Source organism: Equus caballus, chromosome 3 (genome assembly GCF_041296265.1).
Source record: "Equus caballus isolate H_3958 breed thoroughbred chromosome 3, TB-T2T, whole genome shotgun sequence".
Classification (NCBI taxonomy): domain Eukaryota; kingdom Metazoa; phylum Chordata; class Mammalia; order Perissodactyla; family Equidae; genus Equus; species Equus caballus.
Window position 1 is genome coordinate 83,603,853 of NC_091686.1, and position 144,179 is coordinate 83,748,031.

At 42.3% G+C, this 144,179-nt stretch overlaps 1 protein-coding gene across 11 annotated transcripts; it reads right to left on the reverse strand.

Annotated features, from left to right (window-relative positions):
* Positions 1 to 1,704: 1,704 nt before the first annotated feature.
* Positions 1,705 to 120,574, reverse strand: KIT (KIT proto-oncogene, receptor tyrosine kinase). 11 transcript variants are annotated; one of them, XM_070261640.1, is made up of 21 exons: positions 120,066 to 120,279; positions 84,656 to 84,925; positions 81,789 to 82,070; positions 80,556 to 80,692; positions 75,756 to 75,924; positions 71,124 to 71,313; positions 68,892 to 69,007; positions 55,823 to 55,937; positions 53,941 to 54,134; positions 52,384 to 52,490; positions 52,164 to 52,290; positions 51,790 to 51,894; positions 51,593 to 51,703; positions 50,207 to 50,357; positions 47,944 to 48,035; positions 47,318 to 47,445; positions 46,143 to 46,265; positions 42,718 to 42,829; positions 42,502 to 42,601; positions 42,041 to 42,146; positions 1,705 to 6,479 (listed from the first exon to the last, which is right to left on the reverse strand). In XM_070261640.1, the coding sequence occupies exons 1-21, from the start codon at positions 120,130 to 120,132 to the stop codon at positions 6,408 to 6,410; spliced, it is 2,874 nt and encodes a 957-aa protein (XP_070117741.1). In that variant the 5' UTR covers positions 120,133 to 120,279; the 3' UTR covers positions 1,705 to 6,407.
* Between the last annotated feature and the right edge of the window lie 23,605 nt (positions 120,575 to 144,179).

Sequence of the window (144,179 nt, forward strand, 5' to 3'; positions counted from 1 at the left end):
ATCAGATGGAAGACTGCCAGTTCGATTGCAGTCGCTTAAGCCGGACATGGAGAAGAGCGTTTGAAGTTTCACCACAAAGATGTGTGGAAATGAGTCCTGAAGAAAAGTGTAACATCATCTTGCCGTTCCTGGGAGATGCTTAGGGACAGGCAAGAGAAACCGTCGGGGAGGTTTTGGGGGGACTACTCCCCGTGAAAGTTATGCCTCCGATGAATCTGTGATTAGAAAGAAAGGGGCTTAAATACATGAGTAAAAAAAAAAAAAAGGTGATTGTTCTATCTGGTTAGCTTAAAGGTTTTCAGGGAAAAAAAGAAGTCTGACAGAAAAGTTGAAGGAGTAAATGTTAGACTGGAGTAGAAAAAAAGGCTTTCACTAAAATGTCAGGGGAAAAAGAAGTGCTGGGCAGGGAGGCCATTAATAAGTGAGCACGGGACGAAGCTGGCAGTTCTTCAAGGGGGGAGCTACTGCGCTACTTTTTAAAAAAGGTTCATTTCTTTCCTTTCATCTTCAGCTCATTTATAGGTGTCCATTTCAGAATATCTACTCTCTTCCGGGCAAACAGGCTAAATAGAAAACATTAAAGAAGTGTCATTCCATGAGTTAGGCCAAGACTGCAGCACGAGGAAGTCCTGGAGACTGTGTATGGTGTCGAGAGTGAGAGACTCAGAAAATCTTCCCAACCCCAAACGCCACCAGTGACTGCAAAAACCCAGCAACGATGCACTGGACGAACAGAGGAAGGGTGGGATGGGGAGTGACTGAATCCAGACACGATCAAGGTAGATGGACAAGAATCCTGCCTGAAAGCTCAGATCTTTGCCAGATTTTTATTTCAAGGGGTCTTTAAAACGACCCTGACTGGAGTTTTCTTCTATTGGCCCAGAGGAGAGAAAACAATGCTAGGACTCCTCAAATGATGTTCCTCCAAGGCCGGGAATCCTTCAAATGGCCATGTGTGTGTGGGATGAAGCAGGTGGCCCCGACGTGGTCCGAGGGATGCAGAGCAGTCGGTACCCCCATGCAGTCTCTCTCTGGCCCTCTCCTGGCGTTTGATACCCACCTGTGCCAGCCCTCCGTTGGGGTAAGGTATTGTTCCTTCAAGGCACCTGTTGAAAGGCGAAGCTTCCCTGGGAGGCTAACCCATTAGCACTGCAGGGCATCGAGCCCGGATGTGTTTCTTAGAGTCGAGGGCTAGAGAGGGCTGAAGCTGGGCAAGTTGGCCTGATTACGACATTAGAGAGGAGTAGGGAATGAGGAGGAGAAGGGGAAGGATGGTCAAAAGGAGACGTGTTGCGCCCTTGAGATGGGAGAGACTGGGTAAGGATGGGATCAGAGTTATGAATGGGAAGATGTGGGGGCCCAGAAGCGTTCCTATTTCCCCCTCGCAAGTTCTGCCAGGGTTAGACTTGTCCTCACCTCGGGGCTCTTCGTCTTCCTCAAGCCTACTTGTGAATTCACCTCACGTTCTTTTAATTATTAAAACAATAAAATAATTGCACAATCAATGAGCACTGGTTCTTAACTTGGGAGGAAAGTGATAATTAAACTCCTCTGAGAATCTGATGAAAACTATGCTCCCACTTCACACACAAAAAATACATTTTACGCATAGCCCACACAAAATATTATCTATTTTCACTTGATTTATGAACACCGTGGGAGCCCATCTCTGCATCCCATCAGAAGTATTAACCAGAAGTTTCCTGGTTAGAATGCTCTGATTTATTTCCTAATAACCATAACACAGAGATTTCATTTTTGTGCATTTCTTCTAAATCTTCTCCCATATGCATGCATAATTGTTATCGTGCAATCATAATCTACATACAATTTATGTGTTCTACTTTACAAAATCTAACGTTATCTTGTAAACATTTTTCTATGTTGTATATAGTTTTCATAATTATAAATTTGAATGAATGCATAATATTATATTGAATTGTTGCAGAGTAATTTTCTTAACTGTTCCTCAATGATTAGGTGTTTAAATGCCTTCTAATTTTGTAGTACAGATAATGCTGCGTTGAGTATCTTCATACATTTTCTTGCTTCTGTTGAGTGTTTCCTTTAGACAAATTCCCAGAAGGGGTTTTACTGAATCAGAGTAAGAACATTTTTTCTGACTCTTGAAACATGATGTCATATTCGTTTCCAAAGGGGCTATAATTTTTGCTACTGTCAAAAATATAGAAGTGTCCCAATTTCACCACGCCTTTCCTGTAATGGATATTATTTTTTTCTAATTTTATATTACAATTTTTTTCTAATTTAATAGTTGTCATAGCATCAAGGGAACAGCCTGCTGTTGGGCTAGGTCAAGGGGTGAAGCGGAGAGTGAGAAGACTGCGTTGGGAGAGCGGGGAAGGCTGCGTCTATAAAGCGAATGAGTCAAGCTCCTCTACTCTTAAATAGAGCTGGAACGAGGCAGGAAATGTGCATCAAGGAGAGGACCCACTGACGTAGGAAACGATGCGTTCCCATTGTCTGTTCAACCACTTCTCAATCCCTCATTTGTAAATTTCCAGCAGTCAAAATGGAAACTAGGAGCTGGGGTCTGGTCAGGACCAGCCGTGACCCTGGATCACTTTGTAAGGCTACTATGATAGAGTCTGCATTGGGGTTCTAGCCTCATGGGCATGTGCTCTCAAAAAATTGCCTTGTGCTTGATAGCAATGCCATTCGACAGAAACATAATGCAAGCCACACATGGAATTTTCAATTTTCTAGTAGCCGCATTAAAAAAAAGGTAAAAAGAAACAGGTGAAATGAACTTTAATAATGTATTTTCTTTAACCCATCATATCCAAAATACTACCATTTCAACATGTCATCAATCCAAAAATTATTAATTGGATATCTTACATCCCCTTTTTCATACTAAATCTTTGAGATCTGATGCACACCTTCTGCTTACAGCACATCCCAATTCCGACTAGCCACGATTTCAGGCGCTCACCAGCTGCGTGTGGTCCTGGCCACTGTACCAGACGGCGCACCTCTGTAGTCTCAGCCCATCACAGGGGGAGGGGGTGCACATTTTAATGCTAGGAGCTACCGGGAAATCTCTTCTTTTTGAGCTTTGAGCTACTGGGAAATCAGAATCATGTTTTGTTTTTTTTTAATCAGGAAAGAGCATTTCATTAAAAATGTAAAATATCCTGGTTCAGATGGCTCACGTTGGTTGTAGGGGAGACACAAGGAAACGCTGACCTTGTGCTGTGACACATCAAAATATACAGACTTGGGTCCCACTTCAGACACTCTGAAACAGGATCTTTGGGTTGAGTCCACAAATGTGTACTTCTGAAGCAGATTTTTAATTACAGGTTTTAGTATAATAATAAATTGTGCGTGTTATGAATAGGAAGAAATTGAGTCCCATAGAGAGTAAGTGAGTCACTCACGTGCTCATAGGTAGGGGTGTGCCAGCCCCAGACCCTCATCTGGCCCGCCAGGCTGTTGTCTACACCATCACACCCGCTGCCTCCTCTTCTCCTGGGACCGTTCCTGGCCACGGAATACCTGTTGGTGACTGACAGGTATCAGCGTGCTTTGGGAACAGTCCAAATAACTTTCTGGGAAGGGAAAATATATTTACCCAATTATTCCAAATAAGAGGAGGAAGAATGAATTTCTTCCTCTAATCTGCCTTTGTCTCAGGTTGAAATTGCTTTCTTGTCCAAATGGTTAGACTAATCATGTGATAAGATTAGCAGGCCAAAAATGACACTTGTGGCCCCTCTTTAACAAAATACATAGCTCTGGTCCCTCTTCTTGTTACCATTGTAGAAATATGCAGGGGGATACTTAGATCAGAAGGTTTGGAACAAATGCCCTAGAGAAGTTTTAGTAACAGAAAAGCTAGCCAAATTGCCTGCTTCAGCCAGGGTCCTGTGGCAAAATGCTCTTCAGACCCAAGTGTGGTATCGAAACAAGAACAGCGAAAACAGCAGGTCTGTAAACATCCTGATGACAATGGGGAACAAACAGCTGGGCCAAGAGCAAATCAGTTCAGGCAAATGTGCTCGTGTTCTTGATCCAAGTGCAAGACGAACGGATGCAGGGGAGGCGGCAGCTGCAACACAGCTGGACTCAGGAGCCGTGTGATAGCGTGACTTGCAAATCATGCTTGAAAAATTCATTCTCCTGAGCTTGGACGTGAACACAGTCACGTGGGCCCCCAATCAGCTCACACACTGCACCCAAGAGGGAGACAGAAATGCAACTGGGCTAATAAGAAGCATTAGCCCCACTTCTGGTCGGATTCGGCCGTCTTTCGGGGGAGGAATTGCACAGGAAGTGTACTATATTTGGAAATGACCCTAAATTTAGAGCTATTTGAATGATGGGCTGGCTTGCGCAAAGAAAGAGCTTGACTGAGAGATGCTTAAATGTAGTCTATAAGCATGTAAGGCATTTGTTGGGGTCTCTATCAAAGGGTCTCAAATGAAAGGTTGTCCTGACTCCTACTGGTCTAGTGCTTTGGGTACGCAAAGAGCCTTACACTAACTTTCACTTCATTGGTGAGTAAATGAGGCTCAGAGAAATTAAGTGAATACTGGATATGTGCCCGTGTATGCACACTATATTATATATATGCACTCTATGAGTATACACACGATATTACATATATTTATACATCCTACTTATAGTACTATCAACATATATGGATATACATATGTCTCTCTATATAGTACTATAATCATTCACTCAACAAATGTTTCTTGAGCAATTGCTAGGTACTAGGCACTGTGTGTAGGTGCTATATCAACAAGGCTAAGGGATCCAGACATGGCCTCAGCTCTCATGGCACTTACAGTCTAGTTGGGAAGAAAACATTAAATAAATAATCACAGCATAACTATATAATTGGAGTCTGCAGTAAGTGCTACCAAGGCAAAGTAGGGGGTCATGAGAATGTATAAGAGACGTCTGGTCTGGCCTGAGGAAGCGGCCTTTGAGATGAGAAATCAAGAGGAACAGCTGCTAATGACAGTCCGTGTGCTGTTTCCACTGAGAATCTGGAAACAAAAGCCACCAGTGTTGAGGGTACAGATGAGGCAGGAGGTTCCCCCAAAAGTACCAATTTCACAAAGTTAAATCATAATTCTCAGCCCAAATCCAAAGATAAGGACTTCATGGAAGACGAGGTTAAAGTTCAGTCTGCCTAATAAACACTAAGACTGTAACATACTCTAGAATCGGAAATCTGCGCACAGACACGCTCTCCCATTTGTTTCCTGCCGTTTAAGGTCACAGAAGATAACAGCAAGAAGCACGAGCTTAGTTCTGCCTCTCACTGCTCTCCTAGTCTTGATGTTTCTTTTCTCTTTTCTCTGCTCCCCTTCCTTTCTCTCTTCTCCTCCTCTACTTCTCTCTTCTACCCCCTTTCTTTTTCACTTTTACAGATTAGTATTGGCTATTCGATTAATCTTAACTGTAAATACCCACTTTTATGTCAAATGCTTATCATTGTCTTCGAGGTTTAGAATTTAAAAATGTATATATGACATGGCAACACTTTTACTGTATCACAAAAGCCAGCTTTTGTTTATATTTATACACACACAATAAATACAAAAGGTTGTTGGTGTGAGCTAGGATCAAATCCTTTTCTGGTGTTCAACCTCCGGGTCATATAAATTCTAGCAAGCTCAGCCTCCTTCCATGTGGTTCTATAAATTAGCCTTGAGGGTCTTTTTAGGCAAATAGTAAAATCAATACAGCACGACCGCTATATTCTCAAAAACAAAGAACTTGAATTCTTGCTGTAGTCATTCCTAAGTAAAGGAGGGACTTCCTGCCTCTGGTTGCTCAAATTCAGCAGTTTTCAGGAGGCAAGGACATCAACAATTTGGCAGAGGCAGAAAAACAAAAAGAAAAATAGCCAATAGAACCCAAGTGAAGTTTCAACACAGCGGTCGCCTTGGAACCCATTTGGGGGTTAACTTACTCTCGTTTCTCCAGCCCTTCCTTGCTTTAGGAGATTTGTACTCCAATTCCAGCTGCGTTCCAACTCCAATAAAACAGCGATAAGATGCCCCGGAGGGTTGAAGGCAAGGCTGTGGGTGCAAGCAGGGTCAGATCACATCATGGGAACAAGACGGGATTTTACATAGTTTGAGCGTTGACTGTTTTCCACTTGCCAACAGTGGGACATTTGTTCTCGTTGTTAAATAATTAAATAGGCAGTTTGTATTTATTTAACATACAGACTCTAGCCAATTCCTGCTGACAGCTATCAAAATAACCCCACGTTTCTTAGCTCCTGATCGCTCAGAACGTTGTTCCCTGACTGCGGGGGCATCGCTGCAGAGCCAAACTCTCCTTGAGTCTCCCAACACCGTTTTTCATCACTTCAAACAATAAATCAATTCACAGCGTGTGATCTGAACAACAGCCTGGTGTTATTGGATGAGGTTCCGTTCTCTGAGGCACTTCCCACTACCAATGCTGAGCTGTCTTGAAGCCATGCTCGCCTGTGGGTGGAAGAAAAAGTCTATGAGTTTTCCTCATTTGCGTTTGTCTGATTGAAGAAAGTGAATTTTGACCTAATGATTTAAAAAAGGAGAAAAGGATAACTTGGAGCAGAAAGTAGGGAGTTCTGGAGAAGCAAGCCAATCAGGGAGTGAGGGAAGGCGAATATTACAGTGCTGCATTGGGTAGTCTGTAGAACTTTGGAACAATCTATGATAAAGTGAGAACCCTCGTTGGTCCCCTGAGGTGATCCATGGGAGAGGGAAAAAACTGAGCCGCCGAAGATAGCACCCTCTTAATTGGGGGAGGGCGATGCTAAGAGAGATATTGGGAATATTTATGTATTATTAAGGCTTTTATCCTATCACACAGGCAGAAAATTTTGTCCGAAGAGATATAGACCAGACTCCTCTTGGGGTTTCCTGGAGCTCACAGTGTTTGGGGTATCTAGGCAGTACATACTAAAGAGGGGTCTTTAGTGGGAGCTGAAGTGGGAGAAGGAAGCTATTTGACCTGCCCTATTTGGCTACCCATCAGCCGGAAGCATGACAATGTGTGGGTACCACTATACCATATCATCTCCCTCCTGAAGCTCCCACTAAAGTGGGCATCAAAGGCCACCCTGGGGGAAGGAGCAACCAAAGGTATGAAGCAGGAGGGAAGACCCAGTGGAAGAAAATTCCTTTACTTCTCACTTTTCTACCTTCACTTCCTCCCTGACTCTTGAGTGGTCTCTCTACTGTGCAATTTGCCTTTTGAGTGATTCTGTCATGGTGGACTCTATGAAGGCCTCTTTGTTGACAATATTAAACAAGCATCAACGAGTCAAAATGGCTCCACTTTGAGCTGTCCATCTTTAGCAGCACTGCAGAGCTTGGAACTAAGGTAAAGAAAACCATTCACTCAAGTAAGAAGGAGGCAGCCTGTTAGGGTGACAGAAACATTCCACCCGCAATAGTGTCTGAAGCAGGAGGTCTCTCTCCCTGCTATCTGTGCATTTTAAACAGTCTGAATTCAGTTTCCTCATCTATTTTTTTTTTTCTTTTTTTTGGTGAGGAGGGTTCACTCTGAGCTAACATCTGTTGCCAATCTTCCTCTTTTTTTTCCGCTGAGGAAAATTAGCCCTGAGCCAACATCTGTGCTAATCTTCCTATATTTTTTATGTGGGCCACCGGCATGACATGGCTTGATGAGTGGTGTAGTTCTGTGTCTGGGATCTGAACCCACAAACCCAGGCTGCTGAAGCAGAGCACATCAGACTTTACTATGCCACGGGGCTGGCCACCCCCCCACACACACTTTTTTCATTTGTAAAAGGAGGAAGTTTTTCTGTAAGATCTGTAAGCTTTCTTCCAACCTTTAAAAAAAGGCAGGCAGTCCATTCAAAATGTCAGTCATGGAGTCTTGACCTACTTTGGAATGAGAGGCAGTGTCTAAGTAAACTCAGTTTAATCTCTATTAGCTCAGCCACAGAAGCAGATATTCTGGGCTTGGATATCTCAGGAGCTGGGGTAGAGCCTTTGGTATGTTTCTAAAGCATAATAAAATGTGTGTGGATAGCAGAGAAGTGTGTCATACCTGCTCATTATCTGGGACCATATTCCTAGAAGGCTAATTCAACTATTTATTGCCAAGAAACGTTATTTATCACAGTCCCAAATCTCCCATCAGAAACCTGCTCCTGGCATATCACCTATGTCACTATAATCCTTTCAATTCCCTGGACTATGAATCAAGTGACTACTGCCAGAAGAAATCAAGCTGCTGACTGTGGACTTTCTGGAAGGGTCCCTCACCTCCCTCTGCACCTTATTTGTTCTCTTCTCTGACCCTTGCCCCATCCACTAAGACCCTTTACAATCTTCTCTCTCATCCCTTTTCTCTCCCCTCCATTTTTTCCTTCTTTAGCACCTCAGCTGATGGCAGATACTGTTTTCATTTCTAAGCTTCCATCAGGATCAACACAGACAGCTTCACTCACATTTCCCTTCCTCTTTTTCTTGCCTGTCCCATTCCAATTCTTCCCCATGGAAGACAGGGGACTGTGTGCAAACTGGGACTGAATACAATCGACAATGAACCTAATGACCCAAGTCCCACACCCACAGTACACTATATTCCAGGACAACATTCAGCAGTTCATAGGACCAAATATCAAGCCCTTCTTAGGATGGAATGTTTTTGTACCCTGTGGAGATTTAGCCTCTGTTAACTGAATCCCTTGACATCCATAATACAGAACGGGATAACACGCAAAGAAAGAACAGATCGCAGGTGGAGGTTATGGAAAAGAAGGCGGAGAGCAACCAAGTTAATTCAAATACTGAGTGAGGGACAAAAAGCTAAAGGATACAAAGAAGGGTTTTATGCAGGGGGAGGGGAGGCAGTGAATGGGAACTGCAGAGTAATATGGGGTGCAAGAGAGTTGAGGAGAGAAAAGAGGAGATATGAACAATGTGGCCGGGTTGTAAGTTTGATCCCTTCAACCTTTTTTTTAAAGAGATGCGTCTTAGAGGCTAGATTCCCTCTTGATTACTTTTGGCTGTTTGATCTATAAATCTTTGAATATAAGTCTCTCTAGAAACTGAGCCATGTGGGTCAAGGAGACATACTGGTTACCCAGTAGAGTTTAGGTAAGTCTAGGAACTTCTGGGTTGTCTTTGGATTAAGCTCAGACCACTGAGGTTTAGAAAGAGTGATCATTGCAGGAACTGCCCCTACAGGACTCTCTCATCAGACAGATTTTTCAGAGGGCAGTCATTTCAGCAGGATTGGAAAGAGATGAATGGCGGTCCTGTGCGTGTGATATGTGATACATTCTTCCTCCACTGAGAAACCAACACTTTAGTCCCAGTCTTCCCTGAAGCCATCAGGAGACTATCAAAGATGGAAAACTGTGCTGTGCTGAAAGTCAGTAGGTTTCAGAGCTAGAAGAAGAATGGTCTGCCTCTGCAGTTCAAATGGCGTTTAGAAATCCAATTAACGTTTCATTTTTAAAGCAGATCCTGCAATTGTGTTCAATACTGCCAACTGTTCAGTTTGATAATAAAACAGGCTTCTCTAAAGATGGCGTATAGTCATTAGGGAAAGTCTAGCTCTGTAGGGTAAACTTTCTCTTTGGAATAACAATACTTTATGTTTTTATAATTTCTTTCATCCAAGAATTTCAAAGCATTTTAAAATAGTTTGGGGTGACAGGAAATGTAGCATTTCATAAGTTAAGCTACACATGTCAATACTTTGCCTGGGGACAGAAATTAATTACTCCACGGAAGTGATGTTGGTATCTAATTTTATTCCATTTATACTGTAAAAGTATCATTATTAATAATTATATAGTTATTATTTATTGAAAGCAGAATGTTTATTCTGTTAGGCATCATATTAAGTGCTTTACACGTATTATCTCATTTACTCTTCATATGAATGTAATTCTAAATCTAATGCCATTCTAGTATGATTCTTTGAGAAAAGTAACACTTTTATCCTCCTTTCACAGATTATGTAGATTAGGTTCAGAGAGGTCAACTAACTTGTCCACCGTCACATAGCTAGTAAAAGTGATAGAGTGTCCTTTATTGGATGAGGACAAGTTAGTAAAAGTTCTGGTGGTCAGTTTCCTTTCCAAATGTCACCTGCAGGACATTTTAATCAGCCTTTTAGATCATGAAGAGATGGTCTTCTCAATCCTTGAACTGTGTGGCTGGAATCTTTGCCAATTCTTGAACGTGCCAAGGGTTCCGTTGTCCCTTGACAGCTGGTAAGTAGAGAAAACTCAAGGGTGATTTAAAAAATATAGCAAATGAGAACTCTTCTCAACTGTCAACCAGTTTTCTAGAATTACAACTATAGCACATGCCATAGCCAAAAATTCTAGGATTTGAAAATATAGGGCCATCATCTTTCCCCTGGATTGTTGCAATATCCTCCTCTTTATTGGTCTCCCTGCTTCCATTCTTACTGCCCACAATCTAATGTTGATTGAGCATTTAGAGTGATCATCTTGATATGGAAAGTCAACTTCTCTGTTTAAAATCCTCCAGTGCTTTCCATCACATTTAGAGTAAAACCTACTGCTGAATGCTCTACATGATCCAGCCAAGCCTACTGACAATCTAATCTCATCTTATGCCACTCTCTTCCTGGCCCACTCCATTCCAGTCTGACTCACTCAGCCCTTTCCAGATCTTCAAACACATCAAGTTCAGGGCTGGCCAGGTGGCGGCGCAGTGGTTAAGTTCACACATTCTTCTTCTGCGGCCCGGGGTTCGCCGGTTCGGATGCCGGGTGTGGACATGGCACTGCTTGGCACACCATGCTGTGGTAGGCGTCCCACACAGAAAGTAGAGGAAGATGGGCATGGATGTTAGCTCAGGGCCGGTCTTCCTCAGCAAAAAGAGGAGGATTGGCAGGAGTTAGCTCAGGGCTGATCTTCTCAAGAAAACAACAACAACAACAAAAAACACATCAAGTTCTTCCTGCCTGAGAGTCGTTATATATGCTGTCACTTGCTGAAACTTCTTACCCCTACTTTTCTCCCAATTTCCTCCCACTATTTCTCAGGTCTCAAATGTCATCATCAGTCTTCAGCGATGCACACACATACCCTCCCTGCATACAAACACACACCACATCTAAATTATGTCCTTGCTACATTTTCTCCCACCACCTTGTGTTTTTCTTTCATAGCTCTTAACTCTGTTTATCATTTCCTATTTTTTTGAGTACTTCTTTGTCTAATGAGCGTCTCTCCAACTGGACTGTAAACTCCACGAGAGAAAATTCCTCATGTCTTTGATCACATTGTATTCCCAGCACTTGAGACACTGCCTGACCATGTTAGGTACCAAGGAAATATTTGGTAAGTTGAGTGACTCTCAAGTTTGAGTCCTTATCAACCACATACATAATTGCTCTGTGACGTTTAGAAATATATTCAACTTCTCTAAGTCTCAGTTTTTTCATCTGTTAAATGGAACCCACAATTACAGCATCACAGAATCTATATGGGGAAGATATACAGTAATGTATATAAAATGCTTCATAAACCATTGAGTCTTGTATTATAAAATTTCAAATATGAGATTCAGTATCACCCCTCCGAAGCAAAAGACATTTCCTCCAGTCTGCTAGGCTAAACTTGCAGAAGGAGCAGACTTTGGACAGCATGTAGGCAATTTTTACAAGGCTTGTAACTGGGCTGCAGGGCAGTCAGAAGCTCAGAAAGGAGTGAAATAGGCCCAGCTCATCCCCTAAGGAGTACACCGGTCCCTCGACTGAGCCTACATGCTCATGTTTCTTATTCAGGTTTCATAAACTCAGCCACCTCCTGTTGGCCTTTCGTCCTCTTTCCTAACTGACTTCTCCTCCACAGCACAAAGCCAAAGGGAAACCCCCAAGGGCGTGTGTATCAACAGAGCACATGTCTTTGGAGCATCAGAGCGGCTCGTGATTATTTTGAGGGACGAAAAAATAGAAAAGCTCTGCAGGCATCTAACACAGAGGGTTCTCATCTATACTCAAAGCAGACATCACTCTCTTAACTGCTTATAGATGTTTGGAAGGAAGGGCTGCGTCCGATGCACCCTACAACTTTTCCTAGGGGTTTTGGTTAAAACCCTCTTCCTTTTTGTTGACCTGGATTTGCAGTATCAGTAACTATACTAGCGGAGAAGTCAGAATGACTAGGGGTCATCTGGTAGGGGCACAGTCAGAGTAGGTAGAGGCCACCTGTGGAGATCAAGGGTCTAACATATCTGTTTTCTTTTGACTTTCCTTTTCTCACCAGTGGGTAGACTGATGACCTGGCCATCAGCATCCTTGGAACTTCCTAGAAGTTCTCTAATCCCCTCCAGGGTTTTGAGGTGAGCAGCGTTCCAATCATGTGACTCCCCTGCTTAAAGCACTTCCCTTGTTCCCCATCGCTCTTGAAGTAAAGTCCACACCATAACATGGCCTATGAGGCCCGCCTACCTCACCAGCATCATCGCTTGTAATTCTTCCCTCCTCTCACTGCCCACCTCTGCCCACCTCTCTTCTCCAACCATGTTACTCTACCAGCCGGTCCCAAATGGGCTGGCTCTCTGTCGGGACTCGGGGTCTTTGCACATGCTATTGTCCACGAATGATAAAGTCTGTCTTCTCACCGCTATTTGTTAAAATATTTCCCTTGAGCTCCTATACTGTGCTTGGGAACAAATAAGGCAAAATCGCTGCCCTGAGGAACTCACAGCCCAGTAGGGCAGACAGATGGGTAAACAAATGATTACAGTTCAAATGTTAGTGAGGAGAATAAGTACAAACATGCTGGGAGCCCAAAGGAAGGGGTCACTGAGTTGGCCAGGGAGGAGTCAAGGAAAGCTTCACAAGGAAATCATAAAAAGAAGAATACTAACGAGAACAGCATGTATTTATTGAGCATTTACTTAGCTCTGTGCTAAGTGCTTTATGAACAGTATCTTATCAAATTCACAAAACAACCCTATGAGATGGATGTTCACAGAAGACAAGAGAGCATAATGGTTGAGCACATGAGCCAGACCTCTGTCTCTGTCACTTGTAAGGTTCGTGGCCTTTGGTAAGTTATTTACCTCCCAAGGCACTTCCGTCATCTTTAAAATGGAGATCACAACTTTTTAATAAATCAACGTTTCTTGCGGATATTAAGAAAAAAAGAAGTATGTAAATAGCATGATGCCTAGCACCTGGCAAGCGTCCATTAAAAGTTGGCTACTATGAATATTATTCTTCTTGGTTTACAGAAAGATCTAGTAACTTTCCCAAGATTACACAGCTGGTAATGCCAGGTCCAAGATTCAAACCCAGATCTGTCAGCTTCCAGAGCCCAGGCTCTAATCTAGGATGTTTATCCGGAGTCTGAACAATGAGTAGAACTTTGGGACGAGTATTTGAAAGTAATTCTCAAAGTAGGAGTCATAAAGAAAAAAGAAAAGGTGGTGTTGACTCGCACCAGCTTGGGAACAGATACTTGGAACTGAAATCTGAAAAATGGTGCATTCTGCCTAGAGAAGAATGTGCTGAGGCTGATCGACTCAGGTCGGTGGTGCACACCTGGTGAGAGAGCAGCAGCAATTTTCTCTGTGCCCTAGGCTGGCGGGGGGAGCTGGGCGGCCTCCAGGAGTGGACGACCAACCCTCCCTCCCCCCTCCCTCAGCTCAGGCTGCTGCTGCCAGGATCCACCTTGAATGCAAAAGAGCTCCCTCCTTAAACACCAGGTCCGGCCTCTCCCTGCTACTCTGACTGGCGTAATAGGAGCTAGGGGGATGCATCAAAGAAACAGCGGAGCCCGGGATCCATTCAGCAAACTTTAATTGCTCCAAAGGAGCATTTATGGTATGTCTACATAAAAGACCCTAATTATCTATTAACCCAGTAAAATAAGTTTCAAAGGGCTCACAAAGCCCTGTTAACCAAATGTGTAATCTGTAATTGCAATTCACTCGTTAGCCAATCTATAGATGTTTTAAGCCATCATTTGAAAGTTTACGTGCTTCCATGGGAGATGGTTTTCCTGAGGCCTTTCATGTTTGTTTTTAAGCTGAAATATACATAAAAAGTTGATCATGGGTATAAGCTACCCACTGTTATGGAACTTGCACAGTAAGATGGAATGAACTCTGATGGGTTGACTGCTACAGACTATGATATTGAGAACAGTCCCTGAATTGTACTAAAGACAATGGATTTGGGCCCTGAAAACTGAAACCGAGTCTACACTAATAAAATGCTGATCTTAATTCAAGAACTAGCAGTTTTCAGTGTGTCTCAGCCATGAAACCAGAGCCTGCAGTGTAGGCAAATTGATCCTGGCTCTTGGGCTGAGGGAGGCTTCTGTGAGGTGATTTCATCTACATATTCGTTCATCCGGCCAGCAAATACTTGGACTGTGGTCCCGCTCTCCACCAGACACTTTGCTAGGTGAGGAAGGTTTGATTGACAAGGTCCTGCTCTTGTGGAGCTTATGCTTGGAAGGCAGCAGAAATAACTAAATGGATAAGCTCATTTCAGAGAATAGTGGTTGCTATTGAGAAACTACAAGAGGTGACGGGATGGTGACTATCCAGTAGGAGGCTCGGGAGGGCCTGATTCAGATTGAATAGAGGGCCTATCTGAGAATATGATTTTTTAGCTGGAGATTAACTGATGAGAAGGATTCAGTAACACAGAGATCAGCAGTGAGCTTGCCATGTGTGAGAAGCAAACAGAAGGCCGATGTGGCTGGAGCATAGTGAGCAAAGCAGGATGAAATAGTCTTGGAGAGGCTGGCTGGGAGTAGCTCATATGGAGACATGTCATGGTCAGGAGTTTGCATTTCGTTTTAAGTGCAGTCAGAAACTATAGGACTGTTAAGTAGAGGGATGACATGAAAATGTACATTTAAAAAGACCATTCTGGCTGCTGAGTGGATGATGGATTGTAGGAAAGCAAGAGTAGACAGGTAGACGGCTAGGAGGCCATCGCAATAATCCAGATAAGAAGAAAACGTAGGCTTAGATTACAGTGATGACAATGGAGATGGTGAGAAGTGGCTGGATTTGGAATCTATTTTGGCATCATAGCCAACAAGGCTTACTTCACATGAAAAAAGAGGGAACGTGACCAATGGAGGTTAACTCCTGAGATCTCGACCTGAGCAACTGGGTGGATAGTGGAGGTAGTCACTGAAATAGGAGAAGAAGAGAAGGAGGAAGTTTCAGGGGATGGAGCCGCAGGAATCAACAGTCCTGTTTTGCAAACGAGTTGTAGCTGCCTGTTGGATATCTAACTGAATATGTCAAATTGCACCGTATGACTTAGAGTCCAGATGAGAGTCAGGGTTGGAGCTTTAGCATATTGAAAAGTAGCCCCATTTCAAGCAAACTGAGGCTTAGAAAGGCTAAGGGATTTACCTAAGGTCATACAGCTCTAAGAGCAACCTGTAAAGGCCCCTGTGATGTGGTCTCCTTCTGCCCCCTCAGCCACATCCATGACTCCCTTGCCTGTGCTGTCAAACCTCCAGCCACACCAACTTTCACTCCATTTCTCAAAGGTGCAGAGCTCCTTCTGCCTTGGAGCCTCGCACCTGATCTACCTTCTGCTTGGACATTCTTCCAGTCCTCCATCTGCTTAACATCTAGCACAATGTCACTTCTCAGGAAGGCTTTTTCTGACTTCGTAAGATAGATCATGTATGTCTACAATATGCATTCATGGTTCCTTCTATGTGTTACATGTCGTAATCAGGTCTGAATATGTGTGATTATCTGATTGATTTCTGCTCATCTACTAGAATATAAGCTTCATGAATGGTCTCTTACTACTGTATACCCAGGACCTGGGTAATCAGGAACTATACATTAAAATTGATCATTGACAAATAGTGGGAATCAATAAATATATGTTGAAAGAATGAATAATGTTTTTAAGTTAATTGACGACTAGATAGATAGTTGGATAGTTTTATTACGTGGATAATGTTGGGGAAGTTATTTCGCTGTTCTTTATCTTCTACCAGATGAATAAAATTAAAATGAAAACTGAAATCTTCTTTATCCTTTTGGGGATGTTACAAAACTAAAGATGAAATGCTTTGTTAGTTTAAAAATAAGAACTATATAAGTACAGGTATTTTTAAATCCAGAGAAAATACCAAAACATCATTTAGTTAATAGTCATTCTACCTTTCCAAACCTATTCTTAGAGTTGCAAACAAATCCATTTCGACAGATTCCCATTTCCCCTCCCTTCTCATCCTTTGTTCACTCACTTTTAGAAAGTGAAAATTCTTTAAGAAAATGCCTCAAAAAAGAGGAGCCAGTAATGTCCCCAGTAATCTTCAATAACTGCAGAATTAATCTCCAGGCAGAGGTTAGAGATGCTGACTGCATTTTTCTTTCCTGTTGCCTTTTCACTGATGACCAAAAGACCTGGGACCCAATAGAGCCTTCAGAGGGCATCTGTGGGCCGTGGGAAATAAAGTGCTATTGGCCCTTGAGCCAGATGTAAGAAGTCCAGCTACTCTGCTGGAAAGACCATGTGCAGAGGGAGAGGTCCTGGGACCACATGGAGAGTGAGAGAACGGACCAGCAATTCCAGCATCTCAGCGAAGCCCAATCTTCCTGCCATCCCCACCAAGGTACCAGAAACGTGAGCAAACCAAGTCTGGAGATTTCAGTTCATCGACCCCCACCCCCACCCCGTCAGCATAGCTGATACTATCTGTGAAGCAGAAAAACTGCCAAATCAGCCACAGAATCATGAGAAATAATAAACTGTTGTTGCTCTAACCTTCGAATGTGTGTAGTGATTTGTTAAGCAGCAGTAGACAATAGAAATAGAAATTGCTACAGGAAATGGGATGCTTCCATATCAAAAGCCGAAAATATGTGGCATTGAAACCAAATGGCAGGTAGGTACTAGAAGGGCCTTGGAAATACTTTTAGTAAAGACTGGATGGACACTAAGAACACTTTTACTGGAGCCTAGAGAAAAGGCCACCTGTATGATGTAGTTGCAGAAAGTTCAGCAAAATTGTCACCCACAGTCACAGGGAAGACAGAAAAGGTATTTAATTAATTAGTAGTTGGCTAAGGAAATTTCCAGGCAGAATGGTAAAAGTGTCAACTTGTTTCCTCTGGCTGCCTGTGATAAGATAAGAAGAGAGTTTAACTAAAGAAAGAACTGTTCTATTTTCATGCAGAATTGAGAGGATATATAAAGACCCCCAAATAGTTTTTCCAGCCTGAAAAATGTTCTGCAAAATTAAGAAATGTTCTCAAGCAAAGATCAAATCCAAGGCACTGCCAGTTAAAAATGGCCTCAGGGTAGACTCAGCTCAAACATGTGGTAAGACTTTTTGTTAAGACCCTGGAGAAGACGTAAGGTGGTGCCTCAGATCCTCCCAGCTGGACAAGAACAGCCTTCTCTTCTTCAGGCACTGGGAAACAAAGGCGAGTTTTTGAGCATGTGAAGTGATGAGAAGAAAGAGATGCTTCAGAGCAATCCATCTGGCAAGACAATATATAATGGAAAACACTGAGAGATGGGGAGACCAAATAAGAAATATCCACCTTGGCGCTGGGGATTCCTTCTCAAAAATAGTTGCATTCTGCTCATGACCCTTAGAAGAATACGGAAGATTCAGCACCGATTATAGTGCCTAGTACATAGTAGCCATGCAAGAAATATCTGTTAAATGAATTAATGTATAAGTGATTTAAAAATATTTCACAATATTAACAGCGAAGCATAAATGGGAATATACTAGGTCTCACACAGACCCAGCTTCAAATCAACTCATTGGATGAAAGTGATCCAACTCTACTGTCACTGCCTGCAGAAGCAAAAGCAAACCTTCAACGTTTATGGAGCAAAGGTGACCCATCCAAAAGAGGAAACAGAAAATTCACAAACACGGTAGGAGATTTTAACACACCTCTCTTAGTTATTGATAAAATAAGCAGGCAAAAATATTAATACAGATATGGAAGACTTGAACAAAACTACTAATAAAATTGATCTGATTTATAAATAGATATAAATACATAAGTGGATAATGGATATAAATTAACGTTATATTTATATGTATACATGTATAGATATATGTACACTATGCCCAATAACTGTAGAATAATGTACTTTTCAAATGCACATGTAATTAAGTGTCCAAATGCTGAGCTGCAGAGCAAATTTCAAAAATTTCAAAGGATTGAAATCATATAGAATATGTTCTCTGATCACTGTAGAATTAAGCCAGCGATCAATAACAAAAATATCCCCAAATGTTTGGAAATTAAGGAAACAATTTGATTAGAAAAAGAAGAGCCATTTAAACATCAAGAAAGTAGAAGGAAGGGACTAATAAAGATAAGAGCACAAATTAATGAAAGAAAAACAATGTACAATACAAAGGATTAAAACTTCAATCTTCAAAAAGACTAAAAAATTCTCAGATTTCTTGATAACCTAATTAAGAGAAAAAGAGACTGCTCAAATAACCAATATCAAGAATGAAAAAGTGATTGTCACTCTATACCTTACAGACATTGAAAATGTAATGAAAGGATGTTATGATCAATATTTTACCAATAAATTTAAAAATTTAGATGAACTGGACAAATAGCTAGAAAAACAAAACCTACCAAAACTGAACCTGGAGTAAATAGAAAATCTAAACAATCCTATATCTGTTGAAGTCATTGAACCTGTAGTGAAATATCTCCTGTAAAGAAAACTCAGACCCAGCTGGCTTCATCAGCGAATGCTTCCAAATATTTAAGATCGTTAAGGAAGAAACAGCATCAATCTCATACAAACTCTTCCTGAGATAGAAAAAGAGAAAACATGTTGCAACTTGTTTCATTAGACCAACAAAACTTTGACAGTAAATCCTAACAAGCACATTACAATGCAGGCCAGACTGTGTCATAAACATAGACGCAAACCTCCAAGGAGATTATTACCAAATTGAAAATAAAAAAAAAATACATCAGGACCAAGCTGGGTTTATTCCAAGAAGCAAAGTTGATTTAACATTTGGAAATCAATAGATGTGATTCATCACATTAATGGAACAAAGGAAGAAATAATATAAATCATCTGAATAGAAGCAGGAAAAGCATTTCACAAAATTTAACACTCATGTACAATAAAAACTCTTGCAACCTAGAAATAGAAGTACACTTTGTTAATCTGATGAAGGTTATCTACAAAAGTCCTACAGGACACTGTACCTTGAGATCAGGAGCAAGATAAGAGTGCCTCTCATTACTGCTATTCAACACTGTATTGGAGGTCCTAGCCAATATAACGGAACAAATGCAATAATGTAGCAAAAAGAAATAAATGGTGAAAGGATTGGATGTCAAGAAATAAAACTGTCAGTATTTATGGATGATGTGATTTGCATCCGTACCCAAGAAATCTACGTATAAATTATTATAAATAATAAGTTAATTTAGTAAGATTGTTGAATATGAGATCAACATAAAAGATTATTTGTATTTTTATATACCAGCCACAATTAACAAATAAATTTTTTTTCAGATGTCGTTTACAGTAACATCAAAACAATCGAATACCTAGGGCTAAATCTTATAAAAGCTGTCCGAGATCTACATCCTGAAAATTATCAAATGTAACTAAGAGAAATTAAAGAAATCGTAAATAAATGGAAGAGTATGCCAATTTTCATGAACCAGAAAATCAACATTGTAAAGATGTCAGTCTCCTCAAATTGATCTATAGACAATGCAATGTCAATCAAAATCCCAGCAGTTAATTTTGTTAAAAACTGCCAAGGCAATTCTAAATTTTATGTGAAAATACAAAGGGTCAAGAACTGCCCCCCTCAAATTGTGAGGAGGTTCAAATTTAGAGAACTTAAATTACCAGACATCCAGACTTATTCTAAAGCCCTGGTAAAAAAGATAAATAAAGTGTGATGTTTGCACAAGGATATACAAATAAACCCAAGGAACATAATCAAGAGCACAGAAATAGATCTACACATATAGTGATGCTATATTGGCAATGAAAGTGGCAAAATAGAGCAGTGGGGAGTCGTGCTCTTTTCAATACGTGGAGCCATGTCAATGAAATATCCATATGGAAAAAAATGCTACTTGACTCTTACACCACATAAAAAAAAAATCAATTCCAGGTAGATTATAGTTTTAATGTGAAAGGTAAAACAATAAAGCTTCTAGAAGATAAAATATGAAAATATCTTCATGGCTGTAAAGGAGGAAACTATTTCTTAAACACAAAACAAAGAGTAATAATCATAAAGGAAACAATTAATATATTAGACTATATTGAATATATATAGAGAGAGAGGAGAGAGTAAACAGAAGGCAAATGAGATGAATGTTAACAACTGGTGAATCTGAGTAAAGGATATTGGCTGTTTTTGTGTTCTATTCTCATTCTTGCACATTTTCTCTAAGTTTAAAGATATTTCCAGATAAAATGTTTTTTAAAACGACATTAACTTGTTGGACAACTTCAATGCACTGATAATAGATAACATAGCCTCTGAGTTTACAAGAGTTACACATGAATGAATAAATGACTGAATAGCCTGCATGGCCCATTCTATGTGGTTCCTGACAAGATTCCACTTCCAGCCATACAGCTAGATTTAATGAAAAAGGGGGTCCCCAGCAACCCTATCAAATTGCTGCCTGTAGAATTAGCAATGACTTACAAGTCATCTTAAGTCTGGGAAAATTGAATGTCTGTGACACTTGCATAGCTTTTCTCATCATTTATCAGTTCAATCATTGAACACCTACCATGTGACAGTCCTGTTTTAGGCACTGAGGGTAGTGCTAGAAAGTGGAGAACATATATGCTACCTGAATTCCAAAAGGGACGACAAGAAGGTAACAATATAAGAACAAAATAATTCAACCAATATTTATTTTACAAATGCTTCTTGACTGAAGCCCAACACAATGCAAAAGGTTCCAGATGACAACTATGTACAAAGACAATAGTGCTGTAAGAGTTCCATCTCCTTCTTAAGGAGTCAGACTCACTGTGCTACGGAAGCATGTGTGGCAGAGGGGGTCCCTTCTACCAATATATTCGGAACTATCCAACACAACAGCTTCCCATGAAGTCCACACCAAGGAGAAGAAAAAAAATAAGAGTAGTCATTTATTGAGCAATCATTATTCACCAGAGAGTTAGAATCATATCTCTTGATGTGGGTTGAAACTGTGTCCCCTAAAAAGATACTTTGAATAACTAACCCCGGGTAAGTGCGAATGTGACCTTATTTGGGAAATAGGACTTTGCAGGTGCAATCAAGCTAAGATGAAGTCATACTGGGTTAGGGCTGGCCCCTAACCCAGCCACTGGTCTCTTTATAAGAGAAAGAAGAGGGAGATTGAATACAGAGACACAGACACATGGAGACATGCAGAGAGGGGGGAAGAGAATGCCACAATGTCAGAGGCAGAGAATGGAGTGATGCAGCTGCATGTCAAAGAATGTCAAAGATCGCCTGCGACCGCCAGAAGCCAGGAAGAGGCAAGGAAGAATTCTTCCCCAGAGCCTTCAGAAGGAGCCCGGCCCTGCCTACACCTTGATTTTGAACTTCTAGACTCTAGAACTGTGAGGGAATAAATTTCTGTTGTTTTAAACCACTCAGTTTGTGGTACTCTGTTATGGCAGCTCTAGGGAACTAACACACCCCTGTTTTATAACTGAGGACCCCAGAGCTCAAAAGCGCATGCAACTTGCTCACGTTCACACAGCTAGTAATTAGGAGAACCAAAAATCAAAGCAAAGCCGTCTGGCTCCAAAGTCCATCTTGTCAATTTCTATCTCCAACCTTGACCTCTTTTCTGAATCATATCTGCAATATCCAAATGTCTACTTTATATTGTCACTTGGATTATTAATAGGCATTTCTTCCATGTCAAAATTAACATGTCAGAAATGAACTATTGATTTTTCCCTTCCTTCCCCCCGCCCCCAGACTCTCCATCCAGTAACTTGCATTAGCCACCAAATTGTTTCATTGAAAAACTAAAATCACCCCTGATTATCCCCATTCCCTAGTCCCTTACATCTAATCCATGAGCAAGTCCTGTTCATTTCACCTCCAGACAGAATCCTGAATCTAACCCCTCTCTCACCTCCTTCACCGCAACCACGCTGGTCAAGTCAGCACTACCTCTTGACATTCACTCTTGCCTCCTTACCATCAGTCTCCACCCAGCAGCCAGGGGGACCTTTCAGAAATATAAATCGGATCATATCACTTCCCGTTTAAAGTCTTCCAATGACTTCCCATTGCACTTAAATAAAAAGCTAACTCTTGCCATCACGGAGTAGACACCTGCCATTTCTTTGGTTATCCAGAATCCGAACTCACTTTCTACATTGGGAAATTCCCTGACTTTTGAGTTTTGTTGGGTATACACTCTACTTCCCACTCAAGAATACTTCAGGCACTCACTTCCCGGGCTTTTTTGTCCTCGAGAAATGACAAGTGACCACTCAGCCAATCAGCTGTACTTGCCCACTGTGATGGTTCATCTTACATGTCAACTCGATTGGGCCACTGGGTACCCAGATATTTGGTTAAACATGGTTCTGGGTGTGTCTGTCTGAGTGTTTCTGGATGAGATTAGCATTTGAATCTATAGACTGAGTAAAGCGGACAGCTCGCCCCGATGGAGGTGGGCCTCATCCAATCACTGAAGGCTGAGCAGAAAAAAAGGTTGAGTAAGGGAGAATTCACTCTCTCTTCCTGTCTTCGAACTGGGACGGTGGTCTTCTCCTGCCCTCGGACTTGGACTCGGACTGGAACTTACACTATCGGCTCTCCTGGGTCTCCAGCATGCCAACAGCAGATCTTGGGATGTCTCAGCCTCCATAACCATTTGAGCCAATTCCCTATAATAGTAAATATATAAAGACACACATGCACACACACAATAGGATATAATATGTAATGCGTATGTGTACCTACACATGCACGCACATACATCCCACATCCTGCTGGTTCCGTTTCACCAGAGAACCCTAAGATATCCATGTACCCACCAGTGAAATCAGGCTTCGGTGACTGCAGGGAACCCATCTGGATGATAGTCCAGTGGAGGTGTCCGGTGACCAGAACTGGCAGGGATGGCAGCACAAGCACCAGCAATGCCAGTGTCCAGCTGCTGTCTCCTTTCTCTTGTCACTTTCCCGCATCTGTCCCTGGCAATTCTCTGGGCTACCTCAACTCCTTCCAATAAATTCCTTTTCTGATCTAAGCATCTAATCAGTCTCTGAGACTTACAACGGGACTTAGAAACGTGGCCTACAAGGCCTTACAAGTCCTGGTTGCTGCCTCCTTCCCCAATTTTATCATATGCCACCCTCTCCACTCGGTCCCTAAGCTCCATCCCTCAGGGCCTGTTTCTCCAGACTCTTGCATGTCGGGTCATTGGCCTCCGGGTCTTTACATGGTTCCTTCTTGTTATCAAGGATCCAGTTCAAAGGGCTCCTCTCAGCGAGGACTTTCCTGATGGTGTGATTCAAAACAAACCCTTCCCCACCGAGACCTTTATATTGGTTACTCTATTTTATTTTCTTGACAGCACTTGTAGCTAGCTAAAAGTATCTCATTCGTGATTTTACTCCTTTATGGTCTACCTTTCCCATCAGAAGTTATCCCAGGAGAGCAGGGACCTCTTCTGTCATGTCAGCACTACATCCCCTGAACCTTGAATGCCGTCAGGCACATAGTCAACACGCAGGAATCATGTGCAGAATAGAAGAAATGAAGGCCCTTCTCAGGAGGTGCCCAGGCCAGACTTCTCCGAGGCCTTCTGTCCTGCTCCAGGGCTCACTCTTCATGCCTGAGCATTCATTTCCGAGTGCAGGAAACTCGTGAATTTTGTCTTTCTGAGGATCTAGGCTTTGTCCCCCTCGGGGTGTCAGCAGGGGTGGTTCTGTCCATGTGATTACTGCCATTTAAACCCTGAAAACTGCTAGCGTGTTTGACAGTGAAAAGTTGGAAGGCCAAAAGCCGCGATCACCCCAAGCTACAGATGTCATAAGGGAGCCCTGGCTGTGTTGGCAACAAAGGACACCCACTGGTGCTTTTCCCTGAGAGGCAACAATAACAAAAAAAGATTTATTTCTTTGCTCCGATCTGTTTTAATCCTATTACCATGCTTCTTGTTGGAGGAAGGGGGTGCAGAGAAGAGGAGGGTCTGGTTTTTCAGGCTTTGGAGAAATATGTATAAGGCCAGCTTGGCTGGGGCCGGCCAGGGGAGGAAGAACACAGATACAGGGAAATGAGGAGGGAGGAGAAAGAGAGGATGAAAAGAGCAGATCTCAGAGGGCTGACGAGAGAGGAGGGAGCAGGGAGGACAAGATGGAGGCAGGGCCAGTAGGACTGAGTGATGGAAAAGCAGAAGGAACGAAGGAGAAGCACAGGAAGTACAGGAAAGGGAGGGTTACAGAAGGAAGAGAGCGTGAGACCAAGGGAAGGGAAGGCAGACAAGCGCTCGGAACTGTGGCTCCCGCGCCACTTTTTAAAATAATTCCAATAAGAGCACATTCCCTTAGTGGGTTACTGAAAGGAACTCCTGTGTTTTTAATCAGGATCTCATGCACTATCCTTTCTTCTTTTCTCTACCCTACAATCTCCTGTTCAACGCCTATGGTAATCGGCAAGCCCCCTTAGTGCATCTATCATGTGCCAAACGCTGTTTTAAGGACCTGATGTGTATTAACTCTTCAGCCTCACAACAACCCTATGAGGTGAGGTCAGTACTATTAGCCCCATTTTTCAGATGGGAAAACTGAGCCACAGAGAGGTTAAGTCACTTGCCAAAAGTCACACATCTGACAAAGTGATGGAGCTGTAATTCAGTTCCAAGCAGTCTAGCTCCAGAATCCATCTTCTCAAACATCCCCACATTCACTAAATATTTATTGAGGAGCTACTATATTCTAGGAACCAGAAAGTGTCTTCCAACTCCACAGGCAAATCTAACTATTTCCTTCTCTGTGCTTTCAAGGCATCGTGTATACCCCTGATCCCAATGTAATAAAGTGGACATGTATGAGCTGCCTCCCCAGGAGACCATACAGTTCTTGAGGGCATTATCTAGGCCTTATTTATCACTGTACACCTGGCACCTAGTCCTGGGCCTCATATAGAGCAGGTACTCAGAAAACGTTTTTTGGAAAATAGGAATTAAATGATTAATTAATTCATATTATCTGCCATGACTCTGGAGATAGTGCTTCAGATCCTAGAATTTCAGGCTTCACTTGGCTGGTATAGAAGATGCCAAAGCAGCAGTTAAGGCAGCCAAAAGAGAAAGCGTGCAATTGCCTGTCTGTGTCCCAATTCATCTACTTCAACTTGTGCAGCCCACAGCAAGACTGGGAGAAGGAAACTGGCAAGGGAGAGTGACCGCCAAGAACAGGGTAGGAGACCAGCAACTCATATTTCCCAAGGAGATGTCCACATCCCAGAGAATTTGGTCCTGATGTTGGATCTCTGGGTTCTGAGCCATGGCTAGGGCTGCAGCCCTCATCTGCTCACATCAAAGAGAGGGGCTAGTTAGGACAACACGCAAGAGAAAGGTCATTGCCTGTTCTCAGCAGATTCAGCTGTATTCACAGAATCACAGACACTAGAGACCAACCAATTCAGTGGTTTTTATAAACTTTTTCTTGTTTTGAGTAGCAGAACTCTTTCTTCTAACCAGATAAATGTCAGGGGGCTCTGGTTAAAGCCGAGGTGAGGATCAGAAGTCCCGCTCACTCCTGTTCTTGTGCTCACTGAGTATTTTGAAAGCCACTGATATATCACGATCATCTCATTTCAAAGATGGCGAACCCAACCCCCACAGAGCTTAACCAACCCTTACGAAGTCACCTACGTGTTCAGCAGCATACAGGTAGGATTCAAAGATTTGAAGAAGAGTTTCCTCCACTACGTCCCTCTTGTTCTTTTATAATAAATACAAGTCCACTAAAAACAATGATGAAAATGGTGCTCCGTATTTTCCAGTATGTGGTTTTCAGGGCACTCTCTGAAGCCTACAGCTGAAATGCTGCTGCTTGTTAGGACCAGCCTACAGCCAGAGTAGACAAATAGCACAGCCCTGAGTTACATTCTGTGCACTTGTATAACACTTGATGGGTCAAAAAACTCTTTTTCAGATGCTGCAGTATAATTTGTTGAGAGATTAATTTGTGTGATAGGTAGAAGTTGCCGGAAGATGACATCGCCTCCCTTTTGTAGCCATCACTGTCTAAAGCCTAGGGTCATGGAAGGCATTACGTGAGGTTTTCCCAGAGCAAGTGAGGAGGTAAGTAGGGACCTGCAGGGGAGGCTAGAGGACATTTGGGGAGGCTCTCTGGAACTCACAGGGTGTAAGAGTTTTGTGGCATAGCAAGTGGCCAGGACTCATATTCTGCACTGCCACAACATTCTTGAGGAGGCAAGTCCTCAAAGAAAATAGAGAGCCAGGGCCCTAGACATCCAGACTCTCAGCCAAGGCAAGGGCCATGTGCCCCAGTTGGCACGGAAAGAGCAGAAATGCTTGGTTTCAACGGACCAAGTGTGACTGTTTTTTGTTTTTTTTTAGCTTTATTGAGGTTTAACTGACAAAATTATAATATATTTAAAATGTACCACATGATAATTTGATATACGTATACATTGTGAAAGCATTCCCACAATTGGGTTAACACATCCATCACTCACATATTTACCTTTTCATGTGTGTGTGAGAATGCTTAAGATTAATCTCTTGCCAGGTTGGTAGGATGGGGGTGTACAGCAGATAACATTTAATTTAGAAAAATAAATGTGATGTCTTTTAGAGACAAAAGTGCTGACTGAGATCCTCATCATAGATGAGTTTGATGAAGCAAAATGTGCCTCACACCTTACCTTCATTGATCCCTGCAGTATCATGTGAGGTAGCTAGGGCAGCTGATAATATTACTCTCGTTTTATCAGGGAGGAGACTGGCTCTCAGAGTGGTTTAGTGTCCCACAGTTAGCGAGAGGTAGAATCAGAGCTCAGCTCTTGTCTACTAACTTCGAGTCTTCTCTTCTTTCCTCCAAGTATTACTCCCAAGATTTCTCTCAGAAGAGAAAGGTTTATTGGATGTGACTTTATCGGAGAACTTACTACTTTTGTGTTTAAGAAAGTAAAGGTCTGGAAGTATGTTTTGAATTAGATTCCCCCAAGCTTGTACCAGAAAGGATTTATGGTGACTCATAAAAATACTTAGTCTAGTGTAGTCAATTGGCCCTTTGCATTCATTGCAACCTTCTTCTAGTTTGATGTGCAACATTGCACAGTACTTGGCTAAAGGGGTTTCCCGGGCTCTCCTGAAGCTGGTGTTCTGGCTGTGAATCCATTCCACCTGTTAGAAGTACTCACACGAGGCTTAGAGGTGGAAGTGAGGTGGAGGTCATCTTTTCCCTCCTGTGTCAACTATTGCTACTGGCAAACATGGGCAGGAGGACGTGTGGTTTTCTGCAGCAGTGCCCCATCGCCCAGCCCCTGCCTTCAGGGGTGTGAAAGGCAGTTGCAGCAGCCTCAGCAACCACAGTTCCCTCCTCCCGGCATTGCAGCTCTCAGGCGGCATTGCAGCTCTGAGGCGAGCCTTTGAAGTCAACAATTCCAGTGGCGGCCTCCTGATTTTCATTTCTTGGCTGTGCCAGAGGCAGCAGCTCCTTTTGTGGGTCAGTTCAGCCATGTTTTTCGGGGAGGCATTGTGGCAGGATCAGTCTAGAGCCCACCCTTCCAGCTCTTTAAACCATGCTATCAGCTCCTAGTTGCCTGTATTCAATCCCTCTCTGCCTGAAGAAGTTAGAACAGTTATGGGTTGTGAATCTGTGCCTCGAAGGATACATAAAATAACATAAACCTTAGAAACATTTAAGGGAAAAAGGAGTGAAGGGGAAATAAGGAGCCAGCTATGAGATTAGTACAAAGTGCATATCATCAAATTATCTCCATTTGCGAGGGGTAGATCACTAATTTGGTTCTAACCCTTCCAGGAGTGACTACAAAGAGGCAAAACAATTATTTGATTCACAAAATCCACTAAGCCAAAACGTTCCATTTTATGGAAAAGTACCACTTGTTCTGGGACCAGAAAGAGGTTTCTCTCATGGGTCTTAAGAATGCTGTTAATGATAATAATACAGTAGAAGTGATCTGGGCACTCACGGGTTGATTGAAAACAATAAAAAAAGTAACAACGCTGGTTAAAGTGGTGGAAATTATTTACAAAAACATCATGATACAGGCATACCTTTTACCTTTTATTTAAATAAATCCCATGAATATACATTCATTCCTCAATCTTTCTGTGTAGGGCAATGCCGTTTCTTTGATTCTGAATCCTCTGATTTGAGTTATGGTGCCATCTTTCTTCTATAAATCACATCCACAATACATCATCTACAATTTGGACTTAAATTGGAGTGTGAAATTGGACAATTTGTGAAGCATTTTGAGTGTGTATTTCTTATAGTTTTTTTTATAGTCTTTTCCCTATTTTCTTATAGTTGTTATACCCACAGCTACTCTGACAGTATTTTTTCTTGGCCACTCACCTTTATGAAGTCTTTCCAAATATTTCCCTTGATTTTTACCAAAATAATTCCAGTCATACTTTTTTGAATATTTTAATATAAATATCAAAATATATTATTACGATAACAAGTTCAGTTGACATTAATATGTTTGGGAACAAAACAACTGACTTTGGTAAGCACACAACTTGTGAGCACAAGTGGGTGAGGAAACTAGAGAAAAACCTATTGGTCCAGAGCGTTCAGTGGGTCTGGACATCAGTCTTTATGATTCACATAGGGCCCAGAGGGCTCTGGTTAAAACAATGGCTTCTCAAGCAAGACCACAAATTGAGGACTCTACTGCCAGAACTTAACATGGATTATCTCATTTAACTCTACAAACAGGCTATGAGCTTAGAGCTATTTTTACTTCTACTTAATAGATGAGGCAACTGAGGCTCAGGGAAATTACAGGACTTGCCTAAAGTGTTATAGATAACAGATGGCAGGGCTGGGATTAAAACTCAGGTCTTCTCAACTCCAAACACCGATCACAATAATGTTCTTTGTACAATTTCCTTAACCTAAGGTGGAAACTAATGGAATACCTCAAAGTATAAGTCAGCAAAAGCATTTCTGGGGTTAGGCTATAATACAACCTAGTTGGGGCACACGGCTCTCTTCTGTTCACGGACAGAAATTCAAAGGGGAGGACAGATGAACTGATCATTCTTTAGACAGTTGCGCATATGCATTGTTTCTATCATCTGGGCTTTTGATGGGTTCTGCATGTCAGGAAGCTGGAGGCTACACTTCCTGACAAGTACCTGGAGTGCAGCTCTTTGCACTGTCAGTTAAGGCAGGCTAATGCTTACGAATCAGCCCAAACAGGGGTCGGGATTGACATTCTTGGGGGCAGGAGAGTTGCAATCTTTGGAGAGCAGTTCAAAGAGAACGTGATAACCTATTGTTATCTGAACAGTGAATATCTAATGTAACCCTGGGGTGGGTTGGCTTTATTTTAATCATAGGCAACTGAACGGTTGAAGCATGTGTGTGATTGGAAAATAACTCCTTTCCTTCCAATTTCCTTTAGACAGCTAAGAAAAGCGAATCATCTTACTTTTAAAATACGTTGAATAAAAATCAATCCAGGCACACTAATATTCCTTATACCTTCTCAGTCCTTTTTTCCTTACTGAAGGATGTTATACTTTCAGATTTCGTTAACCACCACTGAGCACATGCACGTTGCCTGGCACTGCGTGAGGCCCTCTCATGGGGATCCTCTTTATTTCATAAACTGACAAGTCTCTTATCACATACTTCCCCCTAATTTAGCTCTTAATCCAAACAAACAAATGCATGCCAACCTCTACATTTGTGAGAAGTGGACAAAACTATAAGGTCTGAGACTTCAGTAGCTAATGTGTTATTATCTGAAAACATCAGGCTTTTGGTATGCCCATACTATGGGAAACTATAAGTTTACTTTATATGTGGTGATCTGGAGTGATAATCATGATACATTGGAAGTTAAAAAGGTAAGTTGCAAAACAAACAGTGATCCCATTTCTTTAAGGAACAGGAAATATCTATCTATCTATCTATCTATCTATCTATCTATTGCATACAGGAAATATATATGTAATGCATACTTATATAACATAGAAAGGAATGGAAAGAAACTTTTCAAAGTTAACAGTGATTATCTAATGGGGAGTAACAGTTGAACAAGTCTTTTCAAAATGATAGTATATTATATACAATTTAAAAGCAACAGCTTTGGTGCTGGAGAAGTCTGGAAAACTTGCAGACAGGGAAGGTGTACTTCCTTCCCTATCTTCCTGTTGAGTCAAAAGAGGAGTCTGCATTTAAGTGGCTGGGGAATGCCCTGAAGTGCCCCAGGATGGGAAATCTCCCAGCGCCGGCAAGAGGAGACATAGTCAACCACACTGAGGCGGGATGGCAGGATGGGATTTTAAGCTGCTAAACTGCAGGGGACTTTCAGTGGTTTCCCAGATGTGGTCTGTGAAGGACCAAAGAGGCTGGGGGCAGCTGTGGGAAAAAGAGGCTCCAAGTCTGGCAGGCAGACTTCTGGGACCCCATGGCCACTGTCTGCTTTGCTTACTGGGATTTTCATTTAAGTTGGAATTCAGCAGCAACAAAAACCAAAGAAGTTGAAAACTTCCGACTCCATTGAGAGGGACATTGGAGTCAAACAAAATTTACTTAATCTCCCTGAGTCTTAGTTTCCTCAACTGCGTAATGCAGATTAATGCCTACCTCCTGGGGCTGTTGTGAGGATAAGACGAAATCATGCAGTGAAGTGCTTAGCATTCAATAAACGATCGCTTAAAAGAAAAAAGGGTCACCTAAGAGGTAAATAGAGGCACAAGTGGGGCAAGTGAGGGGCCTGAAACATCTTGTCTTTGACTTGCCCTGTCACCTTTAGACATTATGCATTTCAGAGATCTGGGTCAAATGGTCACCGACATGCACTCTGAGCACCTATTCATCCTGGGGACTCACTCTTTGTTTGTTTGAAAAAGTCCTCTCCTTTTACAAGGTCAGGAATCTCAATCCTTGTCAGCCTGGGAGGAAGGAAGGGCGATAGACCCACAAAGCTCATATCTAGTAAGCATCATGGTAGAAAAGACCCCTTCTTATATCCTAAGCCAAGAAAAATGCGAGGCTTTTACTGAACCAGGCTGACATATGTAGTCTGTCTTGATCAAAACAGAAAAATAAATACAAGGAGAGGCAGTTTGACATAGTGGTTCAGAACCCAAACTCTGAAGCTAGACTCCCCTGGATTCAAATCCTGCCTAGGCCACTTACTATGTGACCTTGGTCAAGTTACTTGACCTCTCTATGCCTTAGTTTCCTCATCCATAAAATAATAACTATTGCATATGGCTGTTGAGAGGATCAGATTCGTTAATATATGTAAAGCACTCAGAACATACTAAGAGCTATATAAGAATTAGCACATATGCCACATTCTCTATACCCACATCCAGGCAGACAGAACTAATCGACAAAAGCATTCTTTTTCACTGAAGCTGTTTAAGGTCTTTGTATCCTTCTCAACAAAGCCAATCCACGTAGTTGTTGATTGATTAGCTCACCAAATGAAATCTGTTCCACATCCTTGTATAATGTCAACTGGAATATCCAGATTTAAGCAGTGGAGAAAGTCAGTTCACCCATCCCAGTTTTCTATACCAAACACTTCACAAGAGTAACATGTACCCTGATTAGAGGCAAATGATGCCATATAAGGGAGGTTTGGCACTCAAGCCAGGCAACGTGTTGTGTGGACACAAACGTTTTCAGCTGCCCTAGTGTGCCTATTCACATCCTGAGACAAGCAGACATGAAAAGAGTCCATTTGCCTGTCCTCATTCTTCATTCACTACAGAACAAGAGCGGCTGCTAAAGCCACAGACCACAAAGAAAAAGGTCGGTCTCATAAAAACACCACAGTCCTGCTGATGTGCTTGACGAAGCACGCACACTTCAAAGCCAACCATGGATGGAGACACGTAGGTGAGCCACTTGAGAATACTTATTTCAACCAGGAGCATTTCCCCTGAGGACCCAGCCTTTGTGAGGTTAAGCCCCTCACAGAAGAACCCACATCACAAAAGCTGCATTTAACCAAAGAAAGTAGAATCGACAGTGAAGGAGACATATGGGTAACGGCTTCTTAATCTATAACCAACAATAACAACTGTTGAAGCAAAGGAAAGGTGGTATTTTCACCCACTCTCATGGATCTGAAATTCTTGACTCGCCCTCTCTCTCTAATGCTCCTCTCTACTCTTCAGACCCAGCCTCCTGTACAAACCCAACATTTTGTTTTTCTCATGAGGCTCAAATGAACAACACTATTCTTTGAAACATAAAGGGAAAAATGTTCTTGGAAGACATGGAGAAGTTCACATGGTACGTAAGGGAGCGGGCAGATCATGAACCTGTGACATCAACACATAATTCTGCAGCCTTACATTAACCCTTACTTCAGCCACCATCTCACTAACATTTATAGGAGTTAGTAATGAGCAGCCAAGTGGTTGACTTGATTTCTTTACCTTTTCCTGTATTTTTGAAGGTGAACTGAAATGGCTAAAAGATCATCCAATGCCCCGAAAAGAACAACAATCTAGTCACTCATATACCAACTAGATTGGTGAAGTTGCTCTTTAAAATCCTAGGATTCAGGAGTCAAACAAAATAGAGTTCGCCTCTTAACTCCACTGCTTGTAGCCATGAGATTTAGGGCAAGATAGTGAGCCTCTCAGAGGCAAAGTTTACTCACCTCTAAATGGAGATAAATAATTCCCACTTCCTAGTGTTATTGTGAGGCTTACATAAGGTAATATGTGTGAAACATCCAATATTGATCCAGGTACATAGTAAGCATTCAATAAATGATAGCTATCATCATCATCATCATCACCACCATCACTGATAACTACCCAAACAAGGCAACCTATCAATTATCACTGTTATTTATATGACCAAAATCCCTAGAAAGGTCCTAGAGATAAGAAATGACTCGATGAGCGAGTGTATCTAAATAGTCAAATATGTGGTATCATCTTACAAGGCAAGAATAAATGAAAATTAACTCACTAAAACTACTTAAATACCTACTAACTGCAGGCAGGCAAGAGGGAAATTTGGGGATGATAGCAGTGCTCTAAAATTGCATCATAGGAATGGTTACACAACTCTATAAATTTAATGAAATCATTGAATGATACACTTAGAATGAGTGGATTTTCTGGTGTGTTAATTATACCTCAATAAAGGAGCTAAAAAAATTCTCCAAGGACAGGATCTGAAGGGAGATTCAGATAACAAGAAGAACAGAAATTACCTAGCATGCAGCATAGAAAGATACAAAGAAGGAAAATATGAAAGATAGGTTAAGAAACATGGAGGATAGAGTGAGAGGCTCTAAGATCTATTGAACTGGAATCACAGAAGGAGAAAAGAAACAGGATGGGCAGAGGCAATTTAGAAAGGGGTGAGAATTTCCCAGTACTGACGAAACACATCAATCTACAGATTCAAGAAGCCCGAAGAATCTACTGATTCAAGAAGCCCGAAGAGTCCCAAATAAGATAAATCAAAAGAAATTTGAGCTTAGAAATGTCATAGTGAAACTACAAAGACCAAAGACAAAGAGAAAATGTTAGAAGCAATAGAGAAAAAAAAAAGATACCTATCTTCAAAAGAACAGTAGACTGAGCTGAACTCAACAGCAACAATGGAAACCAGAAGAAAGTGGAAATAAACATGCTGAAATAAATGTGCTGAAAAATATAATTGCCATCCTTGAATTCTATATCTATTGAAAATATTTTTTCAAGAATGAAGGTGAAGTAACAATTTAGACATGGAAAACTCAGGACATTTGCCACCTACAGATCTTCACTAAAATAAAGTTCCTCCTCTGTTTTTCACTGTCATTGAAACTTTACATTTCTTCCACGTACTGGACCCTGAATATTCCATGATTAATTAGGTGCAGTCCCTAACTTTAAGAGGCCTAAAATCTAGACAAGGGTTATTAGATAGGAGACTCAGTTAAATTTGAATTCCAGATAAACAATAAATATTTAGTAACTGTACATCCCAAATATTGCAAGAGACATTTAACTGGATGTCCTCTATTTTATCTGGCAACCATAGTCTATATGAGGGAAGAGATGTTAGAGACATAGTTGGAAATTATCAGCTGGCCGGGGACAGCGCATCCCAGGGACTAGATGAGACAGACCAGAGCTTGGTGAGAGCATGTCAGATGAAAGAAGACAATGAAGGACCAGACTCTGGAATTCCGACCCTTAAAGGGGTGATAGGGGAAAACTGAGAGAGGAGGAGGACCTGGGAGGGCAGGCCAGAAGGCAAGTTCCAAGGAGAGGTCCCTCAGGGCATAAAACCTCATTCATTCAACAAGTACTGAGTGTCTGCTACAGACCAGATACGGTTCTAGACACTGTTTTAAATAATGGAATAACTAAAAGGAGTGCTCTGAAATTGGCACTTTGGAGACCATTTTCTTAGAGTTTTTAGAGAGCCAATTTCAGTACTCTAGCAAGGATGAGATCACATGCTACAATACCGAGGGTTTTTGACACCATTCTGTTATGGATTGACGTGTGTCCCTCCGAATTCATATGCTGAAATCATAATGGTAACCCTCCCCCCATACCTCAGATGTGACCTTATTTGAAAATAAGGTCATTGCTGATCTAATTAGTTAAGACGAGATCATACTGGAGTAGAGTGGGCCCTTAATCCAACATGACTGGTGTCCTTATAAAAAGAGGGAATTTGGACACAGACACACACCCAGAGGCGGACCGCCATGTGAATTAGGCAGAGATCTACAAGCCAAGAAATGCCAAAGACTGCTAGCAAACCACCAGCGGCTGAGAGGGAGGCAGGCAACAGATTCTCACACAACCCTGGGAAGAAACTCTGCTGACACCCTGATCTTGAACTTCTCACCTCCAGAACTGTGAAACAATACATTTCTGTGTACAAACCACCCAGTTTGTGGTACTTTGTTACAGCAGCCCTGGCAAAGTAATACACTTTTCTTTTACTAAAATTCACTCAAAGGCTGCCCAGCTGGTCCCAAGACCCCTCCTGGGGGATGTTTCCCCATGGAGATGCTGCCCTGCTGACCCTGTCCCGAAGTCAGCCTGCAGTGGTGGAGTCTCTCGTCTTCAGTTTCTGTATTTCCAGCCCAGGGACTTCTCCTTGGGAGCTTCAGCACCTCTCCCTCTTCTGAATAAGGAAGAGAATTTCTGCCACTTTCCCTTCCTGCCCACCCTTCCCCACCCACCCGAGCCCTCCTGTTCTCTACTTCTCCTTGCTCCCAGAGAGCAGCTGTGCAGACCCTGGTAAGGTTGCCCAAAGCACTTTCTTAGTTCCCCTTTCTCCTTCTCCTCAAAGCCTCACCCCTAGTGTGAAAGGAAGCTGCCTTTCAAGGTCCTACTCTGGGGAAAAGTTATGTTTTCTTGTATTTGCTGTCTTTCCCGGACCCATTTCCTCCCAGCTGGCCCTCCTTTACTCCATGCTGATGGAACGTTTAATCATTCATTCAAAAAGCATTAATTAACCCTCATGAAGCACTGTGCTAGAAGCTTCAGGAGGGTCTAAAATAGAGAACACCTGTGCCTCCAGAAACTCGAAACTTGGTAATCATTTAAGGGTGACAGGTAAGGCTCTCCTTAGACTAACTCCAGTTGATTTGTATGGGCTTCCTGGAGGAGGCTGAGACTTCTAAGACATCTTGGCTCCATGGGAAAGGGTGCTGTGAGAGACGAGTGATGTCTGCATGGACATGGAGTGGGAGGTGCCAGCTCCCCAAGGGAAGACCAGGTGTTTGCCACCACTGAAGTGCAGAGACTCAGATCAGGATTCAAATTCTGGTTCCATGTACTACTACATGATCTTGGGCAAGCCTTAACCTCTTACAACCTCTTGAGCAATTTAACCTCAGAGTGTCTAGATAACTATTTTAACAAATAAATGATAACCAGTGAAACCAGTGACCCTAGCACATACAGTCATATGCCACATGATGATACTTCAGTTGACAATGGACTACATATATGACCGTGGTCCCATCAGATTTGGACCATATAGCCTAGGTGTGTAGTAGGCTATACCATCCAGGTTTGTGTAAGTACACTCTGTGATGTTCGCACAATGATGAAATCACCTAACGATGAATTTCTCAGAACGTATCCCTGTTGTTAAGCATCACATGACTGTATAGGTATTTTGCGTTGATTGATTTTAACACTGGATATAGTGGGGGTGGAGAGGAGATAGGACAAAACAACAATAATTATAGTACAAGGCAGAATAGACAGTAAGAGCAATAGGAAGTCTGAATGGATGGAAGCAGAAAAGAGTGGGGCATATTCACAGATCTACGGTAATGTGAGAGAAGCCCAGAAGGAAGGCTGGAGCAAGAACAAAGAGCCTTGAATTCCTGGCTAAAAAGCCGGGATTTTAATAAAACACAGAAATCTCTAAAGCAAAGTCAAGTTTCACAGCAAACTAGTACAACATTGTTTGCATTTAAGAGAAAGACAACAATTAGAAGCAAGCTTTTGACTGTATAGTTCTATATGGGGTAACAATTGGGTTATGTTGGTACAGGAGCATCTTCTTCCTTCCTAGTAAGCCTAACTAGCCAGGACAAAAGTTACCATTTTTGAGCACTATTTATGTATAAGGCAAATGAGCAAGGTGGTCTTGACAGCTTCATATTAGTACATTGAGGCAGATACCAATATTATGGAAACCGAGATTTCAAGAGCTAAGTCCATCCAACATCACACAGCAGTAAGTAGAGACAAAGCTAGCACCAGGATTTGAACCCAGTTTGAGCCTGGACACCGAGCATCTGATACCACTCTGTGATTAAAAGCTGGGCCAGTGGGGGCCGGCCCCGTGGCCGAGTGGTTAAGTTCGTGTGCTCGCTTTGGTGGCCCAGGGTTTTGCCAGTTCGGATCCTGGGTGTGGACGTGGCACCGCTCATCAAGCCACGCTGAGGCAGCATCCCACAGAGCAGAGCCAGAAGGACCTACAACTAGAATATACAACTAAGCACTGGGGGGATTTGGGGAGAAGGGAAAAAAAAAAGATTGGTAACAGATGTTAGCTCAGGTGCCAATCTTTAAAAAAAGAAAAAAAAAAGCTGAGCTAGGGAAGGAAATAGCTACAGACTAATAATACAAGGGCCGTTGACTGCTTCTAACTCAAGATTTCACACACATGAAAAAGTCTAAACAACACTGAAAACATTCAGAAAGAAAGGACTTCTTTGTTTTCTGTCAGTTAGCATTCATTCCTGTCTGTAATAAAATAATGGAAAACACTTGACTGAAATGTGGGTCTGTTATTCACTGACGATTGATGTGTTCCTGGCCACACAATTCCCTTCCTGATTTTAAAAGGATTCCTCCTTCATGAAAGGTCACCTTTCACCCCCTTCCTTTTCCCTTCAGGAGACACTTGTGCAGGTATAAATGTGCTGATAAAGAAAATCTAAACTGATGATGTTCTGCGTACCTAACTCATTTTTAATAGGATTACGTGGCACGGGGTGGTTCTTCATGTCAAGCTGGAAGAACTCTCAGGCTCTATGCAGGTTCCACTGGTCAGGATTGTACTTCCGGATCACAAAGATGCTCCAGCCACAAGACAAGATGCTTAAACTAACAGGCACAAATCGCCTCCCTCCAAGAAGTGACAGAACTTAGCTCTGTTCCAGAAGCAAGTGAGAACAAAGATTGAAGCGTGGGGCATGAACATCTCAGGATGAAATAACCTCTCTTCAGAACCCAAGCCAACAAGAATACAAACCACTTTCTTAGGATTCTTCATGTCAACCTTGTGAATTACTTTACTGTTCACGTTAATTTTAAGCAATCTCTTTTAGGAGGAAACATGGCAGTGATATTAGATTGACCCACATGAAACTGCTGCTATTTGACTATTATTTTGCCCACAAAAGGGGTCATTTTACATGAAATCAACCTAATAATAATCATAGCAATGTGTAGTATTTTCAAAATCCTTTCTGTATTTATTTTTCAGTTTAAATGGAGACCTTGGGTTGTAAAAATAAAGTGAGAAAATACAGCACATACTAAATTTTTAATAAATGTCTGCTGAGTCTTCAAGTATATAAATCCTAGTTTTCTTTTTTTTTTTCCCCTTCTTTTTCTCCCCAAAGTCCCCCCAGTACGTAGTTGTGTGTTCTAGTTGTGAGTGCCTCTGGTTGTGCTATGTGGGATGCCACCTCAGCGTGGCACGATGAGCGGTGCTATGTCTGCACCCAGGATTTGAACCGTCCAAACCCTGGGCCCTGAAGCAGAGTGTGTGAACTCAACCGCTCGGCCACGGGGCCGGCCCCAAATCCTAGTTTTCTGATAGTCTTGAATGTCCCTTATGCATACTAGCTACAAAACTTCCTAATGTCAGGTGAAGGCACTTTCAACACTTTAAAGTTTAATTTCGCTAAGCTTGAAATAAAAAAAAAATCCCATTTGATTTATATATTTACATTTTTATTAGAATTCTTCATAACTGTCAACAAATGGACACCATATCAGGAGAAAAACACATTGAACACCAACATCCTTTAAACTTGCACGGCTTACATATTTACACATAAAGTTACTGTATATATAAAAAATATTTTCAAGGACTCATGGGCCTGGGAATATTCAAAAGACATTATTGCTACATTTCAATATTTACAAAAAAAGCCACAAAATAATTTCAAACATTAAGCCACGGCAAAGAAACATCTGATGTAAAAAAAAAAAATTATAAAAATATAAACTTTCAAGAATATCCAAGACAAAACTCTCAGTGAGGTGCCCCTGAAGTACCTGGACATCTACTATGAACAACCACTTTTCTTACTTTAATGAAAGTCAACAGAAACGCAAAGGAAATTTTCAGACAAAGTATGGCAAACAGCAACAATCTCTTATGTAACAACAAAACCTCAAAACTTGTTACCTTTGGAAAGGTGCGAGAGCATAGAACTCCAGTGCAAATGGTTACTTCCAGATACATGGCCACAGTTCTCTAAACGTAGTCTAAGGGACCTAGAAGAGGAAAACCAGGAAGGCAGCATACCTGACTCTTGCAAGACATCGCACGAACCTTGCCATGTACACATGGACCTCTTATAGTTGGCCAGTGATGAAAAAAAAAGGCAAACTTAAGAACAATATCCAGGCTACAGCCTAAAGGGTAAATTTAAATATGTTTCAGTGGCAGAGTAGCATTAATAAGGTCTAAGGGACAGGTACAGTATGTTGAGTATAAATATCCGAGTGCCTTAATAGCAGGTGGATTGCAAATAAATAGGTACTCAAGCACGCTGCTCCTCCACGCCTCTACATGAGCTTTGATAAGCTTCTCTAGACAGCTAGGGGAAGAGAAACAAGAGCAGTCTTGATGATGGAAGCCAAGCTACTTCTTGGGTACTAAAGGATCCTTTTGGGCTCAAGGCAAGAAAGCCCCCCAAAACATATGTCTACAAGCATACACATGCACGCACACATACACACTTATATAGATACTGGCCCGGTGTCCAGGACATGCCTGCAAAGGAGGCCCAATCTGAATTTTATTTCCTGCTACAGAAGAACCCAAACGAAGACAGCATTGTTTCGTCACTCCTGCTAGAGTCATGCAGTAAATCAGTCACTTTTTCAAACGGCATCAAATCCATCGAGCACGATGCCATTCTGAACCTGGTAGGCTTATTCTGGAGAATCTAGAGAGCAAGTTCCTCAACTACAAAAGGAGATTTTTGTTATGATTGTGCTTGGCAATTACGTTTTTTCTTTAACAAAAACACATGAACTGTTTCCTTCAAACTCGTCTGGCTCTGAACCTATTCCTACACACAGCAGACTGGAGCCAGGGTTGTATCCAGAAACGACACCTTGTGGGTTTTCCCCCCTCAACTATATGAACATGTACATTTATAGATGAGTATATACAAATGCTGGCTGGGGAGGCCTTCTCTCCACTTCAGCTCCTTAATAGCAAACTCTGTTTAGAAACCAGGCCCCTAGTACACAGGCTTGTGCAGAGCAGCAAGTCTTTATTCATGCTCAGGAGCATTTTTTCATGGCTTACGTCTCATTCCCAGCATGAAATACTAGATTTCTTAAGCCCAGACATTCATAGATTTCTGTCCCTTGTTCTAATAACATTCTATTATCCACATCAAGGGCTTAGGTTTCAGCTTCTAATCTTGCAGCGTCATCATATCACTATGGATGGTTACGAGGGTCACATGTGCCACTTATTCAAATAAACTATCAACCATCCTTTTGGACAGAAATTGGAGAAGCCTTGGAAAGGACTCGGGGTGTCTAGCCCATCCCACTCTCCATTTCTCCAAGTCAGAACTGTTTTCATTAATGGGGGCTACTTGGCTATTGGGAACATATGCAGTTCGAACCTTATAATGGGATGTGGCTGACGACAAAAATCATCAGCCACCAAAGTGTGCTCGTGAAGACGGGATTACAGCGGGCTGTCTACTACCCTGGAGCAGGATGCAAGTCGAAGGAAAACAAAATAACCATCATAGAAACCAAAAGAACGGGGATCATTCTTGTTGGGGAGACCCCCAGACACTCGTTCTGCTTCAGACATCTTCGTGGACCAGCAGAGGTTGGGTGGAGGAAGCGCTGCTGCCGACAGAATTGATCCGCACAGAATGGTCCACCGCGGAGTTCTCCTGGCGGGGGCTGCAGTTCGCTAAGTTGGAATAAATCTGAGGAGAACAAGTCCGTAGTCAACAGACCAGTCCCCACTACACACACAGCAACAGAGGGGCATGTGTGCAGCTTCGGAACTGCAAGTAACTGATGAAGACTCTTAAAGAGAAGAGGTTTACAAGACCACAGCCAAAACCCAAATCATATTGACAAAAGAAAATACATATTTTGTTTTACCCTTCATTTTCCCCAAAGTCTGATTATATAAGAAGTGACGGCCAAAAAAAATGTGCTTTTCTGCTGGGACACATCTCAGAGCAAGTACTATCTAACCTACTAAAAGGGTTTATAAATCTTTCTAGCCAACTACAACCCAACAGCCGATGTAATTTGCTGAGAAATCGATGGCCTTTCCAGGGGGGTCTTCCAAAAAGAACCAAGCACTTGGGTGGAAAATGCTATTTAATTTGAAATATGCTTTGACATCTGGAAAAGCAAGCTTTAACCCAAAAGTTATCAGTGATATACACTCTTAGAAAACATAGCTCCAAGCACACAATCCAGAAAAAAAGCAGCTTAAAAAAATCTGAGTCAAAGTAAGGATCACTAATTCTTCCTTAAAAGCAGGAGAGGAAATAAATGGATTTGAGTTTTGAATTCCCCCCTCCCCAAATCACTGGGAGGGATGTCCCAACTTCAAACAACTCTTCATTCTCTGTGACTTGTGGGCATGACAGCAATCTGCCATTTTCTGGCTATGCTTGTTTAAGCAGAAGGCTTATTTCACTGCCGTAACAAGCTGTCTTTTCTATGCTTTTATTCTAGTTCACATCCCCCCAACCCTCCAAAGCCTGAATGGCCATAACATGTGAGAGAGAGAACACGCCGACCGCATGACCAGGATTTGGGGTGGGGGAGGAAACATGGCAAATCCTTATGGAAACTTGTACTTCCACACTTCTGGGTGTAAAGCCCTCCACACTTTCCCCTCCTCATCCCAAATCCTTTGGCTCAGAATGGGAGGTTGGGCAGACAGAACTTGTTTCCATTGCTTTACTTTCCTACTCCAAGCCCAATTTATAGCCCAAGCCAAGGAGGGAAGGGGTGGGCAGCCTGGTCCTCACCCCCAGACCCTGAGAAGGAGGGTACACTTGGAACCAAGAGAAGGGAAATTCTATGTCTGTCCAGAGTGTACTCACATGATTGGTGCTATCTGAAATCTGCTTCTCAATTAGCTGCACGATCTGCTTGAATGTTGGCCTTTTCAGGGGATCAGCATCCCAGCAAGTCTTCATTATGTCATACCTGCAAAACAAGGGCCATTTAGCATCACCCCTCCATGCCTTTAACCTGTCTTCACGTGTATGCCGTGCAACAATTTCAAAAATAATCTCAGGGCCATGCAACTGGCCATACTGAATGATGTGCATAAAATAAAACACTGTATATGTATGAAATGTTCCTGAAACTTTCTGGATATTTGGTGACAAGAGATTACGAAAATAAGCTACAGAAATTACATTTGAACAGGATGCAATAAAAAGGAACCAAGTGATATTTCAACCTTGCTAGTGAAAACCCTCAACATCTGGGTTTCTGTCTTTAAAAAGGAAAGTAAAAGGGGAAACATCATAAGAAGGAAACACATCTTGGCCCTTACATTTCAGCAGGTGCATGCTCAGGGCTGAGCATTCGGAAACCTTCCTTGATCATCTTGTAGAACTTAGAATCGACTGGCATTCCAGGGTAGGGGCTGCTTCCTGAGGCAGAGACAGTTTACAAATCAGTGTGAATAATAAGCAAGCAGGACACTGATAAAATCTTAAAGAAGATGCTGTAAGTCTAATCAAGATGCCTTTGGTAAGGATCATTTTACCTAAAGAGAACAACTCCCACAGAAAAATCCCATAGGACCAGACATCACTTTCAAATGTGTACACACAGTTGAAAATGCTTTCAGGTGCCATCCATTTCACAGGTAGCCGAGCCTGTAATGGAAGCACAACAGATCCAACAATGATAATTAAGAAGGTCAAAAGAACTGAATAGAAACTGTTCCTATAGATGTTGCTCTCACTGAGAGGTGAGGGTGAGAACTTGACTGCCATCTCACAAAGGCCTTTGACCTGTATGGCCTCAGATGACCCCAAGTACCTCTGAAACAGGTGGACCACAGGTATACTATGCCCATTTTCAAGATGCGACATTGAGTCAGTACAGCATGGTGATTAAGAGCACAGACGTCAGAGACAGACACAAGTTCTAATCCTGGCTCCACCACTGGCTTGAGTAACACACAGGTTTGTTAGATTTGTTAGTTACCACTGAATATGTTTTCCCCTTTTCCTCTAGTAACAGAAACATGGCTTCCCACAATAAGGGCCTCATTTTCCCAGCTCCTGTGCAGTGAGGTGTAGCCATGAAGCCACTCAGTTTTGGCCACTAAGTTAGAAGAGTTGTTTGGCAGCTTTAGGAAAACACCCTTTGCCCTTTTCCTTCTTGTCCCTTTCTCCATCCTGCCTTCTGGATGTGCTGGCTGGCTATCTGATGACCCTTCTGGACCATGAAGATGAGGGTTACACCCAGGGATGGTAAAAAATGGAAAGGTGGAAGGATTTGGTCCCTGAGTACTTCTTGGAACCTCTATACATGCCTGGCCTGCCACTCCTTCACTTCTTTTTCTTTCCTTTTGGGTTTTCTGTCATATGCAACAAAAGCATCCCCTTACTAATACATTGGGAAAGTCACTTAAATATCTGTAAGTAAGCCTTGGTATCTTCTTCTGTAAAACAAAAATAATATACTTCAATTCCATGAGTCGTTTTACAGGTTAAATGAAACAATGTGGGTGAAAGTGCTTAGCACAGTAGTGCCCAACTCACTAATATCTGAAAACTGCCCAGCATAAGCAAGCACTCAATAAAGACTAGCAGCTTAGGATGATTATGACTATTCCAAGGCAGCAAGCAGCAGATTCAGAGTTTAAATTCAAAAGCTAGACTTCACATCCTGAACTCTTTCTGCTAAAACAGACCTAAACTTTCCGTGACTATTATGCATTTGAGAGACATTCTGCATTCCTAGATCTTAATCTACCATAAAAAGCTAAATCGATCCCTTCTTAATCCATTTAGGATTGAAAGCTGGGAAGACAATTTTTTCTAGTCTTAAAGTTATTTTAGTCAGTAGGGGAAAAAAATCCTTCCAGTATCCTCACCCAGATTTGGTGCTAAAGTTCCTATAGGGCTCTTAACCTGAGATCTACGAGATCTTAAATTCGCGGGACTGTGAACTTGGAAAACCTACATTCTTGTTTCTACTAAGTTCTAAATGAAGTTTAATTTCCTTAAATTACAAATGAAGATAATAAAGCACTGTGACTTTGTCACCAACAGTAATCATAGGTATCTTCATTGTATTGCAATACTTACAGTCATTACCACTTTGAATTATACTAGTTTTAGACCCAGAGCTAGAACATGTTATTCTGTATAACAAGGAAGCACATGTATTGACATATCACAAATTTACTTTTTAATATTTTGATAACTGTATTTCAATTTAACTGCTTTTCTTGGTAATCCTATGTATTTTATTTTATGAATTTAAAATAGTGTTCTGATAAGAGATCCACAGCCATCCTTAGATTATGAAAGAGGTGGCACAAAAATGACTAAGAACCCATGCAAAATGGGAGAATTTTCAGAGAAACTGGCACCACAGGGACATCTCCAATGACTCTGATGGAAATTTTGGGGCAGTAACACTTTGTGTGAGTTTCCTTGGTTTTAACTTGCCCCATAAATTCTCCTTATCCAGAGCCTGGTGAAGAGTGGTATCTGCGATGGGTTAGTTCAGCTCACTTGAGCTGGAGGCCACAATCTGGAAGCCTAGGGGGACCTAACCCATCCTTGTTAATTCCAACTAAGGTCACTAACTAATAACAAGCTATTAAGAAGCTTCAGCATAACCACTTTCATGATTATTTATATTCCAAATAAGGCATCTATAAAGAATAGTCAGAATACTAAGTGCCACATATAAGTGTTAGCTGCACTGGGTCTGGCACTGTTTTCAGCACTTTATATATATTAACTCATTTAATCCTCATAACAACTGAGGCAGGTGACACTATTATTTCCAAGAGGAGAAAAACCAAGATTCAGAGGAGTTAGGTAATTTTTGCCAAGAATTACACAGCTGCTAAATGACAGAATCAGATTCAAATTCAGCAAGACTGGGTCCAGAACCCACTACCTTCTTCCTCTTGCCCTTCTGTCAATATTCAAAGGCCTGGATAAGGAACCACCTTTCATTCTTTCCTCTGCTAGTACACCAGGATGGAGAGAACTTGGTTTAACACTCCTAATGATGAAATCTAGCCTCAGAGAAGATTTACTAGAAATGCAATGCTTTAGTCTGGAAGTAAACCCAGCAACATTTCTACAAAACCAAGTCAAGCATAGCCTACCTATACAGATGCCATAGTGATGGAGGAGAAAATATTACATTATTATAAGGCACACAAATAGCTACCTCCAGGAATAAATCTGGACTGTAGAAACGGTGCTGTGAAAACAGACAGAGAAGAATATCTGTACAGAACTATACGGCTTCCAACTAATGGGAAATCTGGAAATCACGGGCTCTGGTTTTGCCTCTACTGACCATGTCATCTCAGACAAACCTCACTAAAATATACTGCACTTTAGTTTCTCCAACTCCTAGAATATGAGGACACTGCATTCTAATGCCAAGGGGTTGTTCTGATGATACAATGAAAATTGGCCATGAAATAAAGGCCTCTGAAATAAAATCACTATGTTCTATAAACCAATTATTATTTATGAACCTATGTAATAAGCTCTCTATTGATTAAAGAGCCAACACACTAGATACCTAATTCTGAACATTATCTTAGATTTTCATCTTTTTCACATAGCATGTCAATCTCAAAATAAAATTCTCCTGCTGTGACCTTCAGGTCTGCATTTGTTTCACTTGAACAAAATCCAGTTCATTGCTATTCTCAGGCTATAATGAAAATTAAGGCTATTTCTGTTTCTTTCACGTGCCCCATAATTACACAATTAGAATTAAGAATCCTATTATCAGAATGTTAGTTGTAGTAAGGTTCAGCAATACCACACAAATTTTGCTGAAGTACACTTAATTTGACTGCTAAAATGCATGCTATCTCAAAGGGAGCATTTGCATTACGAAAATCATAAAAAACACTTATTATAAAAATGTGAAACTAAAATCCTTCACTGGACTGTCAAGCAGAGAGTGAGTACTCACATTTCCTTTGACCACATAATTAGAATCATTCTTGATGTCTCTGGCTAGACCAAAATCACAAATCTTTGTGATTCGACCATGAGTAAGGAGGATATTTCTGGCTGCCAAGTCCCTATGAATACACTATTAGGAGAGAGGGGGAGAAAAGAAAGCCATTTAAATTTATTTTAAACTTTTAAAGAGTGAAACTATGTTTAATGCTAGAATGCTGCTTATGTTCTACCAATCCAATACTTTTTGCTTTACATTTAAACTATTCAGTGCACCAAAAATAAATATCTAAATTATGCTCTGAATGATGTTCAAAACTTGTGTTTCTCATCGTTAGGACCTTAATTACTATAATCACTTTCAAAACCAACTCCAATAAATGCTTTTCTTCTTCTTAGGACGGCTTTCATTCACAGGAAAATACATTATAAATAGTTGTATCATATTTTTTAAACTGAGAACTCATTTTGCATGCTTCTCTTTCACTGTCTTTTTACAGAGTTTCTAAAATGTCTTTGCAACTTCAATTTGACATCTCCCAAGGACACAGGGAAGAGGCTATTTCAGCCATCCTATATCCTCTTTTAGTTTGGTAATTGTTTGGAAATGTCACCAACGACACTTAAGGGCAGAATCTGTAATCTTATTCTATTCTGCTAGTCCCATGTCCTAGGGAACTCCTCTCTCCTATCCAGGGACCATGTTCCATGTTATGGTTCCATCATTCTCTCTCCACCCCCGTCTTTTTCCCAAATGTTTATTATCCTGATTGGTTCTTCCCCTACACTACACAAACCACACACGCAATATTTGGGGTCTAACTTTAATAAGACTCAAGTATATGCTTCACCAAGCACTGCAACTACATGAGGTACCTGCTCCTTTTGCTGATAAAATAATTATTTCTCTATTTTCTCAGAGCAGCTCCTATATCCTAAAAGCCAAAAGTTTTACATGAATTCATTGCATACAAAAATATATTCATAGAAAGCTCATTTAGACAGGCTTACACATTAAAGCTTATAAATGAGAACAGGAATTCCAAAGAGACAGCAGTTGGAACATGAAGAAACTAAATTTCCTGTGCTTTTGGTTACCACACTTCAAAATGACACTCTGCATTCTAACTAGGGCTCTAAAATGCTCCACGATTAAGGAAAAAAAAAAGGACTCTTCCCACTTACGTTCTTTGAGGCAAGGAACGCCATGCCCTTTGCCACCTGGTAAGAAAAGCTGAGCAGGTCTTCCAGGTCTAGGGCCAGCTCGTCATCTTCCATGATGGACGGAGCCACGTCTCTTTCTATGTACGAGCCTGAAGGAGGAGAAGGATTTTCTCAGCAATTAAAACCCTCAAGGCAAGGAAAATAAAAGACGGCGACAACAACAATATCAAAGGCCGGTAACGAATTAACGGATGTGAACTTGCAGGCAAATTGCCTCCCCAGTGTGAGGAAAGGTGGGTGTTGAATCACAAAGTTAGTATTTACAATCCTGGACTAAGTTACAAAATCTTTAGGAGAGAAGGATGGTGGAATAATACAAAAATCTCTTATTTTTGATATGCAAAACATATATTTGGTATATTTTGAGATGCATACATTTTTATGCAAGTAAGATGCTCAGTTACAGTAACACATGCTCTGACCCCAAATGCCCGCTTGCAACCCTTAACTGCCATTGATCATTGGCATGGCCATGAGACCCTACGTGAAGGAGAACCAGGCACTACCAGGAATGATGTTACATTTCATAGTAGTATATGAAATCCTCGGTAAAAGAAAGCTGTTTTTATTGCTTGATAGGTACGCACCTATTCTCGCAGCTCTCCTCTTGTCTGTCTTGGTGGGTACGACATAAGAAACTCCAGGTTTCATGTCCATGTACTCATTAGTACTATCATTGCTGGGAGAGATGAAACATCCATCAAATGACGATTGAATAAAATAGGAAAGCGGGGGAGCACCCATGGAGCAGGCTCTACCTCCCTACTCCCTTTTTTACAAAATATGCTAATTTTATTCAAAGAAAAGTATTGCCAAGTTTGAATGAGAAAAATCTTGTTCAGTAAGAGAGGAGTTTTTAATACACATTAGGGTCCAATCCCCAGGAGCTAGATGGCCTTTTTTGTGTTCAATCATATGTGGGACTCAGATTAGAAATTTCCCATCTTTTGACACCAGGGATTTAATGGGAAACAGAGAGCCGAAAACATTATGCCACAGTACTTCCAACTCTCTAAATGAGCCCCAAGAGACAAGAAGAAGGAAACTAGAAAGAGACAAAGAACCAGAGCTTCTGAGACGCGTTACGTGGGGGAAGGCAGAGATTGTTAATATATAGTGACTGATGGGAGAAGGTTTAACAAAATCAAGTTTGGTTCAGATAAACACCAATAATTTGGATGATTTTCTGAACCATCTGGACCTCTTGAATCTGCAACATTTGGCTGGAGAGTCTTCAAGATTTCTAGTACTTCCTGCTTCTGATTAGCATAGAAACACCATGACAACAATCTCCTTCAGAGCGTGCTGGGGGTTCCAATCCCATATGGGATCCCAAAGCACAAAGAATACCACGCAGGATGGAACGATGCAGGCCATTATCTCAGAAAGTTAAGAAATACATATGTGGCCAAAGTTTTAGAAATAAGGCAAAGCAGCTCATTTATTCATATAAAGAGCACATGCTCTGGAGTAACCAAAAAAGGTAGTTTGTACTGTATTTTATTACCACTTCAGACTACTCAAGTTTACAGGATTAAAAAAAAGTTAAAAAGCTTCACCTGGGGTTTAAAACTTTAGCCAGAGGGGCCGACCCCGTGGCCAAGTGGTTAAGTTCGCGCACTCGGCTTCGGCGGCCCAGGGTTTCGCCAGTTCGGATCCTGGGCGCGGACATGGCACCACTCGTCAGGCCATGCTGAGATGGCGTCCCACATAGCAAAGATAGAAGGACCCACAACTAAAATATACAACTATGTACTGGGGGAATTTGGGAGAAAAAAGTAGGGAAAAAAAAAAAGAAGATTGGCAACAGTTGTTAGCTCAGGAGCCAATCTTTAAAAAAAAAACAAAACAAAAAACTTTAGCCAGAGGTGCAGAAAAGGGCTCTAAGGGTAACTGCTCATCAAAAATATTTACTGAGGTTTCCCTGAGGGCCTGGCGTTAAGAGTTCAGGAGACAAAATCTTGTCATCTGGAAATGTAGGGGATATAGCAAATAAAATGGAGAGGAGACTCCCTCCATACAACCACAGAAATACACAGTATAAGGGACTGGGCGTGATGAGTATGACTTTGTTGGGCTGGGTGAGTCTGGGAAATCTTCTTACGTGGTGGATCTTAACAACGTCTGGAAAGAACAGGCCAAGCATGGCAGAGAAGAATTCTGTTCTGGTGGTAAACCACACTCATTCTCCTTAAAGGAACCTGAAGCTCTTTACACATCAGTCAAATTCAGAATGCTATCAATGATGAAAGAGATGAAAATAAGCAACAGAATTTTTTTTAAATGTGCTACAGTTGTAGTGTCTTTTTATAGCATGATAAGTTTAAAAAAAAACAAGGGTAAGGTATACAGAAATAATTCAGAGGTAGACAGCGAGAAACCTAAAAGCAGAGATACGTTCAGAGCTTTCTGCCATCCTGTTGAAGGTTTTAAAGGAATTTACTGTGACAACTTGACAAGTTTTCCCGTTTTCCCTATAAACAGCATCTCCCTATAAAGAGGCGTATAGGACCAAGCTCCACAGTATAAATGGAATGACACCAAGAGCGGAACCACGATGAGAGAAACAGGTATAGACTTCCTTCAGTTGAACAGAACTAAAGCTTAGAAAAAAAAACTAAGGATGCATTTGAAAAGAAATCAACAAAAATCTAAGTTTAACACCATTTGAATCTTTAAAAACACTATTTGAACTGCCTAAATGGTTAATCACATTTAAATGACTTAATAATTCTGATTTTGCATCTCAAAGGACCTCAGTTCATTTTTTTTAAAGAATTAGCCTTGATTGCAAACCCTTATGACCCCACGAACTACCTGCCGACAGCTATCTATGTAAATTGGTCTTACCAGGAGGACTCCTTTGAATGCAGAAGGTTCTTATAAAGTGCTGCTTCTGCGTGATCTTCCTGCTTTGAGCAAATAAATGAATCACGTTTTCTTCTCAAAAAATTCAGAAGATCACCATAGCAACAATATTCCGTAATGACCAGGGTGGGCCCTACGAGCATATAGGAAAAGGGTAGAAAGAGGTGAGACATATAGACAATCTTGCCTCCCATTAAAATACCCAAGGGTGATCAGAGTCATTAATATTCAGGTTCAATGGATGAGCCTACTTAGTTCCAATACAATCCTCTCTATTAACATTGCTTATCAAAACCCGGCATTATTTGGAGTAAAACTAAATGAGCAAGCCCCTTTTTACCTGAATTTCTGAGAGATTAGGGGCCAGGTGTGACTGCTGGTTTTACAGACAGGAGTTACTTACGCTACTATCAACCGTCCTACATAAATCCTTTGATTTCCTTCAGTTTACAGTGGGGCTTCACGCCTCTCGGTTAACGTTATTACGGAAACGATGAGAGCGCAAACTGCGGCACAAGAGGAAAACCAACCACACGGAACAGCCCAGCTCGCTGAGACGAGACTGGAAAGCGGGTGACAACCTGAAATGAGGTGGCGTCACCTGCGTTCTGAGCACTACTAGGCGAAAATGTTTTTTGGTGTTGTGAATGCCTAAAACTGCAGCTCTGAAGGTAACAAGCAACTAATTAACTCGGGCGGAAATTTCTCACGAATGAGTCATGACGTGGTGAGGCAAAAAGGTATGGGGTCTGCTTTAAGAAATTATATAAAGCTGTCAACGTGACCATGGATCTCTCCAGTTCTCAAGGAACAGCTCGTTTTACTAATCTTTGTTTCTTTAAGACCAAAATGCTTTCTGGAAACACCACAGAAATCCTTGATGGGAGGCTTGACTAATGCTTTAGAATTGGAAATTTATTTTTTACAGGAGTGAGGTGTTTGCTTCATTTGGTGTATATTTGTGAGCTGATAGGCTTAAAGGCCTATTTTTAATTATGATATGCAAATGAATATTAACCCTTTAGTGACTAAATATGATCCAGCAAAACAAAGCTTGCAAGATAAAAAGAAAAGCTTTGGGCACAAGATGAGACATTCTCGAGATATTCAAGAGGTCAATGCTTTGGATGCAACATACGTGATAGTAACTAGGGTATGTCATGGACTATCCCACCCCACGATGAGAAAACTAAAATATACACTCTTAACAACAATAACTCTTGCAGGGGGGACTCTAGCAAGAGGTAACAACAACTTGGGTAAAAATCTTGCAAGGAGCTTATAATCAAGCATTGTCAAAATCATATCAAAATCTCCCCCTTCTGATAATTCGACAGGTGATAAAATGCAAGCGGGTCACGGCTTTACCTCCAACGGTGCATGCTCCGAGAAGATTCACAATATTCATGTGATTACCAAGGTAACTCAAGACTTTGAGTTCAGACATTAGGGCTTCTCGTTCCGTTAAATGAGCGCTTGCTAAAAATTAGAAACATCTTATTTTAGCAAAAAAGCAAATTTGGAAAACTGACGTTGAGTGCGCACCGTAGCGTATAGGAACTTACGCTTGAGCATCTTCACAGCAACAGTCATGGCCGCATCCGACTTAATTAAGCCGTAGGCAGTGGCCTCAACAACCTTTCCGAAGGCGCCAGCACCCAAGGTTTTCCCTGTAGAAAGGAAGACAAGGAAGTAAGTGGCAGTGATGGTGAGGGACCATTGGTGCGGTTTCAAAATCAACAAAGGAATTGAAGACAAATTTGTCTAGACATATTTCCCTAAAATATACTTTAGCTCAAAGCTATCAAAGGTGGTGAAATTTCACATAAAACACTTCTTGTTTCAGGTGGAATAAAACAAAGGAAGCTACTGGGGTTCCTAAAGTCATTGTTGTGTGTGCACAAAAGTTTACATGGAAAGCCCCCGTTTCAATACTGACCAAAACTCAGTCTGTTTCTGGGAAACTCCCATTTGTGATCATAAGGAAGTTGCGTTGGGTCTATGTACACATAATTGTTTCCATTTATCTCCTCAACAACCTTCCACTGTACTTCATACATGGGTTTCTGCGGGCGGAGAGAGGGAAAGAGACATCATCTTTCAATGGTTAATGTTTCAGGCAGGATAGCCCTCAGGGCAGAGAACAAAGAAATGGTTACCTGTAAATATTTGTAGGTAAGAACCATCACGATGACGCACATCATGCCAGCGGCGACCACGAAACCAATCAGCAAAGGCGTGAACAGAGTGTGGGGATGGATTTGCTCTAAAATGAGAGAGGAACATGGAATCACAGCCTATTAGCAGAGTAGGATCTTCACCACAATCACGGAAACCCAAGCTCACCCACCTCCCATCTCACAGCCCTGGCAGGGTCCAAAGCCACCGGCATCTCAGCTGTGTGCCTTGGTTATTATCTGACTCTTGTTAGTCAAAGGAATTTTTAAAAATAACATCTCTAAACCAGACTACTGTGGAAGAGAAGTTGAGATTTCTATAGCATAAGAATAACTTTATGGGGCCAGCCCGGTGGCGCAGCGGTTAAGTGTGCATGTTCCGCTTCTCTGCAGCCCGGGGTTCGCCGGTTCGGATCCCAGGTGCGGACATGGCACCGCTTAGCAAGCCATGCTGTGGTAGGCGTCCCACATATAAAGTAGAGGAAGATGGGCATGGATGTTAGCTCAGGGCCAGGCTTCCTCAGCAAAAAAGAGGAGGACTGGCAGTAGTTAGCTAAGGGCTAATCTTCCTCAAAAAAAAAAAAAAAGAATAACTTTATGCTGTTTGTCAATGAAAAGCAACATCTGAATGAACTTTGTACCTCAACAAAACTCCTGCCTTGGACAACTTTAGCCAGTTTCCTTTGCGGATGCTTTACATTTTCTTCCTTATGCTTTCCTGTATTTTCCCAATTTTCTATATCAAGCATGAATTTCTTTTAACCACCGAGAAAAACATTTTTAATGTGTTCCTTTCATTGCCCTGTCTGAAAAAAACTATGACGAAGAACAATGTAACATTCTTCCCCTCATTACTCAAAAACTGAAAATTCACCACTTTTTGGCATTCATCTTTGCCAACTCAAGAAAACAAAACCTGAGCCCTAAAAATGTAGGTGCTCAGTTTCTTTGTCTTCTAACTTCATACCAATTCATCATTTCATCCACAAGGATCATTTCACCTACGTTAGGAGAGCTAGTCACTCATAAATCAAACTTTAAAGATGTTATAGAAAGAACTTACTAACATGACACCATAAAAGGCAGTGTTAACTCTCATATAGTGTCTGGCAATGTGTTAAAATAACTGATTTTAAATAACTGAAATTTTAAATTGAACTTAAATTTTTAAATTGCTCTGTTTCTGTTTGAGCATAAGGTAAATATATTCCCTATTTGATTTCTCTATCTCTTTTTAATGGAAACAATTGGAAACATACAATTTCTTTAGAGAGATATATATATCACACACATGTGCATGGACAGAACACACATATGTACACGCACACACACATAAAATATATATAGTACATGGTTAAAATTACTGCATGAATTTTAACAAACTAGTACAGAACGAAACGTAGTGAGTATGATGACAGTAGAACGCAATGCAGGTATTACCAGAAATGACATGGCCAATGATGGAATGGACTTAAAATCATGACTGACGTGGTAGGCAGTGCCTAACATCCCCTTAAATTGGATTAAAAAGAAATATACCTTTGTTGTTACCTTTAAATGCAAAGTTAAAAAAGGCCGAACTCTTGCCCACATCATTGTAAGCCCTACACTCGACCGTGCCGTTGTGCTTGAATGCACTGTAATCGATGGAGCTTTGAACCACGAGTTTTCCAAACGGTGACACGGATGAGTTTTGTATCTTCACATCCACTGGCCCCACAGGAATGGAACATCTAGGGGGAATAAAATAACAGCCCAGATTTACTCCAGGAAAATCAATCAGTGAGCCAATCCAACACCTCGGATCTGGCGTACTTTTAAAACTAAGTTAAGGGTTCAAGATTGGAACTTTCCTTTTACACGCTGATGTCAGAGAGTGATGACGAATGAGCACTTCTGTGGCCCCGTAAGCAGGGAAAGCACCGGGGAAGAGAAGGAAGAGGGAGATGAGAGTTTGGAGTGAGATGTGGGTTTGAATTCAAACCCCTAATCTGTTGACCTCTGACAAGTTATTTAAATTCTTCAAGACTCAGTTCCTACAGCTGTAAAACTGGAATGGTCGTGCCCATCTTGGAAGGTTATTGAAAGGATTAGAGAGGAATTAAGTAAGATGGCTGGCACACATCCCGGTACAAAGTAGGCCCTTATAAATAAACTAATTGCAAGAGGATGTACAAAGCATAAAAAGGAAAAGCATGCAGGAGGAAAGCATTAAAGTCTCAAAAAGGACAACAACAGGGCAACCCCCCCAAAACCCCAGTAGCGAGGACCCTGCAGCTCCAGGTTCTATGGAGGGAGGTACAGGCTGTATCTCTAGGTCGCAATGACAAACCCTGATGACCCCGTTTGAAATCACCCATACCCCTCACATGCCTAGCAGTTTTCTATTCTCTTCTCTTGCTTTGTTTCTCTCCTCAGCACTTAACACCTGTACGCATTAGTTGTTTATTTCATCTTTCGCCCATCTCCACCTATTAGCATATAAACTCACAAAGCCAGGGTTCACATGTGTTCTGTTCACTGGACCAACGTTTAGCATCCAGTTGACGCTCCAAAAATACTTGCTGAATGAATGATTGTATTACCAGAGTTGCTTCCACTGTGGGCATGCTTTCCAGGGGTCTTGAACCCTCCCTATTACTCCCTGCAGAAAACATTCCACTAAAACTCAGCTGACAACACTCCTATGCAACCTCTTCCAAGTTGTTGTGATAAAAAGGTCTATTTGATGAAAAATAAAATTTCTATTATTATCTTGACTATTCAATTGTGATGTTACACTGGGCTTTTAAACCCTGAGCATAAAATAGCTTTTGATGGATAAAAACAGCAAAGTTGACCCCATTTTCATCTTCAGGTAATGTGAAAGGACAATTTAAGGCTTAAGGGTCGCTTGTGAGGCAGAGGAAGCACATTGCCACATGCGCTCTGCTCAGAGGCGGGACACCTCATCAAGGAGAAAACCATTTGAAAACCCGCCGCTTACAAACACCACGTGTATGTTGTAATTGCGCGATCATTACTTTTTGGTAACTTGGCAATTAACTTCTGAGGTAATTTTTTTCATGATAACTACAGCTGCATTTCCCACACACATTACCTCCTGTGTATAGAATGGAAATCTAATTACTCTGCCCTGGAAAATTGCTTTATCTACCTGCAGGCTGGAAATTGCACGATAAATCCAAAAAGATAACCAGCAAAATAGAGAAGTCATTCAGTAATCATTTTTCAGCAAACAAAATTAATGTCTACCAAGAAAAATATAGCAATTATGACCTCTAAAAAGCCACATGGATAGAAAAAAATAATAAGCAAAACAAAGCTTTAAAAAAAAAATCTGAAAACACCATTTGAAATGCAAGTGAATCGCAGTCCATCCCTTCTGCGTGTTAAGTAGGACCCAAAATAATCATCTCACCTCTGCTCAGTTCCTGGACAAAAATACCAATCTATTGTGGGCTCTGGGAATCCTGCTGCCACACACTGGAGCATGCCATTCATGAGCCTGTCACGAGTCAGGATTTCTGGTTTTGCTGCAGGAAAAGAGAAGCGGCCATACGTCAGATTGCTGGAAAACCTCATCAAGGTTCACTCCATTCTTTTAGAAAACTTAGCACCTTCTTGAGGCTGAAGAAGACCCGGAGGGAACATGTTAGTCAAAGGGGAGAATCTGAACCAGGAAGTGGAAGGTACAGGGAGGTGGATGTGAGGGGTCAAACCAGGAGAGGCTGTCAGTGAGAGCTGCCCAGCCCAGCTGGACTGTCCGCCCCGCAGATGTGGAGGTCTGTGAACTGGCTCTTCCGGGGATCTGGAGGTTGCAGGACCACCTGGCAGGGTTTCTGTTTCCAGTGAGGGGGAATCTGACAGACCGCTTCTAAATCAAGACTCTGGAATTCCAAACTGTATTAAAGGTGGAAATTTGGTTTAAAGGATTCCTGATATCGGGCTTTCAAAGTATTGTAGAGACTGGAATGGATGAAATTAGGAGTTGTTACAGGAAAAGAGAAGCCCCCCCACCTTGGAAATTTCCTCTTTTGGGGAGAGGGGTGAAGAGGTGATAGATATTAAATAGGTTAATCACCCTTTTTACAGAAAATCGAAAACCTAAGAGTAAAATACCATACGGGCTTTTAACCCCAAATTTTTATTTCAAATGCAAAACACAGACAGAAAATTAGAAGAGGAAACCAGCCCGAGAGTGTTATTCATATATATATCTAAATCTGAGTACAATCACCGAAAAAGTAAATTATATCAGCAGGAATGCTCTAATTTGACATTTCTGTGTAACTACAATAATCAACTGATATTCAATCACGGGTGCCCTAAAGCACTGCAAATTCTTGAGATTATTTCTAAAGCGGAAGGAAGATGAACTTGCGTTCAGCTGTTCTATTGGTAATCTATTTGAAGGATTCTAACCTGCTGAGAACAAGTTGGCTAAACTGTAAGCATCCGGTGGTGGGGACAGGGATGAGCTTGCCCTGTCTCCCTGGTACAGCATCGAGAGCACCAAGCCTGAGCACAGGACCACGGGAGGCCATGTGTGTGGCCGACAGACCTGAACACCGACTACAAACACCCATCAGCTCTCTGCCCTGGATCAGATCTCCTCATCTGTCAAACGGGAACAACAGTACCCACTTCACAGAGGGGTTGTGACAATTCAATGAGATGGAGCACACAAAGCACAAAGAACTAAAAATGATTCACAGAAATGAAACAAAAAAATTTAAGAATTATTATTAATGATTCAGTTCTTCTTTTCTTGCCAGCCTAAATATTCTCTTCAATGATCTAAAAATTACTTCTTTAAGAGTGTGATAATGCGCATGTGTTTTAACCCGATGCACTGGAAATCTGACATCAATTTTGCTGCGATTGATGGGAACAATAGATGTGGTGAGAAAGACAGACTGACAGCCCAGAAGCCTAGTAAGCTTATTTCCTCAAAGGAAGGTAACACTGATAAATGACATCTTTGTGGAACAAGCTCTCAGCACCTCACCTCCTTGCAGGCAAAATGGCTTGGCAGGGAACGGAGTATCCACATGCATGGCACACCCACCTGTCACTCAACCTGGCCCTGCTGATGGGCAGGCCATTTGGCTAATACACACAAAAGAGCGAGACTCCAAAGCAATCTCAAGGTAGGGGCATCCTTGAGAGTTTGGATCCCATGCCAGCTTTCACAAATAGAGCAAGAAGACGAGCAATCGTCTTGCGAAAGCATCCATCTGGCAAGTTTCATTTAATTATCATGGGCAACTGTGTGATTGGGCTGAAAAGTAGGACACAACACAAAAAAACAGTGGAACTTTAGGAGAAGGCTATTTGCTGGAGACCACAGGCGCCATACGGTGGGTCTCTCTGGACTCGATACAAGTGTCACCTCCTTTTCCGAGCCATCCTCAACTCGCCAAAGCCAAGGTGGTTGGTCTCTTCTCGCTAGCACTTAAGAGCAGCTGACACTCTTAATCAGACTCTATATTCTCAAGGGCAGGAACCACATCTTACTGACTGTCCCTCTGACTCCTTGAAGAGCCTGACCAACGGGAGACACACAGTAGGAGCTGTTGAACGATTAAGTCCTCCCCAAAGCAATAAGTGCCTCAGATTCCAAATGAATTCAACTAAAGTCACAAGAAGGGACTGGAAGAACAGCCTAATGGTCACTTTCCTGTGTAGGGGCACTATTTCCATTATTTTTGCAGTAGCAGTTATAAAATAAGAAGTACACACAAATACCTGGGTCATGTGAATTTTTTTTTAATACTGCAGTTAATGAAGAGAAGGGTCTATACACAGACAGCAAAGATAACTGGATAGGACTCAAATGGGAATCAAGTTCATAAGACAGATTTCCTTATCCCGACATTCCTTTTGTCACTCATCCTTCCTAAGGCTACATGGTGGATTTCTAGTGGAATTAAATATTAACTCAATACCAAAAGAGGCTAAAAGGATAGCTTAAGATATTAACAATGGTTATCTCTGGGTAGTAGGGTTACAAATAGTATCTATTTTTTTCTTTTGACTTGTTTTCCATTTTTTTATAATGAACACGTAGCTAATAATGAACCTATAAAACATTTTTTAATTAAAAAAGTTGGAACGGCTCAAAATTACATAGTCAATTACATGTAGCTTTGGTTACAAATGCTCTACGATCCAAGCCTTCCAGCGTGACACCTGGTAGCAGTTATACAATGGCCAGGGCTGGCAAATGGTGTGTCTGGATGTCCTACTTGTTCCCTGTTTCCGTGTGCTGGTAATTAGGCAGGTTTTTAAGGTACTATCCCAGGTGGGCCATAACCTGAGGCTCAAGGAGCAGCTTATGTCCTCTTGGGCCTGAGGTTGGCCAACCAAGCTCAGGGCGTTCACAAACTTCAATGTGCATTGGAAGCACTTTGCAAAGAGGTTAAAACGCAGATTCCTGGACCCCATTGCCAGAGACTTAGTAGGTTTAGGATCTGACCCAGCAATGCACTTTGTAAAAGTACCTTCAAGGGACCCTGACCAGGGCTGGGACTAGGGTGAGGCAAGAAAAGCATGAAGGGTGCAGAATTTAAGACACTTACCCTCAAGGTTTTGCAAATGGAGGGTTGGCACCATGAGGGAGCACCTCCTTAAATTGGCACCTGAGGTGCCTCTCTGGCCTGACCCTAATACCAGCCCCGTTCTTAACATTGGGGATGAGAGACTTCCTTCTGCAAAGGCTGAGTTACACGAGTACAGTGTGGGCTGTGCATGGCAAGTTGCACTAGGAAATGTTTAATACATAAAGAATGAGCTAGGTATAAATCTGATTCCTAAAAACGAAAATCTGGGCTCATCTGCATTTTGTAAGTCCCTCATTGCACCATGTTAAGACATTAAGTATACATTTTGCTTTTAAAGATACATAACTCCCTGCAGTTCTCCAGGTTAAGTCTGAGCTGTGGTTTCTCAGATATTCTGCAATCAGCCGTAGACCAAATGACACCTTCCCTAATTCCTCCCAAGTTGCAGGTTTAGATAAGCCTAAGAGGTGTGTGAGTTATGTATTTCCTGTGGAGATAAAAATTAGCCTTTTCTTCCTTCAAAGCATTATGGACCTGAGTCATTCCGGTGTCTCCAACAACACTGATCAGCTTGTAGGCAGATTTCAGAGTGCTTATGACTGGACTGAGAATTTATTGCTCATGCAATTAAAAATCCTAACCATTCACTGATTTACCCAACCGATATGTGATCTTGAAAAATACTCCTTTTCACCACCATTAGGTCCATAGGGAAGGCAAGAACAAAATGAATTTCTAAGAACACAGCCCAGATTACAAGAGCTGAGGGGGTGGGTTGGGAGGAGATATACATGTAATGGGGTGGGGAAGCATTTTTGAATACAGCTCTTCTCTCTAACCACCCCGACCAACTCCTGCTATAAAATTTGCCCACACTCTGTAATAGCAGGACTAAGAACGATGACATAAGTCTCCAAATAATAAAACTAAATGAAGAGAGATCCTAAGGATGGATTTGTTTTTAGGATGGTTTAATGGCCAATGCTTTGCAGCAATTTGTCACCTATCTTGGCTTGGGAGTCTGGGTCAAATCTACATTCCTGTCATAGTACCGTTACAATAAAGGAATTTAAATCAGCTAAAATAGAAGTACTACTCAGGTTAACTTTTACTGATAAAAGGAATAGTATAGTTTTTTAAAAATCTCCCAGAATAGATATTTTAAAAATAAATTTTGTCTTAGACATTCTTCAAGATAGCCAAAAACTGGCTGGGCACTTTAACAGAAATTTAAAAGATGAAACAAAACTTCAACTATAGTCTCCTGTATCCAGTTATCTTCAACAGACTGTTTATCATTTAAAAAAAAAAAAAAAGTCATTCTCCTAATGAAGTAATGTTCCAAACTAGGGGGAAGCACACTTTTACCGTAAAGGGCGTGAGGGTAAATCTTTTAGGCGTTGTGGGCCATAGGGTCTCTCGTAAGTACTCAGCTCCACCCCATACCACAAATGTAGCCAAAGACATGTAAATGAATATGCATGGCTGTGTTCCAGTAAAACTTTACTTACAGACACGAAAATCTGAATTTTTTCATGTCTCACAAAATCTTCTGATTTTTTTTCAACCATTCAAAAAAACACAAAAATTCTTGGCTTATGGGCCATTCTAAAACAGGCTGTAAGCTGAATCTGGCCCCAGGGCTATAGTTTGCCCACCCCTGTTCTAAACAGCCATCAAAAAGATCTCCCAAATCTTACGATTAAGTCAAAAAAAAAAAAAAAATGATGAAACTACTTGGAGAGAGGCTTCCTCAGCCAGAATCACTGGGTTCAACTTACAGGAGCACCATGGCCATGTGACCCAGACATGGGGCAGGTGATGTGTACCTGCCTCACAATGCAACTCTGCCTGCCGCCAAGGAGGGCAGGCATGAGATAAAATGCGATTTTTGCTATTTTTCTACTCTGTCAGAGTAGGGAACTCATTTTGCCACCTAATTCACAAGTAGAGGAGAAAGGTTATTGACACAATGCCCATGGAAAAATTATGTACCTATTCTTGGATTATTTTAAATTTCCACTAAATTAGAGGTGACCCTGCATACATTTGTAAATGAAGAGAGCTAACTTGATGTAAAATCACATGTGGCTCAACTGGAAGGGAAATTTCCATAGAGTAGAAGTTCCACAAACATAAAAGGAACTACTCTTGCTGTTTTTAGAAAAGTTAGGTCCCAAGTTCAGGGTCAGTGCTGGCAGAAGTTTACATGGTTACATATCTAAACTTCTTTCTCTTGCTTTTCCACCATACACATGAAAAAATGGCCAGACCACGCAAATACAGTCAACAAAGGGCTTAACCATCTACACAAGTTACCTTGTTTTCGAACAGGTTCAGCATTTAATAAATCCCCAACTTAGCAACACGCTCCATCAGACCAACTGTCTTAGGAGACACGAAGGAAAAAGAATAACAGGACTTGAGGGTGGGAAAAATGAGACTCTTGGTCAGAACCACATTTCCTAAATTTTCTCAGAACATGAGAGAGTCAAATTCTATTTTAAAAGTAGGTTGCCATGATATCCCTTTTTGCTTGATTTAAATGTCTATAACACTTCTCATATCCACAGAGATCCTCTTCATAAGAAGGAGCTATTAAAGCGTCACATCAAAAACAACACTCATAACTCCCCAGCAATTTAAGAACAAAAACTCATTTCAAGTTCAGGAAGAGAAAATAAAAACAGAGTTCAACCGTCAGATATCTCAAATGAACACATATTGCTTATAAAAAGATTAATGTAAAAAGACAAGCAACTATTTTCACAGAGATGAGCTACCACACTAAGAAGATCTGAAAACTATTCCTGAATTCAGATCTGTCCAGCGCAGTGAATCCACGACATATGTTCAAGATGTGGGAGCATGAAAGATAACAACAGATGATAACCTTACTGACTCCTGGGCACTCAGGCAAGGTTGCTCATTTGAGATTAAACAAGATAATTATAAACTTTAAATAATCGTCTGATGGGTTTCTTTTAAAACTTAGTCACACCATTTCAGAGTCCCATCTCTCACTCCACAATGTCTCAAAATTGCATCAGACATGGGTTCAAGAAGTTATGAAATACCCATGCAAGGAGATACCAAAATGATGCCACAGAAGAGCATTTATGACATGGAAAGATGCTCACAATGCTTTCCTCGTTTAGCACCAAAAGCCAAGGTTATGAAGCAATAGGACCTCATTTTGTCCAAAAAAAACCACCTTTTTTTAATGGTCTGGAAGTAAAGGATATCTCTAAAATGTAAATAAACTTAAAAAGGTACAGTTAAAACTTGCTTGATATTTATTCTTGCTTACTTATATTTTCTAGTTATTCTATCCTTCACATAACATTGTTATAATAAAAAAAATTGTTTTGGGGCCGGCCCAGTGGCACTGCGGTTAGGTTCCTACATTCCACTTCGACGGCCTGGGTTTCACCCGTTCAGATCCTGGGTGCGGACATGGCACTGCTTGGCACACCATGCTGTGGCAGGCGTCCCACACATAAAATAGAGGAAGATGGGCATGGATGTTAGCTCAGGGCCAGTCTTCCTCAGCAAAAAGAGGAGGATTGGTGGCAGATGTTAGCTCAGGGCTAATCTTCCTCAAAAAAAAAATTGTTTTAATTTAAAAATACATGTACACAAATGTTTGCACAAACCAAGCTACTGTGGTTACTGTCGTAGCCTTACAGCAAACTCTCAAAAGTAAGTAAATAAATAAAAACGGAGTTCTATTCAGCACCAGCTTTATTTAATGTTTAAGGATTCCAGTAATTTAACAAACATAGAAGTAGGGCTATTAGAGTCCACTTAATAGGAAAAAAACACCACCACTAAAAAGCAGAGTCTCTCAAGCAAAACTCAACAGATAAGTGGGCTAGCAGTTAGTCTTAACATTCTTAGCCTCTAACACAAGAACGGTTTGGACACCCAAGTGTTTGGAAGGAAGGTGCCTATAACCTTCAAAAAACAAAAATAGAATGGCTAACAGGTTAACAGGTAGGAAAACGCTTCCAACCTTCCAAAAACTCTAAGTTCTAGTAACTTCACTCTCATTTCATGAGGATCTTAAAAGCCCCCCAACTGAGAAGTCCTTGAAGGCAAGCCCACCATTACTATTGTGCCCTGGGTAAAGGTCCTGGAGACTTCCAGCCAGGTGGGTGACCCAGACGGCTGGCAGGCAGTCTGTCCAAAGTCAGCCATCTACACTGCCGGCTTGACAGGTATACCCTCACCTTTGGCAAATGTCAGACGGACCACGTCCTTTATTTGTAGAGTGTTGCTACTCCCAAAAAGAAGGATTGTTGAGCCATGCGTAACTGGATTTCACTTTGGAACCAAAAAATACATAAAAGGTGGCCCAGATTTCACAAATGTGGTCAAAGGGAAACTTTCTCATCAAGAGGCCTCATTCTGGGTGATTTATTACTTTGACTGATTTGGGTATACTGTATGATCTATAAATAATCACTCACACCAGACAGGATGTTAATTACATGATGCAGTGATTTAGAAATAATACATTATTTAGCATTTCCTTAAATTGTTTCAACCCCTTGTTAACACTCTACAGTAAATGGAGTGAAATTTGTGACTTTTGAGAGTTAATTTGGTGCAGTTCAGCAGTCATCTGGAGACCCAATCTAGCTTAACATTACCTGTGCTCCATGAAAGCCAACGAGACAAGAGGAGCCCTTTTGTTCTCTATACCTTACTTGTCCTGCTACCACCACCTGACAGGACTCTCACTCAACTGGCAGGTTTGTCATTAAGGACAGACCTTTAAGATGGGAAAGAGATCTACTTATGGCTCCTAGATATCATTTGCCACAAATTTTAGATTTGTAATACTGATCTAGAAATGCTACCGGATAAGGTTTAAAAAGGGTACAACACTTTCAGCTGTAAGATGAATAAGGATATAATCGAACATAAAACATGGTGAGGATAGTTGATAACACTGCATTGTATAATTGAAATTTGCTAAGAGAGTAGAACTTGAACGCTCTCACCAAAACAAAACAAAACAAAATGGGTAAATACAAAAGGTGATGAACGTGTTAATTAACACAATGTATACATATATCAAACGATCACATTGTACACTTTAAAGATCTTACAATTTCATTTGTCAATTATATCTCAATAAAGCTAAAAAAAAAAAAAGTTCTTAAAATCTTTCCAGAGGTTTGAAAAACAAGTGATTTATCATATCAATCATAATTTCTTTGCACAATTTTGTAAATTATTTCAGGATTCACATGAGACAGTTGAAAATACAAGCCAAAATAAACTTATAAAATATTTATATTACTGATTAACATTTAAGTCCACCAAAAAGTTTGAAATTTATTCAAGAAATACTGAGTGGAGAGGGAAAAGAGACAAGTGAATAATTTAAGGTTAAAATACACATTTGTCCTTTTAGTTGTCCTGGATTTGGTAAAAAAAAAACTTCATTGTGTGACATTTATTATAATCAAAGAGACCATAGGTTTCCAAGCAAAAATCGCAAGCTACCTAAAGAATCTGGGTGGTGTCACTTTTTCTAACACGTAGAGGAACTCTGGAAAGAGTAGTGCCTATTAAAGCACTTTGGGATAGTTTGATAGTTCTTAGAACTTTATTTTTCTCCCAATTTTAATCTGCAAGGAAAACAAATGGGCATTTTCCCCAAATGACATCAAACTTTTTCTAACTAAGAATATGATCTCTGTATACAACTTCAGTAAGCAATGCAAGTTCAATGCAAAGAATCACTGGTTTGTTTTGTTTTGGTTTTGGTTTGTTTGTTTTTAAAGATTGGTTTTTAAAGATTTTAAAGATGAGCTAACAACTATTGCCAATCTTTTTTTTCTTTTTCTTCTTCTTCTTCTCCCCAAGTCCCCACAGCACATAGTTGTATATTTTAGTTGTGGGTCCTGCTAGTTGTGGCATGTGGGACACCGGCTCAGCACAGCCTGACGAGCGGTGACATGTCTGCGCCCAGGATCCGAACCCGCGAAACCCTGGGCTGCCCAAAGCGGAGTGCATGAACTTAACCACTCGGCCACGGGGCCGGCCGTTTTGTCTTTTAATGAAAATCCTCATCAGTTTCCTCTGGAGGTCGTGCTGAAAAATGGCAAACATATGACTCTTGGCCATTATAAACCACCTTTAATGTCACTGAGCCAACTTTACAGACCCATGTAAATTATGCCTCAGTTAGAGAAATAAAAATAGTATTAAACATTTTCAAGCTTTACATGTTACATATTTTCCTCTTAACACAAACTGGCAGGACATGATTTTTTTTAAACCGCCCACATAAACAATCTAAACACACACACACACACACACACACACACACACACCTCTCTCCCACTATATTCAAATCTATATGTAGAATTTTCAAAACAAATGGATTTCTCTGCCACCAAACATTTAACCATTCAAAATCAAGGATTTTCATGAGCATTTCTCAGGAATCTATTAAGCAATTAGGTATCAATGTTACTGAGCAAAAGTACCCTGAACTTCTGCACTTATTCTTTGCCTTTATCATTCTGATTTTTATGAATTCTAATTTTTGCAGAGTGTAATTTCTTTCATCCTTGGGGCTAAGCTCATTTACAGAATACTATACAGTAGATCCACATATACATTTGGCTCAGCTAAAACATTACATCAAAATGGACACAACTGCTCCAATTTTAAATTTTAAAACTATTTTTAGCTTTTGATTTTAAAATTTAACTTAAAAAAATTTTGCCCCATAATAGTATTCACTAGAATTGTTTTTCAATCCAAAAAGGAAAAAAAAATCAACAAAGAAATTAGCTAACTATACATATCCATGAAGAGCAACTGGGGCATATTTCACAAGAGGCAAATGTTTTAAGTTTCACATAAAAATGCTACCTGTCAAAGCATTTGGAGATCAAGAAATCCAACCTGTTAGGTAAGTGAAATAAATGCCTTTAGTCAGTTTCGTGTTTGTAACACACTGACATCAATGAAAAGACTTCCTGAAGAGCTTAACCCAAGAGGTCAGAGAACAAACATGCTACCCTCATCTTCACTCAGTGCACCAAGCAGGAGCTCAGTAAATGCTGTGGGGGGATCTGTGACCCAGGCCCTAGAATACAGAAAAGGCCTCCTGTACTAACAGGGAATCCAAGAAAGGATTGTCTGGGAAGGTTGATGCCATTTCCTATCTAGTTTCAAACAGGCACGAGTTCACCAGCAGAACTGATTAATACTGATCCTGCCGCATGGTAAATTAGCCTGGCAAGTAAAACGGTAGGAACCCTGTCACCCAGAGAAAAGTAAGGATGACTTCGGTGACATCTTTCTAAGGTCAATGACTCACAACTAGCAGACCATACACTGGCAAAGGAAAGCATGAAAAAGGGGAAAAGAAACAGATCTTAATGCCTCCTTGCCCTTGAAGCCAGGGAAAGAGAGAGATAAACGGCATTTAATTTAATAAAATCCCCAACACTGAGCTTCTCAAAGCAAGGTCTGCGGAGTAGGCCACGTCCACAATCTGCTGTTACTGGACCACACGAGGGAAGCACAGAAACTGAGAACAAGAGTTGAGAAGGAGCAATTTGACAGGGTAATTTTTGTATCTGTTGAATTTAATAATAAAAAAAATACGATCTCGTATCTTATATATCTTTTCTTTTTTGCTTTACTTTTCTAGTAATTGGTTCTTACTCTATTTTATAGGAAGTATTGATCCAGAATGAATTCAAAATTTAAAAAAAAATGTCTTTGACCACAGATAGTTTAAGAAGCACCATATGAGAGCATCAAGTTTTGTTTTCTTTTTTTGAGGAAGATTAGCCCTGAGCTAACATCTGCTGCCAATCCTCCTCTTTTTGCTAAGGAAGACTGGCCCTGAGCTCAGATCTGTGCCCATCTTCCTCTACTTTATGTGTGGGACGCCTACCACAGCATGGCTTGCCACGCGGTGCCATATCCGCACCTGGGATCCAAACCGGCGAACCCCAGGCCGCCAAAGCGGAACGTGCGAACTTAACTGCTGTCCCACCAGGCCGGCCCCCAAAATAAAGTTTTGTATGGACAGCATGCATATTATGCTCACATGGATATGGATTTATCTGCAATCATCTCGTAAATTACTTGAATATTAAGATTTTTCAGAAGCAGGTAATTTTGCCCATTTGTAATGCACTAATAAGCTGCTCCAATTAACATCTGAATTAATCTAGAGATATTTGAATTGTGGGCCAATGAGACACCGTATAATCAAAACTGTTCCAAGGAGCTGAGATATTAATGAACATGATACCCTTGGAAAGGAGAGTTCTGTGGTCAAACAAGCTTGGGACAAGCCCTCCACAGCCCCCTCCAGGGGAGGCATAATACACATCAGCACAGCGAGCGCCTTGAGAAGGTCGGTCGGTTAGAAAAGAGTTTAATGGCACAGATGTGACCCTCTTTATCTAAACACATATCCTGTTCAGGAAACACAATTTTGGAAATGCTGGTATAGTCAAAAGACTCCAGGTTAGTAACCAAAAACCTGTCCTGAGTATCACTTATTAGCTGTTTCTCGTCTTCACTGGTCCGTGGATCCCACTGCCCAGCCCACTACACCACTGAGCTGCAGCATCAAGGACATAATGATGTGAAATCACTTCATGTAGCAAGTAGTAAGCTCCTTGTGGACAAGGGACTGGCTGCCGTCCTACAGCCCAACACACGCGAAGTACCCAGCAGTTACTAAGCTGTCCTCTAGGCAATGTTCCAGGTTGTCTCCTCGGCCCCCACACACCCAGGGTGGCTAATTCCAATGGTCATTTTGTGGGAATCCTACAAATCCCAAAATGGGGAATCCCATTTTGTGGGAATCCCAAGGATTCTGTCTTTGGAGGCCTCCCATGCTCTGGTGCCCAGGCTGGTGTGCTGCGGTAGGCATCTGCCGCCCTTCCTTGGAAATGCAGATTGGCACCATGGGAGAGCCAGGAGGAAGCTGCGCACTTGGCAAAAGTCCCAGTGGGTGAGTGTGTGCCCTTGGCCTCAACCTCTGTGCAGACATTTCTCCAAGCCGCTGTGGGGGTGCAGGCCACAGCAGGGCAGGACTCAGGTGTTCACGGCCATCCCCCACCCTAAACCGCCCGCTCCCTTCTCCCATTGCACCCACAGGGTATGCAGTAGGGACCCTCTGAGCTGGGTCAATATTGCATTCATCTTAGTGGGAGAACAATCTGAACACAAATAATCTCACAATCTCCAAAGAGAAAGCCCTGTAACAAAGAAATCATGTCAGGGCTTGATAGCGTCTCCTTCCACCTGACACCGTAATCCAGCTACTAGTCAACCTCTGGCTCCCCATTTCAACAATCAACAAGAACACATTTTCCGGGGCCAGCCCGGTGGCAAAGATTAAGTTCGCACATTCCACTTCTCGGCGGCCCGGGGTTCACCAGTTCGGATCCCAGGTGTGGACATGGCACCACTTGGCAAGCCGTGCTGTGGTAGGCGTCCCACATATAAAGTAGAGGAAAATGGGCACGGATGTTAGCTCAGAGCCAGGCTTCCTCAGCAAAAAGAGGAGGACTGGCAGTAGTTAGCTCAGCGCCATCTTCCTCAAAAAAAAAATACAAAAAGAATACATTTTCCCTCAAACCACTGTTGTTTTTAACTTCTGTGGCTCCTCTGTTTACTTCAAAGGTAGCACCCAGAATGTGAGCGACGTCTACAAGGTCACGTGGTCAGTGCAATGTAGGACAAGGAACTGGTTTTCATACACATTCTTCCAACCACCAAACCACGGGGTCTTTGTTAAGGTCAGAATTATCATGAAACATTATTTACATAGTACACAATGAGCTCAGTTCGGCAGCTGTTACAAACACCAGCCACAACTTAAAATAATAAAAAACAAGATGATAAGGAGCCAGTTGTTTTACTCACTGTTCACGTAAACATTAAATGTCACGGAAGAATCGACATCAGAATTGGACACTAGAAACGTGTAAGTGCCTCCTTCGGTGCCTTTTAATCTAGTCAGATGAAGTTCGCTCACATATCTACAAAGAAAGACGATAAATTAGTCACACCTAGATGGCCTGCCTCAGAGGATGTGCCTTTGTCACAGCTCCCCTCTGGAAATACATGTCTGGTTAGGAAAAATGACTCATGTAATGCAGTAGTAACAAGATCCACATTCACAAACAACAAATACAAATACACACACACATACTTAATTTGGGACAAATGCCTGTCATGTGAGAATACACAATGAGGAAAGGCTTTCTCAGCATGAAGGCAACCTCACAGAGACTGCAGCCTCTCCTTCCTCCCGTGCTGTCCTCACGGCCCTGTCCTCTGCCCACGGTCCTTTGTTCAACTGCCCTCTCACCAGTGTCCTGAACTCGCCTGCCTGCAAAACCCCAGACTGGCAGGCAGCTGCATGCAGGCTGTCTCCATACAGACAGCGCAGAGCCCGAGCAGCAAGGTCAATTTTGTTGCCCTCGCCCCCCTTCTTGCAACCCCACAATCTCCCGGTTTCCCTCCACCCTCTGTTACTTCTTCCTAGGGTCCTTCGCAGTATTTGCTATTCAAGCTTCTATTTCACTGTCGGGTAGCCAGATACGGCTGTGCAGACTGAGCGGAGTTAACGATAAGGGCTCCAGCGTGGATGGAGTGCCCTTGACCAACACGGGCTACACAACCGACTGGACGTATGCAGTGGCTTGTTCAGACTCTCCTCACACCGCACACGCTCCCGGGGCAATCCACTCTCACACTGAACTATCTGCTGTTTGCTCACAACTTTTGAGTCTCTATCTCTAGGCCAGACTCCTCTGTGCTACGCCTCCTGTACAGAGCTATTTTCATGCCCATCCCCACTGCTATGGGGGCAGCTAATAAGGACTCACACCTGCAACCTTCTCCCACGTTTGCCCTTGGCTGCTTAGACCCACATGGAAGTTGACTGCCCACCAGGTTTACAGCCAATGAGTGACTGACAATGGGAAGGGAGACATGCCCAGCTCCAGAGTGCCCTTGAGATCAAATCCTTTCTTTCTTCCTTTCCCCTCCCCACCCTGCTCCTCCACGCCCGGGCAGGGCTCTTTCTCCCTTAATGAAGCCCTTGCCAGAGAATTCTTGTATCAGGCTCTGCTTCTAGGGAAGCTGACCTAGGATACTTCCTACCTCAACATCACTAGAGATCCCACGGTCAACCTCCAATTCAACAAACCCCAAGCTGAACTGTCTCCCCCTCCTCCTCCTCCTTGAAGGGTATCTCCTCTCACCGTCCAACCTGGCTGATGGCCTCAGACTCCCAAGGGACATCTTCAGCTCCTTCCTTCTCCCTCCTACCCCTTCAATCACTGAATCTTGTTAAAGAGGTAGCCTGGACACCCCCCAAATCATCTTCTTCCCTCCAACCCTTAGACCTTGGCCCAGAACACCAATATCTCTCACCCACATTCTTGTAACGGCCAACAGCCTCTGACTGGAAAAAACTACAAACTCTCTAGGCATCGACTTCTTATTAGTCATCTGATCTCGGTCAAATTACTTAACTCATCTGGGCCTTAGTTTCCTCTTTTATACAAACGAGGAAATTAAGAGTTCCCACTCATAGGGTTGTGAGGACTAAACTTATCAAGTTAATATACATAAGGTACGGGGAACAGTGCAGGACAGAAAAAAGCACACACAGCTTTCATAACATGTTACTATTGCTACTATTTTTATGACAAATGTTTTGAGGATCAAATGAGAGGCCTGATGAAAAAGAACTCAAGTTCACTGCTTGGCCCAAAGCTACTTAATGATTCTGAGTTTTCCTAAAGTTTTAAGGAAACGATTGAAGGCACTCACTCTCCTCTTTCTCTGAAGAGAATTATTTAATGTGCCCCTAGTATACGCCAGTCACTGCTGTGACATAGCCTCAGAACTCTGGGGAAGAACTATCCCCCACTTTACAAATGAAAAAAACTGAGGCACAGACTTTTCATGTGCGCTAAATACACAGCAAAATGAAATACTGGGATGGAGACTCAGGAAGCAGCCCCAAACTCCCTTCCATAGCAGATGTCCTCTCATACATTTACGGGTCACACGGTAGGATCTGGTAAGCCAAGTGGAAGTGGGGGGAAACGTGTAATGTCCAGTGCCGGGCCCTCTTCTTACCTGATATTACTTTCGTTCTCAGACTTGGGATAATCTTCCCACTTATCAGTGGAGGTCCTGTTCATATATATCCACTGCTGGTGTTCAGGTTTGGGGTAGGATTCATATTCAACAATCAGATCTACATTCTCTCCATCGTTCACAAATACGGTAGTATTCATCATAGGGAAGACATTAATGAACCCTTTATCTAATCATAACAGAGTCAAACAGAAAGAAACTGTTATCCACAACTACCCGACAAAAAACACAACTTCATCTTTGGATTGCAAAGATAATTGACAGGTTTCCAGTATTAATTGACCGTAGCAAGTAAAAGAACGTTAACTCGCCGTTTCACACTTTATTTTGCTCTTGCAGAATCACTGTCACAAAGTGAGAAAGGACACACAGTTGGAATGTTTATTCTCCCACCTCAGTCTCATAAGCAGCTCTCTTAAAGATCTATCATCATCTTGTAAGTCTTCTAGAACTGCTAGCCTTGATGTTTATTAGGTTAAAAAGTATTCGAACTAAAGAGTTAGCCTATACCCAGACCCAGGATAATTGTATGTGTGATAAGAAGCTGTCATAAATCAAGAAGAGAAAGAGACCTCTAATGTTCAATTAAAAAGTTGAAAAACTGTCATTTAGTATTGGAAGAAAAATAAACTTACATCTTCTCATCACATCATCTGTCACAGATGGATCAAAGATAGCATTTTAACAATCAAACTGGGTTTGTTTTTTTTTTTTGAGGAAGATTAGCCCTGAGCTAACTGCTGCCAATCCTCCTCTTTTTGCTGAGGAAGCCTGGCCCTGAGCTAGCATCTGTGCCCCTCTTCCTCCACTTTTTATATATGGAACGCCTGCCACAGCATGGCTTGCCAAGCGGCACCATGTCTGCACCCGGGATCCGAACCGGTGAATCTCGGGCTGCCGAAGCAGAACGTGCGAACTTAACCACGGCGCCGCTGGGCCGGCCCCTCAAACTGTATTTTTAAGTAAACAACAGAATTGACTCCTATCAAACTTCTACAGAGGGGGCAGTTTTCTGGGCTGTTTAGAAGCAACAGAAGAAAAAAGTTATAAAAGACAAATCAGAATATATAAACATTTAAAAATGTCTATATAGTAAAATTAACCAAGGTAATAGGAAAAAGAGGACATGAAACTATAGAAGAAAAAAATATTTAAACTAGTAACTAAAATAAGGCATCACATTTCACTTATTAAAAATAGCAAAACTTCAATAAAGCTGTTAAAAAATAAAGTATATCCATCCTATGGAAAAACAATACCGATTTGAAATAAATGCAATAGTTTTGCAAGTGTGGTAAAAGTAGCACACTGAGTGTGACACATTAGAAAGTGGCACAGCTCTTTTAGAAAGCATTTAGCAGGGCTGGCCCTGGGGCACAGTGGTTAAGTTTATGTGCTCCGCTTCAGTGGTCCAGGTTGACGGGTTTGGATCCTGGGTGCAGACCTACACCACTGTCAGCCATGCTGCGGCAGTGGCCCACATATAAAATAGAGGAAGACTGGTACAGATGTTAGTGGAGGGCAAATCTTCTTTAAGCAAAACAGAGGAAGATTGGGGCTGGCCCGGTGGTGCAGCAGTTAAGTTTGCACGTTCCACTTTGGTGGCCGGGGGGTCGCCAGTTCGGATCCCAGGTGCAGACCTATGCACGGCTTGGCACACCATGCTGTGGCAGGCATCTCAAATATAAAGTGGAGGAAGATGGGCATGGATGTTAGCTCAGGGCCAATCTTCCTCAGCAAAAAAACAAGAAAAAAAAAGCAAGCATTTAGCAATATAGACTTTTTAAAATTATCTGTTCTTCAATTTAACCCTGTAATTTCCATTTGAGAACTCTTCTTAGTGGATGGCTACATGCAAAAAGAGGTGCTATTTACACTAGTTATAATAATTTTTAAAACAAGAAAACAGAAAACTGGTTAATTAATAAAGCAGCCCTTAGACATGGTTATATAATAATAATATAAGAGGTTGGAAAAGAATGTAGTAAAACAATTGTCAATATTATTTTTATAGCCACCATTTATGAAATGCTTACTATGTGCCAAGAACTGTCCTAAGTACTTTAGCATACATTTCATTTAATAATTATGACAAATATTTAATCTTGTAACAATACTGAAAGAGAAAACTTATAACTCCCAATTTAATAACTCCTAAAAAACCCAAGTTCTGGAAAACCACATGGCTAGCTACCCAATGGCAGAGCCCGGATTTGAATACAGGTCTGCAGGAAGCCAAGGCTGGCCTCTTCTTAAGATAGCACATCCTAGAGTCACTGTATACTTTCAGTTAGAGAGAGAGGGAGAATAATACTGTCTGTGTAATTAAAGTGCTGCTGCATACAAAAAGATAAACAATATCTTTAAAATGGTTACATTCCAGTTAGTGAGATTAGGGAAGAGTTTTTATTTTATTTTATTTATTTTTCAAAATTTAAAAACTAATTGTAGAATGTAAAATGATCATTCACTATCTTTGGCATTATTTGGTTAAATACACTGATGTCCCACAGGAGTTGTCATTATCGTATCTACTGCCCTTTCGTTTCCTTATAGATTCCGATTACAAATTAATTCCAACTATCCTTTGTACCAACGGAAAAAGGGTTTTTCAGGTGAGAACAAAAAATCATCCAAAGGAAAACTGCAGATAGAAAACTGCAGATAGAAACCACCACTCTGTTCTAATACCTGAGTCATAAATCATACCTTCCACCATTTTTAAGCTAATTTAGGTTAATTTTGAGGGAATAAATATTTCATCTGAATGCTGCATTAAATTTTCAGGTTCTCAAGGTCTTAAATCCAAAGAAAGCACACAATGCAAAGTATTCAAATATTACAAACAACAACATTCGCACTGATACTATTTCTCTTACAGTCATATACAAAACACTAGTCTGAAGTTCCTCATTTAATCCAGTGCAAACACTATGCCAGGCACTTTAATAAAATCTGTTGCCTTTTCTCCTTTCACAGCCTCGGGAGTTAGAGGCTGTGTTTCTCAGAGGAGAACATGCAGGCAGAGTTAAAGTAGGGTGCATTCGAAAGTTAAGTGACAGAGCCCAACTGAAAACCAGATCAGGGCCAAGCCAAAGCCTTGTGCTCTCCACCACTCCACCTTGCATCCAAATCCCTCTCTCAACCCCTAAAGAAATTACTTTTCTCTTTGTCTCTTCCTGTTCCTCTCCCATCCCAACCCACTCCTGAAACAACACAAAACCAGATTCAGGTTTCACGGCCACAAGTCTTTCCAGTTATATAGTTATATTCTTGGAAATTGATGAATGGATTTTAAAAATCTGATTACACACAACAATATGCTGAAAACATCCTTCTAATTGCTTTCTGGAGCTGAAGCTGATATATCAACACACTCCCTAATCAACTTAGCAAATTAGCACTTATGGAGTTTAATATTTTAAAAGCATAGCTTTCTATTCAAATTAATAAATGGTTCATAATCACGTTCAGGGACAAAGTAGCACTCTTTCTGTGTGCTGACTCTATAATTGCAAGTAAAATGTCTTCTCCACATTCGGTCTGCTGAGCTACTTTCCATTAAAACATGGGCAGAAACGCCAAAATTATATGAGATTATGGTGGGATAAATCACAGATCTCTAACATTGCTACATAAATTATTGAAGAAATATGGGGGAAAGGAGAGAGAGGAAAACAAATATCACATCATTTTATTATTGCTCGTGCTGAAGAATTTCACCAGCCTCAAGACTTAGTCAAAGCCAAGCAAAAAGAATGAATATGGTTGCATTAAAAAGACAAGAAAACAGATTAAATTCAAACAATACTCAAAAGACAAGAAATGTGCAAATGAAGTAATTTAAAAATTAGTATTTTTTTCAGTAAATCAAAAACATCAAGTACTTCCCTAGACTTTGCTCTCATTAAGTAGATGATTGGAAAATATTTAGAGAGATTTCTAGAGTGGGGAAGAAAAGGCTAAAGCAATTGTGTACACCAGATATGATGGGGTTAGGGACACAGGCTACCATGTTCCAGTTTACACTCTGTAGGACCCATGACCCATTCCCCAGTGGCCTCCTGCCTGAAGGTCTATGCTATGGCCTAAGGTTGGAGAACAGGGCATGGTGAGGTGCGTGCTAGGGAGGAGAGGCTCAAATTCAGCCTTTCTTGCTACAAATGAATGAGAGCCCATGAGGGGTAAAACTCTAAACCAAAAGGCCGAGGGGCCTCACCCAAAGATTCAGAGAAATATCTTAGGCTCTAAGCCTTTGCTCTCCTCCAAAGACAAAGGCTACACCATTTCCAAATGCAAGTCATTCAGCAAGGACTGGAATTTTTGAAAAAGCTCAACTTAAATTTTGTTTGTTTGGTGGGGAGGGGAGGCTGCGTAAACAACGTCAGTTACAGCTTTCCACTTCCCTCTATTAAACCGGTAGAATTTCCTTTGTGCTCTAGTTGGAGGGGGTGACGATGTTTTCATTCATTCATTTCATTCATTCATTCATTCAGTGATACTAAAATTTCTAAAAATCTGTTCAACATTCCATTAACATGAAAAGGAAACTATCTAGTAATTTCTTCTTTCACTACTGCCAGTAATTCATACATTCCCAGAGATATTTACCTACTACTTCCAAGGTTGTTGTGACATTTGCTGATCCAAAAGTATTATTGGCGTAACACATGAACACTCCAGAATCGTTAACTCTTGCTGGGCTGATAGTCAGTCTTTCCTGACGTACAAAATTGAAGTCACCCTGATGTGAGCTACTACTCTTTACCTGTTCTTTAGTCTGCTGGTTTCAGAAGGGGAGAAAAAAAAAATCAAAGATTACCATAAAATTTATATTCAGGATCCTTCCTAGATAAATTAAAAATAGCAGCAATTAACTTCTCCATATTAGCATTCATTATACACTACTTAAGTAAGAATAATAAAGCATCATGACAAGTCTGTCATTGGAACACTTCATATTACATGATTATATTGAAAGATAGTCATTATTAATGATTAGAAAAAAACATGAAAATTCATTTCTTAATAACCACAGCATACATAATTCCAAATTCTCTGCAGTGCTAAATATTTTTTGTGTCAAGTTTTAAAAGTTACTATAAGAAATATTACAGAATATGCATAGTTATATGATATCAATATTTCCCATTATATATTTTTCTATTCTATATCCTAGTGACTGAAAGAAAACACATTGCTAATAATAATAATAGATTCTATTTTACTAACATTTATATTACTTTCATGAAAAAAAATGGAATCACAATGTCTAAAACTAACTTGGAAACTCATCCCACTGTTCTCACCCAGCAGAATTCTGGCAAATATTAAGGGGAGTTCCAAAGTATATAAGACCCAGCCCCAAATTATTTAAGCATGAGCTGAAGAAAAAAGGTTGCTAATTTACTCTTATGATATCATCATTCCACTCTTATTATTTGTCTCCAGACAAGACATGGAGAGATTTCTTGTATGGAAAACATCATGGGAAAAAAACATAACATAAACTACAGCCACTCTGAACAGATTAAAGGGAGTAGCATATAGCTTTCTACACCTTCCAAACTTTTTGTATTGTGAATACATTCCTATTACAATGGGAAAAAACAAAACAAAACTGAAAAAAGAAAGTAAACAGGAGCTGACATGGACACAGAATGAGATCAAGGGTGATTTGTTGGCCAGGCTATGGTGAACCTACTGACATTAGACCATTCTGACAGCATTATAAATCAGAACTGTCCTCGGGAAAGCAACTTGGCGGTATGTTCATATACCTGATCAACTCCAGCAAATTTAACTCAAGGAACTTAACTCAGTAAAACACAAAAGCTCCTGCCCATGTATGGAGATTCCTCAAAAAATTAAGAATAGAACTATCATATGATCCAGCTATTCCACATCTGGGTATTTATCCAAAGAACACAAAAATACTAACGCTAAAAGATATTTGCACCCCTATGTTCATTACAGCATTATTCACAATAGCCAAGACTTAGAAACAACCTAAGTGCCCATCAATGGATGAATGGATAAAGATGTGGTGGACGTAAACAATGGGAATACTATTCAGCCATAAAAAAGATAAAATCTTGCTATTTGCAACAACATGGATGGACTCTCAAGGTTTTATGCTAAGCGAAATAAGCCAGACAGAGAAAGTCAAATACCATATGATTTCACTCATATATGGAAGACAAACAGCAACAAACACATAGATACAGAGATTGGATTGGTGGTTACCAGAGAGGAAGGGGGAAGGGAGGAGGGCAAAAGGAGTAATAAGGCACAGGTGTACAGTGATGGATGATAACTAGACTTAGTCTTTGGATGGTGAACATGTAGTCTATACAGAAACTGAAATATAATGATGTACCCCTGAAATTTATATAATGTTACAAACGCATGTTACCTCAATAAAAAAAAAAAATGCGCAAGAGAAAAAAAACCTCCAAGTTATTTACTGCAGTGAAACCTCAGAGATCACCTAAATGTGCACTAGGTATCAAAATTATGAGTATGAGAAAATAAGAAAAATGTTTATATTAATTAAAAAGCATTAATTGAGGGTACCTTAAAACTGCAACAATGTGATAATACATGCGCAGAGAGAGAATATGAAAAAAAGATGCAGGCAATATAGCACTTATAAAGACTAACCACATGTGACTATTGAGCACTTGAAACGTGGTAGTCCAAACTGAACTGTGAATATAAAATATGTCCCAGATTTTGAAGTCTTAATATAAAAAAAATTATGTAAAATATCCCATTAATAATTATGTTAATTATGACAAAATAATATCTTTATATACTGCATTAAAAATATTAAAATCAATTTCACCTTTTTTACTCTGTCACGTGCCAGTAGAACATTTTAAATTACATAGGAGGCTCACATTGTATTTCTATTGCACAGCACTGCTATATACAATGGTGGGATTCTATCTTTTTTTCTCATGTGATTATATTTTTGGAATTTTTTTACTTTAAAATCAGCACACATAAAAGCCAATGCCAAAGTTGAATGTTTTGAAATAAAAAGAAGAGAAACCTGCTTTGTTAACTAAGTGTGAGACCTTGGGCAAGTCGAGGATACCACTAGTCTCAGCTTTTGTTTCTAAAAGGGGACAAGAACACAATGGCCTTTAAAGGCCCTTCTAGTCTGGAGCACTATATGGATTTGAAGATACTCCTTCCTAAGAGAGTCTTCTAGCAATTGGCAGAAATCTGTCATTTCACTGCATAAGATCAATGGTTAAGAAGATGTAATAACAAGTTGAAGTGACATTTTCCCTGGCCTCTCCCAGTCCATCATGTCACAGGCTTCCCCTCTACAAAGGTAGAATGACAATGGACAGTTAATATACCATATTCTAGAATCACAGTATCTTCTTTCTAGTTCTTGCAAGAGCCTAGGAGTCTACAATAGGGAGCTACACAGAAACAATGAACATGCCAGTGCTGGAAGGAAGAGCTTGGTCATAAAAGTGACGCAATATTGACACCCAAACTTGAAGATCATAATTTAGGATACTGTCAAAGATCATAATTAAAAGTGAGTAAAAGTACAAGGGTTTAGAAGCATTCAAAAGGTAACCAAGACTCAAAAGTGTTGAATAAACGCCAAGACTCACGTTTTAAAATAAACAATTGCAAAAAATGCTAAAACAGTCATTTTACCCAAAACTTCATTGTGAGTTAAACTTATTCCTAAATGGTCAAAATCACATACTATGGATTTTTAAAATAATTTGACAGTGCTAACAGTGCTAAATATTCCAAATTAAGCCAAAAGATACCAATAAAAGATTCATGGATGAACCTTGGCATAGAGCCATGAGCCCCATCTGCAAGTCACACATTGCATATTGTTTGCACGTGATTTGGTTTTCCTTAACCCTTGGAGGTGCACACTGGGATTTCCCCAAAGAGCTCCCAACACTGAAAGCTTATCTACCAGCGCCAGTGGATTAATTGGGAATGGCATGCAGGGCTCCTGGGAAAAACGGTTCAGAACAAAACTGCCTGGGGCAATTTAATTTCTCGTCTCAAAAAGGCTAATTTCCAAGTTATACAGAGGCTCAGATACACACACAGTCTAAATTGTTCTCTCATCTGAAATCAAGGATACAGAAAGCCAATTAATATGGGATTGTGTTCTGTAAGATTAGTCAAAAATCCATACATAAGCTATTATTTTTATTAAATTATATGTTATGAACACTCAAACTTGTTTCTCTGAGTCACTGGTTTGAAAGAACAAATCTTACGATACAATCCATTCTTCTAGTCAATGGGAGACTTTCTTTAGCAAGCTACCATCCATCACAGGTCTACAGGAGGACTATCATGCTTTGCATTATGCTAATCACTATGGTTACTTGTTTAGCAAAAAATTCTTTAAACAGGCATGAAATTGCCAATGTTGAATATAGAGCATGAGGAGGAAGAAGAGGAAGTGGAGGGGAAGAAAATAGCACGCTTTGTTTTTCCAGTGTATGCACTGAAAAAAACCACCATGAGAGCTAATTACCTAGATGACCAAGATTATTCAAACAAAAATTATTGAAAATTCAGTCAATGGGAATTTTAAAGCAAAATATTAGGCATTTTAAAGACTTTGCTATTAATATGACTATGCAGAGAGAGAGAAAAAAACAACCTTCAAATATAACTGGCTAAAGTTTAATTTTAAGATACACCTCAACATGGTCTCTGACATAGCAGACATTCAACGTGCGTTTGTTAAACAAATGAGAACCTAAACATGTCTAAATGTTTCGGACTAAAGACAACCATTTTATTAATAGGGACTAAAACAAATAGAAAACCATTAGCAACTTGATCTCAGGTAACCAGCCTCAAAGGAGGAAATTAGACCCAGACAAAAAGAAATCTGTCTCTCAAATGGATAGGCCACTTCGTGGGAGAGGAAAGAGCTTCCAGGTAAATCTCTGAGACCCATTTATCCTTTTTAAACATGGAAGGAAAAAAACTGGCAACTCTTCCCCATGTTTTAAGTAATCTGGCCTGAATAGTTTCGATAAGAAGTTTTAAAATCAACGTATTTATGCAGTTAACCATTAATTTTTTTAAAAATTTCCCTACTAAAGTCATTCAAAGAAACAGCATGAAGTAATAAGTCTGAAGTTCTCTTTGATTTTCTCACAATAAATTTACAAAATGACACTTATTTGTTACTAATAGCGAATGTACACAACTACATATGGCGTCATGAAAGTGGAAAATACACATCTCAACACATTCCCAGCCAGTTCCACCTCACAGACACACCAGCTGAGCCATCCCCGAGATAATTAATAGACTCTTTTAAAGAAAAACCTTAAAATCTCCCACATAAAGAGAGTGATATATTGAGAAAAATGAAGGAAACTATTCACTCACCCGGCTGTTTTCCCTTATCCACATTGAGTCCACGGAACTAGACACATCTTTTATCAAGCACGTCACTGAAAATTCTTCCCCCTCCCTAAGAAGATAGCTTGCTTTGGAGACAGACACAACTGGCACAGCTCTGATGGCTAGAAAAGAAAAGAAATGTGGCCCTCAAAGAATTTATTCTATTATAGCATGACATTTTAACTTATGATTTTTCCTCAAATGTGCACAGCTTACTTTGCCGCCTTTTAAATAAAACATAAAGTATGGTACTAACTGATCTCTATTATGTGCATATCTGAAGATATCAGCAATTAAATCACGCATCCTTCATGGAAATTCATTAACATTGAGTGAAAAAGATCAGATTGTCTATTGTGAGGTTCTAATGCTCCTGGACAATGCTTTTTCAGTACAGGGAGAAGCCCTGGCGTACGGAAACCGATTTAATCTTTGCCTCGCATAACCTTCATCGTTTCACGAGGATGTGACCTAAAACTAATTCTATTCTTTTAATCAAATAAGCATCTTTCCCACGTATTGTAAAAATAGTATCTTGCTTGTTTCTGAAAATCCCAGGTTTTAAATAAACTTTCCTTAATCCCAACGAGCATTCTTTTTCAAATGCCTTAATAAAAACTACTCAATAGCTGCATGCCAACTGGTGTTGAATTAGATGATCTCTGAGATACAAATCTGGATATCATCTAGCTACCGAAATATTCTACATAATGCCACCATAACAACAAGGTCCATAGTCAGTTGGTGCTTTCCTCCTCAGATTGTGAACAGTTTTGAGAATGCATTAAAATTAAACAGCTGAGGAGAAAGTCAATTCATATTTCAACAGTAAATCAAGGAAAGAATGATCTGTACGCTAGTCTTTTCAAACAGTGTAACTAAAGCTGCCCAGAAAGCTTCTCTTGCAAGGAACACTTAGTGCAATTATGAAACCTGGGGTGACCTGAAGTCAGGAGGTTAACGACTGTCCCCAGTACGGTCTAAATGCCAATCTGTGGTAGACACACCTAGCTGGAGGCAGTCACGGAATGGCCATGTGGGGCTGGGACTGTGAAATAAAGAATTCACATGCAGCTGACATTATTGTGACGCTGGGGGAATTGATGAACAGCCAGCTGCCTGATTGACTATACTTAGATGGACCAATGGGAAGAGAGAAGTCTTCTTTAGATCAACAGATGCTCCCACTCCCAGAATCAAGGAGGAACGGGCTCATACCTGCCCTCACTTTCAGGGTGAACTTATTCGACAGCACTGACTTGCCATCCTTGTCTGCAGAGCAGCGCAAGCACAGTCGATGATACTCGCGCTTCACGTTTCTGATCGTGATGCCGGCCTTGGGATCAGCGACGAACGTCAAGTCCTTGGGAAGAGATTTCCCCTCGCACGCCATGAGGGAGTAATTGGTCACCTCTGGGTCTGTCAGAGGACAGCGGACCAGCGTATCACTGCCTTCTTTCCCATACAAGGAAGGATCAAAGAGGAAAAGCTTTGCAGGATCTATCAAAAATCAGCAGTTTGAATGGTTGATCACAGGCACTGAAAACATTTTTAAAAGATCTAAAATGTTGCCTTTCGTAACAACAAGCCCTAGTGACTCAAATGGCTGCTGACTCTTTTCTTTGCAAGCAAAAGTAGAAATTACCCAAATAACACTAACGAGTAAGAGTTAACATTAAACTTTTTCCATGCACTCAGCTTGGACCATTACACACTTTATCTATCTCATTTAATCCTTAACACACCTGTATGTGATGGACACTATCATTATACCCATTTTATAGATGAAGAAACTGAAGTCTTAAAAAAGTGACTCTCCTGAAGTGCCATGGCCCAGATATGGCTGGGCAGAACTCTAACCCCCAGGTCTGACTGATATCACAATGCGAGCTCTTAAAACTCTGAGAATATCTTATTACCACCATTACTCTCTTCTACAACAGGGAATACCTCAAGGAGCATGGGCCAGAAGCAGCCAGTCTAAGATACCTAGCAGAGTCAAGAAATCCTCTAACCCCTCTGTGTGGGTCCTTTTCCCGAGCTCCCAGTCTCCAGGATCTTTAAGCTTCTGAATCGAATCTAGAAAACTATCAGCAGGCCACCCAGTACAAATAACACGTGGGCCTCACTCTATTCATATTGCTTGAAAGCTATGTATAAATGTAGCTTCTGGAAATCAGATAAATTCATATGCACAAGGGGAGCTTATGGATCTCAGAAATGCCGTAGCAAATACTTTATTGCCCAAACCAGGACACTTGTGAGTGAGACGGAGTACTATTAATAATTATGCAGGATACCAGGTGTGGAGTCTCAGGCAGACGGAGGCCTCATATAAGCCAAGACAAACCCCATTCCGTATAGTCAATGTGCTGCCATCTCTACTGTGTAAAGATAACACAGGTACACGATTGGGCCAACAGATTACATTTAAATGTTTTCTAATTGTCCTTTCCAACCGGAAATCAGGTGTTCCACAAAAATCAATTTGACATAATTGAAATACACTTATCATTTAATTTTGCCCAATTTTGAAAAAGAGCTTCCCAAAAGGAATTATGTACCTCCCAGCCTCACTAATTTATTCTGTGAATAAATCACCTCACGCTGGCTGAACTATGGTCTGAGGCCATAGTGGGTTATTTTTCCATCTACTCGTTCTCAGTTGCTCGAGTCTAGCTCCTACAACAATACCGCATTTCCCTTCATTGCTGTAACACAGATTACATAAGTACCCAAACATCTTAAATCAGTAATAATTAAGTATAGCTCTAAGTTACTGAGGATGACGTCCCCTATAAAGAAAATTCGTGAGCTCTGTGAGACTGATTTGGCTAACTCAGCGTTCCCCATTGATTCAGTTGTCCACCCATCCTATTAATAAGCAGAATGATACTTCATTACCAAGTGGAACTTACTGAGTACATTCTTGAATGTCACAGAACAGCACACAGGGTGGCTCAACAATTATAGAACCATATCCAGAGGCTAAGCTGGGGCTTATCTATGTATATTTATTTTCAGCTACCCACCAAGGAAAGGACACCAGATAAGCTAAGGAGAGGCAGAATCAACTTCATGGCAACCTTCTTCATAGTGAACACGTGAGTCAACTTTATTAACCCTTGAATTATTCTCCTCCTAGAATTTGGAGAATTCTGTCTCCCTAACAATAATTAGGTAAGGAAGACAGAGTTGGTAATCTTATCCAAATGTCACAGTTGCTCAGAGCTACAATTTGGGATAAATGTATTCATTATTCTTCCACAGTACCATGGATGAGGCCTCCTCCTCAGGCCCACCTATTTCAGTGACAGCTCCAGTCCAGGCACAAACTGAGGAGTAGAAGTGGGCCTCTATTTCTCCTCCTATAACCTGGGTATGTCTCTGAAGCTTTAAGTACTTCAGTTTTTACATCAACAAAAAGATACTACCCCCCACCCAACTTCCCAGCAAACCTCCTCTTGACAAGGATATTAAAAGCCCAAATGCAGATGAATCACTGAATTCATCATAGGAAATGAAGTCTAGAAACACAACTGTCATATTTTCCCTTTGTTTCTAAGAGGTCACAATTTTTTAAATGAATCCACTGACGTCTATTAAGAACCCAGGAAGGAAAGGCAGTGCTTAGCTGACTGCGTTATTTTTCTGGAATTTACTCCCTAAAAGTGGGTCAGTTCTTTTGAAGTGTTGGTCTGTTTAGGCCTTTAGAGGCCTTTAGTTCCCTGAAGTGTTTTTACTAAGTGGGAGTATCTGGGATCTCAAGGCATTAAAATGCAGCTTTCCCAAAGGGCCTAATTTATTCTCAGGGTTTACTCAGAGCACCGGGACAAAGGGGCTCGCCGTATTGTAATCTCATTAAAGAAGAGTATCAGAGCCTTGCAGACCTGCAGCTGGAGTGGCACCCAAAGCCCCTGTGCAGCAAAAGATGGGGGAAACTAGCAAAGAAAAACTTGTTTTAGGCTTTCTAGACCCAGCCAGTGATATTTTATCTATAGGTCAGCCCTCTACATATCATCCATGATTAAGAACAGGATATTAAGTTCTCTAAAGCATAACATCAAAGAAAGCCGAACATTTACCTCTAACAAACACATAAATGGAACTGCTTAGGCCGCCTTCATTGGTGCATGTGTAACTGCCCGTGTTTGTGGCCTCTGCTTTCTCCGTGACCCATTCTTTGTGTGTGTTCTCACTCAACTGACCCCAGGTCTCAAAAGTCCATTTGACAAAGCCTGGATCAGCGCATAACAGCCTAATCTCGTCGCCAACACTGACGATTAACTCTGATTTTGCTGGATGGATGGATGGTGGAGACAGTTCCCCTGGACTCACAGATGGTTGAGAAGAGCCTGCCAAGAAAAATGAGAATCGTGTTGAGTATGATCTTTTTCCTTGGCGAAATAAAACATTTCTTCCAATATTGATTTCCATCTTCTGTGTACTCTACAATAAAAATAGGACAAAGCTGCCCTATTTATGGTTAGAAAGAGCTCTGTTTACAGTTTCTTAAGTTCATCCAGAAAATTATTTTCTGCAACCCTCCATTAATCCTGAGGGTCACACTTGGTATGCAAGCAAAGACTTGCCGGATGCCATGGCCTTCTCTGGGTTAAACATACAGTTGGGTCAACCTTCCATTCTGAACATGGGCCATTGCAGTGATACTGACATGCTGACACCCAGCTTAGAAAAAACAAAAACAAAATCTCACACTACAAAAAAAATTATTGGCCTGTCCCTCTTTTGGCAAAATGTACATGACCATGACATAGCTTGGCTTTTCTTAAAGCTTTGTGAATTCAGTTATTTCTAGGCAATTCTCCTTATATGGTGACGTCCATCCAAAGGAGAACTATTTATGAGTTTCAAACAATAAGGCAGAAAATTAAAAGCCAACTTTTAATGATCAGACCCTGAAATCTTTCATGGTATATGTTGGGCTGCAGTCTGACCAACCTAAAGCCTACATAGGCTTCCTGGAAAAGAAACTAGTTTAAAGATGCAAACTTTAGACTCTGAATATCAAGCTTGAACCTTAGAAAATTCACAACAGCCCATTCATTGATACATGCATCTATTGCCATATATGCAAACATCTGTTCATTAATTATGATCTGCAAAAGCATTGTGCTAGGTTCTGGGGAAAAGTCCATGCAAATGTGACATGTGGTCCTTACACACACTCCAGAGTTAGAGAACACACTGCTCAAGTATCAGAATATGGGAAACACAGCTACAAGATTTAGTATTTTAAACTGAAGAAAAAGTAAGAGGTGGGCTGCACCTTCACAATATCAGAAGAGGCAAAAGAGAAGACAGACATGTACCATAGATATATAGCATGTAGACCATGTAGAGACACCATAGGCTTGTCAGGAGCAAAAAGACAAACACAGTGAGATACCAGAGGCCAACTAGATTCAAGGAGATCAGTGAAAAACTCTGGTCCTTGGGCAGGTAGAAGCGATAAAAACCTATAGTAAAGATTTGATACTAAAGAGGAAGATCTGTATACTGTCAGAGGAAGAACACATTAATGGTTATAGGTTAGTACAATGAAAAAAACAGAAGGTTGACTCATGGATGACCCGGGTGAGGGAGGTGGGCTGGAGCGACAGGATAACAGATCTCCCTGGGGGGCTTTCAATCACTAGTGCAAGACCGCGGGGAAAATGGCTCATGTGCATCATCAGATCTGTGCCCTCTCCACACACATACAAGGTTGGAGAGAAGAACAGACCTGAGTTCTGAAAGAAGAGTGAAAGCCATCTAAGCCAGATGGGAGGCAAAGGCAGCAAGAACAAGCCATACTAAGAAACTCTCCATAAGTTCAGGATGGCTGGGGTGCGGAGATGGAGACATGGTCAGAAAGGGGCCGGGACAGGAGAAGCAAGAGACCTGTTCCCAGATGCTCTCTGGGTGGTAGACGGACTTCTCACTGATGCCCTGAAATTTAGATGGCAGAGGCAGAGTGATAATGGGTGAAGTTAAAAGATGGGTTCAGATAATCAAGGGAAAGCGCTTGTGGAAAAAAGGAGGAACACACTGAGGACCAATCTTGAAGGGCTCTTCCGGCCAAGAGGGTGTAGGAAAGAGTCAAGGGAGATTTTAAAAACAAAAACACCAGAAAGAAAGGGGAGAAGCCTAAGAGGGAAGGAAGGCAACACATTTGAAGGTTTCAAAAGAAGGTGGGTAGGTCTTAGGGCAGAGACTGAGCAAGCTCTAAGGGAATGAGCAAAAGTCCCCAAATTTGGTTAGACAGAGACCACAGGAAATCCAAGAGTACAATTTCAGTTGAGTGGAAATTTCTGTTTGTTCCAAGGTTAAAGGATGCCCGTGTAGACCTCTCGTTGGAGAGCTATGGCAGGAGAAGGCAGAAAAACAGATCTGTAGTCAAACAAGGTGAAAGTTAAAGAAAAGAGGAGACCTGTTGACATTTGAAGACAGAAGGAAGAGAGTCTGTGGAGAGGGACAGATCAAAGGTGCTCTAAAGAAGAGTTGAAATAGTCCCCTGCAAGTATGTAATGATGACCCATCGCAATCTGCAGCTTGTTATTCCAGACAAATATTTCACGCGGGCGCCTTTCAACCACGGCATCGATCATAGCTCCACGATGTCACGCAAAGTACACCCTCAGATCAGAAGACACCCGGCAGCCTTGATTGGCAGAAGATGACGACAAGGTCAATTATAATCATCAAATGTTATCAAGCAGCAACAACACGAGAGGTGCTCTTGAGCAGCATTATCTGTGGCCACTAGGCTCAGCACCTAAATGGAGCAGAAAGGGTATGGAAACGAAGGGGCTGGGATTATTTTCAAAGCCATAGAGCATTAAATAATGAATATGGGCACCGCAATAAATGGAGGCACTATTACTTCAATCATTTATCCCTTTTAAAAACAGTAGTTCCAAGTGACTATGAGTGACATTGATAGTAAATTCAATCCAAAAATGCTTAAAGAATTTATATTGCAATATATTTCAATCAATTCAGTTTTCTCATGAGTGGATCTTAAAGGCATATGTAGATACTACAATCCAGCTGAATAAATATTGCTGACTTCCAGAGACCTACCATGCCAGTGTAGGCAAGGCCTAGCTGTGTGACCTAAGGCAAGTCATTCAACTTCTCTGTGTCCAAGTTTCCACATGTGGGAAATGATGATAAAAATGCCCTCATCTCATAGAGTTCTTATGGGATTCAAATGTGGTCAATACATGCAAGGAAATTAACACAGAACTGGGCAGTTTTTAATAAAAGCTAGCTCTTACTGTAAAGGAGGAAAGCATCCTGGGTAAGAGCTTGGCTCTTGTGTTAAGCCTGCCTAGATTTGCATCCAGGTTCTGCCACTCACTGAGCATGTAATCCTTAGACAAGTTACTAATCAACTCTGCCTCAGTTTCGTCATCTGTAAAGTAGGGACAGTAACAGCACCAATTTCAAAGGCTGTTATGTAAAAGCATTCAGAATTGTGCGTGAGGGACCGGCCCGGTGGCTCAGTGGTGAAGTGCAAACGTTCTGCTTCAGCGGCCTGGGGTTCGCTGGTTCAGATCCCGGGTGCGGCCATGGCACCACTTGGCAACCCATGCTGTGACAGGCATCCCACATAGAAAGTAGAGGAAGATGGGCACGGATGTTAGCTAAGGGCCAGTCTTCCTCAGCAAAAAGAGAAGGATTGGCAGCAGTTACCTCAGGGCTAATCTTCCTCAAAAAGAAGAGAGAATTGTTCTTGGGCACACAGAAAACACAAAATAAATATTAGACACAGTTATTCTAAAAACAGAACCTCTTATCACCCCTCTAATCAGTCCCGACTTACTCACTTCCTATGGATGGGAATGGTTCCATCATTTCCCAAACGGGTTCCTGCCTGACTTCTCCCTCACTGGCAGCACATCCCAGCAATCTTTCCTTCAGAGCCTCTGCCGCACATCCTTGTGTGCCTTTCCACTCCTGCTGCCCCACCTCTCACAGAGTGACAACATCCTCTCCTAAAACATACCCACACCTCCAGCCTCCACTCACTCACCCCACCCACCACTCAGCACACCTCACAACTTGGTTCCATCAGCCTAGAACACCACCTTTTCAACAACTCCACTCCCAGCTTCAAAAACCCCGACAGAGGCAGCAGCAGCAAACGCTGACATCATGTACAGCTTACAAAGCTCTTTCATGAGATTAATTTCTAGCTGTTTCCTCTGGACCCAGCCTGCCTCTCTAATAAGACAGACCCTTAGGCTGGCTGGCTAAGGATCCTGCAAACATTCTTCATTCCTCGCTATGCCTATCTTTCTGCCTGTGTCCCCAGGACACACCAACTCCACCCATTCACCTCCTTGTCATGTGAAAAGCCTCGCCCTCAAGGATGCTGTTCCCTAACTGATCACCTGCCCTGACTAAATCCTCCCAACATGTCCAGTGCCATCTCCCCTTTGGCCTGGACTGATGCTCACTAGTGATCTCCGTCTAGATCTTCCCTCCTCTGCCAACTCCAAGGTCTCCAAGCCCTCGAAGTAAGGGTCACACATGTACTTTTTCCCTTAGCATAGTCATAAAACACACCCTTGAACCCCTGAACGTATAAAAGATGAAAGGAAAAACCGGCTGCTAAACACCCAGCCCCTGTAACAGTCCACTCACCTATCCCCAAAAGACAAGACAACTCTGCAGCTCCACTAAGAAAAAGGAGTGGCCTAATTCATCCATTAAAACTATTACGGATACCTCCAAAAATGGGCCCTCCAAATTTGAGATCATTAGTTTACGCTTTACTCCTAGAGTTTTAAAATATAAATTTAAAAAAAAATAATTACCACGAGAAGCATTGAGGGTTTTACTTTCAAAATAAATTATTTATAGGTTCAACCCTCAAATTTACACTATAAAATGAAAATAGAGCTTATATTAGAGTGGGACTGTATTATTTATTCTCTTTTTTTTTCAAACTATTTTGAACGTTGTTATAATATTTTCACAATAAAAAAGACTAGAGATTCATGCTAAAATATATAGACACACATACCTTTATTATATTTAAAATTCAATACCAATAAGGTATTCCAGCTTTGAAATTAGACATTTTGAAATGTGTCTGGTACACAGCAAATTCTCAACAAATGTTCACTGAATTGGGTTTTATCTATATCAGGACTGTTTGCATTAGAAAATGTACTTCCCTAATCATTTTTGGCTAAGGCTAATACTAAGAGTTGTTTTCTGTTCCCTGAACACATGTTAATTAATGAGCCAAAAAAAAACAAAACATGATAGTTGGCAAAACTCACCGTTCTGGGGACCAACTACTATAGAGATAATGGCTCTGGGCTAGGAACTCCAGGAACTATTCAGCAAATATTTATCCCAGGTGTCTTGCTAAGTGCTGAAACTCGAAGACAGTCCTTGCTCTCCGATAGCATAAATAAGGGAGGAAAGGGGCACTTATGAACAGTTAACAATGCAAGATTCTAACAATAGATCAAGATAAATGCCAACATACCCTCTCTATAACCTTTCAATAGTATAAAATTCAACCATACCCAGAAGAATTGAAAGCAGGAACGCAAACAGATACTTGTATTTCCATGTTCATAGCAGCATTATTCACAATAGCCAACAGGTGGAAACAACTCAAGTGCCCATTGAAAGAGGAACGGATTAACAAAACATGGTATATACACACAACAGAATATTATTCAGCCATAAAAAGGAATGAAATTCTGACACATGCTACAACATGAGTGAACTTTGAAAATATTATGTTAAGTGAAATGAGCCAAACACAAAAGGACAAATATTCTATGATTCCACTCATATGAGGTACCTACAACAGGCAACTTCACAGAGACAGAACATAGAATAGATATTACCAAAGGCTAGGGGGAGGGCAGTAAGGAGAGTTACTGTTTAATGGGTACAGAGTTTCTGTTTGGGATGATTTTTAGAAGTTCTGGAAGTTGATAGTGGTGTTAGTTGCAAAACATTGTGAATATACCTAACAGCACTGAATTGGATACTTAAAATGATATATTTCATATTACATATATTTTACCACAACAAAAAACATTCTTCAAGGCCCAGGTGAAGCTTCAAACTTTCTCAGCTACTTTGGCTCTTGCTTATCTGACCCCTTTGACCTCCAGTCTTAGCCTCTGTGAGCCCCTTATCTTTGTTTTAAATCACATAATTTAAAAAAATTAATCGTTGTCATTATTTTTATTTGTTCCCCACAGTTGTACTTGAGGACGTGAACGGCATCTTCGTTCCCATCTCTCTACTACCTTACACAAAGTAGGCATTCCTAGGAGAAGCTCTTTCAACCCGTCAGGCTGAATAACCTCAAAGTTTTAAACCACACTGCGCCCAGAGACTTTGAACACCAAGGCTATTAGGTCCTTCTCTCGTCCATCTTTGCTTTTCTACTCACACCATCTGAGTCATTTGGTTTTATTCTCAAACCTGTTTATGGAAAATTGGACTTGATACTGTATTACATATTAGTGAAGTACACGTTATGAAAATTGATGAGATGAGCCTGTGTGTGTTGGGGGAGAAGTGTTGATTCTCTGATAATGAAGAAACACTTCATAAGGGTGGCTCCCCTAAAAAAAGACTACTGCTGCATGAATGCGGGTGAAACATCAGAAGATGAGGGGAGGGCCCCCAATTCACAATCACGGGGGGATTCTGCATTCCGACTGTTTCCCAACCACTACATTTACGGAAACTGAAATTAGAAATGGCAGACCTTGCACTTCGGGTGTGGTGCATGGTGAGGACGGCAGCTCAGAACTCCCCTGAGAACTCCCATCAGTCAACCCAAACTCCAATCAACCAAAACTCAAAGAAAAGGTTTTGCTCCTACATCAAAAAGAGCTCAGCTGTCCATCTTTCTTTTCTTAAGTGAAAATAAAATATTAAAGGTATACTTGTATTTTTTGTGATCAATGAAAAGAGCAATTAAAGAGTCCAGACTGGGCTTCTCCTGTAGAAGGTTCTCAATGACCTGTGTAACTGCTCCCCAATCACCTTCACTAGCGGTTGGACCATGTCAATGGTTACTGCAGTCTAGGGTCTCCACGATCCTCCTAAGCTTTACACCCTTCACACATGTCTATAGCTGCAAAGACTGGATTTATAGCTGGGGTTAAAAAGTAAGGAAGTCACTTCAAAACGTCTTCTCCTTTTGGACACCAATATAAGGAACCAAGCAAAATAATGGCAAGGAAGAAAACCCACGTAGAGAGGCCTTTTCTAGTTTTGGGGAAATAGAGCAGGAAGCGCCACGACGAAGGCAAAGTTCCACTGTAGTTCAACTACTCATTCGTTCACGTACTGTTTAACCACAACTCGTAATACAAAAGCTAATGCTTTGTACATCCTACTCTTTCTGACATACTTTTATATTCCCATAGGAATAAACTGGATAAAAACCAAGATGGAAGGATCCTAGTAATTGCCCACAACACCCAGGAGGCTTTAAAAACAAGTAGATGATACTGGAAATAGCATAAAGCCGGGGGGAGGGGGAAGATGAGCTCAGTGAAAACCACACAAATCCTAAAAAATGCTCTTGCCCAGTGGCAGGAAGGCTGTAAATCCACTCTGGATCACCCACCCAAAATGAAGGAAGCCATGCCATGGAGGATCCCAGAACAGCCCGCATTAAGCTGTGATGCAGCCACACCACCATAATCATTGAAAAGTCTTTTGTTTCAACACACATCTATAGCATAATTATTCCTCTGGTTGTGAACTAGATGCTGACGGGGCGCTCAGCCTTGTGTAGGAGACAAATCCAATACAAATGAAATAACAACACTGAAAGGTGACGAACACATCCCAGGACTCAAAGGGAGATCGTCGGGGACATCATCCTTACAAAACAGTCCTTCTCTGATCTAGGGTGTTTGTTAACAAGTCTTCTTGAAGGTCGATTTCGCTCAGTGACAAATAATTTTAAACATCCTTTTATATTATATTACATATGGTAAAACAGGAAGTAAAATCAAATGCATTTTTCAAGGGAAAAAGCATGAGCTTTCAAAGAAACTGAACTACCTTACAACTACATCCTCCCATACACGCCACCCAATCCCTCCAACCTTTAAAAGCACCTCCATAGACAATTTTAAGAACAGTCCTAAATGGATCACATGAACTCAGATTCACAATTCTACTATTTCCAAAGGATTTTCTGGGTAAGAGAAAGTTCAGATATATCTTTAACCTTGTAATATAGAGATTAAAATACCACTCTGGATAGAACTCATTGTTAAAACCTACTCAGGTTTAGACATGAGGTAAATAACAAGTAATTGACAACATCTCCCATCTTTTTTAAGTCTTTCACTGCAATACGCCTATGTCCAGGGCCTGAAAAAAGAACTCCTTGGTATCATGCAAATTTATATTTAGCTTTTAAAAAATGAAAGAAATTTTCCATCTGTATGCCAGGTCTTGGTACTACATTTGGTACAGGATACTTAGAGAGCAAATATCACAGAACTAGCAGGGCGCATGTGTAGGAGTCACAATATCATTCAGAATCACTGCAGCATTGAGGCGAGGCCAGAGGGACTGAGGACAGGACGACCGTAGGGTCTCCTTTGTCATAGTAAGGGGGTAAGCCTGCCCTGATGGGGAGCTATTCATGTGTGTTTTGGGGGGATGCCTCTGGGAGCAGCGAATGTTAGTACAGACAGATTAAGACTAGAGACAAGGACAGCTGCGAGACAGCTAGATCCAGACAATGGCTAATGAGAGCATAAGCCAGAGGTGGTGGGGCCAGAGAGGATAGACGGGTGTTTACTCGGTGAGTAAGAGGCCTTGGGATGGGCAGTGAGGAAGCGAGAGGAAGGAGAGAAGATATCTCTGTTTTTGGCTTAGGTCATGTGGAGATGGGGTGTCAAGAGATTGGAAGAGGAAAAACAGATTTATAGGCATCTGGACTAGCAGGTGGCAGCTGGAAGGTCCTGGATATTGGCAAGGGTGGGGAAGGTCAGGCCCACAGACATACTTACCAGAACACAGAGGGTGGTTAGCGGACGGTAACTAGGGGTATCCATGAAATCATCCAGGGAGGGAGTGGAGAGTACAAAGAAAAGAAGGCAGAGAAGGAAATGACAAGACCCAAGGTGGCTCCAGTAGGGTAGAGATGGCAATGACTCGATTGGTAAAGGAGAGCCAGGAAATTCCAGGCTAGATGGTGCAGAGGGCCTTCTAGTTGGATGTCAGGATCTCTGAGAACATGGCAGCAGGTGGGGGAGCAGAAATTGACAACTGACCAAGAACCAGTCCCAAAGTCTTCAGTATACAGGAGTGGTCACTGACAGCAGTGAGGAGGGACAGTCACGTAACTAACATCACTCATTCCTAACCCTGGCTGCACACTAGAATCACCAACATCTCAGCCCCATCCCATGCCAGTCACACCAGAATCTCCAACAGTGTTGCAGTCATGGATATGGGAGAAGAGCCTTGAGTGCACGTTCTGTTGGGGGACAGCAATCTCAGGACAGCTTGGGGAGAGGAGAGATGAAAGAGGACGAGGGAGGACTCAGAGTCAGTGAACACAGGACACAGTGGCTAATGATGGAATGGAAGACGTGGGTGCTCCCAGAGGGCTCAAAGGAAGAGTTGGATGGATGCGCATCCACAGAGGCAGGGAGCCAGGGAGAACAACGAAGAGGGAAGGAATGGGAGGCAGGAACACAGAGGAGTGACTAGCAGAGAAGGCTGCTAAGCAGACCTGCCAGAGGCTCATGGGCTGCTGCTGCCTGACCTCAGGGGCTGATGAACATGGCCAGAAAGTACACAAGCCCATTTGGGGTTCGAAGGTACTAAAGGCAGGGGAAAAACACCTTATTTAAGACCCTCTTTCTTTACACCTACGCTTTTCAGGAAAATACATGAGACACAAAGCAGCCAGTGGTACCTCATGTGGGTCCCACATTCCCATGGACATCCTGAGGAAGAGTGTCTAGCCAGGCTCCCTGGTGCTAGAAAGGGATGTCCCAGCACAAACCGGGGTGGTGCCCTTCTCAGGCCATGCCATCTTCTACCCGCCCACCTTCCTGTGGGCCTTCAGCCTGGGTGGATTCACCTGCAGTTGAGGCCCTTCCTGCCTCTGCTACTGAGAGTGGTTTCCTCCTGGGGGCCAAGTCAACCCCCCTTATCTTCTGCCTTAACCACATGGACAAACCCAGCGCTAATAAATCTCCTGTGTTGATGACACCTTTCCTGTAGCATTTGCATTTTCTGCTTTTCTGCTGTTATTGTGATCCCTGGGCAAATCACACAGACCTTGTTCTCTACTATAAAGCATTTCCCCACTCAAATCCCTCCACTGTGCCCAACTGGGAGCCTCACTGTAGTTGAACCCTCCACACTCCTTCCTTCCATCAGTTCCCAATTCACAAGCATGCCATCTGGTGGCAAGAGAAGATGCCCTCGGGCTGCTTTGGCTTTTAGGAAAGCACACCCAAGATCAAGGAGATGTGAAATGTTCTGCATGCGTCTAAGGAAACTTACTAAGAGGCCCAGCAGCAATGAGTCAAGCTTCCAATAAATGCCATTTAAAGATATGACATCTGTCAAAGCTTTTCTCAGGTTGGAGGAGATGAGCAAAACTAGAGCTTGGTGTCTGCTAAGATATTTAATATTTGTATGTTTTAGATAAAATCTCTAACTGCATATTTTTGCTCTTAAGCAGGTAGTGAGGATGTGAAGACAAAACGCAAGAGTGGGGACATGTAGCAGTTCTTGATTCTAAATCTTGGGCAACTCACTCAGGTTCTCTAGGCCTCAGCTTCCTCTCCTGAAAAACTGTAAAGAGGCCATCAAAAGCTCTACGATTCTAGGATCGGTAATCAAATACTTAGGCCATAAAAGGGTCAAGATAAAGAAATCCCCTTATAAAGATCCAGGGGTTGGACATAAAAGGTACTATTTGTGGCAAGAATGAATAGCAGTGGTTCTCTTATGATATAAATAACTGATCACCTACTTTGTTTCTAAACCAGTGTTTGAACACAGAATTAGAATAAGGGCCTAAACATGGAATTTGATCCCTGGCTCTTACATCTTATAAAGTGAACAGTAAGTGTGGAGATGCAGACATCATTCAACACTGAAAGAAGGGCCCTTCTCAGCTTACTATTTTGCAAAATTCCCTGTAGATATGTATACATCACTAGCAGCAAAGGCTTTCATAGGGCGACTCAATATATTTCCTACGCACTCATCCTAAGAAAAATACAACCCAATGTTTGAGGAAGCAGGACTTCCCCTTTTGATCTCAGACAAAGATATGTGTGGAGAGGAAACCTTTCTCTGCCATTACAAAGCAGATCTTTGGGGAGTCAGATAAGGTCTGGATCTGACAAGCACAATAGATTAGGATCCATCCTTACAGCAGAAAAGAGGAACTTTCTCATTTCCAGTGGGTTTTTCCCAACAGCCCAGTTCAGTTCCTGTTGTAAATATGTAGATTTCCATGTTTTGAGTTCTGGAAAACATTTACTGAAATCTGAACCAGATAAGAAGCAGTAAGGGTTCGAATCCAATAATCCCCAGAATAAGACCCTCACCATCTGCGAAGTTTGGGGGTGGGGGTGGGGGGAGCTCAACTTCTTTTAACATCAACTTCCTTAACATAAAGAATGACTGAAGAACAAACTCAAAAGGAACAGGGCAAAAGAGCGTGGCGAAGGTCAGCCACGCCAGTCAGGGGGCGGCTTTACCCCGAGAACTATCAAGCACCAAGGAAGAGCCCTGTGTGCACAGCTCACCGAGGACCCTCCTGGCTGCAGGCTCCAGAGACAGAGGGCTACAGCTGGATCCTTGCAAGATCTTGCAGGACACGTGTGGCATGAACATTGTCCTGGACACATGTGGTAGAGAGTAGACAAGTGTGGGTGCAGATCACTCCAATGCTAACTAGTCACCATACCATTTCCTCCTACCAGGAAACTGAGAATCCCTCAAAATGCCGACTCAGGCTCAGGAGGGGAAATGAGGTTGTGCTGGCGGCAAATGCGAACTTTAAGAAATAAAAATTTGTTTCGTCATAGGCTCTAGTTCTAATTCTATAGCATCTAATTCTAACGACATCAAATGAAGTACAAGTAAAGGACTGCCTGGTCAACATTTACACACACAAACAGAAATATATGACAGCTGGGACATTAAAAAAGTTTTCTTATCGTGGTAAAAGACACATAACATAAAATCTATCATTTAAACCTTTTTTTTTTTCAGGAAGATTAGCCCTGAGCTAACTGCTGCCAATCCTCCTCTTTTTGCTGAGGAAGACTGGCCCTGAGCTAACATCCGTGCCCATCTTCCTCTACTTTATATGTGGGATGCCTGCCACAGCATGGTGTGCCAAGCGGTGCCATGTCCGCACCCGGGATCCGAACCGGCCAACCCTGGGCTGCTGAGAAGTGGAACGTGCGCACTTAACCGCAGCACCACTGGGCTGGCCCCTAAACCATTTTTAATTATACGGTTGAGTGGCATTAAGTACATTCACAATGTTGGGCAGCCATCTCCAGAACGTTTTCATCATCCCAAAGAGAAATTCTGTACCCATTAAACAGTAAAACTTCCCATTCTATCTGCACCTCCTAGCCCCTGGCAACCACTTGTCTATTTTCCGTCTCTATGAATTGACTACTCCAGAGACCTCATATAAGTGGAGCCATACCATATTTGCCCCTTTCTATCTTGCTTATGTAACTCAGCGTAATGTCTCCAAGGTTCATCTGCATTGTAGCATGCGTCAGAATTCCTTTTTAAGCCTGAATAATGTTCCATTGTATGTATATACACATTTTTGTTTATCCATTCATCCTGACATTTGGGTTGTTCTCCTGGGGCATTTTTTAAAACCTGCCTTCAAATGTGATCTACATTTCTGGAAGGCCTCTCTGATTTCCTAGCTCTGAAAAATGCTAGGAATTGAGGCCAGCCCCGTGGCCGAGTGATTAAGTTCACCTCCTCCAATTCGGTGGCCCAGGGTTTCCCTGGTTCGGATCCTGGGCGCGGCCATGGTACTGCTCATCAGGCCATGTTGAGGCGGTGTCCTACATAGCAGAGCCAGAATGACCTACAACTAGAATATACAACTACGTACCGGGGGGCTTTGTGGAGAAGAAGAAGAAGAAAAAAGAAGATTGGCAACAGATGTTAGCTCAGGCGCCAATCTTTAAAAAAAAAAAAGCTGGGAATTATACTTGGCTTAACTAGATACTCAAGCTAATTTTCACCATAATGGGTAAATCAATACATTTTATTAGTGGATATACTCTAAATCCTGCTTTTAGCGGACCTGTTAGATAAGGGAAATCGCATCTTCCCCTACATCCCATACACAGAGCAGAACAGAATGTTTTTCCCTGTTTCCACTTTCAAAATGTCATTTTATAGCCACAGGGCTGGTTTACACCAAAGGAAGTAAAAACAAAAGTATTAATTTAAAAAAAAAAGGAATTTTATCTGAGGCAGTTGCGAGAGAAAAGGTTAGCAGCATTGATAAGTGTCTTGCAGACAGACCTGAATTAGCTGGGGCAAAACAGTTTAGCTGCAGCTCTGGATAACAAGCTGGGGTGAAGCCCATCTCCCCTCTGTTCACAGAATAGGTAGAAACACAGAGGGAACACTCCCTCCCCCCGCCTCCCAATATTTATTCCTTTTTTTTTTTGCCTTGGTTACCTTGTCATAGAAGAGGTTCTGTTTTTTAGGTGCTAGAGAGAGCGAATTTCCAAGAAGGCAGAGGATATGTTTTGGGGTCTGAGCTGAATTTAAAGGGTTTGGACTAAGGCTGAGGGCAGGTAAGAAGACAAGTGTCTCTCCTTGGAGCAAGGCTCCACCCTGGAGGAAAGGGGGCACAAAGACCACACTTGGGTGGAGGGCAGAAGAAACTCATTCTGGGTGGCCTCCAAGTCCTCAGAAAACACAAGCCTCAGTCTCAGATGGGTCTTCAGGGGGGCATGTGAGCAACTTACTCTCAAATGGTTCAGAAAAAATAACATGTATATACACAGACAAAGCAAATGTGGCGAAACGTTAACAATCGGTAAGTCTAGGCGAAGGGCATCCTGGAGTTCTTTGTACTAATCTTGCAACTTTTGTAACTTTATTCAGCAATATTTTAAAGTCCAGAAGCAAGCTCAGAGACTGGAGAGGATGGTGCTTCTCTGAGCTGCGGTGAGCAAGCGAAGCAGCAGGAATATAATGAAAGACGGTGTGGGTTTTGGAGCCAGACAACCATAGATTCCAATGCAAGCTATCTGAGACTTTGGGGAAGTTACCTGGCCTCTCCAAGCCTCAGCTGTGACAGCTATAAAATGGAGGTGAAACGTATCAGGATTCTTACATCATCTCTAAATCCTATATATATCTTGCACTCCATCAACGGTCCTGTTATTACTATTCTGGCTGTAATTACTATGCTTGACAGAAACAAAGGAGGATAAGAGAGTACCAGAGAAAGTATTAAAGCCACACTGGGGGCAGAATGGGCAGGAAGGTGGGCTGGGGGGGGGGGTGCGGGGGGGGGCAGGGGCGGTATGTGGAATGAACTGAAGTTATGAGGAAAAATGGCATCTGATAAAAATAAAAGACGCAGGCGAGAAAACACAAAACTATAGCCATTCACACTATCCACGCTCCTGGCCAGCTCAGCAAATTAAAGCTATTCTGACAGCAAATGAGAAACTGTGTTTATGACTTTTGTTCCAAAATTTACCATGTTTACTACATTCACTTAATCCAACAGATATTTACACTAGATATAGGAGAGTATGTTGAGCCGGAAATGTAAAAAGACAAACACAACAATCAGTCAATTTGCAAACAGTCAACAGATTACCAGTTCCTCTATCAAAAGCAAGATTCCCCTAAGCATGTCAGCAACTTTGCCCTCTAGGTCTTAAAACGTCTATCTTTAAAAAAATTTCAGCCCTCGCTCTCACTATACGTATTTTTATAAATTACATACAGGTGTGCTATTGCCAATCCTTCTATTAAATATCAGCAAGGCTTACTTAGTTTATTATTTGAGAGAAATGTCCCCACTTTGAAGCTGTCGCCTCTGAGAGGCAACTCGCACCCTTTCACCTTCTAGAATAGGAATGGAAACCCCTAGCTTTATCCAGGCCAAGACAAATTGGCTAAAATAAGGCAAAGGAGTGCATCTCTGTTCTCCTATTAAGCAGATTTGGAAGTGGGTGGGAAGAAACATGGTGCCCCAACCTCAGCTTCTGTGAGCAAAGCAGGCAGCTCTTCTCGGAAGCCCTGAGGGAAGGGGGGACAACAGTCACTTCCCTGAAAACTTCCCAGGTGACACCTTTACCACTCAGGTGCTGGCTTCTGGTCCATGGATTATGAACATCTCCAAGATCAGAGGAGTTCACTGCTTTCCCATATCCCTGGAAGAGGAATATTCAAGAACATCTTCCCTGGGGTGTCCCACAGGCCACACTCCAAAACAGAACCAAATTGAGGGATTTCACCACCACTGTGCAAGCGGCTTGTCTCCCCAGCAGTAGGATTAGATGGTGGTGGCAACTGCTCCCGTGGGCTTCATAAAACACATTCGGTGACCCCTCTACCAAAAATGCATATATTAACTAGCTCACACATCCGAGGGATAAAGAGGGGACCACTCCCCCACTACTCATTCACTCATCTAAAAATATTTACTGAATGCCTGCTGCGTGCTGGGCCCCAGTGAACAAGGCACGTTCTCTCCTCCTCATAGAATTTCTATTTAGCTCCACCTGTGAGCAATAAACCAATAATTATACAATAATTTAATTACAATGTGATGAGTGTGAAGAAGTGCACGGTACAAAGAGAGCTGACCTGACCTACCCTGGGGGGTCAAAAAGGATTGCAAAGGAAACATGTGAGCTGGGATTCTGAAGTGCAGGAGGAGACCAGGGAGAATGTGGTACCCCGGGCCGTGGGCAGAGGGGCGGCTCCTGCGGAGGCCACAGCTCAAAGGAGCAGGACATCTTTGAGGAGTGAAGAGAACACTGAGAGCACAGGGTGAGGCAGGTACTGTGTGCAGAATGGAGATCAAAAGGAGACACTGGAGGCCTTGAGACAGACTTATTCTAAGAGCACTGGAAGTCTCCGAGAGGTTTTAATCTGAGGGACTCGATCATATTCATCCAAAGGGGTCTTCCCGTCCCCTATCCCCCCAGCACAAGCACATTTCTGAAGACCCCTTGCTGCCCTCCCGAGACACCGTCCCACGGTACTGCAAGTGTCTGTTTTCCTGTCTGGACCAATGGAAACTCACATCTACCTTTTTAGTGCAAGAGAAGAAGAACTGAGAAATGCACCCTGGTCTGACATTTAAGAAGCCACATGAGCTTTAATTTTTTAACTATCACAGCCCAACACTGTGACAAAGGCTAGTCATTTTTACAAGCTAGGTTCTCAAACATTAGCCTGTACCAGCATCACCTGGAGAGTTTGTTAAAACTGAGTGCTGGGCCCTGGTCCAGAGTTTCCAATTTGAGTAGGTCTGGGGGGGGCCGGAGACTTTGCATATCTGACAAGTCCCAGGTGATGTTGCCGCTGCTGCTGCTCCAAGACCACACTTGGAGAACCAGCTACTCCCCTCCCCTGCAAGACAGTCAGCTACCAGAAGAAACCCGTGGCGTTAGTGCAGCAAAAAATTTTCACCAGTAACTGTATCTTGGAACTCAAAGCAAACCTGCAGAAACAGATTTTCTTGAGTGAGCAAATCTGCCTGGCTTTTACACCTAGAAATCGGCCTCGCACTGGGTCCCCCTGACGAGCGTTGGCAGCCACTCGGGCACAGATTTCTCGAATCCCCAAGCTTTAGAAGTGGGAAATGTTGCAGAATTCACCAGTCACAGCTACAGGACTCCAGAATAGTGACATTGGGTGGCAAATACAACTTCTGCAGCACATCAGACCTCAATCTGGTGCAGTACATCTGAGGGCCCAGAGCCCACGTCCACAGCCCATGCTAATCCAGCGAGAGCCTCTGAGCTCCCATCTGCAGCGACTGAGGAACAGAGCACAGGCTTCCCTCTGGCTGCCTGTGTCCTTCCACTCAGCCCTACCAAGTATCAGACACTTCTTGGTGAGTAGTCAGATACCACTCATCAATTTTCTAAATTGCTAATCAGCTAATTGTTGCAATAGCTAATTCTGCAGCCATTCTACATTTGAATAAACAAAATAAAAAATAATTAGACCGAAACAATCACATTGGTCTAAAAGCACACTAATGGACAAAATTAGTTTATTCAAATTTGCTGCAACATTCATCAGAACACACGCTGGTCAATTGGCTTAATAAGTGTTCACTTTTCTCTTAATTTTTCTTGGGTGACACTCAGAACAATACATGAAGCCTGCTTCTTTTTTGCAAAGAATTCTTAATGACCAGCCCCATATTTGAAATGATTTCTCCTCAATCTCTTTGCAGAAAACAAAATGAAAACGATCTTGCTCTATTTTCTAGAATTGGGGAAAAAAAACATTTCCAATACGTCCATTGAGAAAGTTTCACTTCTTCCTTATATGGCTGTAGGATAATGGCCATTCCTAAAAATGGAGGAAAAAAAGGCCAATTCTAAAATTGTAACCTTTTAGTATGTGATTTAAAATCAATGGAGGAAACCAATTGGAGGAAACTCAAGTTGGAGGAAGGAAATTTCGTATTTTTGGAAATCTAAATTAATATTATGTCAAGCCCTGGCAGCATTTTTTCCAAATGACTATAATTAGAGATACGTAAATTTTTCACTGGGGGAAAAAAAAGCTGAAAGAGAAAAATGTACCCAATTAAGTAATGATTTTATCTTTATTAGATGGTACTAAAAGTGTAAATGTGGTTTAAATGCTTTTAAACCTTAAAATAGTATTATCTCCTTTGGAACTCAAGGACTATCACACCAAACAAAGAATGGCAAAAGTGTGTCACTTTTTATACATTTTCCTCAGAAACAATAGCTCAGAGATGAGGTTCCTTGTACTCAAATGATTTAAACCACTACATTTTGTCATAAACAATATGATTAGAAAGTTAATGCCAGGTAGGCTGTAAGTGTTCAATTCCAGTTTTCAGATAATTACAACCACTAACTTTTCTCTCTACAACACGTTTTTAACAACTTACTTTGGAAGAAAACCTTTTTTTTATTTTTTGAGGAAGATTAGCCCTGAGCTAAAATCTGCCGCCAATCTTCCTCTTTTTTGCTGAGGAAGACTGGCCCTGAGCTAATATCTGTGCCCATCTTCCTCTAGTTTATATGTGGGACGCCTACCACAGTATGGCTTGCCAAGGGGTGCATAGGTCCACACCCGGGATCCGAACCGGTGAACCCCGGGCTGCCGAAGTGGAATGTGCACACTTAACTGCTGCACCACCAGGCCAGCCCCAGAAGAAAATTATTTTTAAAAGCAGCTACCAGTGATTTAATGTTTCAAGAATTTGCTACTTTGGTCCTGATTCAGTTGGTGAAAAGTATATATAGATTCTGGCAAGATGCTGGTGGCTGCTGCAGTGGCAGCATAATTATTGAATATCCCCAACTCTACTGCTGCCCCATCATAAAAAAAGACAGAGAGCAGAACCAAAAACCCACTGGCAACATCTGCACTAAACCAGGTGTTAAAGTATACCATGAACCCTAAATCTCAGGAGGTGGGGACGAACTAACAGACCGGCAGCTTCAAAAAGTGCTGTTAGGTACCCACTGGAGAGCTCAGAGGGCCATTCTGAGACACCCACAGAAACTGGCAGAGGATTCTGCAGGTTCCGACTTCACCAGTAAGTGCAGAAGGGGTTGTGACCCACGTATGTCTAACGTGCTAGAATGTTCTAGGGTGGGGGAGATCTGATCCCCATAAACTAACAAACTGGGACAAAGCCCCATATTGAGGAGAAACTGCTGGGGATGAATTTAAGATGAGAAAATATGGGCAAAGGAAAAAGAAGGTTCAGACAGGTAGGGGGTGGGAAGGGGGACAAAAAAAAAAGTCCGATCTTGGGATGTAGAAAAGCAGAGCCCATATTTTTATCACTTCATGAAAACAACGTAAGTGGGTACTCTAGAACTGTGGAGCTAGAAATCTATACTGGCCCTACTAAAAGTACGGGAAAACTCATAGTGAACAAGAGGAAAGAACTGCAGTTGAATTCCAAATTGTTATTTAAAGAAAAAATCAGGGGAGGGGGGCCCCGTGGCCAAGTGGTTAAAAGTTCTGCATGCTCTGCTTCGGGAAGCCCAGGTTTGTGGGTTCGGATCCCAGGTTCAGCCCTCCTCCATGCATCAGCCATGCTGTGGAGGCATCCCACATACAAAGTGGAGGAAGACTGGCACAGACGTTAGCTCGGGGTGAATCTTCCTCACAAAAAAAAGACAAAAGAAAAATTAAGGTCAGAATGACATTCTTAAGATAGACAATAAAATCATGCCAGAAAGACATAAAACTTATGAAAACTATAACCTAATAATTCAAAAGGAGCTAAAAAGATTAAATAAAACAAGGTGTAAAGAGAACCATAAATTAGAATTTTAAAAACTCACAAATGAGTTGATTAGAGAATATGAAGATTTAAAAATAGAAGTAAAGAACTAGAAGTAAAAGAAAAAAATCATTTCAGCAATGAAGGAGGGGCCGGCCCGGTGGCACAGCAGTTAAGTGTGCAGGTTCCGCTTCGGCAGCTCAGAGTTCACTGGTTCGGATCCCAGGTAAGGACATGGTACCACTAGGCAAGCCATGCTGTGGCAGGCATCCCACATATAAAGTAGAGGAAGATGGGCACAGATGTTTGCTCAGGGCCAGTCTTCCTCAGCAAAAAGAGGAGGATTGGCAGCAGTTAGCTCAGGGCTAATCTTCCTCAAAAAAAAAAAGGAGAAATAAAAAGAACATAAGAGTAAATAAAATGAATAGTACCTTAAAGAACTAGAAGATGGAAAGGAGGAAAATTTCTCAATTCAAACAAATTACTAAGTCATTAAAAAGATTCAAGAGAAGGTGATTGATATAAAAGATGGGCAAAGAAGATCTAACATACACATAATGGGCATTCCTAAAGCCAACAAAGAAGAATAAACAAACAGCAAAAGCCATACGACAAGAAAATTTTGCTGGGAAAAAAAAAGGACACTTGAAATTACATATTAAAGTGGTCCATCATATCCCTGGCAAAACCAACCCAGAGCAGCCGACACTAGATAACTACTGGACTTAAAAGAAAAAAGGTTGGGGCCGGCCCAGTGGCACAATGGTTAAGTTTGCACGTTCCGCTTCTCAGCGGCCCGGGGTTTGCCAGTTTGGATCCCAGGTGTGGACATGGCACCGCTTGGCAAGCTGTGCTGTGGTTGGCGTCCCACATATAAAGTAGAGGAAAATGGGCACGGATGTTAGCTCAGGGCCAGTCTTCCTCAGCAAAATGACGAGGATTGGCAACAGATGTTAGCTCAGAGCTGATCTTCCTCAAAAATAAAAAGAAAAAAGGTAGAAAAATCCCTTTGGGTATCTAGGCAAACAGGCCAAGTTAAACATGAGGGAAAGAAAATCAGATTATCAGCAGACTTTGATAAGACTTTATGGCAAAAGATGATACAGTAAAATATTAAAGAAACTCGAGCAAAGAAGAGATGGGCCAAGGATTTTCTAACAGCCAACCTGACTTTTAAGCATAAAGGCCACAGACAAGCTGTTGTAAACATACAATTCAGGAAACACTTCCCATGAGCGCTTCCTGAGGCGTCTATCTAGAGGAGGAGCTTCCGAAAACCAAAATGTCAGGAAAGGCAGGACATACGGACTAGTGGCAAGCAATAAACATATGTTTACTTGTAGAACTAAGACTAAACGCTGATAACAAAGGAGACAGTAGAGTATTTGATTGCTACGTATTCTGATAAAGTACAGCTATTAAAAAAATTAGGGGAGGGAGGAGCATCTGAAAAAATATGTTCACTGATTGCCTTATAGATAGTAACTGGGAGCAAAAGGATATTGCTTCAAATTCCAAGCTAGGCAGAGAAAAAGGAGGAAAGAACAGGTACCAGCTAATTTAAATACTACTCACAGTAGGAAACCAGTAGAAATTAGCCCCCCAGAAAGAGCAAAACCAAGGGTATTATATAAACCTATCAGTATTTAGGCAACCGTCAGAACAAAAACATGCAAATCTTTGCAAGTATCCAAAGGTATACCAAAAAAGGGGGAAAGTAGAATAGCAGAAGAACACACCATGTATTAAGTAGTATTGTTAAAAAAAGAAAAACCCCGAATATGATCAAACCTCCAAATCGCCAATTTATAGGAAATACAGAGAACATGTTTAAACACCACCACAGGAAAGCAGAATTCAGACTGAAAAACTGCAAATACTCAGTTTCTTCAACAAAAATAAGGCAATAGAAGCTATAAATAAGAAATGACTTAAAGGCAACATCAACCAATTGCAACAGGTGGATCTTGTTTGGATTCTATCAAATATTTATATATTTGCGTATATTTTTATATTTACTTTCAATAGGGGAAATGTGAATACTGGATACTCAACGACCTGGAATGCTACTGATTTGAAAGGCTGCGACACTGGCATTATCATTATGTTTAGGGAAGGGAATCTGTCTTTCAGAGTTCCATACTGAAAACATTTACAGATGAAATTGTCATGCTTGAGATACGCTTCAAAATAATGGGAGGATGAAACAGACAGAGGTAAGGCAGAAAGACTGGTTGTTGGTCCAACTCGTGAAGCTGGATGATGGATATGTGAAAGTTCATTACATCATTATCTATGTATGAAATATTCCCATAATAAAATATATATATTTTTTAACATTAATGTAAGGTTCAGTTCCTTCATCTTGAAATAAAACGGCTGCTATTAGGTTTTCAAACAACCCAGGGTATGGCCTAGAAGTCATAGGCCCCTTATTTATTTATTTGTTTTTACCCTTCCCTAGTCAACTGATAGCAACCTTAAACAAGGTCTACCGAAATGTAGGCCTGAAGTTCTCACCCAAAACAATAGGTGCTAACCAATGATGATTACACTGGATAAAAAGAATTCTCTGGCTTAGAAACACTAGAGTCTTTTGTCAAGCCCAGAGCAAGTACATTAAAAGCAACTGATGTCATAATTATTCAAGTACTCATGCCTGTACCTAAAGCTGGTAGTTCCATCCAAACTGTTAACTGACATCCTACCAAGCACCTTGGAATTCTCCTAGATGCCTTCCACCAAAGCTGTGGTCACTGGGGATGCCTGCTTGCCCATAACTCCAGAGAGTACCACTTTCTGCCCCTAGACAGTTTTTGTTTTTAAGGGATGCTTTTTGGTGAGGAAGATCGGCCCTGAGCTAACATCTGTTGTCAATCTGCCTCTTTTTTTTTCTCCCCAAGCCCCAGTACATAGTTGTATATCCTAGTTGTAGGTCATTCTAATTCTATGTGGGACACCGCCACAGCATGGCTTGATGAGCAGTGAGTAGGTCTACATCCAGGATCCGAACTGGCGAACCCCAGGCCGCAGAAGCAAAGTGCACAAACTTAACCATGCGGCCATGGGGCCAGCCCCCCTAAACAGTCTTTACCTTGGATTCCTTCCTGAGGATCAACATTAACAATACCCAGGGCAGCAAAAGTCCTACTCCATGCCCAAGAATTGACAGAAAAGGAACTTCCCAGTCCTGAGTAATTCAGCAGTGTCAATTCTCATTTTGGGAACTCCCTGATTTGAAAGTGGAGAGCTGACCACTTTAGGGACCTCTGCAAGGCCACCCTAAGGCTAAAATGCAAGAAATCAGGAAGTCAACCTGATGTCCCCTCACACAGCAACAGCAGAGTTGAAGCGAGATGCGCAGTATGACTGACAGTGGCTAAGTGGCGCTCTGTCAGACACAAAGTGCCATCTGTGGGATATAGTTATTATTCAAACCAAAGACGGTCAGATTTTAACAAGAAAAAGAGGAAAGAATTTGCAAAGGAGGTGCAGAACTGCCCGTCCTTGGAGACCCGCTGAAGAGCATTCAGCCTGGACCCCTAAAGCATCTCTCTCAGCTGTGAAAAAGCATTCTGGTATCTTCTGAGAAAAATGGTTCCAAACCTACAGGCTGACAACGCACTCTGGCACATTAAAGGCTCTGGGAGGTCCTGAAAATGAAGACACCTGTCTGTGTTGCCCAGCACTGCACACACTTATTCAATGCTCTTCGGCAAGGCTTGCATCAGGACACCTGCTCAAGAGGCTGGCGGCTCTGAAGCCACAAGGACCGGAGCAGGAAAAAGCTGGAACCACCATGAGTGTTCAGCCCTTCCAGGGCAGGACCGGTGGCAGACAGGACTCAAGTGACAAACCTCTTAGAGAGCTCCTCCTGAGTGAACCCCTAGCCCTGTCCCCACCCCCATCTCTCTCCTTTCCCTGTTCTCCTGGTTTGCCTCCTCTCACCCCTCTTCCCTGTGAACCCAGTCATTCCCCCCACCCCCACCACCTGACCCTCTGAGAGACCTTGCCTTTCTCTGCTTCCTTCCTTAATTGACCATAATACGGAACTGAAATAAATCTAAATTAAGCCGCTTTCTATGAGAGACCCTAGACTTTCTTCCTGGGCTAGTGTGGGCCTGGGCTCCTGAAAGAAAAAGAATTCACTAGAACACAAGCCCCAAGAGACAAGGATTCTTGTCTGGTATGTTCACTGCTACAGCCCCAACACCTCAATATTACCTGTGGAAAAATCTATGAATTCCTGGTATTAAAAGACATCAGAAGGGCCCAAGGGAATGAAGCTGTAAATCTTAAGCATCACAGTTTGAGGCCAGAGCTGCGTGCCAGGTTTCCCTATGGAGAGCAGAGCCCACTGCCCTCTGCTTTGGGTTTTCCTCACCCGATAGCATGCCACCCGCCACGTTGGCTCGTTGGGCATCCTCTCTCCTAGCCAGCCTCCCTTTAGAAGGCAGTTCTGAAACTAAGGTGATCCTTTTAAATAATATTCCTTGAAAATGCTCAAATGTAAATTAGGCTACACATTCAGACCTACTAAAAAATTCATAAACCCTTCCACATATGCTAGTTTATTTTAAAAAGCAGGAGAGGGGGGTGCTTTTTTATGAAAGTGATGCATTTTGGTTGAGCTAGAAACTTGTCTACTATTTCTTTTTTTTTTTTTTTTTTTTTTTTTTTTTAAAGATTTTATTTTTTTTTTTTTTTTTCCTTTTTCTCCCCAAAGCCCCCCGGTACATAGTTGTGTATTCTTCGTTGTGGGTTCCTCTAGTTGTGGCATGTGGGACGCTGCCTCAGCGTGGTCTGACGAGCAGTGCCATGTCCGCGCCCAGGATTCGAACCGACGAAACACTGGGCCACCTGCAGCGGAGCGCGCGAACTTAACCACTCGGCCACGGGGCCAGCCCCAACTTGTCTACTATTTCTCTGCAGTAAATATACTGACTATACTAAAATAAGTAGAAAAACATTTAAACATCCCAATTAACCGTTTTCAAGTGGTGATTCTAATGACATATTTTGGATTAAGAATTTTGGTTTGGGGCTGGCCTGGTGGGACAGCAGTTGAGTTCACACGTTCCGATTCAGCAGCCCAGGGGTTCACCGGTTTGGATCCCGAGTGCGGACACTGCACTGCTTGGCAAGCCATGCTGTGGCAGGCGTGCCACACATAAAGTAGAGGAAGATGGGCATGGATGTTAGCTCAGGGCCAGTCTTCCTCAGCAAAAAAAAGAGGAGGATTGGCAGCAGATGTTAGCTCAGGGCTAATCTTCCTCAAAAAATAAATAAATAAACTTAAAAAAAAAAAAAGAATTTTGGTTTAATGACAACAAAAAGCCTAAAGACCAGTCCATGAGGTTTCACCAGGCCACTTCTTTCCAAGGTACATTCACTCCACTCCAGCCATTAAAAAAGAAATCTACATTGTGAAAATTAGGATGGAAACCCATTTAAAACATTTTACAAGCTAAAAAATTGTATTACTTTAAAAGTACTCATAGTCTTTCCAAGTAGAATAATTCACAATTTTTTATTCTAAAACATAGCCTTGTTTTCTTTTAAACATGCACTAACCATGTAGGATAACAGCCCATGCCACCAGCCACCTTTCACACTTCTAAAATCGCCAGTAAATGTTTTCCCCAGAAGTCAAATCTACATTAGATGTCTTTCTATAAATACTTCCTTGCAATAAAATGATACACCAAATAATTTCCAAAGTTCTTTGTGATAACAATTCCTTTGTTCTAACTCTGCCAAGCAACTCTTCTGAATCTACATAGGCCATTATATTTAAATGACTAGCAGTCTGGGATTGTACTGAAGAATTTTATAACACCCTTTGAAATAACCTGAGTCACCTGGGGTAAACCCAAATGAAGCCAGATGTTTTGCCTCACTAAAGAACTTAAAGATACAGGAAAAGGAGTAATAGTTTCTCCTCTTTTCATTTTCTCTATTATTTTTTTCCACTTGGTCAAGAACAAGGCATTCCCTGGCAAGTGCCATCACTCATACCTTTACCGTAAGGAACAGGCTTCTGCCTCCCACAAACAGCCACCGCCTCCCCCCTCCCCGAGGCTCACTGCTTGGGGGAGGGCAGGAACCAGTGGCCCTAATTACCTTCTAATTACCTTCTAATGCAGGGCTGGGAACCCAGAGCAGAATCTCAAGATGTCCTAAGCCACCCAGAACCCTTATCAAGGCTTGGGGGTTTTGCTTGTTGCTGGTTTGTTTGTTTTTTAACAAATGAATGTATGCAGTCTGCTACATACCCAGCTTACCATTTTACTAAATATTTAAAATCTGCTAATAAGCAAAGAATCAAAGATCATCTATTGCCACTATCAGATGTCGAGTCTATAAAATCTGTGATCTGGGCTGGGGGTGATGGGGGAGGAAGGTGGGGGAGGGTAATAAGCCCTGGACTTAAAAACAACCCAAAGTACCTGTGCCGGAATCTACTCTGGATTTCCAATGTACATGCAATATACGTGATACATGTAAAAGTGAGGTCTTTACTTTTCCATTTCTTAAAGTTATTGCTCTGAAAAAGCAACTACTTGATCAGATTAAACTTACAAAATCTCACCATATATGGCAGTGTAGGAAATACTGCAATTACTGAAGAACAGAAATCCAGGTGCCCTAAAAATGATCCTATCCCATCTTCTGCTAGTCTCCACAGACTCTTCTATGGGAGTCTTCGGGTGACTGTAACCCTTTGCTTTCGCTGTTCACCCCTTGACCAATTCCTGTCCCACTCTTCAAGATTTAACTCAGGTCCCAGATCTTCCTCTGAATCAGCCATTCTACTCAAGAAGTGATGCCCATTCCTCCAACCCAATGGTAAATGATTATGGCTCCTGGCTTCTGGACCAAGACTGTTATTTAAATCCTATTATAGATCTTATTACATTAGCATCTATCCAGCACTTATCTTCCCATAGATCCTTGGCTCCTTAAAGGCAGGAATCACGTCTCGGACATCATCATAGATTTTGACATGACAGGTGAAATGGTATAATCAACTAGAAGCTGGTGAATCGCGATTTCATTTCTACACCTTCCCCTACTAGACTGCTGGCCAATCTAATGTTGCCATTGACCCATGACCATGAAATGACCAAAGGAAAAGGACAGGTGGGAAGGGAAGTCATCAGGGTGGTGGGTAAACCACAGCATGAACGATTTACCCTTGAGTAATCAAGGGAAAAGGCCTTCCTTCACCCTTACAGATCTTTCAGCCCACATGCAGCAAGGCTGGCCGTATCTCAAAATTACCAGTCAGTTGGGTGATCACAGAGCACAACCATTCTTAGGTTAGGGCTAATTATGATCGATTATGGATTTCTCTAGACCTCGAACTTCCTTTTGTTTTTCTTATTTTGGCACTCAGCTTAAGCTATCACACTGCACACTTCATTCTGTGGTTAGGTCGCCCACCCCAACAGATCAATAACCCATTTTTAGGCTGTGGGTTCTTTACTGGCTATTTTCAGTATACACAAAAACCGTGAAGAGAGTAGTGGATCATGTTCAAGTCTACCCAGAATTTATGAAAAACACCCTACCCCACTGCCAAGGCAGTGAAGAAAGAAAAACGGCTGGTTATTTTATTTAGAAAAGATTTCAGACCCTCAGAGGGTCATGGAACCAATTGAGGTGGGCGTGACCTAACCATTTCAAAATGACAATTATTTGGCTTTCCTCATACCTGCAGCGAAGACCCTATAACCAGCTCTGGGAATGCAATAGTCTTTTCCAACCCTTCCAATTAAAGAATTTTCACGAAAAAAAAAAAATCTCAGTTTCCTTCTGGGGCAATTTAAACTCCTCTCATTTTGTCTCATTCTTCACTCACATACTACAAATATTTGAAGACTGTCATTCACTGATCTTCCTTCACCTTATCTTCTCCAGGCTTAATAAATCCAATTTCTTTAAGTTGCTTTCAAAGGGCCTATTTCCCAAAGCTTTGATCATCTCTACGTTCTTTTCTATACCCAAAATGTCCATTTTATTCTCTGAGGAAACCAATAAACTTACTTTAAAAATGGCCTAATACAGAGAATACATGCAAGATTATTTTTCTGCTATTTATTTCTTTTCATGAACATTTACATTTCATTATATGACTGATACACAACCCACAATTCTTTATAATCCCCAAATTCTAAAATATTATAGAGGCATGTTGAGTGACCTTTGGGCTTTAGCTGTGTTTCTTAGATGGACCTGACCCTAAGAAGACTTTCATTTGTATCTACCATCAGGTCTGGGAAATTGAGTTTCAAGTAAATGCACCCTGAAAATAATCAATGAACAGACACACTGGAGTCCAATATCCTATTCCCTCCCTCACACGGGCTGCTCCTCTTCTTGGCTTGATTTCCATTAATTCCACAGAACCACCAGTTCTCCCAGTTACCTGCACCCATGATAACTCCTGCTCCCTGTCCTCTCAATCTCATCAGTGCCTGACAGGTCCAACGTGCCCGTGAATTTGCTAAGAGAATTAAGTCTCCACCTTTATCTTCCTTATGTCTCTTGGGTGCGCTCTTTTCTTTCCAGAACACGTACCCTAACATCCAGGCCCTCACTCCTTCATCCACATGCCATCTAAAGAGTCTAACTGATCATCCCTCTGTCCAGCTCCCCACCAACACGGCTCTCGGCCATAGATTAACCAGCCCAAAACAAGCCCGTCAGAAACTCACCCTTAGATATGCTATGCCATGTTCACAGCAGCATTATTCATAACAGCCAAAGGCAGGAAGCAACCCAAGTATCCACTGATGGAAGAATGGATAATCCAAGTGTGGTATACACATACACATACATATACATGCATTTCCTTCCTTAAAAAGGATGGAAATTCTTGGGCCAGTCGGGTGGCGTAGTGGTTAAGTTTCTGTGCTCTGCTTCAGCACCCCAGGGTTCACTGGTTTGGATCCTGGGTGTGGACTCACATGTCGCTTATCAAGTCATGCTGTGGCAGCGTCCCACAGACAAAATAGAGGAAGATCGCCACAGATGTTAGCTCAGGGACAATCTTCCTCACCAAAAAAAAAGAAAAAGAAAAAAGAAAAAAAAGGAAGGAAATTCTGACATACGCTGCAACATGGATGAACCTTGAGGACAGTGTGCTAAGTACAATAAATGAGTCATAATAGGACAAATACCTTATGATTCCACTTATATGAGGTCCCCAGAGTAGTCAAATTCATAGAGACAGAAAAGTAGAATGGTGGTTGCCAGGGGCTGGGGGTAGAGAGGAAAAGGGAGTTAGCGTTTAATGGGTATAGAGTTTCAGTTTTGCAAGATGGAAAGGGTTCTGGACATGGGTTGCACAACAACGTGAATGTACTTAACACCACTGAATTGTGCATCTAACTATGGTTAAAACGGTAAATTTTATGTTGTGTGTATTTTACTAAAATTTAAACACACACACAACCCCTCCCTTAGTCTTGGCCATCCACAGCAAGTGGGCGTCTGAGTTTTCCAAGGGGGCTGGAGAGCGTGCTTAACTGGACAGAAGGATGGAGCAAGCAGCCCTGGGCCAGCAGGCAAAGCCCAGAGGGCCACCACCGGGTCAAGTCCACCTTGGCCTTGACTTCAAAGCTGTTTTCAGAATCTGGACCCAATGCAACACAGAATACACCCTGGCTCCAATGCTCCTTGAGGCTAATCAAAGAGCTCCTCTTTCCAGGCTCTTCCCTCCAATTTTCTACCCCCAGCCACCACAGCAATGGAAAGATCTGACAATCCTCAAAGGAGATCTTAATTCACGTCTTGCTCCCTGTTTCTGTAGATTTTTCCAACTGAAGCCTCAACTACACTCTCCGCCCTTTTAAGATGCAGAAATTCATCTCAAATATTACCTCCCACATGCACACTTTTACTGACACCGGGTCTCTATTGCCTGCCCATTAAGAGTAAATTCCTCTCGCCTTTGAAACCTCCGCAAGCACTTTGAGCCTCTTAGGACACCAAATTCCACTGAATCGGTGGCTGTGCACTTACCCGGTCCCCACCCGACCCCAGCGGATACCTGTGGTCCCTGCAAGGTTGAGAAACCTTTGTCAAACTGAATCTGAAATGTTTCCTGAGCGTTTCTTATGTTCAAAGCGCGCTGCAAGTGCTGGAGACAGGAGAACTGCTAATGCACAAGGTCAGCTGGGGGCCTCGCGCCCAGGGAAGGCAGTCACGGAGAAGCTGCTCTCTCTCAGGGTGCTTTCAAAGCCACTTGACCTTGACCTTGACCTTGACCTTGAAGGTAACAGAGTTCATGGCCCCCTACGCTTACTTCTTCACCCTGAAAAAATGGTCATTTACAGACCCTTCCCCTTCTCAACTTTTATTCAGAAATCTGTGCCCCCTTTGGTGGAAAGCCGACTAAGTTTAAACAAAGAACCAGAGAAAGAAGTATGCATTACCACTAACTGGAGACTTTTAAAAACTACACATTAACTGTATAAACTTCATCTTAATACCCAAAAAAAGCCCTCTACATAATCTTGCTTTAAATCATTTTCAATTTTTTTTTGTTCTAAGAGAAAGCTGAAAGCGGAACATAAGGTCAGCCTGATAGTGAAGTCCCCGTGCTCTTCCTGTGAGGGTCCCCACGCCAGGCAGCTCCGAGCATGACCTCGTATAGTCCTCGCAGTAGCCCTACGCCATCACCCCCATTCCACAGATGAGGAAATAAAGGAGGCAAGGGTCTCATCCCAGATCACACCGCTGGCAAGTGGCCAAACTGGCTAAGACCCAGGTCGTCAATTTCACAGCCCGAGTTCTTACCTCCGATGCCACATGCCCGGAATGACAATTGAGCTCAAACTTTACAGTTTGCAAAAGTGTTGAAAACCTAGCTGTCAGAAAGGCATGCACTGGAAGATATCTGACAAGCGTCAGAGCCAAATGTAAGCAGGAAGCCTAAGCACAAGATGAATGGAAAAATTAGCAGGTCTGAATGTTAGCGTTGGAGGAATCTTCTGGGTTTTTTTCCCCCAGGGGAAAAAAAAGTCCAAGGTCTGTTCAATCTCTAAGACTAGTGATTCCCAACTGTTATGTCAAAAGCTACATAAAACTCAGGACAAAAATTAAAATTGATTTCCTTTTTAAAGCTGTCATGTTAGTACTTATTGGTATCTTCACACAAGGATTATAAAGAGAAATAGTCAAATTCTACGTTCTTGTGGAGTTTACTCATTATTAGGTGCCTCTCCCACCCCAGACCCTATGCCAAGCATCTCTACAAGAATGTCTTTCTAATCTTTAGGGTAATCATATTAGAGTAGGCATTATTCCCATTTTAGGGATAATAATTCCTATTTACAGATAATAATTATAGCTGACATGTACTAAGCTTGTACTATGAGTGTGCCAGGCAACGCCATTCTAAAAACTGTATATGTAGCAACACATTTACTGGCACAGCGAGGTCAAGTAATTTTCCCAAAGTCACACAGCTAAAACTAGGATGAAAAAGTGAAGCTCAGCAAGGTTAAGCAACTTGCTCCAACACAACAAAGCTGTCAGCCATGGAGCCAGGAGACTAGAACAAGGCTGTCTTCACTCCTTGGGCCTGTGCCCCTTCTACTGGGTACCTCTGTGGTCACACCTGTGCTCACCAGGGCCCGAGGATAAATGCCCAAATGTCTACAGGCTGGCAATGGAGCGCAGTATTGCCCAGAGCAACCTGAAGAGCACAGGTCCCATCCAAAAGGGCAGTATTCAATGCTTCAAGAGAACAGAGGGGCCGGCCCCGTGGCGCAGCAGTTAAGTGCTCACGTTCAGCTTCAGCAGCCCGGGGTTTGCTGGTTTGGATCCCAGGTGCCAACATGGCACCACCTGGCAAGCCATGCTGTGGCAGGTGTTCTACATATAAAGTAGAGGAAGATGGGCATGGATGTGAGGTCAGGGCCAGTCTTCCTCAGCAAAAAAAGAGGAGGATTGGCAGCAGATGTTAGCTCAGGGCTAATCTTCCTAAAAAAAATAAAAAATAAAAAAAGGACAGAGAAACCCAGGTCTTAATATAAATTCTCCCAATTTCTAAATATTGCCTCCATGCTTTCTAAAAAAGCATCATGTGGACCAAACAAAACACATCTATGGACTGTCAGCTTGCAACTTCTCTTTACTCATTAAGAGTCTGAAGTCAAAAGATGGGCTGTCTCATGTCCAAAATGTCACTAATCAGAGCTGTGAAGCCAGGCTTACTCACAAGGCCCGCCGACTCTGAACAAAGACTTACACTGGATTTGCTCTAGATTCAAACTTTTGCCTCTAATAACACCCCTTGAAGGCCCTCTTTACTCTGGCTTTGCAGCCATGAAAATATCTATTCAAGTTATAGAAACTGCACATGAAATTCTGCATATTTAAGATTCTTTCAAATGTCTTTCAATCCCTTTTTTCAAAAGTTACCACACACGAATGCAGCAAAATAAAGCACTTCCCACATCCTAGCTTGTTGACTGTTCAACTAAGTTCATTTTAGAGAAAACGCTGCTGCCGCCTGGATGACTGCCTTGGAGGGGTCCCTACCCCGAGCCTAGCTTCGAGAATTCCGCTCAGAACACCGCAGCTCATTTCCTCATGTCCTCCTTTAATCAGCTGGGAGAGACTCGAGGAAATGAGTCAAAATCCTAAGGGCAGCTTCTAGCAGCCGTCAACAACAGCAGCAAAATCCATCACCACAACATCTGTACACAGACGTGCTCCAGGGCAAGCACACAAAATACTTGGCACACGTCTGATGAGAATTTGTTTTGGGAGAAGAAAGGCTATGAATGGTAAACTGCCATGATAGCTCATCGTGCCTGTCCAGGGCAAAGGGCCAACGGTGTTACCACCACGGGGGTTTTATCTTTCACGAGTATGCCACGAGTATATAATGCTAAGACCATTTTTTATTTTGGGGAGCGGAGGATGGAGAAAATTTTCAACTGGCTCACACCATCATTTTAGAGCCAGCTTATCTTCATTTCTCAGAGACTAACTGGAATGGGACAGCTAACACCAAAGGCCTCATACTCAGGGCTATAATTTAATGACTTTCCTCAAACTAGAACACTCTTACTCAGACATCATAAGACAGGCAATTCTAGGGCTTTTTCACCAAAATTGGGAAAGTAATGACCTTGGCCACCTTGTATTCCCAGAACCTGGTATATAATAGGTCCTCATCAAACAGTTTCGAATGGGTAAGTCATGTGAATGGATGTACAATTGGGCATATGGGGCCAAGCTAGGTTTCACCACTGATTATTCTGGGAACTGACATCCTCAGCCCGGTTCTCCAGCTGTAAAATGGTAGGGATGGTACCAGTCCTATCTACCTGCAGGATTTGTTGAGAGGACTGGAAACGTCAGGTAAAGGCCCCACCAAAGGCCTGGCAGTTTCCAATTAAAGAGCAACAACAATGTACAACACACAAGTAACGTGAAATTTAAGGCACATTAGAAGACGTGTTGTAATTGCACAGCATTTGTGATTTATAAAGTCATAAGGAAAAACATGTGGATGAGCAGGAAAGACCAGGATGGGGATAAATGATTTATCTGGGATCCCTTTCCAAGACCATCATGTTATTTCCAGCAGGACAACAATCCAGAATGTCCTGTGTCCAGCTGCCAGGGATGACTCCAGCCTCACATCTGCAGGAACAAGGAGAAGGTATGATTCACAATTCCTTGCAGGTTCATCCTGCTGGGCATAGGAGTTGTAAATACTAGGGGGGAGGAGGGAGGGGATGGAGGGTCCTGCAGAGTTGGCACCTCCTAGCTTTCAAAGGGAAACTGCAGGCCACCGTGAGTGGATTGAGGAGAGGGCAGCCTAACCACACCTCCCTGCTTTAGCCAGGGGGAGACCAGTAGGATCCCACCAAGTGGTCCCTCTGACCAGAAGAGGCAGAGGAATTTCAAGGAGGTAGGAAGGAATCAGGGAAAAAGTTCAGAAGTGCAGAATCTACACTCAGAAGACTGAAAGAGAATTAGAGAATTTTGGACCCAAAGATGCCTCACTGTCCTCTTGAGGAAATTGGGCTCCCCAGAATTTAAGCGACCTGCTCAAGGGCACACAGGCAATAAACGGCTGAGACAAGGAGAAGCAGAAGGGCATCATAGTGCCCCCCCAGGAGCCGGACCTTAAAATTCCTTTGCCAAAAATCTATTGGATGGAGCAGGCTAATGATGAGGAAGAAGGAAGCAATTGACTCATTTAATTTTCAAAAAGGAAATATTCTGTGTGGTCTGTCTTTGTAGCGCCCTACTCCCCTCCGGTCCACACACCTTAACTGAAATTAAAAACGCCAAGGCATAGAGATTTAGGGACCAAACATGTCACTTGAAGCTTAGGCGGTCAAATCCGCCACGGAATCCGGACACTCACTCATGATCCCTCCTACCTCACAGGGGTCCAGATGCAAGGCCCCTCGTCCCCCCACAGGAAAGCCCTGACAATGCCTTCCAAGCTCAGGAAGGCGGAGGCTGCATCTTGAGACTTTACGAGAAAATTGACCGGGAGTCGATAGAGCCCCACAACAGTTCACAGCGATGCTCCCTCTGGAGCCCTTCAATTCCGGTTCAGACTCCATCCTTACACCATCAGGGTAGCTGTAAAGGTTTTTTCAAAAAATGACCTGGGAGAAAACAGGGTTCCAGGGGTTAGCTGGGCGACGGGCACTCGCTCGCGCACCAGCGACACCCAGAGAAAAAGGAGGAATGGGCAGGAATCTGACTGAGGGTTCCCAGGAACCTGCAAATCCGCCGCCGCCGCCTTAAGACCCAAGTTCCCGCGCAGATATAACCGGATTTTCTTAACAGCTTTAAGATCCAAGTAAGATTTGCAGAAAGTTCCACTCCATCTCCCACCCCCCACCTCGGGCAGCCCTTAAGTATTGATATCACGTGGGAGGGGTATTGCAAACCTCCAAATTCCCAAAGAAAACAGGGACCTGCGATTACAGGTCGCAGACACTGGTTCACGGGGCTTGCAGAGCCCCGCCAGCCTGGCCAGGCACTCTGGCCGGGCGACGGAGGCGGCCGGGGTCGGGGACCGCGGCGTTCCAGCGCAGTGTCCCTGCCTTCCCCGGGAGCAGGCGGCAAACGCAGCCACCAGCCGCTTCGAGGCGCGTGGCAGGAAAGAAAGCGGCAGAGAGGGGCGAGCCTCTCGCACGGGATTTATAAAAGCTAAAAGTCTGCGACCTAGCGGCTGCTTTCCACACGCCTTGCCTAAGTTGTCCCAGTAACCGCCACCTCCAGGTTCGCAGGGTCGGGCCCCAGAGCCGCACCGCGCGCTCCCGGCGCAGCATAACCAGGGGACCGGGGGACGCCGCAGCCTCCGACTCGCGTCCACGGGTGGCGCCGCGAGCAGAGGCGGCAGCGCGTCGGTCCTCAGCTCCGAGGCACAAAGAGTGCCCGCGGTGTGCAAAGCAGCAGCCGCAGAGCAAGGAAAAGCCTCTCCAACTTTGCCCTCGGCGCAGCTGAGAACCTGCAGGCCGGTCCTCCGGGGCGCCGGTCACACAAGCGCAACTTTTAACAAAAGGAAACAGCGGCCGCGCCTCGCACGGCGGAGATAACGCGCTGGGTGCGACCCGGCGACCCGCCCGCCGGTGCCCCCGCGCACTCTCGGCACAAAAGCAACCCCAAACTCGCACGCAGCTCTCTGCCCTCAGCCTGCACCTCGCTCATGGTTAAGCCCCCTTGCTGCCCTCATTTCTGGAGGACCCCAGCTCAGCGTGCCCACCACCAGCGCTGCGGTCTCCTCGCGCAGGTGAGCAAGGCAGGGCGCAGGAAAGTCCCAGCGACGCCTCCAATCTTCCCGGAGGCTGAAACGCGCGGGCACTGGACGACCTGCAGCCCCCTCTCCCGACCCACACCAGCGTGTTCGACCCCTCGGGGGCCCAGGCTGGCCAGGGGGCGCGGCCCCGGTGCCCGCGGCGCTCTCCCACCTGTCTGGACGCGGAACAGGAGAAGCAGGACGCAGAGAAAATCCCAGGCGCCGCGAGCGCCTCTCATTGCGGTGGCTGCGCTGGGATCGGAGCTCCGTTCCACGTTCCTGCTCTCGCCCAAGTGCACCGAGCGCGGCAAAGCCGAGCCCCCAGAGCCGCGAGCGGCGAGCAGCAGCCCCTCCTCCCAGCGCCCTCCCCCTGCGCGCCGGCCACGCCCCTTCTCGGCGCCCCTCCTCACCTCCCCTCCTTCCCTCCCTCCCGCCTGATTCGCGCTCCCTCCCAGCTCTTTCGACGTGCTAATCCCGGGGGGCTGAGCCCGCGGGGAGAGGGAGGGGGAGGGGGAAGGCGTGCCGGCCCTGGTCGCCCGCTCCCGACCCCGGAGCCCCTTCATCTCCTCCCCTGTGTTGTGGTCCGGCCGCCGGGGGCGGTTCCCGTACGAGGGTGGTGCTGCCCGCGCGCTTTGTGAGGCTGGGCCCCACGCGCAGATTAGGGCACGGGCCCGCCACCTGGCAGGTGCTCCCCAGACAATAAAGGTCCGCCGCCTACCCCTCGAGCACGCTCCCGAGGGAGGAGGCTGGACGCGGCTGGTGGGGAGGTGGTGCAGGGACAGGAATAGGGGGGCAGGGGGATAAGAATGGGGCCCCGACGTTCTTCTCCATTTCTCTTAGTCGGGGAGGACCAAACGCAGCGCCTGGCACCGGGGTAAAAGGCTGAGCTGCGGCGTAGGTAATTCTTTCCGCTCAGTTTCTCCACCTGCTTCTTAAACGGTAAGATCACACTTGGTTTCTATTGGTCGGAGTGGCCTCCGTCCTACAAGCCCCTGCCGAGACTTTTCTGGAGCCTGGGGCTTTGGAGAGGGGAGGGGCGCCTTGCGAAGTTTGCTCTGGGAGCCAGAGCTTTTAAACCCTTTTGCGCCAAAATCGTTGTGCTAAACTCTCTCGGCATTACTCCCTCCCCCCCGCCCCCCCGTTGGGTTTCTCTGTCCCTCTATCCGAGGACAGTTACAGGGTGGAGATCCCGGCGTTCCTCTTTAGCTGCCCTCGCCTGCACCAGGAGCGAAATAATAGTGCAAGGCTTGCACCTAAACCAGCTTCCACTGCCTAGGAAGTGCTTTACCCAGGGTAACAACGTGTAGCGTTTTACAGTTCCTCCTTAACCTGAATATTATTTCATGCTCACAGTAACAGCTTTTCGAGGTAGGTAGAGCAGATAATGTTTATTATTTTAGTTCTAAAGTGGCCCAAGATCACACAGCTAATAGAGGGGAGACCCAAGATTGTAAGACTGACTCCAGGCATGACGAGCTTTCCCTGCGTCTTCTAACAAACCAGTAAAACACCCCTCCAGAGAGCTTAGGAATGGAAAATAAATGGGAGATGCCCATCGGAAAAATCGAGGAAATAATTTAGATACACCTAGATTCTTCTCTAAAGTGGTATTCAAAATTTATAATTAACCAGCACCTCCACACGCACACACTTTATTTAACATTGAAAGCTTTCCTGTTTGATGTTGATAGGACCTAAACTGGTTTAAGAAAAATGATTTTTAAAGCTAATCACTTAAAAATTATCACTGCTAGATCATTGTGTATGATTGCCTCTCTTTGAATTTATTTATTCATTCAACAAGCATTAAAGTGTCTACTGTGAATGAGTAAGAGCTGTGCACTGGGAGTACCATTGTTAACAGACAGATGTGGGCCCTGCCGCAATCCTTGTAGTGAAGTGTGGGAACCCACACCCCAATGTCCTAGCGAATGGTTCAAGTCATACAGCTGTGGGAGAACTGAAATGCAAAGGTCTCTGTTTGTGCTCTGAGCCATCAGACCACATCTTTTTCTTTGGATGACAGAGATAGAAGCTACCACTCAAAGCAATCAGAAGTTTCTGGGATCTTGATTTATTTCTAAAATCCATTTTGTAGTGAGAAAAAAATCACTGAGTTAAAATATCAACATTATGCCCAAGAGAGAAAATTTACAATTTTCTTCTTCAATCAACTGATATTGGAGAGGATAACAAGTCTTCAGAAGAGTGAGTGAAAAGAGACCATATTGCAATTTAATTCTAGGCAGGAAACTTCTATCAGAGGAAAAAAAAAACCTAGAATAGGGAATGATACAATGCTAGACTGTCGTTCATATTCACCATTCAACAAACATCTCCTGAGCACCTGGGTGGACACAAGACCTACAAAAATCAGTAGGACAAGGTCCCTGTCTAGGGGGAGTCACAGTCCAGGGGAGAAAACAGATAGCCAAATAAGAAACTGTAATATCTGCTAACAGGGCTCGTGTTCAGCCAGTACACACCAATTTGGTTGGTAGAATATTGAAATCTTTCTGTGCTGATTGGAAAAAAGCCACTCCCCCAAAACACCTAATCACCCCCTTACTCCAACCCTCCCTTGAGATACCCCAAATCTCCCCAGATCCAGCAATTAACAGTTTAATGCCAGGCACAACAGAGCCTCCAGTCCCTGTGCCTTTAGGGCGATTAGCTATTTTTGATGATAGCCCCTGCCAGCCAGGTGCTCGAAGGAGGCATCTAGAAGGTGCTCTGAGTGAAATGCTAGGGGAGTGAACTGTATTTTAGATCATGTCCAGTAGAAACATTTACAATGATGGAAATGTTTTATATCTCAGGTAGGATGTATGGCACCAGTTCTGTGCCCTTGATTTGTGATAGCCCTGGACCCTTTCATGAATTACACTTGACATGTTTTATTGTTTTCATAATTGTATTAGTGAGGACTCTTAATTGCAACTTGTAGAAACCCAGCTCAAACTGACTTAAGCAAACAAAGAAACCTAAAATTTATTGGCTCTTATAACTGGAAAGTCCAGGGATGATGTGTTCTAGATTCCTAGATCCACGAACTCAAAGTCATGAGGGCTTGAAGGTGGTGTGTGTGTGTGTGTGTGTACACACACAGGCATTTTTCTCCATCTCCAACCTTCAGCTGTACTTTCCTATATTGCTTCCCTGTCTTTGTGTGCGCTCAGCAGCTCTAGGCTGACAGCTTATTAGTACCAATGTAAGCAGAACTTTTCTGCCTTCGTTAACATCTCCTGTAAAAGTTTTGACTTGGCTTAAGTCACATGCCAGTTTGGAACCAGTCACAAAGCCAGACGGATGGAATATGATGGTTGGCCAGGTCTGGTCACATGCTCACTCCTGGAGCTAGGGTTGAGTACCCACTTCATCCACATCTTAAGGCCTAAAATGAAGAAGGATGTGTCCCCAAAGAAAATCTGAGGTGCTCTCACCAGAAGGCAAAATGATGCTGCACAAATAGAACAGAAGATGTTCACTATAGTCTCACACCCCAAATCTCTAACTTGAAAATTTTTTTACATTTCTGATTGTAAAAGTAAAGATGCTTACTGTTGAAAATTTAGTAAATACCAAAAATTACAGAGAACAAAACAAAATCACCCTAGATATAATTACTAAAGAGTTCCTTTTGGTGTTTCTTTCAAATCTTTTTTCCGTGTTTATTCTAAAAGGTTTATTTTCTTATATAATTTAAGATTTTATAATACTTGCTCGTTTTCTATCCAGCTTTTTCACTAATCATAACTTAAGCATTACTTCAGATCCTTAAAGATTCTTCGGAAACATAACATGAAATGGCAGTATAATGTTCAGTTGTCTGTATGTACCATAATTCCGGATGTTTAATCATTTCTCTTTTCTTTTCCAGTTTTTTTCTGTCATAAATTACTTGCTGATGAACATCTTGGTAAATAAAACTTCTCTGCCTCTGATTATTTATTTAGGATAGATTCCTAGCGGTAGAATTACTACACCAAGGGTATAATCCTTTTCAAGTTTGCTACCTAATAGTCCTTGTTTTTCTGGTAACCATATGAAAATGTTTTGTCCATGAAGTGGGAGAAGTGAATATATGATCCTTATTGGTAGACTCTATACTGACAATACCCACCTCGCCTTTTGTGAGGATGGAAGAAGATAACGTATGCTTAGTTCAAGCCTTCAGCCAGCGTTTATTGAACACCTTCTATATGCCAGATGTGCTACGTTAGGTGCTGGGAAGGAAGTCAGACAAGACACAGATGCTGCCCTCATGGGATCTGCAGAGAACGAAGAGAGACACGTCAGGGGGTCAAAGATTCAATTGTCGTACATTTTCTCACAGAGCTATGCTCAGGATGCTGTGTGAACACCTGTATCATATTATATGGTGCTCTCACAAGGCTCCCCCAAAGAGGTGGCAGTTAGATTCTGAGGGACCCGGAGGAGAGGAAGGCAGAGCAGGAAGAGGAGCATGTTCAGGCAGTAGGAAGCACACACGCAACGGGCTGGAGGCATGAAACAGCGTGAGGACTCTGAAGAACCACAAGCAGGGCAGCACAGTTAGGGAAACGGGGCCTGTCGGGAAGGGCAGAGTGCAGACCACAGAGATAAACAAGAGCCATTCGTGCCAAGAAACGTGAACTGCGTCCTCTAAGTTATGAAGAGTCGCTAAAGGACTTTATGCTGGGGCCAGATGTAATAAGATTTACATTTTGGAAAGATAGTGGGGAAGCTCAGTGAAGGATGAGTTGAAAGGGGCCTAAACTTGAGGCTGGAAGAGAAAATAGTGAAGAGCCTAATGCAGTGATCCATGGGAGCAATGATGAACTGAATTAAGTTCGTGGAGGTGAGCATGGTGAGAGGGGATGAATGAGAGAGATGTTAGGTAGACCCAGTAGGCCTTGATCCTTGGAAGGTGAGTGGAAAGGACTCCAGGATGGTGCCCTGATTCCTGGTATAAGCTACAATGTGCTTCCCCTCAGTAAGACACGGAAGCAGGTTTGTGGTGGAAGATGAAGGATTTGGAGTTGGGCCTGCTGGGTTTGAGGTGATCATGGGCTTCTTGAAAGCTAGATATGCAGACCTGGAGCTCAGCATAGGGCCAGGCTGTAGGGAGGTAGCTGCAGGCAAGGTTTGGATGAGGTCACCCCAGATAGCGGGTACACCACAAGGAAAGCAAAGGGCTGATGTCAGCACCCAGGGAAACAGCCACATTTAAGGGACAAGCAGAAGAGAATCCCACACAAGATCCTGATAAGCAAGGGTCAGAAAGGCAAAAACAGAGAGGGCTGTGGCAAAAGGAGATTTTCAGGAAAGCAGAAGTGTTCAATTATATCCTGTCTCCTAGGGAACTCACATAAGATAAGGACAGAAGAGCATCAATTGAAGTTTGTAATCATAATGAGAACTGACAAGGCCCAACCATTCTAAATTCTTTATATACGCGAACGCATTTAATCCTCATAATAACTCTACCAGGTAGGTACTCTTCCTTTTACAGTTAGGGAAACTGAGGCACAAGGAAGTTAAGTAACTTGCACAAAATTTGCACCAGGATTTGAACCCTTGGCAGGCTGACTCCATAGCCCCTGTGCTTAGTTACTCTGATAATTAACTGGGGAAACTCACGTCCCCAGTTAACCTAGAGGTCTTTAGTGACAAAACACATACTCTCAGTCAGACACACACACACACCCCCATAGAGTTTGTGAGGCCAGAATTCAGGCTGCAGCGGGTGGAGCAATACATTAGAAGAGAAGAGATGGATCCAAGGATTTACTGTTTCGTAAGTTTTCAAAAAATTTAATGCTCTAAGGAGATGATAGGGCAAAAGGTCAAGGGCAGATTGAGGAGCCTTGAGCTGTTTGTAGGCTGAGGTGAAAGCACCAGAAGAGGGAGATTTTGAAGATCCAGTCAGTGGGGGAGGATGATTGAAAAGGGGAGATGGAAACAGAATCTAAAGCCAAGATGGAGCAACGAACATGAGAAAACAGAAGGGACACGTCCGGTGAAAGATGGGGAAAGTGTGTGGGGTCAATTTAAAAACCCTATAGGCATAGATATTTACTACTTAAACTATGACATTCAAAGATTACTTTGTCATAATTATCCCCAACCAGTGCTGAGAACTTCCTCGGCCTGGGGCACTGTACAAAAATAAATAAATAAGTAAACACCTTATAGGGCCTCTTGTCTGAGACCATGCTACTTCCCAGAATTAGGAGTATTTCTCCACTTCAGAGGCACATTCATGTTCCATAAATCCCACAGCAAATGGTTCAGACATCTCTTAAGTCATATATCTTTCATTGCCTTTTATTAGAATTATTTGTAACCTTGTCATAGTCTGTCCACTAAATAATACATTTTTTGAGGAAACTGTGCTATAATTCAACTGTGGGTCTCACTGAAGGGCTTGCCCAAAACAAAGCCACGCACGCAGTAGGCACTACAGGTCTGCAAAATGGAATGACTGACACATTATGTATCTAGGTGCTTTTTTCCATGATTTTTATTGTATCAGGATTTGTTTGGCCCTGAGAAATCCAACTTCTTTGTAAAAAATTATTTTTGTTGTCATAAATTTGTACAATCCAAATCTGTCTTAATCTCACAGCACCATGACCTTTTGCCTTTTTACATTTCCCTTAGGATCTGTTAAAGAAATATCGTTGGAGGAGTAAGAAAAACTTGCTTTAAGGTTAAAAGTATTAAATGGTTGAGTAAATACAAGGAGTAAAATGTATTTAACACACAAAAAAGACTGCATGTAAATTGGTGAGGGAGGAGGGGAGAAGCGTTGTCTAATCTATTTACAATTCTTAAAATTAGCAACTCAGATTAGGGAGCTGCCCCTCATTCTTGATTGATTATTTTCACAATTGAAAAGATAGCAGGGAGAGCATGGCCCTGTTACACCAGTGCAGTCGTGTAAACCATTCCCAGTGACAGGAGTAGCTGTGGTCATAGCGTGTCCATCGGCCTCCGGTGGTTAAAGTGACGCAGAGGTGGGGGTATTTACAGGGCAGGGCGGAGTAGGGGGATGGAGGGAGGGAGGAAGGAGATAAATGGGGGAAGGTGACTCCAAAACTTGTGCTTTTTAAAATTGCCTGATGTTTTGATTGGGTACAGGCAGAGGGATCGTATAATTTATTTTCCAAACTAGGACACTTTGGGGAGAGAAAAGGGACAACAGGCATAAACCAAGCAATCTTGGATGGATGGTTACCCTGTGCCTAGAGATTCTAGCAACCTCTCTGCTGCTACCCCATTTCAGTTAGGAATCAGATCTCTTCTATTCCTTAGGCCCTTGAGGAAAGAAATGCTTTGGAGATGTGGCTGCAGGGGTGGTGTCCCTCTGACCTCAGCGTGGAGAAAGCTGTGAGCAGAGAGAGAGAGAAAGAGAAAGAAGGAGAAAGACAGAGAGACTTTGAGTGCAAAGACGCTTGCACATTAATTGTAATTCACAATTAAAGTCAATTAATTTTAATTGACTTGCACATTAAAAAATAAATCCTGGCCAAAAGCATCATCATCTTCATTATTGTAATACAAAATAATATTATTATGTATTATTATTTTTTGTGGCATAACAACCAGAACTATCCATCTTTCTACTAAAAGTGCCTTAAGACTTATTAATGGATCCTAACCATGTTGGGATATAAAAATAATAGCTAATGGTTATTGTGTAATTATCATGTTGTATGTGCTGATCTAAGTGTTTGCCTGTATTACCACATTTCTTTTCCAAACAGCCCTTTGAGGTAGGTCTATTCGTAGCCCCATCTTACAGACAAGGAGAAGGCACGGGTAGGTCAAGTGACTTAGTTAGGGTCACCTGGTTAGTAAGTGGTGAGGTAGGCTTAGAACCCCAGCAGCCAATGAGCACATCTCTCCGCTGCTTCCCTCTGTACCATGTGCACGTTTGTTCCACTTTAACAAGAGGTTTTCAATTTCGTACTTGATTGTTCAGAACCGAGGGTAGGGATTGTTTTTTACCCATCCCTGTGTCCTCCACAGTGTCTTGCACTTGTTAAAAGTTCAAAACTTGCTTTCTACAAACCAACTATAAAAAAAATAGTGTGTGGCAAATGGGGCAGTTTGAACTGAGTATTTGATGATATTAAGCAATATTGTTATTTTTAAGGTGTGGTAATAGCATTGTGCTAATATTAAAAATAGAGAGTTCTTATGGTTTAGAGATAAATACAATATTTATGATGAAATATATGATGCCAGAGGTTCCCGTCAAAATTATCCAGTAGGGGTTGGGAGGTGGGGAGTAGGTGGGAATATAGATGAAGCCAGATTGGCCGTCGGTTCACGATGTTTAAAGCTGGGTAGTGGGACATTGAGGTCCATTATACTATTGTGCATGTTTAACTTTCTCCACAATAAACAGTTTTTCAAAATTGTTTGTGGTATTTAACCAAATAGGGAAAACCATGGGAATGACTGAAGGCAGTGGGCAGCAAAGTCTATGTTCCAGCAAACTTGAACCTTCCCCACATCCTTTATGTGCTCTGGGCCCAGTGTCTTCCTCTCTTCAAGTGAGAGGTTTGCCCTTAACAATCTCTGAGCTTCCATCCAACTCCAAAATTTTATGATTCTCTGATTTGGGGGCAATAGTTGCAGGAAAAAAAATCACCAACTCTTTGCCCTGGTGGCCAAGAAGAGATGCTAAAACCACTCTTCTTTCTTCAACCTTCTTCAAGCCTTTCATTTCTTGCTTTCGTTTCTTGCTTTCTAACTCCCTAGCTATGGGACCTTGGGCACGTTATTCACCCTCTGCTCCTCAGTTTCCTCATCTGTACAATGGGGTAAGAATAGGGTCCCAATCACCTTGTAGGGCTGGGATGACAGTGCCATGAGTTAATATATGTCAAGTGCTAAACAGTGTGCCTGGCAGAGAGGAAGCACCCAGTAAATGGTAGGTGTAGTTTAGTATCTCCATTTTACAGCTATTAAAACTAATTGTGGTTCAGTGAGGAGAAATGAGTTCACCAAAGTCTATCAGTTTTAATAAACAATGGAGCAGACGTTTAAAGGAAAGTTTTCTGACCATAAATCCAGGGCTGCTGCTACTCAGATTGCCGTCTGAGGGCATTATGATGAAAAATAGCAATTAGGAAAAATGATACTAGATGACAATCTAGGAGGATCAGGTACTATCCTAAGACTCTGGCAGTCATCAGAAACTAAGTTAACATTTGTTGTTAACACACAAACTTAGTCCGAGCTACAGACTGCTGCCTCTGGTCTTGGAGCCAGCCAGCCTTTCTCCCAGACAGCCTGGAGCCCAGCACAGTGCAGTCCAAGGATGCTGGGTGGCTGAAAGGTAAATTACAGGGGCAGCAGGAGTCAGCCCAGCACAGTGAAGGGAATGGGGGCATTCTTTTGTTTGCAAACTGAAAAGCTTCTTAACCATGCCCCCTGGGCCCCTTGGAAAGAACTGGGCCTTCTGGGGAGGCTGACCTCAGGCGGGCAGTTTATTTTTCCAATGATAGCATATTATGAGTAATTTTTCTAGCAGCTCTACCATCATCAGCTTCTCCTCTTCTCTGTAGTGTTAATCTATCATCTCAAGATTATTTTAGTTTTTGGGGGGAAGATTAGCCATGAGCTAACATCTGCCACCAATCCTCCCCCCCTCCCCGCTTTTTTTTTTTTTTTGCTAAGGAAGACTGGCCCTGAGCTGACATCTGCACCCATCTTCCTGTACTTTATATGTGGGATTCCTGCCACAACATGGCTTGACAAGCAGTGTGAAGGTCCACACCTGGGATCCAAACCAGCAAACCCCGGGCTGCTGAAGCAGAGTGAGCGAACTTAACCGCTGCGCCACCAGGCTGGCTTCTCGAGATTATTTTTTAAACAATCCATTTAGAGATGTTATGTGCCAAAGAAATAAAATTGATCTTAGAGAAAAAGAGGAAGTCACCAAATAATCTGTGTAGGATGACTCCAATCATGTTAAATATTAGTTGGAATCCTATGAAGGGGCTGATAATTTGAGCATTCCTTTTTTGTGTGTGAAGAAGATTGGACCTGAGCTAACATCTGTGCCAATCTGCCTCTGTTTTATGTGGGATGCCACCAAAGCATGATTTGATGAGCCGGGCCAGGTCTGTGCCTGGGATCTGAATCCACAAACCCCAAGCCACAAAGGATAGCACACAAACTTAACCTCTACGGCACCAGGCCAGCCCCAATTTGACCATTTCTGACCAAGAAAAACAACAATTTTGCAGGATTCCACCTAATCCATAACTCTCTCTCTCAAAGGGTGTGCACCAAACTATCAACTCTTCGTCTTAGGCAAGAAGGGTCGACTTGGGGAGGGCTGTTCCGTTTTTCCTCTTTTTCTTTCCGTACTGTTCGAACTTTCTTCAAAGATGTTCATGTATTACTTTGATAGTTTAAAAAATAAAAAAAAAAGGTGGCCATTTGCCCAATTTACCTACGTCAAGTATTTTTTGGAAGGAACTTAGGAATTAATAAATATTTATGTCAAATTAAACATTCCTATCCTCCAATGTTTTGCATTTGCATATACCAGGGCTGCATACTTCAGATATCACAAACTTCCAGACTCTCCCTTGATTGAATTTTGTATTTTTCTCCACAGTGTGACCTGTTTATTTATTTATTTAGGAGGGGAGGCTGGTGGGGATCATTTTCTTTTCGTTTGTGTTTAATTTTTTTAATTTTTTTTTTTTAAGGAAGATTAGCCCTGAGGTAACATCTGCTGCCAGTCCTCCTCTTTTTGCTGAGGCAGACTGGCCCTGAGCTAACATCCGTGCCCATCTTCCTCTACTTTATATGTGGGACGCCTGCCCCAGCATGGCTTGCCAAGTGGTGTCATGTCTGCACCCGGGATCCGAACCGGCGAACCCCGGGCCGCCTCAAGCAGAACATGCGCACTTAAACACTGTGCCACCCGGCCGGCCCCTCATTTGTGTTTAAATGGAGGAAACATTTCTAACCCCTGAAGTCTGTTAGGAGCTCCACTCTGCGTTTCAACCGGTGTGACTGCTGACACACCTTTAGTGTCTTGGCACTTTCTCGCTCTGTATTGTAAGGGTCTGTGGCTCCCAGTGCTCCTCTCCCCTGCCTTCCCCCAGCACAGGCTACTAGAAGGCAGCCACCAGGGCTACTTACCCAGGCCTTCCCAGCATAGGATATCCAGCATAAAAGGAGCTCATCGACATTCATTAAATGAATGAAAGCTTGCATGCAACAAGGGCGCAAACTCTTTTCATAAATTGTTCATTTTTATCTTAAAGAAAATACATGCCACAGTTATGGCAGTGGCAGAGCAGAGCTTTAAAGAATTACTCATGTAATGGTTCAAGGGCAAAGAGCTAAAAGCAAGTCAGAAACTTCTTCATGTTTTGTGCAAAGCCCACTAACACTTCAGCATGTATTAAATGTTAATAAGCAGTTATCTGGGTCAGTGGGTTAAGTAATCGCCACGGTGGAAGGTGAGAGGTGAAGAAAGACACGGAAATTACAGTCAGAGACGGCCTGGCTCACCAGAGCGCAAAGTGTATAATAGCATGTGAGCCATTTGACCATGGTATCTTTTTCCCTTTTTTCTCACAGCAGGCTTGGTAAAGTGACAACATTCTCTTCACTCAGGCCTCTGCAGAGCCTGGTAAAATCTGGAACATATGGGGAAGGATCCAAGGGTTGGGTCACCTTCTCCTTAGTGGCAGAAAAAAAAGAAAATCACTACATTTAACAAAACTGTCAAGAGCTGATTATACAGTCTGTGGCTCATCCTTTTGTGATCCTTGCATTTGACCATTTGTCTGCACGTTCTCACAAAGGCCAAGGAAAGAAACAAAGAGACGGTGTGAGCGCCACGTTGCTGCTCCTTCACGGCAATACAAAATGATGATGATAACGATAATAGCTAATATATTTTGAGCACTGACTATGTGCCAAGTACCTTACTAAGATCATTGTATAGGGGAGGGGAGCGGTTTTGCCCCCAGGGGACATCTGGCAATGCCTGGAGACTATTTTCATTGTCACACTTTGGGGAAGGGGAGCATGGGGAGGTGATACTGGCATTTAGAGGATGAAGACCAGAGGGGCTGACAAACATCCTTTAGTGCATAGGACAGCTGCCCACCACAAAATTAGCCAGCCCAAAATGTCAGTAGTGCCAGGATTCATAATCCCTGCTCTAGATGGATTATCTCATTTAACACTCAAGACAACCCTAGGAGATTACTGTCTCCATTTTATGGATGAGGAAACCGAGGCATGGAAAGGTTAGCCAGCTCGTTCTAGTCACACGGCTAGTAAACAGCAGAGCAGCTTTCCAGCCCAGGCCTGCCTGACTCTGGCGGTCTTGATGTTGACTATGGTGTATTGGTGGGAAGGGAGCTGATAACCTTGAATTACCTGTGGATTTTATGATCACATAACAGAGAGTTGCTGCCAAAGGGCCCTAGTGTCCATCACTGGCACTCGTTAGAAACTCAGAGGCAGCTGACTTCAGCTCCACCTCTTCTCTTTGCTCAAAACGTGAACTCTGTGAGTGTACTTACTGCTCTTTGCCATCTTTCCAACTAAAACGGCCTGAGACTCTATTATTTTTACTAAGATAATATTGAGTGATAATTAGTAATAGTAACATTTAAGAAAAATATTTATAAAGCAGTTTGCAAATAGTTCTCCAAAAGAATAAAAGGATTAGCAAAATAATGAAATATTCAATTCAGCCTTCCCTCATTCCACAGGATTTTCCCTTAGTCATGCATATCACTGGGCAGAATGTGTCCCGAGTTATGTGAAATTCATGAAACAGCCTTAAATTCCTTATCAGCTGCATTTTTCTGTATTTCACAAGGATTGACCATTTAAGTATGTCTCTACTAGTGCAGTGCAATAAAACCAGACCCGCCAATAAGATATTTCACATGGTTGTAACTGCGTTTTGTACGGAATGGCTCTCTTTTCACTTCAAAATTCCCGAAGGCCTGTGATTGGTGGACTCTGCTAAAAATCATCCATTGTCCTTGAGGCGGAAACAGATTCTATATATAGTAGACCAAAGTAAAACATGGCTAGAAAGAGCGCTGTGTGTGTTAGGTTTTTTCCCCTTTCTCCGTGGGTTATGCTTCTTTTTTGTTTCTACTTCTTGTCATAATCAGATTTCTTGTTTATTGGCTTATTACCACATTCGCCTGGATAGTTTCCATCCCAAGTGTCTTATGATGCTCTCAGCTATCTGTAGCAAAAAAAGAAAGGGATATTGAGAGTCACTGAGACCCCCAAACTATATAGGAAACATTACTGTCCCTGCTTCATTGCAGATTTGGTAGCACCCCACCAAAGATCCTGCAAAACTGCTCACAACAGAGGGGAAGAGGAAAACAGAAGGGGGAGAGGAAAAGGCCCTAGGAAAGTCAAAAAGAGGAGGAAATCCTTAAATAATCGAAATGGTTGTTTTTTTATTTATACTACTTTTTCTTTTTCTTCTTGCCAAAGCTGCCCTAAACATAGTTGTATATTCTAGTTGTAGGTCCTTCTGGCTCTGCCATGTGACGCTGCCTCAGCATGGCTTGATGAATGGTACTAGGTCCGCGCCCAGGATCCGAACTGGTGAAACCCTGGGCTGCCGATGTGGAGCACGTGAACTTAACCACTCAGCCACAGGGCCGGCACCTATTTATACTACTTTTTAAGGAAAGAGTATGTTAGAATAAAATAATATGTCTACTTTAACAAAATAATCCAATTTACAAGGAGGGCTGTTACTCAAATCTAACATTAAATTAACATTAAGGCACTCTTTGAACAAAGTATAAATTAATAGATATTTTATCTTTTAGAATTAAGGCAGAAGATAATAACAAACCCAAGTTAGAAATCTCAAAATAATTGTGAGTCTTCTCACCACCCCCCTCACACACACAGCCACCTCTCCCATCCATGCTGCACACTGTAGGGAGAGTTATTTTTCTAAAATAAAAATATGATAATTCCCATGCCCATCTCAAAAAGTTCCAATGGCTTTCACCATTACCTAAAAATAATGTACCAATGCCTTCTCAATTTGGCTGGAATTTAGCTTTCTTGCCTTATTTCTTGCCAATTCTCACTCCTTTTTACCTCTCTCATCACTCAGGAAGCTTCCACTCCAGTCCAAGCAGATCACTCAGGGTTCCCCTAACATTTGTTGCTACTGTCAGTCCTTTGCCTAAATGCTCCTTGTCATTTCTCCACGCAACTCAAACCATCCTTCTAGACCTAATGCAAGTGATGCCCTCTTCCCTTCCCCATGGCACGTTGTCATTTCTCAACAATGGAATTCTTTAAAACTTCTAACAGGTGTTTTTGTCACTTGCATAGATATCTGTAACATACACTAGCTTCTGGGCTCAAATTTTATCCATCTTTTGCAACATAGAATCATGCCCCTAATTGGGGAACAAGAAATGTTGGATTTGAATTAAGTGATCACAGAGAGTATGCTTTTGACACTAATTTGCCTTGGGAAGCTGAGAATAATATCTACACTGGCCACTCTTTACATTTTCTGTATGTTGAAGGAATTTAGTTGGAAGTGGTGTGAAAACCATATCCCGAATAGGTCAACCCCTCCAATAACTGTGAGATCTGATTAACTCACAATCAGATTGACGGCAGTTCAGTATCATTTCCCAAGCGGTCCCACCTTGAGGCTGAAGATGCTTCTGAAAAAGCTAAAAGAATTTTTCCCACTTTTTGTTTTCCCACAAAAGCCACTTCCTTTCAGTAACTCCAGTCATGTAGTAATTACCATATTGGCACAAGGATTTTGGACTGAGTGCCATACAATTTTCATTATAATTTGCAAAAACCTGGCAATTTAGTCATGTCTTTACTCTTGGTGGAACTGCACGTAACCAGTGGCGCAAACATTTGGCCTAAATAAGGCCCACTTGGGGATATGTACTTAGGAATTTGTAAACACAGCAATTTTAGTTCTTTGGATCCTTGCTGGAGAAGCAGACACCACATTCCTTCAGGCTCCCTCTCTCTTGATTCTTCCTTAAAGACTCCCTGGACCCTGAAAATGGAAGAGCAGAAATTGCTTTCCTGACTCAAAAGAGGAGGACCAAGCAGCTGCTGAGGTGCTGGTCAGGCACAGGCCTGGTTAAAGGACCCACCCCGAGGATGCAATCTAGAGGATCAAGGGATGTTAGTATTGAAATGGCCGTGGGGCAAGAGTCCACTGTTCCCCCATCTCCCTGTGCCAAGCAGAGGCGTCAGTGGAGGAGCAGGCTGGTGGGTAAGAAGGGCGGCTACTGTCACATATAAGAGCTTGTGGACCTTTTCAAAGAAACAAACACTACTCTACCCAGGGACAGGTGCTGGGTAAGAATGAGGGCCCCATTGTTGCCCAGAATTTCCAATTTTCTTGAGAAGCTGAAAATCTCAATTTTGGGGAGAAATCTCCCTATTGGGGAAGTAATTGAAATTCATTTTTGAACATCATGTAGGTCCAAGTAAAATCAATGTGCAGGCTGGATGTGGCCTAAGGCCACTGGTTTGCAATCCTCATTTTAGGGACCATTTAGCCCCCCTCCTTCATTTTACAGACAGCAATGTAGCAGGTGAGATTGATTTCACACAGCTGGTTGGAAGCAAAAAGATGATTAAAACCCAAGCTTTCTGATTGCCAATTCCCTTATAATCATTCACTTCAGGCATTTTAATTCTTCTTTTCTTTTTCTGCTTTTTCTCCCCAAATCCCCACAGTACATAGTTGCATATTTTAGTTGTGGATCCTTCTAGTTGTGGCATGTGGGACGCTGCCTCAGCATGGCTTGATGAGCGGTGCTGTGTCTGTGCCCAGGATCTGAACCGGTGAAACCCTGGGCCGCAGAAGCAGAGGGCACAAACTTAACCACTCGGCCACAGGGCCGGCCCCCACTTCAGGCATTTTAATCTGAGACAATTGGAATGTAAGGACTGCATCAGCTTGGAAGGTTCTAGGCTGGTTCAGAGCATGGGTTCCAGGCTCACCTGAGTTTGAAGGACAACAGAATGACAGATCCATTTTGGGTCCCTCTGGTGTTCTCAAATCCCCTGGAAGCAGACCAGTACTTCCTTAATATGCTGATCAGCAGATACACCTGTGGAGCCTTACAAACTACAGATTTCCAGGTTCCAACCTAGAAGTAAGCAATCCAAAGCTCTGGGGACATGCCTATTTTTAACAAGTCCCATCAATGATTCTCAGTGATTCTAAAGCTTGGCTGCTCTAGGCTGGGGAGTCAGTGTAGACCGGACCAGGAATTCCAGATTAATCCCATTCCAAGCCAGTGGCCCTTGAACACGGAGCAGTGCTACTCTTCCAATGAGTGACTACACGTGAATTCTTTCCATGTTCTTTTTAAGAAAAAAAGAAGAAAGAAAAGCAAACCTTGTTGTGGTAAAACTTTTGGTTTTCTAGAATACTGCTGGGTGCAAGATATTTTTATTCAGGAATGAACCTGAACAGCTGCAATGAACTGCTTAATTAAATCATGAATGATAAACTCCTCGTAAATTGTACTTAAACATTTTGTAATTTTAACAGTTCTTATTTTTTTTTACTATAATCTGTAAACATTTAAGTGGAAGCTATGAATTAGATTTCAAAATAGATGAGTAATTTTAGACTGCGACATCTATTTTCATAGCATTCCAGTCTATTTTCAGGGACAATTAGTAGCACTTGTAAAAATGTACCTAATTGCTAGGCTAAATCATAGTCCGCAGTCCTTGGATGTTTTTACCCTCATCAGGCCTATTTTTTTCCACAGTGACCAAAACAATAAAAGAGGCAAAAAATAAAATTCTAAAAGCAAAATGGTTATAATGAACTTAATTATCGTTTTGACATCAGCCCAGGTTTACTTAGGCCAATAACTCAGTTCTCGATCTCATAAATCACTTGTTATTTTGACCCGTGTTGGGGACATGGCCAAAGTATTTCCTGATCGAATGTAACTCGAACTTCTTTATATCAGGTTCAAACAGTTGCTTACATTGTTTGGGGGCTTAACTTGTTTTCAAATGCCCGGACTAAATCTCAGATTTCCTGGGTGGTGGTGGTGATGGCAATTCTCTGCTGCTGCTCACTGGTCATCAACCGACGGATAATCCCTTTGACTGGTCTCGCCCAGGTGCTAGTTGTTTGCCAACTTTCAAGGCAAATGGCCCAGTAACAGATTTAAATAATGCTTATATTTATTTCCTCCCTTCTTTGGAAGTTGGGGACATGATGCCCTTGAATAATTTTTATGAGCTGAGTTAGCTTGGTCCTAAGAGGAAGAAATCAGTTTAGCTTCTTTCTCCATGCCCAGAATTTAACAACATAGACGATCTCCAGGGTAAATGATTTCTATTCCAGCCACTACTTACTGCACCGCTTGCAGAGAGCTCTGAACAATTCTCGGAAGGACTAATCAGGCCTAACTCCATCTCCATCTTGCACAAATATTTCCTCAGTTGGTTCTTCATTTCTGATGGGTTTTCTGATGAAATTCCATATTTACCTAGTTTAAAAAGCCCCCACTCTTATTTTCAGGACAATTGTAATGGGGCAGGGTCCTCGCATCAACACGACTGTTAGAAAAAGCAAACGCAGAGGACGTGGGCCTCCAAAAGGGGCAGCTGCCACCCAGGGTCAGCCCATGGTGCCATGAGGCAGAGGACCCGGTGTGGCTAGATCTTCTGGCTTTTCAAGAAAAGTTGATGTCTGGATTTTTATATGAAATCCCAGTTTTTCATTATAGGCAACTGATTTAAAACAATTTAAAATTCTACCCGAGTCAAACGTTACACTTCTAGCTGATATACTGCCACTTTGCAAACTCTATATCCTAAGACCCATTACGGTACTATTGGAAACCATTGTTTATAGTCTTAGTGCTAAAGCAGTTTAGAAATTTGACCCTGGATAGCTTTTCTGTAACAGCAGTAGATGTATAATGCCTACTGTGTGCCAAACACCATTATAGATACTGGAGATATAGCAGTGAACAAAACAGACAAAATGAAGCTTACACGCTAGCATGTTCATGGAATTCACAAAGGAGAAGACAAGAAAACACGAGGAATGGGGGGATGGAAACAATCTCAATGAAATTACCAGATGATTTTAATAGACACTCCAGCATGTCATAGAGTTTAATAAAATTAAAACTTTAAAAGCAGACTACTTCATGGAAAATGCAGTCATGTTTAAAACTCTCTATCAGAATAAAGAATTTCTTCATTCCACAGAGATTTGTTGAGTACCTACTTTGTGCCAAGCGCCTTGCTAGACAGAAAGGATACAACCATGAACAAGAAAAACATGGTTTTAGCCCTCTACATTCAAGAGCAAAAAGCAGAAAATAAATCAGAAAAAAGAAAAACAATAATAAATAAAAAACAATGACAAGCTGTGATAAATGCTATGTAAAGACTAAAATAGAGACAACTAATCAGAATGAGAAACCTAGCTTAAATAGGATAGACAGGGAAGTTCTGCCTGAGGAAGTGACATTTAAGGTGAGGTCTAAAGAATGAGAAGAGTCACTTGAAAGAAGGGGACTGGGTGGACAGAAGATTTCTAAACAGAGGAAACAGCATGTGCAAAGGTCCTGAGGCCTTTAAGAGCTTACTTAAGGAATTGAAGTCTAGTGGGCCTACAGGATAGCAGATGAGCCTGAAGGGACAAGCAAGTCCGTGTATCCACAGTAAGAATTTCCAGTTTACCCTAAGTGCAAGGCAAGTTACTAGAGAGTTTTAGTCAGGGGAGTGACACAATCTGATTTAGACTTTTTGAAAATCATCCTGGTGATTGTGCAAAAAACACACAGGAGTCAGGCAAGCATCAACACAGGGAGGTCAATTAGAAGGTCATTGTGAGTAGTCGTCTCAGCGATTATGGTTGACTGCCCTAGATTAGTGACACTGGAGATGGAAAGACAGGATTAGATTTCAGATACATTTCGTTAAGAGGATTTCCCCTGTTTGCCTATTCTTTTCTTTTTTTCTTTCTGGGAAATAAAAATACAAGGTTAAAGTCAACTATGCCTTCTGATATGAAAAGTCAGTGCAGGAGGTGGCGAGTCCATTCTGGCCTCCTAATAACTCTGTGAACTGACTTTCCTGGGGTTTAAGGCCACAAAGATAAAAATCAGGGGCATGGTCCTGTCTGCTAAGTATCTCCTTTAATGCCGAAAACTTGGGTCACTAGGAGCTCTTCGGATTCTGAAAGACACAACAGCATGATTGCCCCCTTATCAAAATACTTTGCACGTTTGTTTTATTGCTTACTTGCTGAAAAAAAAAAAGAAAGAAAATCTGACACCATAGTTGCAGAGGAAACTTAACTGCGACTCTTAATCAAATAAAATTAATGAAGAGTTAGTCTTGGAGAAAATTTAAATGAGTCCAACAAACTGTCTCCGTGACTTGGGACTCTTGCAGCTTATTTTTTTACTCCGTGTGGTAGGAACCCAGTGAAGTCAGCCTGGACCCGGTGGGGCAGTGTTCCCCACAAGCTGGGCTTGAAAATCAAGCACATTTGAAAAGGAAAATCAAAGTAAATAGCTGATGTTTTTTCAACTTGATACAGAGGGAGGAGCAAGGAGGGGAGAGTAGAGGATGGGCAGGAGCTCTCAGCCTGGAGCCTGGGCCCCTGCACGGAGAGGTTCTCTTAAACCCACTCTCTGTCTCCCAATTCAAATAGTGTGGCCCCCGCTGTACTCTGACCATTCACGTCTTCTGCAATCATTTCCAGCATGTGTTGGGACTGGGGAGAAAGAAAACTGGAGGACATCGAATAGTAGGCAAAGTGGCAGATTTATTAGCGTTAGGGTGTTGCAAGTTACTCAAGTTTTAACTTTGCAGGTAAAAAAAGAATTAAGAGGGGCCAGCCCTGTGGCCAAGTGGTTAAGTTTGTGTGCTCTGTTTTGGCCACCCAGGTTTGGATCCTGGGCATGGACGTAGTACCACTCATCAGGCCATGCTGAGGCAGCGTCCCACATAGCAGAGCCAGAAGGACCTATAACTAGAATATACAGCTGTGTACTGGAGGGCTTTGGGGAGAAGAAGGGAAAAAAAAGAGAGAGAAGATTGGCAACAGATGTTAGCTCAGGTGCCAATCTTTAAAAAAAAAAAAAGAATTAAGAAAAAGTCGTATAGGGGCTGGCTGGTGGCTGAGTGGTTAAGTTCGCGCGCTCTGCTTTGGTGGCCCAGGGTTTCGCTGGTTTGGATCCTGGGTGTGGACATGACACCACTGATCAAGCCACACTGAGCTGGCATCCCACATGCCACAACTAGAAGGACCCACAACTAAAAATATATAACTATGTACCAGGGGGTTTGGGGGAGAAAAAGGAAAAATAAAAATCTTAAAAAAAAATACTAAAATAAAAGGCTTAAAAAAAAAAGAAAAAGTCATATAACGGAGTTCAGTCTACTTTAACATACCTTATTTTACCTGGAAGCAAGGCATAGGATTCTCAAAGACACCAATTCCTTTAGCTGATCTCTGGAATCGTTTTTCTTAAAGCTCTTTTCTCCCTCCAATCCCAGCTCAGACTAAAGAAAACATCACTCTCTTTGACCACTCTGTTACAGTTGTAAGTGATGACACTTCATCCAGCGATTCGGCTATTGAGGGGTTAAACCTGGTAACAGATGAAGCAGGGGGTTTGCAGCCAACTTCAGGAATGGTCTCCTCTTGCAAGTGTTTTAAACGTCCCGGGCAAACTGCTAGGTCTGGATCATGGGCTTCTCCCTCAACGTTGCCTCTGCGGCTGTGTGGTAGCGTGAGACTGATAACAGCACCACACATAGCACCTGCCGTGCAGCAGGCAGTGTCCTGAGAGCTTTTCTCACATGTCTCATTTAGTTCTCACTATGACCCCGCAAGGTCATCCAGCTAGTTAGTGGCTCGGAGCCTCACTTCAGCAGCCTGGCTCCAGGTGTGTGCTCTTAACACCTCCCCCCACCCTCTAAGCCCCAATCCCTGCCCCACCCTCCCATCCCCCAGCCTTCCTGATACGTATCTTAAGCAATGATGGGTATTCTTAGAGGATTCTTCCCTCTCCTTTCCAGCTCACATTTTAAACATTTGGGCCAAAAGGATACAGAAGGAAAGGGATTGGGAGAATAGGATTAGTCACAAAATCTAACAAGTAGAGGACCCACCAGATGTCAGGCTCTGTGCTAAGATTTCTTCATTTCTTCTGTTTCATCCTTACAACCATTCTAAGAAAAAAATACTACTACCCCTAATTGGGAGATGGGGAAGCTGAGACACAGAGAGGTTAAGTGACATCCCAAATCACACAACAGGAAGAAGTAGAACTGAGATTTGAAGTTGGGCTTACCCGCTTGGGAGCACAAGCACTGAGCCTCAGAGCCTGGGATCCATCGGCCTGCTAGGACTCTTACCATCTGTCTTCTCTCTGGTCCTCACTCAATAAGACAAGAGGGTTAGCTGCTGTAGTGGATGCCATGGTGCACTCCCCAGATCCCCACTTTGGGACTGGGACATGCCTCTCCCAGCTGCTGGAAGTGTCGGCCGCTGCTGTGTGCTCTCCAGGGATACCGTCGGTGGGAGATGGCCACCTTGGCCAACGTCACGCCCCTCCCCAGGGCAACCCACGTATAGCGACTGGAAGCAGGGATATAAAAGCTAAGCCCCTCGCCCTAACTTGAGTCAACTCTGAGTTCCCCAATGGGTAGGTTGACGCCTTTTTGCATCTTCATTGCAGCCCACCTTCTCCCTCTGCCCAGTCCTGCTTCCCGCACCCGCCCCCCACAGGTGTGGATCCTAAGACCACCCCCCAATAAACTTCCTGCACACAAATCTCAGTCTCAAAGTCTATTTTCCAAGGAATTCAGCCTGCGACAGCTGCCGAGCATCCCAGTGCCTTCTCCCAATCGCTGGCCCCATAACGTCTTTCATTGCATGCTAGGGAAGAGGGAGAGAAATTGACTCTTACTGTGCCCTTACACCAGGCAAGGCACGGTAGTGGGCATCTTATGTAGATTACCCCTATGGGCCCTCACCGTAAGGGAATCAAGTAAAATATTGCTACTTCCATTTTACAGGTGTGGACGACAAGGCTCAGAGAGAAGTGAGTTGCTTGAGGTCACAAAGTTCATAAGGATGTAAATTAAATTTCTGGATACCACAGCTTAGGTAGTGTGGTAGGCTGAATCATGGCCGGCCCCAGAACCTGTGAATATCTTACCTCCCGTGGCAAAAGGGACTTTGCCGATGTGATTAAATTAAGCATCTTGAGTGGGGAGATCACCTGGGTTACCCAGGTGGGCCCAATCTAATCACAAGGATTCTTATAAGAGGGAGGCAGGTGGGTCAGAGTCAGAGATGTGAAGATAGAAGCAGAGATAGGCGTAATCTAAAACTAGAAGCAAAGAAACACAAGTAGCTTCTAGCCATTTATCACTCTATGCCCCTCCCTTCAACTCTGAGATTGGGGTCCAGCTCCTTCAGAAGTCTAAAGGAAACTTGAAAAACAGGGGCTAATATGACGTCCTCATTCCTTTTTAAGATCTAAGCTTTTCATCTCTGCTTAGAGTTAATTGGGTTTTGACTTTCTCAGGTTTGGGGTAGGGGTGGGAAGAGAAGCAATCTTAGTCTGTTGGAATGGAACGTAGCATTTACTGAGTCTCTACTCGGAGTTAGTATGGTCCCTGTTTTACCAAGGAGATTAAGGTGCTTACTCAGGACCACAAGCGAAAAAGTGGCAGAAGTGTAAGCAAAGCCACATCTGCCCAGTCCACAGCCCTCATGCTCTTTCCTTACTTGCTGCCCTAACGACACCACTGCATTTTAAGAAGATAGAATTGCAACTTCTCATCAACGTCACATCGAAGACCACAAAACACAACACCACTTGTAATGTTTTTTTACCATAGTCCTACTGTCTACTCTAGATGAATCCGCCAAGCCCCTTTGTACCACATCTCTACACCCCACTCCAGCTCTCCTTTCCCCTGCCGTCACAGCTCCATCCTCTTGCGGAGTGGTTTTATCTCCTGGGAGTCTCTGGACTCAAGTGTCCCAGGGCCCCTGAATGAAACTCCAAACCTGGGTCGACTTTCTGTGTCTTTTCAAATTCCTAAATCTGCAAGATTTGCTACCAGCTTGTTCCTGAAGCTCGAGTGATTGTTTTCCGGACTCCCATGAAGAGATTCTGACATGTTAAAGTGCAGAATTAGAGAGCAGGCAGGGTCGCTGGAGAACATCCGTTTTACTGATAAAGAAACTGAGGCCCAAGATCACACAGTTAACTGCTGTGTTAGAGAATGTCCCTGTACTTAAGAAATATACACTGAATGTTAAGAGGTAAAGGGAAACGCAATGTTTCAATATACTCTGAAGGGAGAGAGAGAGAGACAAAAAGAGAGAGAGACATGGGGGGGCAGGGGGCAGAGAGGAAATAGGATAAAATGTAAACAATTGGTGAATCTGGGCAAAGTATTTCTAGGAGTTTCTTGTATATTCTTGTAAGTTTGAAATTATTTCGAAATAAAAAGATATTCTCATCCCCCCCTAAAAAGTTTAGTGGCCAAATCGACTCCTTGAATCAGTAACAGGACTCTCCACACTGCCCTAGGTTTTCAGTCATTGATTGGGCTGTTATCAATAAAGAGCATGAGGGGCTGGCCTGGTGGCTCAGCGGTTAAGAGTGCACGTTCCGCTTCAGGCGGCCTGGGGTTCACTGGTTCGGATCCCAGGTGCGGACATGGCACCGTGTGGCAAGCCATGCTGTGGCAGGCATCCCACATAGAAAGTAGAGGAAGATGGGCACGGATGTTAGCTCAGGGCCAGTCTTCCTCAGCAAAAAGAGGAGGATTGGCAGCAGATGTTAGCTCAGGGCTGATCTTCCTCAAAAAATAGAAAAATAAAAAAAGATAAACAGCATGAACTCTGGATGCAGACTGCCCAGGGTTCAAATCCAGCCTCTGCCACATGTGGCACGGACACGTTTCTTCACACGTATATGGTTCATCCACCAACTGGGAATAATATCAGTATCAGCTTCATAGATTTGATATGAGAATTAAATGGTGTAATACGTGTAATTCTCCACAGTAACTGTTCAACAAGTGTTAAGTTTTCATTATTATGTTGTCCAATGGACTGAAGATTTTAATGAAACAGAATTACCAAACTTTTCTGCAGTAGTTTGAGAGACTTCCAGACATAGTGGGGAGTTATAGCAGAGTGGATAAGAGCAACAGCGAAAATGAATTGCTGGAGTCCATA

Excerpts from the sequence above, each read along its gene's own strand:
- KIT (XM_005608574.4), bottom strand. The coding sequence starts at position 120,456 with ATGAAGGGGCTCCGGGGTCGGGAGCGGGCGACCAGGGCCGGCACGCCT. Across the intron at positions 84,926-120,065 it reads CCTGTTCCGCGTCCAGACAG|GCTCTTCTCAACCATCTGTG; the intron begins GTGGGAGAGCGC and ends TTTTCTTGGCAG. Across the intron at positions 69,008-71,123 it reads GAGAACGAAAGTAATATCAG|ATATGTGAGCGAACTTCATC; the intron begins GTAAGAAGAGGG and ends CTTTCTTTGTAG.